At 56.1% G+C, this 141,563-nt stretch overlaps 1 protein-coding gene across 1 annotated transcript; it reads right to left on the bottom strand.

Moving 5' to 3' along the window:
- Positions 1–49,772: 49,772 nt before the first annotated feature.
- BMP7 (bone morphogenetic protein 7) lies at positions 49,773–118,683 on the bottom strand (the record flags this gene model as incomplete). Its single annotated transcript, XM_084247635.1, has 7 exons — positions 49,773–50,264; positions 53,262–53,372; positions 54,367–54,443; positions 61,189–61,386; positions 73,219–73,367; positions 89,496–89,688; positions 118,266–118,683. The coding sequence occupies 7 exons, from the start codon at positions 118,681–118,683 to the stop codon at positions 50,115–50,117; spliced, it is 1,296 nt and encodes a 431-aa protein (XP_084103761.1). The 3' UTR covers positions 49,773–50,114.
- Positions 118,684–141,563: the final 22,880 nt, after the last annotated feature.

Below are 141,563 nucleotides of genomic sequence, written 5' to 3'. Positions count from 1 at the left end.
AGGCCAGAGCAAGAAAAGGAGAAGGAAATCGAGAAGAAAAGAAGGAGGTAATATTGGTTATGCACTGCACCTGGTCCTGGGCACACATGGTGTTGGGTGGAGCCAATTTGCAGGGTAGGAAATTCAATTTGCTCACTGGGGGTGTGGGTAGGGGTGGGTGTGCCGCCAACAACAGTGCTATAGAGACCAGGCGTAACAATAGGGAGCGGTGGGGACTGTGGCAAACTGTGGAGCTATGCCCTATCTCAACGCTAGCGCCAGCCTGTCAGCCCCAGTTTTTCTTTCAAAGAGCGTTGAGAAACCTCGGTGGTGAGTATCATCTCTCAAATTTTGAATGCTAAATTTTCAAATGTTTAAAAAATATTTTTTAAAAATGTGAGCAACAAATACAGTTGGCAAGGCCATTTTTACACTTTGATCTCAGACGGGGAAATGCAAGAACCCCACCGCACAGAATTATCCAATGAAATCTGTGCATTAGTGAGGGGGAGAGGGGTGCACAGCACATCATCAAATCCACCCAGGTTGGGAGAAACTTGCAACTTTGATGCTTGAAATGGCAGCCAAGAGAGGGCTGGGCTGCCCAGAGACCCAGGTGCTCAAGCTACAGGTGCTCGGGCTGCTTCTTCAGCCCTCCCTGAACCTGACGAGTGCCAAAGCGGCAGAGTCTCCCCACCTCCCACTGTGCTGGGGCCAGGCCTTGCGGGGGGGGGGGGGGTCACACCACATCATTTCGTGTGTGCCTCAGGGGAAGGCAAACCCTATCAAGTCGGAGCCTGCTTTCCTGCAGCCAGGCCTTTCCCAGATTCTGGGTGGATTATTCTGGGGACGAGCCAGGTCTCAAACTTGAGGTCCAAGGTCCAGGGCCTGCATTTCACAGAGATGTGGAAGATGCTCATGTCGAAGCAGAGCTGATGTCCAAGTCCAGGGAGGGGCTTCCAGGCTTCACACTGGTTCTCTGGCCCTCCACGGTCTAGGTCAGTACACCAGGCGTCCCCGGATGTCTCGCTGACCGAGACGGTGCCAACTAAATGCGATCGCCGACGTGACATTCTGTGGGGCCTGCAGTTGGCCTGCGTCCAGCCGCCGCCCGAGCCTCAGCAGCGGCCCTGTCCACAAGGGCTGCGTGCTGGGCCAGGCATTCCCCAGCAGACGCAGGCTCCTGGCTCTGGCACTGACGGGCCTCCACGAAGGGGCAAGGGAAACTGCCCTCCACCCAGCATGACCGAGTGTTCCGTTTGCCTCGGTCTAAGGGTTCCCTGCATATGGGACCTTCCCCTTTAAACTGGGATGAGCTGGTCCCACTAGCTCCAGCATGACGGTCCCAAGAGCCTGGATTCCCTTGATGGGGGACTAGCAAGGAAACAGGTCAGAGACCGTAGGCCTCTTTTCCAGAAGGCAGAACTCAAGAAGGCTTAGCATCATCCCAGCCTCCGGAGACCACGAGGGAAGGGGCAGGAGACTACCCCCCACGCAGAATCAAGGGGTTCTGGGAGAATCGCCCTTCCAGGTTATTATTATTTTAAGGTGCTTATCTTAGTTCAAGACCCTGAGAAGGTAGGAACCAGCCCCCGCAGTGCTGAATATTCTTCTTGTTCTCAGGGGCAGAGCTGGAGAGAGAGAATGCTCCACGGCCGCTTGAAACAAAACAGAGCTAGCGTTGCCTGTGCGTGCTGGTGTGTGTTCACTTGAGCTGGCGTGTGCTGGCATGTGCTGACTTGTGCTCACGTGCACGCGCATGTGCCAGTGTGTGCTGGCGGGCTCACGTGTGCTCCCAAAGGGCCAAGCCTCGCCTCGGCTCTCGCAGGGCCCCCCTTCAGCAGGGTCAGTGTCTCTCGAGTTCGTTCACCGAGATTTGAGACCCGCCAGACCTGGAGCCAGGCCTATCATTCCACCCAGCTTACGGGGCTTCGTACCAAATGCCGAGCAGCCGCTGCCTGAGCACAGAGGTAGAACGTCACTGCGATTACAAGCAACATCCCAGGCTGCAGATATCTGCTGAGAAGGTTCTGGGAGGGTTCCCGCCGAGCTCTGAACATGTTTGCACCCAAGAGAGGGGAAGTGGAGGAATTAACCCAAGTGCCGCTTGGGTTAACTTTCTTGCCCCCAGAGAGCACCTACCTGGGTTCCTCTTTGGTTGAAACAGTGTATAGTGAATCCCCAGCTTGCACAGCAGGTGGCCCCCCCTTTTCTTTAAAGATTTATTTATACAAGAACCGGGGTTCAGGCCAGATGCGCGGGAGGGTGAGAGGATTCACCAGAGGCAGAGCGGGGCCCCCTTTTTAAGCAAAACCCAAGTTGTGGAAACGCCAAGTTCTCAGCGCCGCAAGAACCACAGGGCTGCTTCCCACAGCCGTCGCCCGGCGCCGAAAGGCACCTCGCTAGATACCTTTTCAAGAACAAATCCCTCGTGTAATTAATTAAGCCTATAATTACAGACCAATCTTTAAAAATGTAATTTGTAGTTTCTCTACAATCCCGATTCCCAACCTAACTTCTGATGTGGGTAAATTACATTGGAACCCATTTTTACTACTTGGAGACTCAGGATAGACCAGGCTTCGTTTGGGATGGAGCGAAATAGATTGTTGTTTCCGTGGGGACCGCGCAGCAGCAGCCCTGCCCCACCCGCCCCGGACTCAGCTCCGAGCGGCCGCCCGGCCAGGGAGCCCCGGCTGCTCTGCTCCGATTGTTCTTTCTGTGCCGCTGCCTTCCGAGGATGGGGCATTCCACAGGCCCACTTTCCCTCGGCTGCGGCATTTAAATAACATCTCTCTGCGTTCGAGCAGTTCCCTGCGTGCAAGTTAGGAAAGTGGACATTTCTCAAAAGAGGGCTGTGGGGTGTGGGCTCCGGGGGTGACTGAGACGCTGCCCCAGCCCCATTCTGCAGCTGCGTGGCTTTGGGGCAAAACGCGGCAGGGCCCCTGCGCCCTCGGGCTTTCTGTGGCTTTGGGCTCTCTCCTGGGCAGGAGGACACCCTCCTAGGAGGTTAGAAAGGGAAAGTCCCTCGGGGGCAGGTGACTGGGTGGGAAATCGCTGGGCTGGGCTGCTCCCCGGCGGCTGACAGCTGGTCACTGGCCGGGATTTCACGTGTGACAGAGCCGGGTCCCCACTTCCACTGGAGGCCGGAGTTCCGAACTGCTGGGAAAAATGGGCCCGTTCCTGGAGAAGGGAGGTCAGGCTGGGGCTGAGGCCTGTTGGCACAGCCTGGCTGGCAAGGCCCCGAGGCCCTTTCTGGTCTTTCTCCTCTGAATCCAGCGGAGAACCAAGTGCGTGACTGGCCTTAACCTTGTCCTTGGTCTGAGTAAGGGGCTGGGGGTGCTGCTACCTGCCCAGGGAGGGTCCCTACCTGCGAACACCATCCCAAAGGGGCACTGAGACCCAATCTTCCTACCCAAATCATTTCTCATTTTGGACTTTCACCCTGGAGATGGAACCTCATGACCAGAGGGAGGAGACATCCCCCAAAATACCTTTAGAGTCATCTGGGGTTTCCATCACCTTGCACCAACTTTGAATTATTCCCTTTATTGAAAAGATGATGGCTGGGGAGCCGTCTGTGTGGCTGTCACACCGCACGGCAGTGGGAGCCCCAAGAGTGTGGCGGGGTTTGCTGGAAGAGGCCTCTACCCCCCAGGGGTTCTGTCTGCAAGGAGCAGCTGCCAGCAGGCCCACTGGCCCGAAGCCCAGCCTCAAAGTTCCCAGGGGTAGGTCAGCATGAGACCCAGGCCAGATAAGGGCAAAGTCTGCAGAGGTGAGGACACTGCCCAAGGACCCACACACTCGGGGCCAAGCATCAGCTGGAAGTTTCTGTGCTGTGCTGAAAGCTGTCCGTCCCTAAGAGGGCCCTTGGCAATCCATCGGTCAGTCAATCAGTCAACCAATCACACGCTTGCTGAAACATGAATCATATTTTTGGACAGCAACGTTTCGGCAGGAGTTTTCAACCCCTTAAGATTAGAACCAAGGCGAAGGGCCAGGAGCAGCAAAAATCCTGACACTCAGGACTCCCACCCCCCAGCCAAGAGAATCAGAATTTCTGGATATTTTATGTTTTTGAAAGCCGTTTAGGTGCGTCCGGCGGGCAGCCAGAAGCCTGAGCACTCCGACTCAGAGCCAGGCGCTCCAACCCCAGAGGGCCATGCAAGCCCAAGTGCAAAAAGGAAGGAAGCGCTGTCAGGCAGGATCCCCCAAACTGCAAATCTAGCCGCTCATGAAGGACACCCCAGGAAGCAGGGAGCAGAGGGCCCGCCCCAACCTGGCAGGACCCAGCCGAGGGGATTCTGCACTCTTGGGGCCCCCTCTGCTGGCCATGAACATCAGCAGGTTCTTCCCTCTCCAGGAGGGAACTTGTGAAGGTGTCTCCCTGCTGGTTCCCCCTTGAGGGGGTCGGAGGGCAAGTGTTGCTTCTCAGATGCTGGAGCAGCTGCAAAATAGACAATATTTTGCCTTTAGAAATAAATGTAACCTTTAGAAAAACCTTATCGCACTGTTTATATTTTTCTTATTTTGAACCCCGTACTGAGACTGGAGTTTGGGGCCCACTGGCTGAAGTGAGAGCTTTGGTTAAGAATTGGTCCCTGTGTAACCTCCCTGTGGTGCAAGGGGTTAGGGTTAAGACGCAACCTATGAAGCTGTCGGCAGCCTCTGCAGCATGAGTTTGATCCCCGGCCCGGGAGCTACCCTCATGGCGCAGCAGACCTCTCCTGTCTCCCCGCTGCTCCCCTCAGCAGTGGATTTCAGTGGATCTGCCTGTTCTGTTCCCCACTCTGTCTCTGGTGAATCCTCTCACCCCCCCATATCTCTGGCCTGTACCCCAGTTCTTGTATGTACAAATAAATACATCTTTAAAAAAAAAAAAAAAGAATTGTCCCTGTGTAATCAGTGCCTGCGTCACAGGGGGTGGCTGGCGGGGGCGGGGGCAGGTCCTGTGCTCAGTAGGTCTCTTCACCACGTCCACTGTTTTGCTGTCTTCATCTTGAGATTCTGAGTCGCTTTGGAACAGAGAATTCTGCATTTTCATTTGGCCCGGGGTCCTGTCCCATCGCCCACCCTGATTTTAACTCATAAATCAGTGTGAGCATGTGGTTTCCAGTTGTTCAGCGATACTGATTGAGCCCCTGTGGACGCCAGGCATGAGGACACAGCGATGAAAAGAACCCAGTGCTGCCCATAGAAAGCTTTCCCTCTAAAGCAGGCAAACTGCAAACCTTAGCACTGGGATGCCAGTAATAAGAGCACTGAACTGCTGTGAGCTCTGAAGGCTGTCTCTGGGGATATAACATGGTGGCCAGAGCTGGGGAGCAGAAACCCCGGAAGGCTTCCAGAAGGAGGTGCCGTAAAGTGCACAACAAGGGAGGAGGCAATGTGGAGGCCGAGGGTGGACCTGGGTTGATCCACAGAGTAGAGAGGGGCCACCGAGATGGCTTCATCAGGGGAGCACAAGGTTGAAGGGACGATTTAGGGCTGAATGGGGCTGGGAGGCCAGCTTGCAGGGCGGCAGGGTGGGTGTTAGTCACGTCAGGGTGGAGAACTCAGCCTACACCAGGGCACGCAGCTCTGCACGACTGACATTTGGAGCCTGGTAACTGGCGGAGGTCTTGGGCAGTGTGGGATGGCAGATCCCAGAAGCACCCCCAAATGTCCCCAGGCATTGTCAAATGTCCCCTGAGGGCCAAAATAGACCCTGGCGGGAATCCCCCGACTCAGGCTGATGTTGTTAGATGGAGCCGAGATGAGTTCAGGGTAATCTCGGAAGCAGGCCTAAGAACACTAGACCTGACAGAGTGAACTGAGGGGTGGGCAGATGTTGGGAGTAAGCGCCCCGGGGGGACTCCCAGTTTCCCAGAAAATGATGAACAGCAACACATTCATGCTGAGATCCAGTGCGAGTGGGGTAGGGCTGTGCTGTATTACCACGTGACCAAGGACTGTTGCAGGCAAGTCAGTGCACTTCCTTCCCGCCACAAGGAACCACGGCCTTCTCCCCGGGAGAGAAACCCAGACTCAAGATCACCTCACTAGGGCTGCCCGAGCAGCAATTACAGGGCACCCTGTGAAGTCTGAATTAAATCTAAACAACAAATAATTTTTAGCATCAGTAGATCCCAAATATTGCATAGGACATACTCATACTAAAAATTATTTGTTATTTGGATTCAAATTTAATGGCTCATGTTTCTACATGTCTATCACCTGTCTAGCTGCTGTGTGTCCATCTATCTGTGCTAAAGCCGGAGCCCTGTCACCCCCCACCTTGTTGGGTTCAGCTTTCTGGAAGCCCTGGGCTCTCTAGGAGACTGAGTCCCAGGTGTGAAGTCCGACTGGTCCAAACCTGTTGCGGGAACTCCATTTCTTGCCAGTGACTGGTTTCGAAGGAGCTTACAACCGATGAGATGAGAGGAAGTCTGGGGCTGGGGCGCTCTGGGGAAAGTTCTGGGACGGGCTCCTGAAGATGACGACTCACTCAGCTACGGGTTCCTGGCTTCTCAGCCTCCGCCGTGTCCACAGAGCCCGGGTGGAAGCCTCCATCTGGCCTCTTCCATTTCATGCCTTCCGCCTCGCATCGCTGCCATCTTCGGCAGTGGCCCTGGCCCTCTTCTCGGAGTCCCTTTCTAGGATGTGCGCAAACAGCCCTGGAGGACAAAGCTAGTGTCTCCCTCCAGGGCAAAGGTGGCAGGTTGCTCAGAGCTTGTCATAAAAGACTGGACTTTCCTGAGCTGGGGATCCCCCAAGCCCCTGCCTGTGTGGCACCCCCGGGGCAGCCCCTCTGCACCCACAGACTCGGATGCAAGGGAACGGAGGCAAACACAAGCTCACGCTTCTGCTGCCCGAGACTGGGGGTGCGTCCACTGCCTCCTAGGCCCAGGGGCTCCCGCAGAAGCTCACCTGTCGCTGCTCCTGACCTCACTCTCCTGGGCCTTCAGGAGACTTGACCGTCTGGAGGCCAACTGGTGCCGCTTGACCTGTTATACATTAATGAGGCTGGCGGGAGCTCAGCCCACAATTTCAAAGGAGGTGCTGGGAGGTGTGAGCGGCCGAATGTCGTTCAGGGAGGCGTGTTCACCCCGGCAGCTTCGTGGCCCTGGGGGAGTCACGCCACTCTCAGAGCCTCGGCTTCTTCACCTGCAGACAGGCTGTCTTCAAGGCAGAACCCTCTTGAGGTGGATCGAGCAGGGTCATTTCCACAGCAGGGGCCTGAGGAATTCGGGGGCTCCAGCTGCAGGAAACTCAGCCGGTCCTGAGATGACCTGGACCGTTAACCAGGCAGAAGCGCAGAAGCTGCTCCATCCTCCCCATTCTCTGACGAGCAGTTGCTTCGTCCCGGCCGCCCACCTGCGTCCCTCTGCCTCCTCCGTCCATCTCCCTCCTCTGCCCGCCCCGCCGGCTCTGTCAGCTCACCCAAAATGGCGGCCTCGGCCCAGACCTTCCAGCCCGGTTCCCCGTAGTCACCCCGGAGCCAGCCTTTGCCTCTCAGATTCCCAGGAAGGAGAAACGGAGGCCTGGGCCCAGGGTCGTTCTGGATCCCGTGGGCTGTCTCATGGGGCTGAGGGGCTGTCCTTTCAGGGAGAGCAACTCTCTCAGCGGGAAGTGACGGTGGAAGGAAGACGCCACTACCTCGGGAGTCAGCACGTTCCGAGGGTGCGTGAGTGCTGTCAGGAAGGAGGGACATAAAGCCCACACCTTAGGGCCCAACACAAGTGAGGTGCTCAGAGGAAGGCTTTTGCAAAGATCCCACTCAGGAATGAGCAAACATGGACACGCTAACACATGTGAGCACAGGAGGCCTCACGGCCTCCTGACACTCGGTCACCACGCTTGGCCTTGCAGCCATGAGAGATGCCATCTGGGCCGAGAGCCAGGGAGAAGGGGCTGGGCAGACACGCCCCGGTTGTCTGGGAGAGTCCAAGGGCCTTGTAGCTGGGAAGGGCTCAGGGGGCGCCAGGCTCCAGCTTGAAGCACCCCCTCCTGCTTCCTGTTGACAGCCGTCCCGGTGGGGATAATCACAAGCAGCCCCGTCCAGCGGGCCGCTCGGCTCCCTGGGGGTGTTTTATCGCAGGTGGGGGGCGGTGCTCATGGAGGGGCCGGAGGAGGGGGCCCAGCTCGGCCCAGCGAGGACCCTGAAGCCAGACGAGGTTCGTGTCCAGAACCCACTGCCTCCTCGGGGATCTGGGGCCAGCGGCTTTGCCTCCGCTGCCATTTTGGGAAAACGTGCGCGTGAGGAAGCTCACCCCGCTGGGTCGCCCTGAGGATGAGTCAGTGGAGACCAAAGGCCCTCGGCTCGGGGCCGCAGCGATGGCAGGTAAAGATGGGGTGGCTCCTGACACCCCCTCCCCCACGGCCGAAGACGTGTCAGTGCTGGTCAGCCCTTGCTGTCCCTGGGGTGACTCGGTCTCTGTCGAACCCTTTGGCTTCTGGGACTGTCTCGTGGGGACACTGAAGTGCGAGGGCTAGAGCTGAGGGGAGGAGACAGGATGCTTTCAAGGGCAGGACGCTGGATGCTGGACGCTGGGGCAGCCTTCTTTCTTTTCAGGCCAAACTCCGAGCTGTTTGCAGGCGTCTGTGGGCTCTGCCTCTTCCTGCCTCTCCATTCCTTCTTGTCCGGAGCTCTTTCAACGCGGGTTTTCCCCAGGACTTTGTCCTGAGACCTCTTCTCTCTCTGTGCCCCGCAGTGGCTTCCACTCTGAAGCCTCAGCAGCCCCAGCCCCACTCGCCTCTAGGCCTCAATGGCCCCCAGGGAAGCCAGGGCCCAGTCCAGGGGCTCAGGCCAGGTCAGGGGACAGGGTCAATGCCAGGCCAGGGGCCCTGGTGAGCTGGTCTTTGGGAAGTCACCCCAAAGGTGAATCCCTTGTGTAAATAACACGAGGATCCTTGGGAGTGGATGCCAGCGGTTCACAGAGGAAAACCACATTTTGTTTAGTCTTCTCAGCCCAGAATGCCTGGTATTTAATAAGCCCTGGAGCCAGCCCTGAGGGGGGACCGGCTGTTAGAGGCTCCAGGCAGCACTGTGTGCTCCTCCCAGGTGGGGGTTTGACCTGTTGGGGGCTGATTAGAATTTCCTTCCCTCCTTCCGCTTGGCCTTCCCATGCTGCCACCTTCTCATAAGATAAAAGGAAAAGCTGCTCCTAGAGACTTTCTCCTCTGGAAAATGCCCTGGGGCAATGGCTCCAGTTTAAAGGACCCCCACCCCCAAGCTACTCAGGGCAGCCTTTGACCTCTGGCTCCCTGATGTCACTGCACTGCTGTTGGGGTCCTGACACCCAGTGAGGGCGTCTCTGCTGGAGAAGCAGCTACGGGAGCAGATGTCTCTTTCATGGCGGGGGGGGGGGGGTGGTATTTCGGGGCATCAGGCCCACCCACACCTCAGGGCCCCAGTGCAGAGATGGATGGGGCACACTGGCACCCCGGCTGTGCCTGAGGCCCCCCCATTTTGGGTCCCACGCTAGAAGGGGACCAGCGGCAGAGGCTGAGAGGTGATCAGTTCTGAGCTGTTGAATTATGGGTGTTTCACTCCCTGTCTTACCAAGATTTAGTACAAGGAGAATGTTTCACTTTTATAAACTTTTAAAATTAATTCCTCCACGTGAATTGACTTCTTTCACGGACATCTATGCAATCATCTGTTCAGCACCCCATTTCTTGGGATGCTGTGATCTCTGCACCCCACCTCCTCCACTCAGATAGAGCTCGACCCTGACTTCCTGGTTTCTTCTGATTGGTCTAGAAATGAGCATGTGATCCAATCTTAACCAATCAGAGCCCTTCCCTGAGAAATGTTCTTTGGGTCCCAAGATGATAAAGTGTAACCCTTGGAAACTGGTGATGGTAGTGTTTCCTTCCAAGTGGCCTTGAGAAGTTAAGAAAGTTAGTCTTTCTGGAAAGAAAAGAATGAGGCAGATGTGCAGAGAGGCGAGGTGCTTGTGCCCTGCCTGGGTTCCTGACCTCGGCTGCATGCTGCCCTTTATCAGCTTCCCCTGGAATCTGAAGGGGGTTCAGGCTGGAGAGTCTCTTGCTGGAGCCACAGGCCAGTCAAATGCAGTGTTAGTTCAAGTCGACCCAAGAGTTGTGCCCACCCCAAGCACAGGGCACGGGGAGCAGGTCCAGGCTGGCCTCCAGGGAGCACACGGACCTCCTAGCTCATGGGGATCACAGCTTGGACTTGGAGGTCCATGATGCACTTCTCTGCACATTGCCTCTCAACAAGCCAGCCCTGCGGCAGGCCTCACCCTGGCCTGAGGAGCCCAAGTCTCAATAGACCTGTCCCGCCTGTGGCCGTCAGAGCGCGGGGGTCCCCCACTGCTCCCAACTTCTGCACAAGGGGCCCCTTTCTTTCTTTCCCCTAGTCTTAGCTGCAGTTCCTATCCTGCTGACACCAACACCATGCCCAATTCGGGTCACGTCCCAGGATCAGAGTTTCTATGTGCTGACTCACTGATCCCCAGCTGAGCCAGGTGCACAGCCAGCTCCCTGCACCCCGCCCAAACCTCACTGATCAGCAATGAGGAGGCCACACCTGTGACCACTCCCCAGGGTTTGCTGCCCCACAGCCAATCTAGGCCTTGCTCCAGCTCTTTTGGGTTTCTGTGACTCAGGCCCTGCCCATGAGCCAGGAGCACAGACACCAGGATGCCTGCTCAATGCTGCGAGTTGAAAGCTGAAGGCAGCCAGGCCAGTTGCGCTGGTGGGCTTCTCAGTGTGGGGGCACAGGTCACCTCGTCCTCGTGAGGAGCAAGGGCCCCGGCTCTGGCTTCATGAGTGCCATCTGCCTTGTGAGGCCAAATGCGGACAGCAAGCCAGCAGCCCAGCCAGTTCGCTGCCCCCCACCAGACTGCTCCCGGGGCCTGGAGCTGGGGAGCTGGGCACAAACTCACAGGCAGCTGTGAAGTGAAGACCGTGATGACCACCAACCTAGCCCGCTGCAGGGGCAGTGTGGACGGAGTGTTCAGGGGAGGCTCCCTGGAGGCAATGATTTAGGATATCAGGTCTAAGTAACATGAAGGGAGCATGTGGCTGCCCAGACAAAGAAGGGAGGGAGCTGACCAGACAAGGCCCTGTGGCGGGAGGGAGCAGGGTGCCCTGAGACACGGGAGGGTCTTGTGGCTGGGGTGAGGGAGCCCCGAGACCATCAAGGGGGACGAAGCCGGAGACAGCAGAACCTAGTGGCCAGCATCTGGAGAGCCAAGGAAGGAGTCTGGGTTTTGCCTGAAGAGGATGAGTAGTTGTTGGAGGACGCTCAGCAGGGCTGGCTGTGGCCGCTCCGAGGCCTGTGTGAAGACAAAATGGTGGGTCCAGAGAAGGGAGGCGGCCAGCGCAGCCGCCAGGGACGGGTGGAGGCGGCTTGGGCGTTGGTGCCAGGAGAGAAGCACGACCCCTTTGAGACCTATCTTGGAGGAGGAATCAGCAGGTACCTGAGGGTGGGCAGGACTTGAGTGGATGAGGATCAAGTGCAGAAGCTGGCCTGGAGTGGAACCCCCTTCCTGCTCCGGGGCAGAGGCCACAGCCCAGGATATGTCAAGACATCTTAGGATGTCCAAGTGTTTCTGCCTCAGCCGGGGGCCACAGGAGAAGCCACTGACATTTGGGTGGCCCTTGGGTGAGGTGGGGCCAGGCCCCACAAGGCTGGGAACATATGCTGGGTGTTAGCTGGGCCGGGCCCCCCAGGCTCCAGGGCCAGGGCGAGACAAAGCCGCCCCAACTCGGGCACATCCCATCCTCCTGGGAAGCCATGAGGGGTCATGCTTGCCTGCCGGCGATGTGGGGGCAGACTCTGGGACCTCAAGTCGGGGTTTTCCATTGCATCAGGAGCAAGCAGGGCTGCCAGCAGGAAGGAGGGTGCAGACCCTGGGCGGTGGGTGGGGCTCGCAGCGGGGCTGGGGTTCCCAGGGCCCCCTACCCAGACGGGGGCATGCGGGGACACCATGCTTGGCCGCGCCAAGCCTGGATTCACTTTGCACCCCACCTCTGATCCGCGGAGACCCTGGGCGGGGGCCGGCTCAGCTGCACTCAGGGGCAATTGTGTGGCTTCTGGGAGAGGCTCTTTCTTCTTTGAGTCTTCCACTTATTTTGTTTTTAATTGTAATTTAAAAGGAACATAAAAAAAACTTAATGAACTGTGGGAAGCCCTTCTTTTGTACCATGAAGAAGAGTTGATCGAGTCCCTGGGGCGGCCGGGGAGGGGGGCGCCTCCTCTTCATAGAGAAGTCCTGGGTTTGATGTTAACACCCACCCCGAACAGTCCTGGCAGCCAAGCCTCCTCCCGTCCCCGGGCCTCATCTGCAGCCAGACACCCACAGCAGGCTCTCGTCGGGGGCGTCTAACTCCCACAAACTGGCTCTGCCCTTCCCCCCAACATGAGACCCCCAGGAGTTGGGGCGGCAACCCTGATAGCACTCCTTGGTCTGAGAAAAGTCTCGAAAGAGCGACGGCAGCTGGCTCCGCTCTCTGCGGCTCCGCCCAGGAAGGACTGTTTCTCAAGCAGTGGCTTGGGGTCCTCCTGGAAAGCTTCGTATTTATCCAGCTTCCAGCTGCAAACAACAGACACCCCCACCTGCATTGCTGGGAGTCAGCAGGAAAGGGGTTCCCTCCCGTCCTCAGGGGCGGGGGAGCAGCCCGAGGTTGGTTAGTTCAGCGGCCCCGAGCAGCATTGGAGGACCCTATTCCTTCCAGTTTCCCCCTCTGCACCCCAAAGCTCCCTCGTGTTCTCAGGATGGTTGCTGCCATCCCAGGGAGTGGGGCGGGAAGGGCCCAACCTTTCTGGGGGTCTCTGGGAGAGGAGATTCTCCCCAAATCCTCCCCATCAGACTTCTTACTCTCATGGACCAGAGCCGGGGTGCCCACCCTGGCTTCCACCGGTCAGAACCGGGTCACTGCTCCACCCTAGACCCTTCTCCATCAAGGGAATGCAGATCCCTTTACGGGGACCGGTGGGGTGACCTCCCTGAGGTGGAACTAAAGAAACCCGTTTCTAGAATCCCAGACACTTGTTTGGGGCCCTTGGGCCGGACCCCTTCCTAACAACACCTGGTGGGGGGCTGAGCACCCTACTTGGCTGAGACGAGGCTGGCTCCTCCGGCCGGGGAGCCAAGTCCTTCTCCCCGCTACGTTGTAAACAGCCCCACCCGTCCACGTCCAGGCCGTCCGTGGTGCCTTCACGCTGCGTGCTGGAGACCACGGACCAAAAGTATTTCCAAAATGGCCCTTGACGGAAAGCGGGCCCCACCTCTGGTGCAGATCGATAGAGCGTGATGCCCACCAGAGGGTGCCGCCCGCGCACACGGCTTGTCCAGGGCGACGGTGGAGAGGCAGGTGGGGTGGCTTGGATGGGAACACAGGGGTGTCTGCTTTGGCCCAGCTTTGCCCATTTCAAGCTGGGTGTCTCGGGGGGGGGCACCCCTAATCATCCTGCGGCTTGGCTCCCCAGCCATGAAAAGTCAGGCCTGTCTGCGAGGATGGAACGAGGCGACGGCCTTCGACGGGGGGCACAAAGCAACCCTAACGTGTGAGGTTCCCTGCAAGAATTTTCTAATGGATCTTGTGCCATTTAGACTTACCCCAAAAGAGACGGCCCAAGGGATTTGTGGTTTACTAATAAGAGTAAAAACATTGCGCTGCTCTTACAACAGCCAAATTACCCAAACTAGAGTCGGTCCTCGGAGCTTTGTTCCAGCAGAGCGGGCTGACCATAAAAACTCCGGAGCAGAGCCAGACAACGCGGCGGTGGTGGGTGGGGTGATGGGGTGACCTTTCTTGGGGTCTCAGAATCCAGGACTGTCTCACTTCCTGGGGTCTTTGCTGTGGGTTGCTGGGTGGGGGGGGGCTGGGCGAGGTGGGGCCTGGGGAGGCCCCCCCAACAAGTATTGAGGCGGCACCCCCGGAGGCTTTTTTAATATCAGAGCCGCGCCGTATTCTGAAAGATGACTGCCAAGCAGTGTTTTCATTCATTAATTTATTTTCCCTTTATTTCTAAACAATCAAAACCATGTGTATTGGCCAATCTGCTTTCCTGCTGGGACGGGTGGCCGAGGGACCGTGAGCACAGCACAGGCCGGCCACGTCCTGGCTCTCCGCTCCCGGCTGCGCCCCGGGGACGCCCCCTCGGGGACTCAGAGCCCGCACTGTGACATGGAGACCGCGACAGGGTCTCCCTCCTCCGGTCCGGAGAGGACTTGAGAAGGGCCCCTGAGATGGGCACACGTGCCGCCCCGGCGCCAGCGCCTCCCGCGCGCTCCACGGCACCAGTGACCAGGCGCCCGGCACGTGCAGCTCCCCCCTGCCAGGCAGGTACGAACCCAGTTTTCAGAAGAGCAGCCTGAGACCCAGAGAAGCTAAGTAATTTGTTCAAAGCCACACAGCCAGAGCGTGGCCGCGTGCACGCGGGATGGCTCCGGGCCGCCAGCGAGCAGAAGCTGGCGGCCACCAGACAGCAGCAAGGAGACCCGTGGGCGTCATGGCCGCGCCGCCCGAAGCAGAGACCCGGGACCGGTGGTGTTGCCGGCTTCTGAGAAACGGCCTTCTGCCCTTTCCAGGGCTGGCGGGAGCCCACTCAAGGCGGAGGCCTGGAAGACACCCTCACCCCAAACACAGCCCCAGCCAGGAGAAGGGGAGGCAGCCCAGGCCCCTGCCGCCCGCACCCCTTGCGGCCAGCAGAGGGCAGCAAGCTCCCTGCAGGGAGGCGGCCAGGCTGCGCGGCAGGGCCTGCCCCACCTGCTGTCACCAAGACCAGGAGCCAGCGCTGACCCTCCTGGCCTTGACTGGGGCCAGAGCCAAGAGCTTTACCCAACCAGACCCGCCTCTGTCCTCTGGCGCAGGCGGCCTAGTCCCGCGGCAGCCCCTGGGTTCCTCACACATCCCGCAAATTCCCAGGGCCCTGGGCGCCCAGGAGCAAAACCCCCACCCACTGGCTCTGCTGCAGGCCCGGATAGGGGAAGGCTGGGGTGACCCTCAAAGAGGACACCCCCGAGCCAGCGCCCTATGACTGTCCCCTCGCCCATGAGGGCAGCGGTGGGTAGCTCAACGGTCCAGGGTGTCACAGCAAGAGTCCTCCTGGGAGGGGGACAGGAGGGGCAGCAGCACAGAGGGCCTGTGACCCGGCCACAGAGGTGGGGGGGACGCACCTGGCAGGGGAGATGGCACTGGCAGAGCTGGCTCTGACACTAGGGAGAGGGGCCACCCCCCACCCAGGCACATGGCAGCTTCGAGGGGCTGCAGGAGACCCGGGGCCAGGTTCTGGGCCGGCACGGGACAGGAGTCCCCCAGGAGGTGGCAAAGAGCGCAGGCTCAGGTGACCGACCTAACTCAGCCTCACCAGTCACTCGGTGCAGGCGACTCGCGTCACTGAGCCTCAGTTTCCTCAGCTGTAAAAAGGAGAAGATGCTGCTTTTCCAATAGGGGCCGCAGAGCCTCACATTTAGTGGGTGCTCAAATAATGGGGGTGCACCTAAAGGCTCGCTCAGTGAATGGTCTCTCCTGTTGTTTGACTGTTACCAGCTGGGTTGACGCTGCCCCAAGGGTCCGGCAAACAAAGACCGCCAGGACCAGGCGCTGTTGCCCACGGGTTTCCTGGGACGGGGCGAGACAACACCCTGACCGGCCACCGGAGGGCGTGTGCGCACGCTCATCCCTCTGCCGGGGCTGTGACCCACACCGTGTACACACGCACACAGCATCACAGCACAGGCATGTACACATGTACACACGCACACAGCATCACGGCACAGGTGTGCACACACATGTACACACGTACACACGCATACAGCATCCCAGCGCAGGCGTGCACACACGCACATCTCAGCAGAGGCATGCACACACAGTCACACAGCATCCCAGCACAGGTGCGCGCGCACACTCACACCTGTGTACACACACACAGCATCACAGCATTGGCGTGCACACACACTCACACACGACACAGGGATGGGTGCACACTCCCTTGCACTCACGCAGCCACATGCCCCTTGCACACGCCTGCCACGCAGGACGAGAAGCCAGCGCCCCGCAGCTCAACCTCCATCCCACAGGAACGAGGGGCGCGGTGGGGGTGTCTGAAGCCGCGCGCCGGGGCACTTGTCATGTGGCGCTGAAAACGACGCAAGGGCGAGTCCAGTCCTGCGTGCGCCGAGCCAGGAGGGCACTCGCCCAGCCCTGGGCCCCACCGTCCTGGCCTCCTTTCTTCCAGAATTCCCTCTCGGCACACGAGGAAGCGGCCCACCCGCCCCCGCTGCTGTCACCCCCCATCCCGGTCAGCACCTGCCCAAGACACCGTGCCCCGGGCCTCCTCGCCGAGGGGGCAACGGAGCGACCTGCGCTCTCACAGGCAGGCTCCGCTGGGGCCGGGGCGGGGCGGCCGGCCCTGCCAGCCGGTGAATGAAGGTTTTTAGTCTGGAACAAAGCTCTCCCTTTGAGGATTAACTGCCAACAGGGAGTGCTTTGTTTTGAGTAGAATTTAAGATGATTGCCGGGGAGACAAGGGGGGAAGGCGACACCGCGGAGGCCGCGCCGTGCAAACCCGGGATCCTACGGAACAGCTTTTTTCCCCACTTGTTGGCAAATATGGACGCATCTCGCGCTGACACTGAAATGTCCTGGTCTCGGGTTTCCAGGCAGGCGATCCCCTCAGAGATACGCGCGGACATACGTGGGTCCTGGCGCAGGGGAAAGGCCGCTTCTCACTTGTCGGCTTCCCAGGGGTTATTGTCGTTGGAGAGAGGAAGCCCGTCCTCAGGACCCAGCCAGTCCTTGGGACCCAGCCCTGGGCGGGGAGAGGCGGGGGACGCGTGGGGACTCTGCAGGCTGAAGCTTCTGCTCAGAAACCAGCCCACGCCTGGAGACGGCCCCCGCTGACAGCCGCCCTGCCCTGCCCTGCCCGCCCCCACCCCGGGGCCCGGGCGCTGACCACTGCGCTCCTGCCCGTCAAGGCGCAGCTCCCCACCTTACCCAGAGCCAAGCGCCCAGACCTGTGTTCCTGCCTCAGGGCCTTTGCACAGCCACTCTGCTCCCTCCACTCCGGATTTTGCTTCCCCAAATATCCATCTCCCTGCCTCCGTTCCTTCCAGCTCATGCTCGAGAACGTCCCCAGAGGGGCCTCCCTGATGCTCCCCTCTCCTCTTTACCTGCTGGATCTCCCAGGTTTTGTTCTCACTTCTCTCCCTCTCTGCACGTCGCCCCTGGCCTGTGCAAGGGTTCGGGTCAACTGAGGAACAATTACAGCGCTGGGAAGCTCCCGTCTTGGTCCCTGCCTTCCTGGGCTGCTGTTCCAGGGCAGGTTCTGGATGCTTCTGGATGCTGCAAGAGAGGGCGTGTGTCAGCAGGCAGGGGTGGGAGCCCCTGCTCCTTGCCTCCTGCGTCTGCCAAGAGACCCGGTCGGCGCAGGTGCCGATGACCTGCCTGGTCGTGATGGTGGGACCCTCCATTTGTCAGCTGCCTTTTGAAGCTCATGGGCGTGGGCTCCAAGTTACGGTCACTCCTCAGTGACCTCAGCCCAGGGAAGGGAGTCATGACACAGATAATCCCGAACAGCTGCAGACCCAGCCCGGTGGAAGCGCTGAGAACAACGCTGGTCCGGGCTGCCCTTGGTCCTCAGCCCTGGGCGAGCATTGACACCGCCTCTGTGTTTTAATGACTGTTTCTCATTGCATGCAAAGCTGTTCTCCTGCAGAAAAACCTTTTCTCCCCTAGCTGCTATTGCAGGAAGAATATTCTTTAATATTTTTATGAACTTAAGTACCCTTTCTTTACTAAACTAGGACTTACACAGGACACATCGGTTCAGTGTTTTGACAAACGCCTGCCATGGTGTCACTGCCCCCGTTAAAATGTCAGGTCATCCTGGACCCCAAACTCAGTGGTTTCCAGTTTTCTGGCCTAATCCGCACAAAGACCCAGAGAGGCCACTTGCTGTTGGCACCAAAAGGGCGGGGGCTCCCACCCCGAGACCCCTGCCCAGCACGGTGCTGGCGTGACGTGGCTGCTCCGTGCACGTGAGTCGAGCGGCCGCCTGAGTGGCCTGGGGTTACGTGAGTTTGCAGAAGAGCAGACCCGCCCGGCTTACGGAGGCAGACCCGCCGCGGCCACTAAAAGCCGGTGCAGGACGCCCTCGGGTGCGCGGTCACCTGCGTCTCCAGCCCCCCTCGGGGGCTCAGCACCATATGCCCTCGTGTGGGACTCGGAGACGTGCGTGGGCCAGGGCTCAACGTGCGGCCTCCGGAACCCACGGGCTGTTTCCCCTTGGTCCCCAGGGTCATGGGCATTGGTGGAAAGGACACTGGGGCTGGGAAGGAGGCCCACGGGCCCCCCTCACCACAGGGTAGAGAAAGGGGTCCCTTTCTCAGGTCCAGTCCTGACCTGGCCAACGTGCTGTGCAGCTTCACGCACGTGTCAGGGCGTCTCTGGGCTCTTGTTTCTTCAACTATCCAACCAAGGAGGGGCTTAAGCCTAACGGGCCCCAGTTCCTGTGGCATGGCCGCTATGTTTTGTAGGAATGAGGACTTTCCGGACCGCAAGTGACAGAAAACCCCACCTGCACTGGGTTAGGAGAGGACAAGGAGGGCTTCCTGGGCAGTTGAAGAGCTGGGAAGTTTGCTGATTCAGGTACGGCTTGATCCAGGTGCTCTGGCAATGTCGTCTTGATTCAATCTCTTGCCATCACCACCACCTTCTCTTTCATCTCCCAGCCCAGGTCACCTTTGCTGGGCAAACCCACCCCATTAGAGCCGAGAAAGCATCATAGGTCCCTGCTGCCTCCTGCACCCCCAGGGCTGAGACCAGGGTGCTGCCAATCAAGCAGGAAGCCAGAGGGCTCCTGGGCCCGGCTCCAAAGCATTCCCCCATCAAATCACAAGAGTCACCGTGGAAATGGCCAGGAAGCCCCACAGCCCTTTCAGAGCGGATCTTGGGTGGGCTGTACCAGTAAGGATCCTTCTAGATTGGCAATGTAATCTGACCTTAAGTTCAACCCGGTTTAATGAGTGTGTGAGGCTGACAAAGGCCCGGCATGGCCTCTGGACAGGCTTTGGGGTGAGGCCTCCAACACTGGGGCTGGCCCTGCCCCGTGACCTCAGGTCCCCTCCCTGTCCCCACGGAGCCCACGGGGGCAGCCATAGGGCGGCCGTTTGGGAAACAGACCGAGGCCCTCTGAAGGAGGAGGAAAATGCTGAGAACTGGAAGCAAGTGCCGCGGGCGGGAGAGTCCGGCCGGTCAGCTGGACTTCAGGGAGCCCACGGAGGCTCGCGTGGGGCTGGCTGGTCTCCCGTCACTTGTAGGTGCCACTGCCTGGCTGGGGCACGTGGGCAGGAAAGACACATGGAGAGCTCACTGGGTGCCCGGGAGAGATGGCTCAGAGGCGCCCCCATCCAACCGAGACAGCGGGTGCAGGCCCAGCTCTGGTCCTGCGGCTGGGGAGCCCACCATGGGAAGGACCCTCCCCACGGGGGGTGGGCCAGGAGAAGCCCCAGGCGGTGCCCCCCGACTAGAGTACAGATCAGCCTGGTTGCTCACCCACGTCACCCGTTCCTCGTCCCCACAACCCCGCTCTTCCTGAGATGTGGTCCCCAGATGAAGACCCCACCCCCACCAACTGAAATGTCTGTGACCCCCTGACCAGGGCCTGCACTTGCACAAGGTCACTGACAGGACGGACTTCGAGGGCCGGACTGAGCCGCTCCTGCAGACGGTCCTGCTCCCTATCTAGAAAAACCTTTAGAGAATGGAAACTCCACTCGAGGGGTCCAGGGTTCCCCTGCTGCTGGACCCCAGATCTATCTGGGCGCAGCCACACGAATAGCCTCTTGCCTCCATCTTTGTGTGCCGGGCCCTAATTTCCAGGGTTTTCTTTACCCAGTTGCTCTTTCCTTATGAGGCCCACTGGAAGGCCAGGGTCAGCCCAGGAGTGCAAACTGATTCCTGCCTTCTGGCCTAGCCGAGGAGACTCGGGGCTTCTGTCACTCTCAGCCGGGAAGCCCATGTGGCAGGGTCTGCTGCTGCCTGATCTTGGGAGGAGAAACTCGGACGCAGGCAGCCCTGAAGGCACGTTCCAGCCTCCTGGGTTTAGGGCTCCCTTCCAGGCCCTCTTCAGACACTATGTGTAAACAGTATCTTCCAAAGCAAACCTCCTGCCCCCTCACTTCCCTGACCCCCAGCGCCTCCCTGACCCCCAGCACCTCCCTGACCCCCAGCACCTGCCGTCAGGATGCAAATGTGATATGGCCCCGGGAGGATGCATGCAGCCCAGCTCCCCCAAGCTGGCCTCCATCACTGCCTGGGGGAGGTGGGCGCCTGCACCCCGACACACACGGTTCACTGGGGGAGGCCTGGGAAGGCCAGGCAGCGGAAACTAGAGGGAAGCTGTGATGGGGCCTGTGAGAAACCAGAGAGCATGAGCACTCCCTGAGCTCAGGTGTCAGGCCTTGTGGCTCCTGCGGCTGCTAAGGTGGGGGTGGGAGGGCGCCAACTCCGTGCAGGACTGTGGGTTCCGAGACCCTCTGTCTGCTGGCAAGAGCTCTGCAGAACTTGGGGAGAAGGATCTGGAGTCGGGGGGGCTGATAGGGCCAGAGATGGGGAAATGGGAGGGGAAGGTGGGTGCTGCATTGGTGCCCAAAGACAGGCACAGGCCCTGGAACTGCTGGGCAGCACCTGGCCAGGGTATCTGATGTGCCCAAGTGGGCTCTTTCTAGAGACTTGTACAGCGGGGCTTCGACTAACTCATCCCAGTCAATGTCTCCTTATAAACTTGAGGAGGAAAATAAAAAACCAACATCAGCCAATGCTGAATGAAACAAAGACCTGGGTCTGCCTGCATTATTCTCACTGAGGGGGTGAGGGGGACTCGTTGCATTTGCTTTTGTTGTTTATTTGGGGTTTCGTGGCAAGACAGAAGAGAAAGATGGGGCACAGGAAGACTGAACAGGCTTTCAGAATCACCTTCAAACTCATCCTGGGGGCAGGGCGGGGGCAGATGGCATGGGGGTCCTGCGGGGTCCTATTCCTGGTTCCAATCCAGCTACTGGCTACACACCAGGGACTGGAGGTGAGGATGACGTGGAGGTCAGTGCCTGCCATAGAGTATGTGCTCAATAAATGGGAGGACTCACAAAAAGCATTACCATCATGCCAGTAAGACTGATTTATGTGGAAATAGTTCTACCTCAGCTGTACCACTGTCCCAGGTTAATTCAAGATGATGTATCTGCCCAACGCTTGGGTATGAAAAACGGAAGAGTAGGGCAAGAGACAGGGTCAGAAAGGACCCACCCCCCACCCAGAAAGGCCGTGCATCTGCGTAATGAGAACCCGAGAAAGAGGGGCATGGGGGACGTGCTTGGGGGTGGGGGTGGGGTGAGAGACTCCAGATGGAGAGGGGGGGTGGGGGTTGCTTGAGGATGTGGGGATAGAGAATTGGAGAAATGAGGTTATGAGTGTGATGTGGCTCCTCTGTTGTTCTAGAGATGTCAACGTTCCTGCTTGAGAATTTCTGGCCCCTGCATTGCGCTTCCTTAGGTGAGATTCTGCTCCAAGACCGGGCCGCAAGGAGTCCCAGCTTTCAGGAGGGTTACACTGTTGATTCCTTTTAGGACATGTGATGCAGAGGGGCATTCAGGTTACAGTGGGGTCCAAAGAGTCAGGGAAGTGAAGACAGAAAACAATCTTAGGAGCCAGGCATGAAGGAGTAAGCAGCTGATTCAGGATTCTCGACAACCCAAGAGTCCTAGTAATGTTTCCCCTGGGTAATGACTTGTCCTGAGCTGCGCGAAAGGGCCATTATCATGAGCCAGCCACGGACTCCTGCCTTTTGCATGTTCTTCCTCTGAGCTCTGAGGAAGAGAGGGTCTACCAGTTCGGCCTTCTCCAGCAGAGCTGCAATCCCTGCGGTGGGCCGGGGGTCAGGGGGACTAGGAAGGGCACAAAGCTGTCTCAGCCACGCCTCTAGCAGCTTCCTTTGAGGTAGCCATGTAGCCCTGGCGTGGAAGTCATGATGGGCCACTGGGATCCCACCTTGAGGGCTATGAGGGTACCAATGGCTGACAATCCTTAGCTGACTCCCTCTCCCAGAATCATCCTTAGGCCCTGACAGCCAGACCCCCAAGGTCAGGTCCTTCATGGTTGTCCACATTCAACAACTGGCCAGTGAGAAAGTATAAAAGCCCAAGACCACTGCCCCATGCTCATGGTCACTCCACAGGGGGCCCCAACTCCAGAGCTCCTGAAAGGCTAGTGGAGGACCTTGTTGTGATGGCACCACCGCCCAATGTCTCCAGCCCATGTTTACCCCGAAGCACCCCCAGAGAACTTCCCTCGCTCTGACCTGACTCAGCTTGGGACCTCCCTCTGCAACAACCCTCGTCCAGCTCGCGAGGGGTGGCTCTAGGGTTGCCAGGTCTATCTAACACGAATCCAGGTGCCTTGTTAAATGTGAGTTTCAGAACAGGGGCGATAACTTTTCAGTGTGAATATGCCCTGTGCAATACTTGGGGGCATACCCATCTGTAAACATTATTTGTTGCTGATCCAAAGTTCAAATCCTACTGGGTATTTTTTATTTGGCAACCCTAGCAGGATCACGGGGTTCACAGCATGGGGTCTAGGGTCACAGCCTGTCTGGAACTTCACACACTCACTTCTAATATGTAGGTCAGCTTGAGTTTTTCTTATGATAAATGTAACAACTCAAACATGACCCTATTTTTGCTTAAAAGAATAGGGAAACTAATAGCCACCATATCTTGAGGACTGACACTGTCCTCCATTTGGTAAGCATTTTAAAGTTGCTAACTTGTCTCTTCACCCATTTAATCTTCACAATAACCTTTTCCATAAATGTATCAGTTTGGATCAACTTTATACTATGATCGAGAGGAAACCCAAATTATAAGCAGCTTGAAGAAAATTTTTAAAATTCAGAGATAAGCAATGCAAGGCAAGGAATTCCTCTTCTTCTACCATGCATAGCCTCCATTTCCCCAGGTCACCCTCACAGAGCAAGACGGCTGCTGGAGATCCAGCCATTACATAAAATTCCAGTCAGCAAAAAGGAAGAAGTAAAGGGCACAATCTTTCCCTAAGAACGCTTTCTGGAAGGTGCACAAGTGCACCTGTAGTCATATGATTTAAGGGCAAGGAAAGTTGCAAAATACAGTTTTTATTCTACCTGGTCCAGTTAGAGTCAGAGTTTTTCTTGCAAGGCAGTAGGGGAAAAGCACAGTGAGAGATAATTAGCAGATTTCCCCACAAATAGGTACTATTATTATCCTCATTTTTGGATGAAATTGAGGCTCAGACAGATTAAATCACTTGCCCAAGGTCACTCAACTGACGCCCACCCCAGAGCCTGTAGCTGTACTAACCGCTATGGTATAATTTCACTTAATTAGGCTTCATAAATGCCAATTACATAAGGAGGGTCTGATGGTTGGCAAACACTGTTTTTGAAAATCTAACATTCAAACAAATCCTAGCAATGCAGAGATGAGCACTCTGTAAAACATGCCAATGATTGTAGCACATGCAGAAAACGATCAGCAGAACTTGTTTAAACACCACACAGAGAGATATGAAAAAGACCAGTCTTCACACAGATCAGCAGTCCTGCCAGAGAAGAAAGAGCCCATCCCTAGTCTGGGAACACAGCTGACAGGGTGATCAAGAAGAAACAGGGGCCTCAAGAGTGTGGGGGGGGTGGTGTAAGGTGGTCGAGGGGCCGCGAGGGTGGGGAGGGGCTGCTGGAGATCAGTAAGAATAAAAGTCCGAGTGTTTGGGCATGAGTAAATATTAAGCAGCTCTGCGGGTTTTAAGAAATACAACTTGACAACACCCTGCAATGCCTTTGACCTCTTGGATCTCAGGGAAATGGCCTTGGCAATAAGAAAATTCTCCAAGAGAAATATTATTTGTGTTCCACAGTTGTAAAGTGAATAGCCCTCCCCCATCCCAGGCTGGAGGAAGGGAAATTTGAACATGTAATTTAGAAGCTGCCTACAAGTGGGTGGGCCCCACTCCCAAGGTAAAGCTGCCTGGGACCTTCTGGAAGCTGAGCAGCTCTGTCAGGAGAAACTTTCTGAAATTCCGCAACCTGCTCACCTCTCTCCTGTTAGGATTAGATCACTCACACAATCATCATTTACAGAATGCAAAAATTAAACAGTGATTCGAGGGCACCCAGGCCTCCTCATTCCCCTGGGGCTCGCCTGGGGGGCCAACTGCCCCTGGCTGGCCTCAGCTACCCAGGTGCAGCACTGAGCAAGTGTGTGAGCCTGAAGCTGGAGTCAACTAGAGAAATGATGTGCTGTGATTGATTGGTCATGTCTGCTGTGGGCACAGAAGGGGCCAGGGAAGCCTGTGTGCTATGTTCTCTGATTCTGAACTTGGTGAAGCCCTTCATTTTATGAAGGGGGTGAGACTCCCCAGAGAAAGCAAAGTGCCTGAGCCTTTAGGGAGCTGAGTGAGAATGAGAGAGTAGTTCTCCTGACTTCTTAGTCTTCCTTTTACCATGAGCATCTGGGTTAGCAGCTGGAGTTTTCCTAAAAGCAGGTCCTAACAGGCCATCCCACACTCAAAAAGAATCTCTGTCCTTCACAGGAGGTCAGTTTCAATTCTTCTTGATTCATATTTGGATTGGAGCTTGCTTGATCTCAGGAGTCACCCCTCCCCCTTGGGCACCAGTAGGAGTAACCCCCAAACCACAGTGACAGCATGGCAGATTGAAGAAGGGTCCCTCATCCTCATTTTTGGAACCTGTGAGTCAGATTTCATGCAAGGCAACAGGAACTTTGTAGGTGCAACTTAATTAAAGATGTTGAGATGAGAAGATTCTCCTGAATTATCTGGAGGCCGAGGGTCCTCATAGGAGAGAAGTAGGAGGTCAGAGGGAGGGAAGGAGACACGACAAGGCAGGGGGTGGTGGGGCCAGTGAGGAGCCAGCATCTACAATCTACAGGGCTGCTCACCTGGCTTTGCAGCTGGAGGGAGGAGCCAGGCTACAGGCAGCCTCTGAAACCAGCAAAAACAAGGAAACACATTCTTCCCAGAGCGTCCAGATGGCAGCAGACCATCCAACACCATGACCTCAGGACGTCTGACCTCCAGAACTGTGCAATGACAAACGTGTTGTTTTAGGCCATGGAGTTTCAGGTAATTTGTTACAGGAACATAATACACACGGTAAAAGTTTATTTTCTTTCCTTGTTTGCATCATAGCCTTCGAAAGGGGAGGGACTTTCCTCCAAGGGCCAATCAGGTCTCTAGGACCTTCACTTCAGGCCCCCTGGGGTTCCAGCCCGTGTGCCCAGAGAGGGTGTGAGGGCAGATGTGCCCTGGAAGGTTCCAGGTGCCGGCATGGAAGTCCATCCCACCATCCTGCATCTAGCAAGCCAAGGGTCTTCTGGCAGCCTAAGCTCAGAAGGGTGTGAAGAGCACGGAGCGTGGTCTCCGTGCCCGCTGTCTCCTCTCCCCGCCTTGCCGTCGCCCCTCTTCAGGTCTTCGAGGCCAGACAGAGATGGTTCTGGTCCTAACTTGCCCCTCAAAAACCACGAGCAGCTCTCTGGGCCTCTCACCCACCATGTCTTCATCTATAATATGCAGGCGGGGACAGTTATCACAGTTATGCAAATATTATATGACTATTAAAGCTGTATCACTCAGCAGATCTAAAAGTTAAAACGGACAAGGAAGCACAAAACATAACAGCCTACAGAGGCTCTCAGCCCGCGACACCCTCGGAATTGCACAGGGACTCTTTCAATCCACTGACACTGGGCAGCTCCAGCTGGGGGAGAGGTGCTCCACGTGGGAGGACTCAGCAGCCCCATCACTGTCAGGAACATAAGACCCGCTTTGGAGAAAGTACCTGCCGTGCCGCGAGCTTACCATTCCCAGGAGCACCTGCGCTGTAAATCGAAGCTCAAGCTGGAAAACGCGATGCTGAGTGAAAGCAGCACACAGACGGTCTCGGAAGCTGTGATTCCACTTACGCGCGTGTCCAGAGGCGGTAACCCTGCAGTGACAGGAGGGCCAGGGGCCGGCCGCTATCCGCTGGGGCTTTGACGACGTTGGGATCCAGAGCAGGGCTGGCCCAGCTTGGAGAATGTGCTCAGTGTGTCCCTGAGCTGCACGTTTTAATGTTTTGTTACATGAATTTCACTTTAATGTTGAAAAAGCTCATCATCCCCCACTGCAGGAACTCGAGGGACGTAGTTAGAGGCTGGGATGGTCCCCGGGAGCCCTGAAATTGCCTGGGCTGTCCACCAACACTTTGCTGCCGCATGAAAGGCTTTGCGGTGCTCGTCCTGCCCCTCGCAGGGATGGTCCCGCTGTTCAGGGTCTGCCTTCCGGCCCCTGCCTGGGAAGTTGGTGCCATGGCTCTCAGCTGACCCTCTGTGGGGCCAGTCATGTTTTCCAAAACAGGTAAATAGGGGCTTAGAGACTGGGTGCCTGGCTCAAGGTGGGGAGTTCGGTGGGGGCGTCCTAGCTCAGAGCCCCTGGGGCCGCCACATCACCCTGGAGCCCTGTGTCCACCCCACTGTGCTTGCTCCCCAGTTGTCACACCAGAACGCCTCTCCCCCACAACCTTCTGCAGGCACATCTTCTTCCAGCAGCCTCAGGACTTTCCAAGCCTGAGCCAGGCCAGCAGGACCCAGAGCAGAGCTTTCCAGTGGGGCCCATCGCACCCGGACACAGGCCAGCTGGCTGGACACGGGCCATGCCACAGCTCAGGGTGGGTGCTCCTGCATCTAGTGGGATGAGTCCAGGGGGGCGGCGACGCAGCCCTCCATGCAGAGGACAGGCGCCACAGGGATCACCCAGCCCAGTGTCCATCATGCAGACGCTGAGAAACCCTGTTCCAGAACATTCGCTCCATGTCAGCAGGGTCTTTCTTGGTCATGTGCTTTCTCTGTCTCTGCAGCCAACGAGCGCCTGGTGCAGCAGCTGCCCAGCAAGTGCCTGGCGAGCCAGAGTGTGAACAAATGTTGGGGACCAAGCATGTGAGCGAATATTGGGGACCAGGCACGGCACGGCCACGTCTTCAGGGGCAGTCTGCTCAGAGTGGGCCTCCCCTTGGGAATTCAAGGCTCCCCGTGACCTGTCTCTTGCTCACCACTTGACTTCACTTCTTCATGTCCTCCCTGCCCACGGCCTCATGGCCTCCTTGCTCTTCTCAGTCCCTCCAAGATGCCCGGCTCACCCAGCTCCCGAGGGCAGCCGCCGCCAAGTGCACCTTGCAGGAAGGCCTGCCCTCCCGGGAGGCTGGCCCCGCTGCTCTACTCCTTGCGGCACAGCCCGCACCATCCCGCGAGTCCCATTCCCGCCCATCTGCTCTTCCTGCTTTGTCCCTGGCCGTCCCTGTGTGACACGGAGCTGGTCTCTGCTTCTCTCTGCCCCCAGCTTGCCAGAGGTCAGCACGTAGTAAAGGCTCGAAAAGTAATGGTCTCCCCTGGCTTGGGACACGCAGGCAGCATGCTGGGGCCCATGCATCTGGGTGACACGAGTGTCTTGACATCATCTCGCAGGTGGCACTGTAAGGAGACTTACTCTGCCAGGCTGTGGGGGGAGGTGGCCAGAGCAAGGCCAGGGAGGTGGTGCTGGAAGGTTCCACAGGCCGGATCTGCTTTAAGGGGAGATGTCACCTCCACATCTCCACGTCAGAGGACTCGTAACGACACGGCCCAAAGCAGGGCTCGTGTCACCTGCGGCCCCAGGGGTGTTAATATTCCCCCGCGCAGATTTCGTCCTCCCCCGAGAGTCAAATGCATTTCACGCCCTGAAGATAAACTGTGTGTTTTATGGGGTCAGCCTGACTCCCACCGGAAAGCAAGCAAAGGCGCTGCACCGTGTCTGGGGATCTGCGTTTCTTACACGACGCCTCCCTTCCACCGGAGACACGGTGTCCTCGAGCGGAACGCAGCCCTTCCCGTTAAGGATCTGCCTGCTGCTTCCCACCCGCAAGGCCTCTGCCCCCTGCACCCCTCCACCCCAGGAGCCTGTGTGCATCCAGGTTTCACTGGAGGGGCCCGAGCTCGAGGCAGGGTGTGGGTGCAGCGCTCTCATCTGGGGCCTGGAGAGAGAAGGTGGTTCCTTGAACTGACAAGAACTTTCAGAAGTTGTGGGCTGCTACGTCCCAAAAAGCAACTATTGCAAATCCCTGCTCGCCTGTCTACCAGGGAGAAAGCAGTGCTGGTTCCAAGGCCGTGGCAGCCGCGACCAGCCGCGACCAGCCGGGCTCTGCAGCAGAAGATGGATGTTCAGAAAGTATACTCAGTGACCTGGGAAGGGCCTTGTTTGGAGTCCCCGGGAGGCGCTGGAGGGAGCAGTGAGGAGGGCGCTAGCAAATGCTCGGGGGCCTACCCTGTCCTCTTGGCCTTCTTGAGCACTGACCCCAAAGCTTCAGTGCCAGCACCTGCTAGCGCTCCCCAGATGCCAGGATGCCATCCTCCTGGGCTCCTTCCTCACTTCCAAAGATTTGTTGCTGGGGCTGTGCATAAGGACCTGGACCAGAGGAGATCAAGAAACAGAGGAGTCAAACCCGCCTGGCATCAGGGGCAGACTTTCTCCCTGACAAGAGCAGGAGTGGGGGAAGATCCTACCTCGTTCTCCTGCTTGGAATGCTGTCATGTAAGTATGCTGGACTTGGAGCTTGGCAGCCATTTTGTCACCACGAGGCAGTGCCAGGCTCTGGAATGGCAGGTCTAGAGGAGCCCAGCAGGAGGTCAGTGCCAATGGCACCAAACCCATCCTGGAGACATCTGTCTGGATCCAGATTCATTAGTGGGATACCAGCCCCCCTTTACTTAAGCCTCACTGAGTCTCCTGTTCTTAGCTGATGCAAGTTTTCCTCACAGATATGCATGATGATTGTGATTGTCTGGGTTATTGTCGAGCAATAGTGGAGCCCCTTCCCTTGGCACTACGGGCAGAAAACCCCTCCCCCCCGCCGGTAACCGTGGGCTTGGCCCTGTGACTTGCTTCTGTGCATGCGGTACATGTGGTACAGGCCTGTCTGGGGCTCCGTGGGACGCCTAAGCGATGCTCCAGGGGAGCAGGAGCCCAGATGTCTAACATCTGGTGTCTGCCACCTGCCACAAGGGACTTGAAAGAGAAATTAAATTCAATGAGAGTTACCTTCCCTGCACGCCACAGACCGCAGATGGAAACCCCCGCCCGAGACAGACAGCATTTTGTTCCCGGGGGAGCGGGCAGCTTGCTTCAGTTCTGTGTGGCTGCATTCCCACTGGGCCAAACGGGTTGGCAAGTCGGGGCCCGCGAGCCACATCCCACCCCCCGGCCGTTTGTGTAAATCAAATTTTGTGGGAACGGCCACACCCATTTATTTACATACGTCCAGGGAGAGGGTGGACTCACGCCAGAGGGTCTGGCCCAAGGAGCTGAAGATATTTATTTTCCGGGGCTTTGAAGAAGACGCCGGTCAGGTCTGCACCGATCTGTCCCCAGTCCTCACTAACCCCCCCCCCCCCGCCACGGCTTCCACCACAGCCCCTGGACAGCGGAGAGGGATGCGCCCACACGAGCAGGAACACAAGCGACTTCACAGAAGGAAGCCAACCCCTGGAGGGGCCCGCGAGGCCTTCCCCACATACCACAGAGTTCTCCAGACGCCCCCTCCGCGGGGCCAGGCCCGTGTCAGGGCCCTGCCGGACGGCCCGGCACTTGTCCCCAGTCCCGGCCAAGAAAAACGACCCTGGCTCGTACGCTCGCGTGGCCTCCCCTCCCCCGGCTCCACTTCCAGGCCGCCCTGGCCTCCTTGCTCCTCGGGAGAGGCTGAGAGGAGACGTCTTCGGGTTTTCGCTCTTCATGGAAATCTGCACGGTGGGTGCCAGCAGAGACCCGATGTTTGTCTCCCTTCATCACAAGCAGAATCTGCAACTTGAGCCCGTGCAGCAGAAAGGAACGGAAAAAGTGCAACCTGACCACAAAAGTATTATTTTATAAATAAGGCCCTTCAGTCGTGGTTAATTGGATACACATTTTGCAAGATTTGGGGAACATTAAAATGATCGTACTCAAATTGACGGGCCAGGCTCACGTTACTGCTGTGGCTGTTTTCTGGGCACAGCCAGGCCCCAGGTGGCACATTTTAGCTCAGACACTGGGTTTTCCCTTAAGGATGTCACAGCTCCACCCCCACCCTTAAAAAAAAAAAGAGCAGGACTGATTTAGGGTATGTTTAACAGCTCCATAAATCACTCAACAAACTCGAATCTCATCAGAATTCTGCCAGAAATGATTTTCACAAAAGCAGATGGCCTGTGTGGGGTACTTGGCACGCTTTCTCGCCACCAAATTTCCACGCGCTCCTACTGTGTGTCAGCACACACCTAGCGTGGGAAGGAGCCCAGGCAGTTGCGGCCAATTCGTGGCTCGACAGCCCAGAGGAAATGAAAATGGTAAGGGCTGGAAGGAGAAGAGAATGTTCAAGAATCCAAGAAATAAGCGGTGGAGACGGAAAACCACGGCATGTGCCTGTGTGTTCGGAGGCGGCCTAAGAGCCCCACGTTCAGGTCCAAGGAAGCTCGGGGAGCCCAGCCTGCCCGGCTCCTGCTCTCGGGAGCACAGGGTCACTGAAGAAAGGGGATCCCCCTCACCCACAGGGCAGACAGGAGGGGGCTGGGAGAAAGGGGGATGCGTTGGGCAGGTCAGAAACTTGTCAAGTTTTCTTGTTGGTTCCTCAAAAAACGACCCCGTCAGGTAGGTGCAATTGTTGTACGCACTCCCCACGCCGAGGACCAAGCCCCTGGAGTTCCTTAACATTTCCACCAAAATGCTCCCAGCCACACAAGTCGAGGCGCTGGCTCCGCAAAGGGGAGCTCGCCAGATCTTCCTGCAGCAAAAGTGAAATTCCTTTCCAGTCCTGGTTTTTAGGAAGATTTGTTTCTTATGCTCTGCTGTAGACTGTATCTTTGTTTAATATAAAAAAAAGCCTTTAATATTTTTTAAAAAAACCTTGATTGTCTATCAGTGCAACTCCACAAAATCTACCCCACCCCCGAGAAAAAATTCTAATAAAACTGAACTTCCTAGGGGCCGTACCTCATCTCCGCTGAGGCATGTCTCATTCCTCCACCCACTGATTTGTGCCCTGAGACCAAATAAACTCTAGTTCGAGAAGCTCAGTCAGAAAGCAGGGTTTGAAACGTGGTACCATCATGCAGAGGCTGAGAAGCCCTGTTCCAGAGCAGGCAGGATGCCTGAAATCCACTGCTGAGGGGAGCAGCAGGCGAGTCAGGAGAGGTCTGCCGTGCCATGTGGGTAGCTCCCTGGCTGGGGACTGAACTCGTGCTGCAGTGGCTGCGGACAGCCTCATAGGTTGCATCCTAACCCCTTGCACCACCAGGGAGGCCCCAAAATGTGGTACCTTTAAATCTTTATTTTTGCTTGGCCCATGTTGTATTTTTATAGTCTTCTCTCGCTTTCTCTCTCTCTTGTTTCTGTCTGTCTGTCTGTCTCTCTCTCTCTCTCACACACACACACACATACGCACACACACACGCACACACACAATTTTCAGGCTCTTGAAAAATGGTCCCCAAATGCCTATTGTGTGCGCTGGGCAGTGGCGGCCCCTTCTGGCTGGCACGGGCTCAGCATTTTGCCACAGTCCTCATCCCTCCCTCGTGTCTTATACCCAGTGGATGTCACTGACTTATATGCTCATCTGGAGTCTGGAGGTTTTGAGTGTGTGCTATTGTTTTGAAACTGTTGGTATTTGGGGTACAAAGCACTGAAAAGCTATGGGGTCCTCCCTGGGGAGAGAGAAAGGTGCCCAACAGGAGAAAGTCCATTCACAAAACAACCCTGCAGAGCTCCTGTCCCCCAGGAGGGAGGGGAAATGCACATGGTGCTCAGGGAAGTCTGCTTATTCCCATCTCCCTCTGATGCTGTGGAGTGATGGATTGGAGAAGCTCATTTCCTTTGGTTGGGGGAAAAAACCAAACAAACAGAATGCAAAAGAAAAAGGCAGTGTTCGGGAGAAGGCGGAGGAATGATGCAAGGCCGCTCAGAGCCCCGGAGCGGAGCTGTTAATTACTTCCTTCCCCGGGACGCTGGTCAGCCGCTCTTGGATGTGTTTGTCAAAGAAAGTACCCCCCCCCCCCAATAACTCTCCTAAACGATACAATACATCACTTGAAAGTAAGCGAGGATCAACACGTTGTTAACCGTTTGATCTCGCAAGTCAGAATTAATGATAGGTATTTTGCACAAAGAGAAAAAAATGAATGTTAAAAGCCTATTTACGTTAACTAAAGACACCCTTGCCGCATCAGGGTCGAGTTGGAGGCGATTTCCTGGCACAGCTGTTCCACGTTTGTTAGTCTGCGGGTGGGTGGCAGCGGCTCGTAATCAGAGCCAGATTTAAGGGTGCAGGAGCTGAAATGATGGGGGTCAGGAATCTTCAGATAGAAAATCCCAATGATCGACTGGTAAAAAGGGGTGCGAGGAGAGAGGTCACCAGTTAGAGTTCACCAGGAACTCCTTCTGAACTTTCGGGTTCGTTAGGGATCAGTTTCTTCATTGCAAAGATGGACCTCACGCCTTCACTCTGAAAATACGTAGAATCTGGGCTGGGCACAAGGGCTCCAGAACAGGCTCCCTTGTGGGGAACGGAACAGGTCCCTTTCCTCATGGATCTTCCCTTCTGGAATAGAAAAACTTTTACCCATCATGAAACAAACAGATTTACAAATGAGAAGAGTCCAGGTCATGACGATATCATGTTGAGAATAAACCAGAAGGCACGTGTCCCGATGGGACCAAGGGGAGGTCTCGCTGAGGAGTGAAGTGAAGATGGAATGAAGCAGGCAAAGCCCAGGGTAGAATGTGCTAGTAGAGGTCAAAGTCAGTGCAAAGGCCCTGAGGGGGGAGGGGTGTTCCAGTAAGGAAACCACAGGAGGCAGCAGAGTGGAGGAAGAAGCAGCTGGAAAAATGGGACCACAATGTGTCAGGTGCTGGAAACCATAAGTCCTATTGCTGTCTGAGTGTGAAGGTTCCATTAGTGGGGTCTGAATGGGAAAGTTGATGAGATTTGGTTTTCACTGAAAAAAATCTTTCTGGCTCTGGCTGGAGAACAGACTATGGGGTCCACTAGGGCAGGGAGACCAGGTACAGGCTACTGGAGTTGTCCAGGCACCTGGGGTGGGGGGTGTGTGAAACGCAGCCCAGGGCGAGCACCACTTGGCTACAGCTAGAATCAGGTCAAACAAAGAGTTTAAGATGGAGGCTGGGGTGCTGCTAAGGCCACAGGATGAAGATGAGTCAAGACAGATCCAGATGATGGTTTGTTCCTTTGCCTTTGGCTGCACAAGGACGGGCTCTTTGTAAAGTATTTGGTTTTCTAACCATAGATATTTTTCCATAACTTTTGATTTTTGAAAACACTGCATTAAAATACTATATTGACAATGTCTTTCTACAAGCTAGACCGGATGCTGCCTGATTCGTGTATTATTCAATAAAGCCAATTAGATCTCTAAAAACATGGATGGATGGAAGGATGGATGGATGGATGGTTGGCTGGCTGGCTGGCTGGCTGGATGAAGGAGTGAATGGGGAGGGATGCAATTTATCTGGACAACTGAATTTTTGGTGCCTCCTTATATTTTCCACCCTCATCCTAATCCCATCCCTGCTCCAAGGCTCATCAAATATGAACAACCACTGTCATTACTCGTTTTACAAGCAAATGGGCAAAAACTGACCTGATCACTGGGGGAGGCAGGTGCAAGATGGCTTCTGGAACTTTCTCAGAAAGGAGGTCACTCTGTGGGAAGGAGCCTAAGGCATCTGGTAGTGTTAGGGGGAAAAGGATGTCCCGCTGCTCCGTAACAGTAGAACATGAAAGGGAGCTGGACCTGTGCTGGTCGCACATGAGCCCCACCTGGGGGCGCTGAGATTACTGGGGTGCTTGGGCATCCAGCGGTGGGAGCCCCTGGGACCTGGCTGGACACCGGGTAATTCTAACTTCCAACCAAGTCGAAATTCCCTGAGCCTGAGAAGCCAGGTTCCAGCAGGGTGTCTGTGGACTTGCACTCTTCTACGTCCATTCAGCAAAGACTCAGGGGTGCCTTTGGGCTCCAGGGACACAGCCAGGAGAAGATCTGAAGAACGGGGAGAAGTTCACCCCATCCTGGAGGCTCTGGGTCTCTCCGTTCAAATGCCACAGAGAGAGCCTCTCTGATTGGTCCACTGGGGGTCACGTGTTGCTCCGGAGCCAATCGCCTGTGGCGATCCAGGGAGGCTCGCAGTGCAAACATGGCTGCCAAGGCCACCACAGAGAGGTGGGTGCGCTGTAAATGTCGTATGTTTTTACAACAGTATTCCCTGCTTCTCAGAGCTGGTGGTTAGAATTTTAGCAAGACTGGGGAAGTTTAGAAAAAGCTATGTCTGAGGGGCAGAAGGGGAAGATGAAGAAGCCCTGAGCGCACCCCCAGAGAGCCCTGCCTCTCCCACAAGCACCCTCGCCTGTCACGCCTCCTTCCCGCTCTGACCTGAGGGCTTCTTGGAGCGCCCTTTTGTTTCTCCAGTTCATCATGTGTGTTGTGCCCGCCCAGAACATGAGGGGCTTTCTGCAGGAGTCGGGAAGCACTAGGGAGGACCCCCTACATGGGGGTCCCAGAGGCAGGAGGAGGGGGCCCCATGGGACCTTAGTGCGGGCCAGGAGGCAACACGTTGCATTTCAGAAGTGGCGCTTTCTGTCCAATCTGTTATAGGGCAGGGAGAGGGGCAGCCCAAACCCCGCAAACCTGCCTATTCTAAATGGGTTCTGCCATCCGCCGCAGCAACACAAAACATAGGAGACTTTAATGGGAAGGAACTTTATTTTTTTATTTTTTTTAACATTTATTTTTATACAAGAATTGGGGTACAGGCCAGAGATGCACAGGGGGGTGAGAGGATTCACCAGAGACAGAGTGGGGAATAGAACAGGCAGACGGACCAAAGTATACTGCTGAGGGTGTACCAGGGTGGTCCCCAGGTTTGGGCTGCCCCTCTCCCTGTCCTATAATAAGGGGAGCAGCGGGCGAGACAGGAGAGATCTGTCCCACCATGTGGGTTTCTCCCTGGCCGGCTGGGAATCGAACTTGTGCTGCAGTGGCTGCGGATTTCTTCGTAGGTTTTGTCTTAACCCCTGCGCCACCAGGGAGGCCCTGGGAAGGAACTTTAATACAGTTAGGAAACAAGACAGGAAAGGCAAAGAATCTAGTTTCTAAATGAAGCACCCAAAGTGACCCGTGCCCTCGTGGGTGAAACTCCATTCATACTGGATCGGCCCAGAGCAAGGCCCCAAAGCCTGCCCCAAGTCTAAAGCATCTTCCAGTGGGGACCCACAGCAAAGGGTCAGAAACTACCAGACAAGCCCGGAAAGAAAAGAGCAAAATCTACATTAAGATAAAAGCTGCCATGGTCACCTCCCCACGGGTCTCACCCACATCTGTGTCACCCCGTCCACGACCAAAAGACAAGCGCAGTTTCTTCACGTGTCTCTAGGCTCTATGCGCCTCCTCCAGGTCTCCTGGCTCCATCCTGCTTCCTCCTTCCTCAGTCTCTTCTACCTCTTCTCCTCTCCCTGCTCAGCTCCACCCTCCCTTGGGTGGGGCAGGGAACCTGGAACCTCCCCCTTTCCTGGGGACCACCCTGTTACAGCTCTATGGTCTAGTATTGGTTCAGATTCATCAAAGGCATATCTTATGTTTGTATTATTTTTTTTTTTTGCACTGCAGAGGATTTTCACCCGTGAGTTTTCCCTTTTTGATGTTCTTCAAGTGCTTTTCTGGACACCCCTGGTGGCACACAGCGTGGCTCTAGGCAGGACACAGGCAGCTTTCTGTCTGTATCAGCTTGTCACCATACTGGAAAAAATATAACGAGCACGTCAAACACAATTTAGGGGCAGTTGGCTAAGTCGCATCTACAAGGGTACTGTAGTGAGGAGCAAAGAGAAGGTAGTGAAGTTGTTTTATTTAAACCATTGAGCAGTGATGCGCTTATTTCATGGACACAACTGAAACCATGAAGGTGGATGACTGGAGTTTGGGAAAACCTAGTCACTTGGTGGTCATTACTTTGGGAGGTTCCATCTGATGTGGCTCTGGTCTCCAGGGGTCGGGTGAACACTCAGGAGGGCACTGGGAAATGTGGGATTGTCAGCTTGATGGTGTGAGTGGGAAGGTTCTAGAACTGTGCGGGGCCTCCCCCTTCCTTCCTTTCAGGAATTGGAAGATGCCAGGCACGTGTCACGTGCCCCAGGCATTGCTTTGGCTCAGGCCTAACTCCTTGGGTAGATAGTTAGGTTTTGATGTGTATCTGGGGTATAAATCCGGGCCCCAAAACCAGAGCTGTGAGAACAGGCCCTAGAGAAACTGCAGCTGCGCCCTGTGACCCCCAGCCCGTTTTTACTTATCTTAACCTTTATCTGGTCTTGGTTTCACTCTTGTTTATCATAAAGGAAACGTGTTCATTGTAGCACAAAGCTGATTTATATCCTTTAAAATCAAGGATATAAAAAAACACAATTTGTGGCCCCCTGCGTTAAGTGGCTCTGACTTTGGCGGGTTTACCGTCCGTGAAGGCGTCGGTGACCCAGCATGCGGGCCGAGCGAGCGGGGTTTCACCGCGCTACTCCTGGGCGCCAGGACTGTCCCTCAGTGGCCAGGGGCTGCGGACTGTGAGGCCGGCCGAGCTGAGTATCCAGGAAGCTGCTGTGACCCCGCAGCGCTGAGCCCCGGCCAGCAGGGACGGCTACCCAGAGCCGCAGCAGCCGCTCTCCTTCGTCTGAGTCTCAGGAAAACCGCTGTTTCCCCCTCCCATTTTGTAGATGAGGAAACTGAGGCTCAGCTTTGTGAGCTGACTTGCTGGACGGCAGGGAAGTGGCTGGTGTGGCCCCAATCTACTGCCTGGCCAGGGAGGCTCTTGACTACGGACTTCAGCCCCCCAACACCTGTGATCGCATCTCTGGCAGCGCAGGGGCCGGGGACACGCTTCTCCCTGGCTCTCCATTCCCATGTGAGTAGCTTCTGGACTTTCACCCTGATTAGCTGGGTGACGGGCTTCAGTCTTATATGCACAGGCCTAGATTTCAAATCCCAGCTCTGGGCACCACTTTTTGCAAGGTGTTTTCAAAGCAGTTGGAGCAGGTGCTGACGGGCTGCTGTGCGAGGCCGCCCCTTAGATGCTGGACTGGGGGCTGCCGGGGCGGTCCTGGGGCAAGGCAGGGCCACTCCGGGCCTCAAAGCATCACTCTTTGCCAAGCTGAAGTTTTCAGCTTCTTTCATAGTGTGCGTGGAGAGCTGGCCTTCCCATGTCTCCTGGGAGCCACCTCGGGGCCCTGACTCCCTCCCAGTGCAGCGACCCAAGCAGGGAGGTAGACTCTGGAAGGTGTCCGGCTCCTGAGCAGCTGCGGAGAAGCTGCCGAGGGACCTGGGGGGGACAGGCTCAGATGCCCACCCTGCCGTGTGCAGATACAAGATGGGAAGCAGGAAGCACCTCAAAGTGTCAGGAGCCCAGGCTGCAGCAGGAGGGGACCCCAGAAGTGTACAGCACATGCTAAAAACCCAAGCCCCACAGAGCCACCACCCTGAATGGGCATAGAGCCCGGGCTGGCGAGGCGGGCAGCTGGGACGAGCAGCCCCTGCTTCGGGATGGTGCTGAGAACCCCGGCTGGCTGGTCAGCGAGGCCCGGCAGGATCGCAGCACCCCCATTGCCAGCAGCAGCCTGGATTCAGAGGACCCGGATTCAAATCCCAGTTAGTCAATCAATAGGATTAAGCCTTACATTAGTTATTAGCCTCTCTGGACCTTGTTTTCTCCATCTATAAAATGGGAATGGCAGCACCTACCTTGCTGGGGTGGGGGGGGTCCAATGTGTGTAGCACCACAGCAAGCTGTTTGGGGGCTCTAGGATGAAGCACCCCAAGGAGCAACCCGGGGCTGCCACAGCCACTTGTGGTCACCGCTCTGAACACCTTGCTGACCCCGAGGGCCCACACCCTGCCCTCGGACGCACTGTAAGTCTCAGGGTCACCTCAGGAGGAGACAGCAGTGACGTGGGCTGCGGCCAAGGCACCGGCTCTCCCGGCTGCAGGTCAGACTTCAGTTCAGACCCTGTTCTGACACTTGCTGATGCCCAGTCAGGCCGCATCTGCTTCCAGAAAAAGTCTAAATCGAGAAACCCAAAGGCCAGAAAGCAGATGAGTGCTTTTAAGGTCTGGGTGTGGGGTGGGTGGGAATGGGGAGTGACTGCCAATAAGTAGGAGGCTTCTTTCTGGAGTGGTGGGAATGTTCTAGAAGTGATCGGGGTGAGGGTTGCACAAGTCTGCCCTGGATGAAACGTCCAGTCGTGCCCTGTGTGGGGGTGGTTCGTGGGGCAGGTCGGCCTCGATTTGCTGTGAATCCCCGCATGCTTGGGGATGCCTGTGATGACCACCTCAGCTCAGAGCCCCTGCCCACGCACGTGTGCCCACATTCACACCCACACAATGTGCACAAGCACACACGTGCACTCACACACGCCAGCCCCGGCTGCCTGTGTGCCAGACCCACACCACTTCCTGCAGGGCTGATTCTGTTTATTCTTCCTCTTTAGGAAAAACACATCTGATGCCAAATCCTCCAGGGAGAGGCCCCGAATAAACACGCCCACCGGGAGGAATCCCCCTTCCTGCTGCTCCCTCATCCTGCTCCCAAAGCAGAAACAGATCAGGGAGCGCCCTGGGGGGAGACTGGTGTGGACCCCCCAGGCCACCCTGGAGCAGGGACAGCTTTCCAGCCCGGCAGGAGGGTGAAGAGGCTTCCGACCTTGATTCTGGCTGCAGATGACAGAGGACTCCGTGGTACCCAGATGGCCGGGGGCCTCTCAGGGCGGCCAACCTTCAGAGAAAGTTGTAGTGGCTCCTGTAGGGTCAGCTCCACTCCTCCCTGCTCCCTTCCTCTCCCTCTCCCCATGTTACTGTGTTTGTCTCTCTGACCCTCTGCCTCCCTACTGCTCCCCTAACCAGCATGTTTATCACCTCACGCTTGCAATATGGTGGCCGCACCTCCAGGCATCACACCCACATCGCTGGCCTGCTTGGTCCCTGACCCAGGATCCTGGACTCCGCTGTAATGGCTGGCCCAGCTCTCCTCCGAGGTCAAGCCCCACAGAGCAGGACTGGCCCCCGTCAGCCGGGAGCACTTCCCAAGCGACGGAGGCTGTGTGGGTGCTCTGGGAGCTTGGCTGGCCACGTCCACTTGCTTGCTCTCTGGGGGGTGGAGTGGGGTTATGGGGGAAGCAGGACTGTGGCCTCACTTAGCTGAGGGGTGGCTGAAGGTCTGCTGTTCCTGTGTCTTCCGTGGTGGACGAGGGGGTGATTTCTGCCGGCGGAGTCAGGTGGGTCCCCAAAGAATGGCAAACAAGGCTGGTGATGATAGTCACAGCAAGGACAACAGTGACCCCACCTGCTACACGCATGACCGCCCCGTGCTGGCGTGTGATGTTTGCTTCTCTTGTCATCACAACAGCTCCGTGAGGCAGGGTGATAATTATAGTCGCCTCGCAGATAAGGAAACTGAGGCTCAGGGAGGCCAAATAACACACCCTGGGTCTTAGCTCAAGGGGTTCCGCCATCAGGGTGTGAACAGAGGGTTCCAGGCTCCCACCTGCCGCCCAGCGACTCTGTTCCTCCGGCCGCCTCCCTCTCTGTGTAAATTCAATTGTCCTGATGTGCGAGTGACTGCTCAGCCCAACTCAGCAGCATTGATTTGAAGTGGCAGTTCATCCACGTGCAGACGGAGCGGGTCGAGGGGAGAAGCATCAACCAACTGAAAGGCGCCTCCTGTGAGCCCACAGCCTCGGCCAGACGAGGGGCGTCACAGGAGTCCTGCTAACACCCCCCCACACACAAATGCTGCTGCAGCAGAGCCAGTGAGAACGTCCCCCACCCCAGGCCGCCCTTGGCCCGGAGTAGGTCCTTCCAGGCGCTTCCATGGCAGCCGTTAATCTCCAGCCCTAATGACCAGCCTGCTCTGTGCTTCCAGGTCTTGTTTGGACTGGAACAATTTGAAATGCTTTCTTATAATTACAGAGGTTGTGCGGGCGGGGACTGTGCCGCCAGGAGGCCATTGGGCTTGCACGTCTGTGCCGCAGCCAGCAATTTCAGTAATGATAGTCATGCAGGCGTTTATCTTTGGGGTTTCCAGAAATACAGGGACTTTTCCAGACACCCGTGAGTGTCTGTGATCCTAGTGGTCGGGTCCCGTCATTCTCTGAGGCTCTGAGCACTCGCTCCCCTGAGGAGCTGGGCCTCCGTCCAGGGCACAGGAACTCGTGGGTTTAGACAGCTGACAGGGCGACAAGCCTCAGGAGCAAGCGGGGTAGCTCTCCCCGGACCCCGGGGTTTCCTGGGACATAGGAAATTCACTTCTAAAATCAAGAAAGTCTTAGGCAAAGCAGGAGGATCAGCCCGCCGTTCCTGGTGAACTAGGGGATTGGACATGGAAGCTTTTCTTTGCTCTTTAGACCTGTCTAAAAAGATTTTTAAAATATAGGTGTAAGCATAAAGAATAACAAGAAAAGAGGGAACAAGAGCAGATGAAGAACACCCACAAAATTTCAGCAGGTGCAGAGCAAGCCAGGAGGACAACCCACGTAACCCCACAGAAAGCTGACCTCTCAGGGGCGATGACAGGAGGCCCAGAAAGCTCAGGTCCCGATTCTCTCCCTGCCCTGGGGGGGTGGGGGCGTCTACTTTGCAGAGAGGTTACACCCCAGACACTCCAAAGCACCATGCAGAGAAGGGCGGGGCGGCTCTACTGTGAAAACGACCCTCAAGTGCAAGTCCTTGCAGAAATGGTGGGCCTCGCCCTTCTGCCATACAAGGAAAGGCTCCGCATCAAAACCAGAACACACAGGCAGGAAGCCACGGGACGCAGGAAACAGGCAACGCAGAGACCCACGACTAAGAAACGAAAACCACGATTAATGTTCTCCCAGAGATAAAACACGGAATTCGTGAGACAAGAGGAAAACACTATTTTTATAAAAAGAACCTTCGGAGAAGCGAGTTTTTTAAGCTCTAATGAGAATCAACAGAATAACCGAGATAAAGGTGCAGAACTATCCCCAAACTTGGCATAAAAACCCGGACATGGAAAACTAGAAGTAAGAGATAAGGAAATTAGGGGTTCCATCTTGGAACTCCACTTCCAACAAGTAGGAGTTTCAGCGAGATAGAATAGGTAGGCCGGAGGGGAGATTATCACAGCATTAAGCATTCTCAGAAGACCAGAGGTAAAGAGGATCCTGCACACTTTCAAAGAAAGAGACGGGAAGTTTCTAGGTCTCTGCCCAGCAGCGAGGGGTCTCTGTGGGCTGTGGCGAGGTCACCACCCCTCAAATTGACCCCATAGACTATGTTCTCAGATGTGGCTCTTTGTGTCTACCCAACGTCCTCCCACCTCCCTGCCCAAAAGCTGCTTGACAGCTTGACGTGTATGAGAAAAACAGGCAGAGGGAAGACGACAGTGATGATCGTGGAGGTGCTGGTGCTGGAGGTTCACGGTATTGGGGATGACGGTGGTGGTGGTGGTGGTGACAGTGATGGTTGATAGCAACGGTGATGACATTGGTGGTGATGGTGATTATGATGATTCTTGATTGTGTTTACTTGATCCACCCTTGCATTGAGTCAAGCTCTTCACTGTGTTAATCCTCACAACACTCCTATTATAAATCCCATTTTCCAGAGGAGAGAACCAGGACACAGAGAGGTGGAGTCACTTGCCCCAGGCCACACAGCTGGCAAGGGATGGAGCCGGGTGTGAGCCCAGGTCAAGGTGCACCCAGATGATAAGGCGGGACTGGAAGGGGTCTGTGAGCCTCAGTCAGGATTTCTGTCTGGCAGGGGGAAAATACCCAGACGCTAAGTACAACACATCTCCATGGAGCTTTACACCCAGGAGAAGGCAGCTGTGTGCCTGTGTGCTGTTCTTCGTTTCCAAATCCAGACTCAGACATGATCAAGTTAACCAAAGGCGTGTCCGACGGCAACACCTAATCACCTTGACAAGGGAGAGCACCCCATAACCAACGGCTGGGACGGGGGTCACAGCCGGGCCAGCCTGGGAGGAAAGCTGCTCAGGGTGAGTCCGCTCGGTGGCCCACTCTGGCCGGGGACGCCTGGGCAGAAGCCTGGGCAGTTCTCGACACACACGGGGCTCTCCGTGGGCATCGTGGACCAGGCGTGCCAGCTCCACCGCCGCCGCCACCGTCACCCCTGCAAGGTCCAGCAATGACCCTGCGGCTGTTTATGCCCCTTGGAGTGTCAGCAGGCCGGCCGGGAAGCGGAGAGCCTTGTCGTCACCAATGCACGGAGCTGCGGCCACCGCCGGCGCTTGGCCCAGGGTTTCCCCGGGACCCGCGCGGCGTTATCTGCAGACCCTCCAAAGATAAGGAGCCTCCGCTCAGCCCCGCTAATGGTATTATTTTAGGGACCACTCAGGACAGGACGGGCGGCGCCCAGGTCATCTGTCATCCCTTCCCTCATTGACACACTCGGCCGGGGTCGAACAGAGACCAGTGCGTGTTTGGGGGCGGGAGAGCCCACTGAGCTGGAAAATTCCCCTCCCCAAGGCTGCTGGGAAAGGAGGAAGTTTCTCAGAGCATCGATTTCCATGCCCTTCCGCACCTCTGGGCTGCCCACCCGCCAGCCAAGGTGGGGTCGGGGTGCTCGCTCTCCCGGCCGATGGAACGTATATGCTGCTGGAACCTCCCAAGGCAGAGGCCCAGCCTGGATTCCGTCACGGAAGGCGGCCTGCTGGCTGTAGCCGTTGGGACTGCTTTTATTTTGCATTTCTGTAACTTACATTGGATACGCACCATCGAGGGTCAAGGCCAAGGGGGGGCTAGAACCTTCACCCCACTGGCCCTCCCACCCCCCACCCCTGCTCCAGAGCTCACACACACTTTTCTTATTTAGTGTTACTTGGCCACTTGCTTACGGCTTTAAGTAATGATGTGCGTTTGGGACAAAACCATGGAAGGTTCGAGGCATCCTCCCTAACTCTCCCCATCCACGTCCTTTTCCTAGGAAAGGCGGAGAAAACAGCTACGGGATTTGGGATGAACATTCCGACCCTCCAGCCACAGCATCCATTCCCCATCACAAACTCAGGGAGGGTGACAGGAGCTAGTCATGAAAGGCTCCCCTGAAGCTCCTTCCTTCCCGTCACTCAGCAACCTCCGAAGGGCTTGGAGTTTCCATGCCAGGAACGGGAACAGAGACCAAATACTCCTCTTTGATTGTAACCCACCTGCCAAGGTAACTCTGCGCCTGTGGTGAAGGACGTGGCGAAGGGAGAGCAGCCTGGGCGTGGGCGAGCCCAGCGTCCTCACACGGATCCCTGCAAGGGGCACGCAGGAGGGTCGCGACGTGGGAGGGCGTTGAGGAAGCCACTGTTGCTCTTAAAGACAGTGAGGAGGCCACGGCTGAGTTCGGGGCGAGGTGGGCCCTGCTCCCACGAGCCTGCGGAAGCAGCCAAACTGAGACCCCTGGAGCCACAGAGGATCCGCGCGGGCTGCTTTAATGAGCTGGGGCGTCACGCGGGGCTCCTGCCTTGCACACCATTGTCACGTTGCTTCCTTCAAACTCCTCCACTGATTTGGGTGCTTCTGTGGCCTGCGCCAGCTCTCACCCTGCACCAGACACAGCACGTGGCCGGCCCCTTTCCCTGACTTTTCTTGGCTCGCCTGCTCGCTCTGCCCTGGGTGGGCTGTCCAGAGAGGGGTCCCCTCCCCTTTGTGCACAGGTCACCCCGGAGCCCAGAGCCCTGTCCATGCATGGAGGTGCCCACAACACGTTTGCTGATGCACAAAGGTGGTGGTCTGAGCTGCACCCTGGGTCTGGTGCCAAAATCCTCATTCTGTCCTCTTGGCACAGGACCTGCTACAGCATCTGCGGGGCCCAGTGCAAAATGAGAACTTGTTCCAAAGGCATTAAGGATTTCAAGACGTCAACAGAGCACATTCAACTCAACTCGGGGTCATTCTGAGCACGGAGCCCGGGCAGCTGCCCAGGCCACACACCTGCAGAGCCGGCCTGGCCCAGCCACAGTGCCTCCTGCCTCGAGCCCTGGTCCTGGTGCTGATTTGGGAACACAGTTCCCACAGCCACATTTGTGTTCATGCACCCAAGCACTTAATGAAGGGCCCGCTCTGTCCCTGGTGTCCTATGGAAGGGGGCTTGAGACCCTGGTCCCCATGGCCCCTCTCAGCCCCTAGAAACCTCGGGAAGGGGGTGGGAGGCCGGTGGAGGAGCCCTCGCTCTCCAGGCCCAGGTGCACTGTGCCTCCGTCCAAACAGCTGTCGCAACTCCAAAGGCTTTGGAGAGTTCTGTGTTTTTCCTCTTCTATTTTTAATTCCTCAAATCTAAGACCAAAAGAGGCTGGTGCCAGAGTCCTAAAGGGTCTGAGCCAGGAGGAATTGATCCACAAGCGAAGGGGAAAAATGTTTGCAAGAAGTTCTTGGACGTGTCCTTGGCAGGGCCCGGCGCCTCCAGAACCTGGGTGGGGGGCTGGGTCCCGTGAGAGAGGACTGTCCTACAAGCAGATATCCCTGCCCTAGGGCGGGGGCAGGACTGTCTTCCATTGCTCCCTCCACCCGCAGAAAGTGCCATAGTCATTGACAGTCAGGTGAACAGCACTCCCTGGAGTTGTGCAGGGTGCAGCGTGCTAACACGCAGGGAGCTATAATGTGCTTTTTCATCCCCATGTGCCTTAAAGAGGGAAGGCAGTTGGAGTATGCAGCTTGGGCTCATCCTAAGATGCAGTGAGGTCAAATGTAAAAGCACTTTCGTGCCTCTGAGAGGGTCCCGCCCAGAGGAAGAACGAGGTGCTGGTACTGGTGTTTGCAAAGTTCCAGAAGGGCCCGTCTATCGTCATTCCCAGGTTGCATGAGAGCTGGGTGGGTGAGTGATTTCACAAAGTCTCTGGGCTTTGTGATTGCAGGCACATGAGGGCCACAACTCAATTGTTCAAAACTTTTGGTGAGGCGGAGGGATTCTGGTGGGGGCGCCCCTGTGTTCTGATGCACTCTGTGCGTCTACTCTATGCTAAATGCTTTCATGTACACATTATCTCCAGTACTTTCTATGACCCAAGGTGTGTGTTACAGCAGAATGACGAGATGGTTTCCAAGATTTCTGCCCAATATTTGATCATCACCCCCAAAGATGAAGGTATTTTGCTGATGTAATTAAGACCCCTAATCAATTGATGTTGAGTTAATCAAAGGGAGATCATTCTGGGTGGCCTTACCTAATCAAGTAAATCCTTAACATTAGCCAGAGAATCCCACCCTGGCTTTGAAGGGTTAGGATTATATTGCTATGTTGGAGAGGACTGAGTGGAAAGGACCTGAAAATGGCTTATAGGGGCTGAGAGTGACCCATGCTTGACAACTGAGGGAGTTGACCAGCAGGCTGGCCACAGGTCAGCCTGGGGGGTTAAGGGGGTCAAAGAGCAGGGTGGCCCTAGCACAGCCTGGGGGCGGAGATGGTTGACCAGCAGGTAGGCCCCAACTTGGAATGAAGCCTCAAGAGGTGAACCTTAAGGCAGCCACCAAAACTCTCCTGGAGGCTGAGGGGGTTGACCAGCAGGCCTACCCCAGCTCAGCCAGAAGGCTGGGAAGTTGACCAGCAGGCTGGCCCTAGCTCTGCCTGGAAACTGAGAGGGTCAACATGTATGCCAGCACTGGATGAGCCTAGTGGCTGGGAAGGTCGACCAGCAGTCTGGGCCCAGCTCGGATTGGAGGCCAGGTAGGTCCAGCAGGAGGCATGTCTCGGCTCAGCCAGGAAGCCGGGGATGTTGAGCAGCAGGCTGCCAGTTTGACCTGGAAACTGAGGGGGTGGACCTATAGGCCGGCAAGGCTCAGTCTGGTGGCTGGAAGGTTGACCACCAAGCCAACCCCAGCTCAGCCTGGAGGATGGGGAGGTCGACCAGCAGGCCGGCCCCAAGTCAACCTGGTAGCTATGGAGGTCCACCAGCAGTACAGCCCTGGCTTGGTCTGGAGGCTGGGAGGTCTACGAGCAGGCCGGCCCTGGCTCAGCCTAGAGACTGGGGAGGTGGACAAGAAGGCGGCCCCGTCTCAGCCTGGAAGCTGGGGAGGTCAACTAGGAGTCTTCCTCGGCTCATCCTGGAGCCCAGGGTGGTCAACTAGCAGGCTGATCCCAGCTTGGCCTGGAGTCTGGGGGTCGACCAGCAGGCCGGCCCTGGCTCAGTCTGGAGGCCAGAGAGGTCGACCAGTAGACTTCCCAGGCTCATCCTGGAGCCCGGGTAGGCTGACCAGCTTTCTGATCCCAGCTCCGCCTGGAGTCTGGGGCTCAGCCTGGAGGCCAGGGAGGTCGACCAGTAGATTCCCTTGGCTCATCCTGGAGCCCAGGTAGGTTGACCAGTATGCTGATCCCGGCTCAAGTTTGAGTCTGGGGGTCGACCAGCAAACCTGTCCCAGCACAGCCTGGAGGAGGGGAGGTCGATAGCAGGTGTGCCCCTGCTGGGCCCAGAGGCCAAGTTTGTTGACCAGCTGGCCTGAAGAATGAGGCGTGGACCAGCAGGCCGGCCTCTGCTCGGAAGGAAGCCTGAAGAGGTGAACCAGTAGGTCACCCAAGCTCTCCTGGAGGCTGAGGGGAGCCATTACCCAGCCCCGGGGCAGCTAAGAACCCAGCGCCACAGTCACCAGTGCAGGCCTTCAAACAGCTCAGAAACAGGAGGCAGCCCATAGGGCTGAGCTTAGCCCAGAGATTGAGCAGAATTCAGGAACTGACATTTGGCCCTGGGGAAAGACAGAGGGCTTCCAAGGGGGACCCGGGATCCTTGCATTTCATGAGCAGCCCCAGGAGTTTCTGATTCTGGTGAGCCTGGCATGGAGCCCAAGTTTTGGGGTTCAAATTTCAATTCCAACAATTAATAGCCAGGGACTTTTGAGTAAATTTCTTCTCTCAGCACACTCAGCTTGGCCAGCATTGAGGTCAAGCAAAAAGGTAAACACATCAGGAGAAGAGGCAGTGAAAATGTGCTCCAAGATGGCCAAGATGAACCCACAAACACCCTTGCTACTGGGGCCCAACCAGGATCCGGACAGGGAAGTGGGCCAGGGACAAACTAAAGAAAGCCTATTCTTGCGTTTCCTTCTTGAAGCACATGGCCCTCTCAGCCCAGGTCTTACTGCTCTGCTCTTAATAGACATGGTACCAGTAAAGAACCATCTACAGTATCAAAAACAGCACCTATGTGAGAGGCAATAGGGAGCAGTGGAGACTGTGACAACAACAGCTCTTTGGTTCGAGCCAAGAGCTTCCATACAGTAATGGGGCCCAGAGGGGTCAGATCTGCTTATTTCTCAAAGAGAATCCAGATTTGGAGATTTTTTTCACCCCAATTCTCTGATTTTTCAAAAACACGTTGGCAATAAATTCACTTTATAAACATCATGCGGAGGGAATAGGATACATCTGCAGGCCACATCTGGCCCTCCGGTTTGCTGCTCTGGTCTTTGGCCTGGAAAATAGAACAAAAGCTAAATGGCCCATCAGGACAATGACAGAAGAGTTTGGAAATCACAGAGGCTGGAACTTGTTAGGAGCGGCTGCTTCGTTGGAGGCAGCAGGGGAGGAGTGAGCGGCCTGGCAGGAATGGGCACAGAGGGCAACTTCTCTCTGGCGACCTGGGTGTGCACTTCAAAGCAAAAGAAACCCCCATTGCTGCCCCAGGTTTTGGGTACAGTTAGGCAGAGGCCCCCGTTTGCCTGCCCCAGGTCTGCTGTGGCCATCCAGGGCTGGAGCTGGGAGCCAGCAGCAACACCCCCCCACCCCCGCCCCATCCCCACCACTGAAGTAATTTGCACTGGACAATGTCGGCTTTGGGGCCTGCGCGGCTTTTAAGTTTAGGGTGTACCCCCCCCAGCCATTTTTTTTCTTTCTTAGGCCTCTATTTTATTGGGATGACTAAATCTTTCAACTATGTTAGCAGTAAACACAGCTAATTTACCCCCTGCCTCTTTGAAACAGCTGCTGACAGCTGCACTGTAATTCAATCAAGGGTCTTTGTAGTCAAGCCTACCAAATTCACATTTGCTGTCCGGTTCCAGCTCTCCTGTCCGGGCCCCACACAGCTGCACCCAAAACCGACGAGCGAGCGTCCCCGTCTCCCCTGGGCCTGGATGATAAAGGGCATGCTAATGGCGGAGGTCAAGGCACGGAGTTCTCAGCCGACCCCCAGAACTGCCACGTGGAGGAGCTGGGAGCTGCACACACTCACCAGACGCACACAGGCCCAAGAACAAGAGCCAAAGTCTCCTTTTATTGCAAAGTCAAAACCCTTTTTATTTTGGCTATTTATACAGACTTTTCGCTGAGGGCTACTCTATGCAGCAGCTGAAAGTACATGGGTCCAACCGTTAATAAATAGTCTTAAATAGGAAAACAAACAGGTTGAAGGGAAGCGAGCTCGTCTTGACCGAGGAAGGGGTTGAGGGGCCTAAAGAGAGCTTCAGAGGGACATAAATCATTTCTTTACATGGTTCCATCTACAAGTGGCGTTGATCAGAGGCCAGGGGCTGGGGCACTGGTGGTGAGAAAACTCACATCAAGAGAGAATCACACAAAAGCCCCAGACCTGCCAACAGACAAAACAAAATGTGAAGTGGGGACTCTCCCCAGCGTCTCGTCAGTGAAGGCTGCAGCCCAAGCTACTGAAGAGGAAAAAAGAAAAGCGCGAACGTTTCCAGGAAGCCTCTACATCAAGGTGGAGACACAGTTCCCCACTAGATGGGATTCCAGGGGTGTGCGCCTCACCTGCCAAACCCCCTCTTTGTTCTGGACAGCCCCATCCTTCCCAAGGTCTGTGTCACAGCTGGAGATGGGTGCGCGCCATTTAGGGGACCCACTGGCCGAGGCAAGGGAGGCTCACAGGACAGCCGTGTCAGAAATGCTACCTGTGTATGGGCCAGGATACTTGATGAGGAGGTCACTCTTGAAATGACTTCTAGATCCTTCCATTTGATATTCATGTCCAGCACACCAGGCACCCAGCACATCATCCCCAGGCCACTTTCCCTTCCTTTTGAGGAGCCAGTTCTATTTGCAGAGTCCTCAGGGAGGTCTGCAGACAAAGAGGTGGCCACAGAGGGTCAGAACCCTGACTTCAGAAGGTTAGTATCAAAGAACAAAGGAGAGGTGCACTCAGAGGAAGGGCAGCACCACCCCCCCACTGGGAGTTAGGTGCCCTTGCCGCCTTAAATAGGGCCATGTGGGTCAGAGTCCAGGGTCAAGCGGCCAGTGCTGTCCACAATGCTGTCCTCCTCCACGGCCACTGACCCTACCACGGGGGAGCGGAAAGCCAGCTGCAAATGTGCCCCGTGGGCCTACGTGACTCTGAACGCTGCCCCACACAGCCAGCTGGGCAGTGGGTGTGTTTCCATCGAGGACAACGTATCCTCTCCGCCCAGCGGAAATGTGCCCACTCCCCTCCCGACCGAAGCTCGGATGTGGCCCATAAACACGAGGCCTGTGCAAGCCTCAGAAGGAAAACAGAATGGAATGGAGCGGGGGCACCCACCCCCTCCGTCGGCCACAGATTCTGTTTATGAAATCAGAGTGAACCGAGAGATGGGGATAAACTGTTTAGGAAAATATATCTGTCACATCCTAACCATTTTCATTCATTCGTTTTATTGTGACATTTAGTACAGGAACTTCCATGTCAGCTTTCCTTGAGTGCAGACTCAGACGCACCCACCCCTCTGCGTCGCGGCCTCCAGCTGCGCACCAGGCTTCGGGGTGCTCAACACCACCCGGGGACGCGTCTGCGCAGGGCTGAGACATCCAGGCCAGGACGTGGCCGGGCCGGTTTTCTCTCGATCTGTTCTGCTAGGTTGTGCCGGCTGCAGCTTGTAGGATCTTGTCCGTAGGATGCCGGAGAGAAACTGATCAAAGCATTGCCTCTCGAATTCCTTCATGTTCCTACACCGTTCCAGGCGGGGAGGGGACAGGGACAGTCTCACAAGAGGAGGTGGGTTTGCTGGCTCCTTAAAGGCAGGGTGGTGGGAGGCAAAGGATCCAGAAAAACATGGCCCCAAGGGTGCGGCTTCCAGGAGGCTAGTGGCAGCCGCAGGCCCGCACGACCATGTTCCTGTACTTCTTCAGGATGACGTTGGCGCTGTCATCGAAGTAGAGGACGGAGATGGCGTTGAGCTGCGTCGGGGCGCAGCAGGGCTTGGGCACCGTGTCCGGGTTGATGAAGTGAACCTGGACACACAGCAAACGTTGGCAGGGGTGAGAGTCACGTCCCTCTGGCCTCCTGTTCCTACGACCCAACTACCTTACATACCTGTAACTAATGCAGCTCTGGGGTCACCCCCATTTCACAGACCCAAGGGTCCCCAGGTACAGAGGGTCACACCACTCACAGCTGCTAAGGTAGGAGCTAGATCACATACTGGGGCCCGGAGGGTGCTCTGTGTTGGGGTGTCCTAGCCTGGCGGAGTGTCCACCGGCTTGCCCGGGCTGTAGCTGGCAGAATTCACCAAGCCCCCTGCCGTGACACCAGAACTATCTCCAGACAGCACCAAAAGTCCTTGCTGGACAAAGATGGCCTGGAAGGATGCTGCTGGGTCAGACCAGGGCGGGTCTGCAGGCAATCCCGACCAAGCATGTGTTTTTAGGAATTAAATTTTCTGGGCACACAGCCACGCCCGTTCACTTGCATACTGTCTACCTCCCCTTTCGTGCTGCGGTGGCAGGTCCAGTATTTGAACAGAGACCTTAGAACTCTTAAAGTCGAAAATATTTACTCTCCAGTCCTTTTGCTGACTGCTGGCCTAGACTTGGCCTAAGAAAAATACAACTCAAGTCACATGTGTAGGGGCCACATTTAAAAAGCTAGCAAAGAAACAGGTGATGTTCCCTTAAAGACTGTATTTAAACCAATATTTCAAAAATACTGTCATTTGAATATATACTTAACATTAAAAAATCTTTAATAAGATTAATAAAATAAGATAAAATTAATTTATAACTAATCATTTTGTTAATGAACACATTTAATAAAAATCCAGTGTGGATTTTTAAATTTACAAAACATCTCGATTCTGGCAGGGCATATTTCATCTGTGCAAGAGCCACATGTAAAAATGGTTCCCACATCGGCCAGTGCAGGTCTACACTATGTTAGACTCTCCTGCCTCTTGAGCAATAAAAACAAGAGGAAAAAGGAACCAGGGAGACCCTCGGCTGGATGTGCACGAGGAGGCGGAAAGCGCGGAAGAATGAAGAAAGAAGCGGCCGGCGGCTCCTTCCCACCGGGGGCTTCTATGCACCTTACGGTGGTCAGAGGAAAAACAAACCCAAATGCTTGCAGGGGCGACATGAAAGCCCTGGTGAGCAGAGTAGTTCAGGCGTAAGCAACAGGGAACAGTGAGGACTGGGGCGAACTAAAGAGAGAAGTCTGCCGGCTGACCACAGCCAACCAGGGCCAGAGCAGCCAGCCGTGCTGAAGCTTCATGACCAGCCAGAGAGCTAGGTCTGTGGTGGCTTTATGAGAGACTCCAGGCGCCAATACACCACACAGGTGGGCCAAGTGAACGTCGTCTGAGGACGAGCCCCCGCTCACAAGCCTCCCGTCTGTGACCTCTGACGAGGGCTGCACGTGTTTTAGCTACACGTTTTAGACTTTTTACCATGGATAATTTCAAGCCCTACAAATCCAAACCTTCCCTCATCTCCTTTATCCTTGAAGAACTTTAAAGCAAATCCTGGATGACTCTCATTTCTTCCATCTGTGTCTCACTAGGACTCCCCAGAGGGCAGAGAAGCACCTGCTTTTCAACCATGACCACAGAACCCTCATGTCACAATAACTGGGCAGTGCTGGTCTGGAGCTCACCACTGAAATAGGCGAGGGGGCCATGAAGGCAGGGGTCGCAGGAGAGTAGCGTGCTCCCCTCCCCTGCCCCCAGGCAGCTTGGGAGACAAACTTTCACCGCTCAGGGTCCTCAGAGCAGACTCTTATGGGGACACCAGCACACAGGGGACCAGGCCCAGGCCAAGGAAGGGAGGGACCATCCATTTCTAATCCTAAATAGAGCGTTTGGGTTTACTTTCGGGGCCCTGGGAAAGCAATGCTAAATAAAGAGCTCTTGCCTTCAAGGTCAAGACTGGTCCCAATAACAGGAATCTGATCTTTTCCTCCAAGACGCATCACACGGAGCAGGGACAGGGGAGAGGGAGACAGACAGCTAAACGACCAGGGTGTAAAGCTCACAGCAAACAACTTTGGGTTCAGAGGAGGATTCTGGGTAGTGAACTCACTCACTAGATATGTTCACACCAGGGAGGGTGACCAGTTAATAGAAAGGCCCAGATAATGTTCGTGGCAGGTAGCTAAGGTAAATAACTAAGGTCCTCAAACCTCCGGTTGTAAGCTAAAAAGCAAAGTCCCTCACCCTCATCACTGGGTGGCGGTGGCAGAGTGTCACCAGTGCTGGGCACAAGCTAACCTCAGATCACACTGAATCCTCCAGTGACCCCGTGGGAGGTCAGCCTGGAAGCGCCCCACGGTCACCAAGCCATTTCTTTGTCCTGTGGTCCTGTCTTCCTAGAACTCCCATCTCTCTGACATTTCCTCATTTGTTTACTTGAGTGTTTCCTTCCCTGAAAAATGAGGCCCTAAGGACAGAGACCACATCTGTGCTGTTCTCTGCGGTGTCCCCAACTCCCCACAGGGTCTATACACAGTAGACACTCAATAAACACAACACATACCCTTGAATGACTAAGGCGCCAAGTTCAAGGCTTAGGCAGAGAAGACATGAGCTCTGGGGGGAGACCCTTGAAGTCCAGACATTGGGGGTGGGGTGGAAGAGGCCTATTGAAGTGGAGCAAGCTGTGCTGACAACCAGAGGGTCCCCCAGGCAGAGGCTGGCAAGGCCACTCTCTGTTAGGCAGTGACCACTGCCCACAGTATCTTTCACCCATGAACTGTTCTGATATCTGTAAAACTTAGAAGAAATAATGAACTTCGGGGTCTGAGATTATATCTGTCTCTGCCAATAGTCATAAAATATAATTTTAAATCTTTTTTTATGGAGGAAGATGCCCATGAAGGCAAAAGTGCGGGGGCAGGGGCAGGCCACGGAGCTTCAGCGGTGGCCTTGGGCAGATGGCTGCTTTGGCCCCACTCAGAGGCCCAGAAGGCAGGGCCCCTGGCCTGCTGCCCCCACCCCGAGGTGCGCAGGCGGCACTCACCAGCGTCTGCACAATGGCGTGGTTGGTGGCGTTCATGTAGGAGTTCAGAGGGAAGGCGCACTCCCCCTCGCAGTAGTAGGCCGCATAGCCTTCGGGGGCGATGATCCAGTCCTGCGGGGAGAGAGGCAAGGGCGGGGGCAGTGTGAGCTCAGGCGGTGCTGAAACCCTCCCCTGGGGGTCAAACGCCGGCGCTCCCAGCCTCTGCAGAGGTAGGAGAAATGGGCAGCGGCCATTCATGTAAGGACACCCAGAGCGGGGTGACTAGGGGTGCCATCAACTGTACCCCTCCCTGGTGGTGATACACGTGCCTTAAATGAAGCCTCCACGCCTCAGTTCACCTGCTTTGGCTCGGGAGAGAATTAGGGGGCAGTGGACGCTGCCCAGCACAGGGCTTGGTCGGACGTAAGGCCCAGTAAGGGGCGCACGGGGCCGTCCCCCTTCCCCTCAGGCTCGGGTAAGCACAGAACTAAGTTGTTAAATCCCCGGAGTCTCCCAGCGAGGCACGGGCGCCCCGAGAGCCTATCCTGACAGGTCCCGGAGGGGAGATTCTCGGTGCCCCCATTTGTGTGGGAGATCCATGCCATCGCCCGCTCCGGGTATTCTGGGCCCCACCGGGCCTGGGCCGTCAGAGAGGCTCATAAATCACACTAGCGTGTAACCCGCAGTCCTTTTCTGGGATTCCGGCCCTGCCCTTCGCCCTGCTCCATGCAAATAGTTCCAGAGGGGGCCGCCATGTTCCTATCACGTGACTCCATCCTCAAAACAGCTGATTGGCCTCGGAGTACCACCTGACCCCAGCTGGGCCAATCAGGGGCAGCCAGGTAGGGGGCGCCTTTGTAGGCCCCTGGAGTCCAGCCGAGAGGCGGGATCAAAGCAGAGAGCTGACTGCGAATGCAAGTGGGGTTCAGAGTCAACATGTTTGGGTTCCTGTTCTGGTTCGACCACATGTCTGCCCTGGGGTTTCCTGACATCCCCATATCCGTAACCCTAGCTCCCTAGCCTAGCCAGGCCACGTGATACCCGGAGCCCTGGCAGCTGAGACACGACTCCGTCCTGTGAGGGACACGGTCCTGCGTCCACCCAGAGGCCCCAGACACCCCCTTACCTGCCAGCCCAGGTCTCGAAAGCTGACATACAGTTCGTGCTTCTTGCAGGCCTGTCTCTGATCGCTGCTGCTGTTTTCTGCATTGGCGAGGAGGTGGGGGGAGAGGGGAGGAAACAGAGGTGGTGAGGGGTCCTGGTGTAAGTGGGGGGTCCGCACAGCTGGCCGTGACTTCTTTGACATGAGAGACATCTGAGAACCTGTAGCTTAAAACTCATTTCTAGCCTTGAAACAGCCCATTAGGGAGACATGAACACCCCCACCCCTCTCTCAGTACGTCTCAGTTCACAGTACTTTCCGGATCCTTCTGTGGACGTGGTTTCTTTTATATACATGTGTTGTTTGGATGCTGACATCCGCCTGGATCCCACATGGGATGTAAGCCCCATCTCCACCCCACAGTGCCAGCTGCAGGGGCCTGCTCGGAGGGTGTGCTTCCAACAAGCCTGCCTGGGAGGCCAGACCAGCCCACCCCACAAGGCTCAGTGGGTTGGAGGGACCTGGAGGGGGCTCACACAGGGCCTGGAACCAAGCCCCCATCACCACCACCACTGAACATGGGGGCAGAAAGTCAAATCCCACTGACCTTCCAGAAAAACACACCGCTGAGGTTCCTGTGAGGAGCCCAAGTGATGCACTGGGGTTTTCCAGAAGTATGTAAGGTTTACCAGACATTTGGGTCAAGGATACACACTCATAAACATGTAGAAGTTTCTCTCTCTCTCTCTCTCTCTCTCTCTCTCTCTCTCACACACACACACACACACACACTCACACACTTGCCTTTGCACACTCTTCCCTCCACCCTATAGCTAGAGGGATTATTTTCTTCCTTAGCCACAACCTGTCTTACCCCCACCTAAAACTTTCCAGGGGCTTTCTATCTTACTTAGAGCAATTCTCCTTCCCTTGCCCTGTAAGACCCTGACTCCTGAACCATCAGTCCCCAAGTTCCAGTCCCCTCAACCCTTTTCCTGTCCCATGAGCATGCTGTCAGACCTGTGTTTACTACAGGGCCTTTGCTCCTGCTGTTTGCTCTACCTGGAATGTTCCTTCCTGTAAGCTTTCTGTGTTTGGCCCCCCCCCTTTTTTAAAATTTATTTATTTATTTATACGAGAACTGGAGTACAGGCCAGATGTGCAGGAGGATGAGAGGATTCACCAGAGACAGAGTTGGGAACAGAACAGGCAGACTGATGAAATACACTGCCGAGGGGAGCAGCGGGTGCGACAGGAGAGGTCTGCCGCGCCATGTGGGACCCTCGCCGGCCAGCTGGGATCAAACCAGCGCTGCAGAGGCTGCAGGCAGCTTCACGGCGTGGCGCTTGACCGCCTGCGCCACCAGGGGAGGCCCTGGTTCCTTCTTGATGTTCAAAACTTGGCTCTAATGTCACCTCTTCAAAAAGGCCTTGTGAGGTCACCATGGTATACCCAGAGCCAGTATTTGGAGGGATAGAGCCTGGAAGGGTAGATGCTGAAGCTGTAGACGCTGTGGTCAGGATGAGGTAAGAGGGACCACTCTAGCTCTGAAATCAAACCTGGTTCTCTCAGGCCTTGGGCTCCTGGTTTAAAAGCGGGGAGAGTCTACACTTACACCTCCAAGGGCAACCTCGAATGTTTGAATCCACTCAGCACAGCACTTAGCTCAGAGCAACCAGCTATTTGTTGTTATCCTTCCGGCCCACCTGTTAAGTCTAAAGCTACACGCTGCCTTCTTACATGCACATCCTCTAGCTGCTGGGAGTTAATGACCATCTCCTCCACACACATTAACACGTCACCAGGGTTTTTGCAAAATTGAAACTTTCTACTTTCTCCTGAGTCACAAGAATTCGATCTGCAAGGCTTCTAGATTAGTGAGAAATGATAAGCCAAGGAGCACGTGGCTGAATTCCCTTCCCTGGGTCTCAATGTCCTCATCTGTAAAGTGGTGGAGTAGGGGCTGTGTGGGCGGCTGACTCCACAGCCACGAGCCTGGCGGTGATACAGCCAGGAAACCTGGGACATACCCTGGGACATACCCATTTCCAGGGCTGTCCTGGAAATCGGTCTCCAGGCAGCTGAGCTACCCCATGGTCCAGAGAATCCTGTAAAGAAGTGCAGGAGAAGGGGTGCGCGGGTGGGAAGGAGAGGCTGAGAAGAGAAGGTGGGGATGGGAGGGAAGAGGTGGGGGCAAAGCTTGATCAGGAAGCAGTGCCCCCTGGGCTTCCTGGAAATCGTCAGTCCAAGACAGGCAAGCCTTCGTGGCTGGGCGTGTCTGGTCGTGTGCACCTTCTCTTTCATCAGCTTTTTTGACTATTTCCAATCTTATGCGTATCTTGAGATCTCTCCTTCAGAAAAGCAGTTTTTAAGGTTTGCAAACCAAGGAGGAAATCACATTTACTTGACACTGACGGAGCTGCGTGTGTGTTTACAGGAAAGAGGCTGCGACCCAGGAGACCCTGGAAGCCAGAGACCATCTCGGGAGGGCGGAGCACAGCCAACCTTCTGGGGGTGCCTGGAGCATGCGCATGGATGGCGCGGCCCCCGAGGCCCGTGCTAGGGCACCCCTCATTCATCCATCCGGACAAATGGTGGGAGATGCCTGCTGGGCGGCAGACATTTTAGGGATTGAAGCCGCAGGTGTGGACACAGCAAAGCTCTGCTGGGGGGCGGGGGGCACGCTGATTCCCGGGCCAGAGCGGGCGTGATGGACAAACACGAATGATGTCCGTGGAGTGGGGTGCTCTGGGGTAAGCGAGATAGGAGGGCAGGGAGGGATCCTCCGTGTCGAGAAGTCAACAAAACCGGGACAGGAGTGGCTGATACCAAAGGCACAGAGAGCCAGGCGCTAGAACCTTCCAGGAATGAGGAGGCCTGAGCCAGGGTCAGGGCGGGCAGCGTAGAGGGACTTGGGGAGGTTAAGGAAGATGGAGCAGCGACGGGGCGTTCCGAGTCCCCTTCCCCACCTCTGAGCTGTGAGCGAACCAGCTGCAGGGCCAGGTGGTCATTAGTACAGGAAGGTCAAGTTCAGGGAAGCGTCGGCGAAGAGCCTGAGAAATCTGCCGGCTCTTCCACGGGCCCATCTGGTGGCAATGGCCGAGGCCACGAGGAGCGACAGCCATGAACCTTCTCTCCCCAGGCGGGAAGGCAGGCGTGGGCCCTGGAGGACTGAGCCAGCAGGGAAGAGCAGGGCGCTCGGCCCAGTGATGTGTGAGGTGTGGTGAGGGGCGAGGCAGCGACACTTTGTGCTGATTTTCGAGGTCCTGGGTAAAGGAGGAGCTGGGGGCCCAGTGGGAAGTGTCACGATGGACGAGCAACGCCAGCCCCGTCTCAAAGCAAAGCCACCCGAGCCCCGGCAAGCCACGGCTGCAGGCAGCCCCGCGAGCGAAGCTGTGGGTGTAGGTGTGTGCCGGGCCCCAGCCCACATGGGGGACCCCAGCCCCGCATCGGGGACCCCAGCCACCCGCACCTCCCCTCCCGGCCCCGAGGCTCGTGCTGCCCCAAGAGAAAGCGGTCGGGACGCGTCGGTTCACCGCCACCCCTGCTCATCAGAGAGGGGACACGGGAAGAACAGAGGGACCCCCAGGAAGCAACCGCGGCTCCCGTCCCTCGGGGCCGGCCCCTCCCGCCCGGCAGCAGCCCCGTGGACACCAGGCTGCTGCGGCCTCCACTTCCTCCGCACCCCCCAGCGAACAAGTCGCGGCGGGTGCACGCGGGCCACCCCCACGGGTCATCCGGTGAACACGGCTAATTACCGGGGAGCTGGGCCCAAATGTGAGTGGGAGGAGGAAGTAGAAGGGAGGCGGGGGACCCGGTTTCTCCGCCCCAAACCACAGCATCTGAGGAACAGTTGCAGGCCGGGGCTTCGCCTGCGGGGGAGAGGGCGCGAGCGCTGCAGGCCACGGCTTGCATCCTCCCCCCACGCGCAGAATCGACCTGTGTGGCCCTCGGCAGGGCCCAGCCACGTGCTCACAAGCACACACACACTCCCACACGTGAGCACACGCGCACACATGTGAGCACACACACACATACACGCAGATTCTGGTCCACTCACCTGCAGGGGGCTCGCGCCTGGGTATTGTTTTTAAAAGAAACTTCAGAGTTTAGAACTTCAAACCAGGCCAGACAGCAGGATTCCCCAGGAAGGAGGGGCCGCTGCCCAGGGGGGCAGGAGTCTTGGGGTTATGTAAGTGGAGGCTTGGTGGGGCTTTGGTGAGGAGGTGAGGGGGGAATCAGGTGTCAAATTCTAAGAGTTTAAAGACCTGGTCCCTCCCCTTCATCATGAGACTCACGCAAGAGGCTCGGGAGTCTTTGCCAGATGGAATATGCTAGCATTTTCCACCTGCTTGACAGAAAGGCCTCTACCAAGGCCCCCTCCTCCCCAGGAGACCGGCTATGCTCCCGCGGCCCTCAGAGCAGCCAGAATGACCTTCTCGTCATCCCACCCCACGCCGCAGCTTGAATTCTGCAAAGCGTCTACGTTTGCTTTGGATGAGGGGTCCCCTGGGCAGAGCCTGCGGGGCAGAGCCCTCGACCCACTGCCCTCAGCTGTGTCTTCTCTGCCCTTCCCCAGGCGCATCAGTCCCTGTCACCGCCCCGACTCTCCCTTTTAAGGCAAGTGTGGTTGCGGGTGACAGCCAGCTCCTGCCTGTCTCGACTTAGCTCCACGAGGCCGCCGGTGGCGGGGCGCTCGCCACTGAACCCCCACCCCCAGGAGCCCAGCATCGAGGCAGCTCCCGGCAGGAATGAAGCATTCCGTTGGTTTTTGATTTGAGGGATCACAGACCCTTTCAAGAATCCTAAAAATAAACGGAGCCACCTGCCAGGAAAGTCCCTACAAAATCCCTGCACACAAACTCTGGGGCCGCCCACACCCCCTGGGGTCACCTGCCCCCCCCCCCAAAGCCTTACTCTTGGCACTTCCCCAATCAGCTGCATTTTCTTTCTCCCTCGAAAAGGAAAATGAACAGAGATATCAAAGTTGCCGTGGCAAGGGGAAAGAGACAACCAGCAACATCAGGTTCGGGGGGGCCGGGGCAGCATTGCCACCCGCGACCCTCTAGAGACAGGCACAGGCCGAGGGGGCAGGGGAGCTGAGCCCCTGGAGCCCCCACCCTGGGCTGGCTGGTCGTGTCCCTGCTCACGGGCACGGGTGGGGGGGGCGGCTTTGCAAACAGCGTCCATCATTCCCTGGGCGGCTTTAACAAGCGATCAAAAGCAAGCGCTGCAGTTTGTCACACGAGCCTTCCAGCCCTGTGGCTCAGGAGTCCGCTCGGCTCTCCAGGCCAGGCCAAGGTGTTGGCAGGACTGCACAGCGGTGCTGGGGTCGGGGGAGGAGCTGTTTCCTGGTCTATTCCAGCTTCTAAAGGTCACCCCATTGCTTGACTCACTCACACACACGCCCCCTCCTGTTTCCGAAGCCACATCTCTGCCCTCCCTTCTGTCCTCACGTCTCTGTCCTCGGCGAGGAAAGCGTCCCCTTCTCAGCACCCAGGTGAGACACTCCCCCTGGCTGGACAAGGCCGGACAGCCTCCCTGTAAGCTCAGCTGATTAGCAATCTTAATCCCCCCTGCAAACGTAGCCCCCTGTGCCCCCACGAGGACATACGCTCCGGTTCCAGCACGTACGACACAGGCCTCTGGGGGCTGCCCACTGGGGACAGCTGTTATTCTACCCGCTGGGGACAGCTCCGAAGGTGGTTGGAAACCCCGAGGATGGCAGCACACCTGGTCAAGGTGAGGATGCGGGGAGGGAGCCAAAGAGTTCTTGCAGTCACAGGCTGGGCTCATATTCACTGCAAAAATGGCTCGTTGGTGAAGTGAACGTATTTGAAGTTTTCTTTTCCGCCTGGGGGCTCCAGATGCCTGTGCAGTAGCAAAGGCAGTGCTTCCTGTGCAAGGCAGTGCCAGACTGAGGGGTGTGGGCCCAGCCCAGCCCCAAAGCCCGATCCAGCCACCCCAGGCCACCAGACGCCATCAAGGTCCTGCTCCCCAATCTGATCCCGAGGAAAAGACTGCTCCCCAAATTCCCAGGGAATGGGTCCCAGGGTTACCACTTGCTTGCTCTGTGACCTTAGACAAATCACTTAACCTCTCTGAGCCCCAGCTTGGCCCCCTCTATAAAAGGGGAGGGCATCAGCCTCAAGAGCCACGTCACTTCTTGGGGTAAAAGCTTCGGGCACCTGTAATGCAGACCGAAGTGTGGGGAGCCCTGGTGTCCCCTTCTGAGGACACAGACGTGGTAATCTTTGAATTGTTTGCTAATGAAAATATAACTTTTACTTTTCATTCCCTTTTACTTTTAATAATGAAACGTCTCGCGCAATCCTGAACTACCCCAGTACCCCACGACAGCGTCCGTGGCGCATCCTCGCCTCTCATAACAAAACATTTTTCAAACAAACCTAACGGTGTCCTAATTAAGACCCAAAGAAGCCTCCTTACCCTGAGTTTCCTGCAGGGGTTTCAGATGGTTTCCACTCTAACAGGTGAGATTAGAGAGACCACGGACTCTTCTGTTTCTCTTCCCCCCACTGCCCCAGCAGCAGCCCCCCAGGGAAGCGTGGGCGCCCCCCACCATGCTTTCATCATTTATTAAGTGCTGTGGTAGGTGTGGTCCCTACTGAGTCTATTAGACACGTGCCCGATTGGAATCTACCCTTCGCTCCTTGCATTTCTCAATGAACTGAGGACGAGGCGAGCTCTGCGGGACGGGGCTCAGGGCTTGGTCCCCTGTGCCATCTGCTGGGCACCTCCCCAGATTCCCAGTCTCTCCCCTGCTGGGTCCTGCTGGAGCTCCTGGGGCTCCTCGGGCCGTGCTGACCTCCCGCCTGGGCATACCTGCAACGTTGGCCACCCGCAGGGCCTCCTGGTTCTTGGGTGTCTTGGAGCGGTTCTGGCTGCGCTGCTTGCCGCCCGTGGAGCGGGCGCTGCGGAGGTGGACCTCCGTGGCCTTGAAGAAGGCCACCATGAAGGGCTGCTTGTTCTGCGGCCCGTGCCGCCCGATCAGACCTGCCAGCTTGGGGTTGATGCTCTGCCCTAGACCGGAAGCAGCCAAATACACAGGAGGTTACAGGAGAGGCGGGGGCAGGCCAAGGCCACGCTGGCGCGGCTCCCTCACGCCTGCCCCTCCACGCGCCCGTGCCCTGGCCACCCAGCCCGCATCTCTGCGGCGCTGACGCTCAGCCGGGCCGTCTGAGGAGCTTGGAACACAGCGGGCAACCCCACAGTGAAAAGCCGTGTCCTCCGGGCAGGGTGCTGGTGCAGGCAGGCGGGGACACAGCATCGGGCCGGGTCCGCAGGGCGGGGACGGAGCCGAGATTTCTGTTCCCATTGCATTGGCCGAAGCAGCTCCCAGAGCCGCCTAATCTCAAGGGGTGGGGGCGATCTTGCTGGGTGCCAAGAGGGTGGGGCCCGCAGCGGCGGCCTGGTGACCACTTTCTGTACAGAGAAAGGTACTGTCTGAGCAGGGACCTGGGTCACGCTAAGGGAGGGAGCCACGTGGAAATCTGGGGAGAGGGCAGCCCGGGCCTGGGGCGCTGCAGAGGCAGATGCCGGCTGGGAGCGAGGAGGGTGGGCGCGAGGAGCTGAGGAGACCGGCCCTGGTTGGAGCAGAGCTGGGGACACAAGACGTAAGGGGGGGCAGGAGGAAAAGTGCTGGGGGTGGGAGGAAAACAGAAAACAGGGTCCCAGGGGCAGCAGCAGGCAGTCTGGCTGGCTCTGATCACTGGGTTGAACAGCGTCCCCCCAAACCCATGTCCACCCCGAACAGCCGGGTGCGACCTCACTTGGAAGACGTCTTTGCAGATGTAATCAGTTACGAGAGGGACACACTGGGTGAGGGAGGGATCCAGTGTCGGGGTCCTCAGGAGGACGCGGGAAGACCCAGGCACGCGCGGGGAAGACAGAGGTCAGGGAAGCGTGCCCAGGGAGGGAGGCTCTGGGAGAGCCTGGGCAGGCGGAAAGGGGCCCCCAGAGGGCACGGGGTCCCAGCGACTGGGGGTACAAGCGGGTGGAGCAGCCAAGGTCACGGGCTGGGACCATGGCCAAGACAGTCCACCGGCTCCGCGGCCGCGAGGTCACAGACCAGGACGTAGCTGATGTCAAGTCTGGGGGCGACACGTATTGCAGAGGAAGATAACGCGAGATGGGGGTGAAGAGAGCGCCCGTCTCGCTCTGGAGAGAACCAGCCCACGCCCCGGAGGACATCGGCCCGGGACGGGACAGCCAGAGCTGACCCCAGGCCGGTGGCGCAGCCACAAGATCAGACACCTGGGGTAGGTGGGGTCAGAGAGCCAGCAAAAGCGGTGGTTCTGGAGACACGGGCCCATCCACATCTGGAACTAACTTCACCTGGAGCCCCCCAGATGTGCTGGAAATCAGGAAACCTGCCCTCCCCAACAACCGCTTGGTACCAGGGGATTCACTGTGGTTTTTTAACAACTAATGTGTAAAGGAGCAAACTTCCCCTGCCCACCACTATTTTACCTTCGCCCTTTTAATGTTCAGCTTTCCTGCATTCTTTAGCGGGGTTTCCTCGAGTTCACCCATCTATAATTTGAACAATTCTATAAAAGAAACCATTAAAACGGAGCCCCTAGGAATTGTGTTTCCCTTCCCCCTGAAGGCTTTTAGGGCAAAATAAAAACGCCTCGCCTGAAAAGCTGATGCCGTTCCAGATACAGTAAATCCAAGCGCCGGCCGCCGGCCCGACAGCCAGGCCCCAGACGCACAGCCCGGCTGAGCAACGGCAGACGCAGCACTGAGAAAGGGGCTTGAAACCCACGTCTGCTGCTGAGAGCCTCTGCGGGCTGAGGGGGGCTGCGTGCTGGGGCCTCAACGTCCTCATCTGTAAAATGGGGAAGACACCATTTCTCTTGTCTAGGCCCACTTTCCTGGGACACACCCCACTTTTCACTTAGGCAGCTGTGCCTTCGCTACCCCACCCTGGCCCTTGATAGGGGTGGGATCTGGGTCTAACAAGTAACCCCCAGCTACAGTGATCGTTCAGGGTGGGCACGTGACCCTGTGCGGCAAAAGAATGGAAAAGAGGTATCCTGGAAGTCTCTGGAAAAGAAGCTGACCACTCCAGTGTCCCTCCCTGGACAAGACTGAGGGAGGAAGATGGTAGGTCCCTGGAAACTGGCCCCATCCAGAGATCACAGGTGAACCATGGGTACAAAGGGGCTGCCCCGGTGGAAGGGAGAACAGAGAGACAGACAGACATGGGCTGCACGACACCCCTGAACCCCTGGATCAAGCTGACCTGAAGCTTTCTTCTGGCCCCAAGCATCAAAAAGAAAAAAATCTTTTTACTTATTCTGAGCTGCCATTTGGGGATTCTTCTCGCCTCCCCCTCCCTGCCCTTGGCCAGGATCTGAAGCCTGACATGTCGGAAGTCAGAGGCGTCTCCCAGTGGAGCCATCAGCATGTCCTGCTGCTGAAACACACCTAAGCCCCCTCCCAGGGCCTCCCCACATGCCAGGGCTAAATAGGCTTCAAGATCCCCCAGTGTGGGGCAGGGTGCTGCAGAGGAGTGCAGAGGCCCTTGGCCCAGGGTCACCCCTGAAACAGTCCAGACCTTTCTCCCAGTCCAGACCTTTCTACCCGCTATGCCTCGACTTGTCAGAGAGTGACAGTTGGAAGAATCTGAAACAGACGCCTCTGACCCTGCTCCTTCCTCGGTTCTTCTGGGAGAGGGAGGCGTTATGCCAACTTGTGAGACAGCAGTCAGGGTGGGGCAGGGGAAGTCTTGTGAGGGGAAGGCTTCTCAGCCACGGGGTCCCGGGGGAGCAGTGCCCCCAGCAGAGGGAACAGCAAATGCCCGGCTCCCAGGGTGGGCATCCAGCGTGAGTCTAGGAACAGCCGGCAGGGCGGCAGAGCCCAGCAGAGCGCGGTGGGCAGGGCCGGGGTGGGAGCCCCGGGCCAAGTGGCTGGGTCAGCACCCATGGAGGAGCTGATGGGAACGGAGGGGGGCACGGCCAGAATTCTGCAGGGAGAGGACCACGGGGGCAGGAGTGTGGGGACAGGTGGGGCGGGGAAAGAGGAAGCCAGAGGGGGTCCAGACACGAGTCTCCCCACCCCAGCGAGGGGAGAGCTCTAAGACTGGGCCCAAAGCCTGTTACCCAACAGGAGGTGGCACAGGCAATGGCTCCTCTGTCCAGCATGGGGCGCCTGGACCGAGGGGTGGCGTGGGCTGTCCTGGTACCCAGGGAAGCAGCAGCACCCTGGGCTCTCCCCGTTATTGGCACTAGCTCCCTCCCCTGGGGACACAAGTGTCCCCAGCCATGGCTCAGGGTCCCTGGGGGGGAGGGCAAAGCTTAGCAGGCAAAGAGCCAAGGCTTTCCATACACCCCAAAATAAGACAGGCAAGATGGGTACACAGAGATAAGTCACTGTGTCAAGCTTTTAACTGCACACCCCTGGAGCCGGCGTGCACTTTATCAGGAGAGCTCAGTTAACAGCAGCGACCAGCCACCCAACAATCCATTCGTCTAACAAATATCCAAGGCCACGCACTGGGGACTCTGTGCTCTGGGGGCTACATGGGGGACAAGACAAACCCCAGCTTTCCTGGGCCCAGCGGACCCGAGGAAAAGACACCCACGCCCACAGTGTGACTGCACGTGGAAGGAGAGGAATTTAAAGCACGTGCCAGCATAGGTGGGTATGTTCATACCAGAGCTTTTAATACCCCCAGAAGGGCAGAGGAAGGTTATGTTGGGGGAGAAGACCTGTGGGCGGGCTGGGAGAATTCTCCTTGGTTTTACGATGTTCCAATGTACAGACTTGACTTCGCACGTTTAAGAGCCTGTTTGGATTATCTGGGTCTGAACGTCCCCGGCACGTCCCTGGCCCAGGAACCCGGGCCACCGTATCAGGCAGAGGCAGAGGGGGACGGACTCGGCCATCCAGGCAAGAAGACAAGATAAACGTGGTATTTTAGCCATAATGTTTGTGTCTTTGGAAAGTGGGAAAAGATTTATATTCCAGCCAAGAGCTAATAGGTTAAAAAAAAAAAAAAAAACCCTGAAGATTTCCCCAAGAATAGGGGAAATTAAGAATAGAGAATGTTTGGTTTGGCTAAAGGGGAATTTCAGGTAAATGAATAAAGTGTGTAATACGTGGGACACACAGACCATCCGCTGCTGTCTATCCCTGGGCACCCCGCATTCTACCTGTGAGTCCTTCCTCCCCCCCCCCAATCATCGCTGACCCCCTGCAGGCTGCAGTCTTGGGTGGGGGAGGCAGGCCCTGCACCCACCCCCCGGGTGAGCCACCCAGGGCCCCACCAGGGGCAGGTCAGCTGCTGCCGACTCTGTGCGGTCATGGGGCAGGGAGGCCTCTGCCTCCATTTTGGATATTTTTGGATTTCACAGCTTGGGAGGGAGCTCCTGGCATCCAGCGACAGGGGCCAGAGAGGCGGTGGACACCCACCACGCCCAGCAGCCCACCCCAGCAGAGGATGACGTGGTGCAGACGTCCATGTGCCTCACAAGAGAACCCCGCTGTCTCATCACCCCCCAGCCTCTGGCAGCTGCTGGCCGCCCTCACCTCCACAGCCAGACACTCCTGGGCACGGACACCCGCGGCTCTCCACAAGCTCACTCGAGCGGCATGTGGTCGTGGTTCACATGGCATTGCCGGTCCCCAAGCTCCTTCCTCCTCACTGCTGAGGTCACCCCACCACACGCAGGCCGGCGGCTGCCCCTCCCTTCACCCTACGGGCCCGGCTACGTGCAGCCTGGGCGGCCCCGGGACTGATGAGAGAGCCCACATGCGGGCTTTTGCGGGACCTGCCTTTTCACCCCTGGAGGAGCAGAGCTGCGTGGTGCTCCTGCCCGCTGCCCAGCCCTTGCCTGCTGGGTGTCCTCACGCCCCTGACCTCAGGCCTGCTTTCCACGCCGGCACAGCTGAGAGGTGCGGGGAGTCGTTCAACCAGGTGGGGAGGCCCTGGGGGGCCCCAGTGAGGCAGATGCAGCTGGGGCAGCCCCACCAGAGCCCCGAGCCAGGTCCTCCTCCCCCGCAGGAGAGCCTCACCAGCTCCCCGCGGGGCCCTCTAAGGATGGGTGCTGTGGCCTCTGAGAAACGCCTTCCTCCCCAAACAGGCAGGCAGGAGTGGGGAACCTCCTTAACTGAGCCTATCTGCGACTCCCTCTGTGCCTGTGGGGGCGCTGTGTGGCCTCTGGTGAGGAGAACCTCAGTACACACAGCATCTCCAAAGGGCGGGGCCAGGAGGGAGGCAGTTTTGACTGCAGTTGCTCCTCTCCCGGGGAGGGGGCAAACCGCAGCCCACAGCCAGACCCAGCTCACGGCCCTTTTGCAAATAAAGTTTTATTGGGACACAGTCACGTGCTTCTATGCAGATGGCACTCCCAGGACGGGACCCACAAACCAAAAAACTCACTATCTGTGGCTTGACAGATAAAGTTTGCTGGCCTCTGCTCTAACCCACCCAAATGCCCTTCCAGCTAGACTTGAAAAGAAAACCACAAATGTCCCCATGAGCTAAGGCGGCCATATTGTCGGTTCTCAACAAAGACAAGAACAACCTTTTGTCAAGTGTTTGCTCTTGGTAGGGCTCATGACCCCACGTTTGTGACAGTTGTCACGGCCACCAAGTCACCTCCATGGGGCCCACCACCAGGGCGGAGGCGGAGGCTCACACCCTGTGCAGCTGACTTGCGCCATCACACTTGACGGCCAGCTGGGGGCCGAACCCTGGCAGGTGTCGGGGAAGATGCAGAAAGGAGATAGTCCAGGTGGGGATGCGGGTCCCCTCTGGGAGCCCTGAGGGTAGGAAGGGTGCTCTGAGGCACAAAGGTGGCGGTGTGTGCTCATAGCATGCGGGACAGTGAGCTGAGACCAGGGATGAGCCAGGACATCAGGACGCGGCTTGCAGACCCCGGGTGGCATGGCCAGCAGGAGCAGGCCCAAACCAGAAGACCCGGGAGCCCAGAGGGGGCCCCTCAGTTAGGAGGGGACACCTCCCGCCCACTGAGAGGGCGGCAGCTTGGTTTTCTTGTGGCTTCGTTGTTTTCCAGGCCCAGAGCCATCATCTGCCCTTTGGAGGCCCGAAGCACATGAATGTTCCTTGTTAATCGTGCAAAGTACATTAATTCCAGCCACTTCTCTCCAGGGGCTGAGGCCCATGTGACAAGTAAGAACACTCGGCCGCTGCTGGCCCCAGTTGCCCAAGCCGTCCGCGTACCATGCCCGCCCGGCCTGGAAGGACCGACCCAGCCTCGGGGTCACCAAGGCCTCTCCTTTCCTCTCTTGCTCTGGCTTCTGGACAAACAGGATGTGAAGCAATCACAAGGGTGAAGGCACCTTGGAGCCAGCTGCGTCGTGGGCAGAACTGCTCGCTAGCTGGCTTCACGGGGCTCAGGCTCAGGGCCCCGGGGCCCAGGGCTCACCTCCGGGGTCCCCCTGGCTTCCACGGCCAAGCCTGACACTCGGCACCCGACACTCTCCGTGTTGAAATGCTGGGCGATCCTACTTGCCCTTCCGGGCCGGTCGAGAACAGCACGAGACGCACATGTGCCTCTGCGCGAGTCCAACCTCAGGAGGCAGGGGCGGGGCGAGCTGCAGGAGAGGGGCCTCCTGACCTTGTGTTCCGGGGTGTCAAGTGGCAGCTGGAGGTCCCCATAGGCAAGGGTGAGATGGGGAAATGAGGCCACCAGGTCATCTTCTTGGCTGAGAGAGGAGGGGCGGGTGGCAGTGCCCTGGTCTCAGTCCTCCGTGGTGAGGCAGAGAAGGGCCCCATACGAGAGGACAGGATGGAGGCGTCCTCGTCTTGGGGCAAATGACCAGGTGCTGCACACTGCAAGGATGGAAGAGGGTCCAGCGCGGCCATCTCCCCACAGGTCTGGCCAGAAGGAGGTGCCTGGAGACCTGTGCGGGGGGCAGGGGGCTCTCCTGAGCCTCCCAGCCCTGCAGAACGTGTCCCCAAGCATCTGGCATCTGCATCTGTCCCTTCTCCGTGGCCTCTTCCTACTCGAATACAAGCGACTGACAGTCCTGGCCTGCGCGGGCAGGCCCCGGTGCCCACACCAGTCCCTGGCATTTCGTGGGGACGCAGAATTTATTGAGTAAATAAATGTGTGGGTGGAGAGGTAGGAAGCCAGTTCGAGCATCCAGCTGTGGGGCCGCGGGGAGCTCAGCTTTGCTCCCCAGCCCGGGATGCAGGGCCCGAGGCCAACTTGTCTGTACTTTTAGGGGCCTGTCAAAATGCTTTAATGTCTCTTAAAATCAAGACAAAATGTGAAATTTTTAGGGCCAGAGAAAATGTCTTAGTTTTTAATTCGGCCAGGATTATATTCATCTTTATACCAACATGTTCATCAAACATGAGTTTCAATATGTCCTTCATGCAGAGGAGCCCAGGGATGTTGAATGTCGCTGCCCCAGTCACTGCCCCCACCCCCTGCCGGGATTCGGGCAGGAAGGCGCTCACCGTCTTCTAGGTTCTCTGTCAAACTCTTTCCTTCCCGAGAGAGGGGACGCGGGGAGATGCGCCAGGCAGGGGCCAGGACGCCGCGGGGGCCTGGGCTCTCGGTCTGGCTGACCCGCCTGGCCACCGTGTTCCCAGCAGGGGCTCCCTGGCTGCACGCGGGTCCTGGAGAGCAGATTCCTTGCCAGCCTCTCCAGCGGAGAAGGGGGGCTGCAGTCAGAATCGAGGCAAAGCCCAGGTGGATCCAAGGAGCCAGCGACCTGAGCCCAAGGGGCTTCACTTCCCTGACCCGGTGTCCGCATCTGTGAGATGCAGCAGTGACCACCGTGGGCCCGGCAGGGTCACCCCGTGACAGCTCAGCATCAGGAACAGCAATGTCGGCAACCGTGATCGTGTCTGACGCTCGTGAGCCGGCCCAGCGTTACACACGAATCACTTGTCTTCCTCCCGACCACCCACAGGGAGGGTCCAAGGGAATGGGCCCCCCCCAAGATGAGTCCGCATGCCCCCAGGAGCCGTCACCCGACCGGGCTTCAGGCTCCTGTGTTTGTGCGGAAGCCTCGGCCCGTCCCTGCTGGTCCTGCAGGGGCCCAGGCTCGGGCCAGCCTGCAGCCAGGGCACCTCACCATCACGGCCCGGGCAGCCCCTCGCAGCTGGTTAACCCTCCACGCTGATGGGACCGGAGTATTCAGGCTCCCCCCTCCCCACCCCACAAGGGAGGCCCCGGAGTGGGGGGTGAAGGGGCACAGCCTGTGTGGCGTGGGAGGCAGCAGGGCAGCCTCCCCTCTGTACAAAGAGAAAGACAAGCAGACGCCAGCCTGGTCCTGCCGCGTCCTGTCCCCGGGGGATGAGAGGAGGCTCCGGGTTGGCTCCTGATGAGCTGCAGGTGCCCGGAGTTTATGGGCTTCTCTCCTGCGAGGCACCCTCGGAGCCCGGCCAGCTGCACCGCTGCAAGGGGCGGCCAGCAGGAGGGCCGCAGCTGGGGAGAGGGGGCCGCCCGCACGCTTCCTGGGTGGTCCCGGGCGACATTTAGACACCCGGTGAGCGGGGGCGTCCATCAGGCCCAACAGGCTCTGAGAGGCCCATGGCGCCTGCGCCACAGGAGAACAGAGCCCCCCGCATGGGTAATGAGGCCCTCGAGCCGACGGGCTCTGCATTCTGGCAGCCTCGGGGGACCCCTTTCCTCCAAGGGGTGTGGCCTACTCAGGGCAGGAGGAGGTGTGGTGCCCTTTTGGGGTGCCATCCTAGATAGGGCACTTGGCTGGGCTTGGGCGCCACGGCCCTTGTCCAGGCCGGTTTGTCCGGGTGCTGTGTCCTCCGAGTCAGCGAGGTTCGCCGAGTTTCAGTTAATGCTGGCAAGAGCCCCGAGGCAGGGACCAGGCTGCTCCTACCGGTTGCTCAGAGCTGGCCCCAGGCAGACGAGAACCAGGCTGCCCGGCAAGTGGACCCCAGAATCCACGACTGTCACCTGGGGGGCTTCTAACAGGAGAAGGTTCACAGCCAACACCTGAACGGAGCCCATCGGCCTCGGCGCCATCTTGTTAACAGGGAAAAACAGCAGCATCACCAGGCCAGGCCCGAGCTAACTAAGGAGCAAGTGAGGAGAGACGCACCCCAGGCCCGTGCTCGGGACAGGTCCTCAGGACTGGGGCAGGGCCGGGAATCACTCGCCTGAAGGACACAACAGGCCATGGGAGGGAAACAGAACCAGGGGCAGCAGCCTGTGGTCTCAGAAATGCCGGGCGCCCTTGCTTCTTATCCCATCCCCCAGAAAGCCCTCAAATTCAGACCCGCATGATGGTCTGAGTGGTGGTTCCTCCCTGGTTCAGGCACCAAACCAAAGCCACTGTGCCTGGACCACTTGAGCCCCAGGGTGGTGGCACCTGCCGTCCCCCCACGCCCCAAGCTGGGGGGACCACCCCTCAGTCTGCCCCGACACTGGCCGGCCACCTTGGCCGCCGGGCCCACCCCCACCCCAGGGAGGAGGAGTCCCCAGAGGCTGGCAGGACATGGAGTCTGGGCCCCGCTCCGGGCCTCAGTTTCCTCACTGAGCCACCATGTGGCTGGACAGCCTTGGCCGCAGCGCCCCCGGGAAAGGCGGGGATCGCAGAGACATGGCACAGAGCGCTGACTCTGTGTCAGTAGCTGCCACATGTTGAGCAATTAAGCTCTTCACTCGCATGAGCTCATCTAATCCCTCACAGCCACCCTGGGAGGTGGAAACTATTATTAACCCCATTTTCCAGATGAGGGACATTAAGTGACTCACCGGGGTCATATGCTCTTAGAGATAGTCAGCTGGGCTGGGGTTTGAACTGGGGAGCCTGGCTGGCTATCAGGCTGAGCTCCCTCAACAAACGGTCTTGTCCACAGCCTTGGGGGGAGCAGAGGCTGGCGGCAAAGGGCCCCAGGACCCTGACTTTGGGGAGAGAGATGAAGGTGGGGCTGGCCCAGGGGAGCGGAGCTGAGGGTCACGTAAGAGGAGAAGCTGGGCCACCCGGACAGCCAGCAGGGCAGGCGGGACAGAAGCACAGGACATTGGGGCCAAGTGGGGAGGGCCCGCCAATACCCAAGAGGCCAGGCAAATGTTCACTCTGAAGAGAGGAATTCAGGCTCCTTGGCCTCTCTTCACCTCATTCCCCTTTAAGGAAAAAGAATTGAATGATTCCATTGCCAATGAAGTCTGGGATTGCTCTAGGCCACTATCAGGATATTTGCAATGGACATCGGCACAAAAAAAAGGCTCTGATAAGTCCCGCAGAGAAGCCAAGTTAGCATCTCTCACGCTTCAACCCGCGAGCAGAAGCAGAAGTCGGGGACGCACCTAGACAGCCGACCCAGGGGAATTCAAGCAGTCAAAAGACAATGTCCTTTGTCGTTCCTGAATTCAAGAAGTCAAGTTATAATAATAACAACAGCAGCAGCAGCAGCAGCCTCCACTGTTCTCCTTTAGGGCCTGCGTGCTCTAGACAGGTGCTGTGGTCAGCCCTTGGTAAGGTGAGGCCCCAGCCCGGGGCCAGCAGCCTCTGCATCGCCAGGTCTTGTGTGGAAACAGGCTGCGCCGTGCCCCAGACCTGCTGAATCGGAACCTGCATCTCACCAGACGCCCAGGATGCCAGGCACACCAGGCACTACTACAAACACTTCTTGATTTGATGCAAGAACTCTAAGAGCAACCCAAAGGCCAGGCCTTCTTATTCCCTGCGGGTTGACGGTGGCCAAGGCCACACAGTGAGAGGCAAAGCCACATTCGCTCCTGTGAACACAGCATGGAGCAGCCATACCACGAAGAGAAATTTCTCTAATGGCTGAAAAGGGCCCGTCTCCAAGATAAGTCACCATGTGAGAGAAAGCCAGGTGGAGAGCACTGTCTACACTGTGCCATTTTTGCAGGAGACCAAAATAGAAAATGAAAGAAAGCAAAGCAGAAGCTGTATGTGCTGCTTAGACCCACCCCAGGGAGTATCTCTGAAGAGAGATGCAGTGACACGGACATGGTGGTTCCTCTGGGAGGTGGGACTGAGCAGCCGAGGACGGGAGGCGGAGGGAAGTGATTCAGGCTGCACGCACCTGTCACTGGGACTTTGAGCCTCAGGCATCTACGAACTATTTTAAAGTAAATAATTTTTAATTTTTTCCTGAAAACTGATGCAAGGGAGGAGCTACACCATCCCCATTTACTAAGGAATACACTGAGGGGTGGAGGAACTGGCCCGTCCTCATTCCCACTCACCTTCCCGTCTGTCCTCAAAGCAGACAGAGGGGGCATGTGAAGAGCGGGGGCGGGGGGTGGGGGCGGCGCTAGCAGTGGGTTCTGTGAGGATTTGGGGCTCAGAACCACGGTCGCGGCTTCTTGGAGGGGCTTCTTGGAGGTGGCCTCCACTCGCGGTGGGCCGCATCCAGAGCAATCTCGCCCTGCAGGGGACGTTAGGCACTGTCCAGAAATATGCCGGGGTGTCACCACTGAGAGATGCCTCTGCATCTACCGAGTAGGGGCCTGGGATTCTGTGGAAACTCCCACAAGGCAGGGACAGCCAGGACGTCTGTGTCCGGCCTTGAAGAGCCTGCCTCGGCGTGTCTCGGACCCTTAGGTGACCAGGTGTCACCTGCGCTGTTATTAACATGTTGGGATCAGCAGGCTGGTGCAGCGGGCCCAGGGTCCCCCTTCTGCCAGGAGGATGCACCCCTGCTGATGGGGGGGCCTCACCCTGAGCCAGGCCGTATCCAACCCAGCTGAGGCCACCTGTGTGGTCATGAAAGGTGCCTGGGGCTGCTTTGCATTTGGTTCTAAAGGCCAGGCACTGAGTGTGGTTGGGGGAAGGCTGCTGTCGACGGGACAAGCAAGAGGCTCCAAGATCCTCCACAGTCCTAGAGCATAGGCTGTGCAGACCCGGTTGGGGACTGGCCAGGGTACCTACCATCCAGGGTCTCCACGGAGAGCTGCAGGCCCAGGTTGTGCCGTGGGTTGACCACCCAGTGGTTGCTGGTGGCTGTGATATCAAACACCAGCCAGCCCTCCTCTGAGGCCCAGAGGGTGCGGCTGTCGAGCAGAAACAGGTCTGATTCCCTGCAAGAGAAGAGGAGATACTCAAACTCCAGGTCAGCCAGGCCGGGCTCAGTCACCCCCCAGGCCAATGAGCCACCAAAGGTGAGGAGGGCCTGACGGGTGGGGCAGGTGGCAGGACACCCCATCAGCCAAAAGTGGGCTCATCAGACCAAGATCCAGGCACGAAGACCCATTAGCAGCAGTGTAGGGGAAGGGAGCGCCGAAGAAGCAGAGAGAGCTACTATGAAGTAAATCACCCGTCAGATCTGTTAAGGGGGACACGAGTGGGATAAGCACAGGGAAGCAGGAATCTCCCAGCCTCCGGGACCTGGACATCTCAGGGAACAAGTTATATAATTCGCCATTCCTCAGGCACTGTCCCAAGTCTCCTACACACATATTCATCCAATTCTCACAACAAAGGTGTGGGGACATTTTCTTCTTTACATGGCTTGTCTAAGGTCATGGAGCCAGGAAGCTGCCAACTGGGGTTTGAACCCAGGCAACTGAGCACCAGAGCAGAAGCTCTTTTTCTCCCTGCTGTGGCTTCATCAGCCGCCTGAGACCTGGGAGACAGATTCCTGGAGATATTACTAATAGAGGCAGCCCGTTTGTTCTCTCTGCCTCAGATTTTGGAATAGCCAGATGGGTAAAACTACGGTGGGTCTTGTCGTGCCTGGAAGCCAGAGGGGTGGATGGATGGATGGATCGGTGGATGAACAGACGAGTGGCTGTTTGGATGGATGAGGGACAGACAGGTGGGTGGATGGATAGATGGATCAGTGGATGAACGGACAGGTGGCTGTTTGGGTGGATGAGGGACAGACAGGTGGATGGGTAAATGGATAGATGGATGGATGGATTTTTGTATTCTTGGATAACAGAATTCTAATATATGAGGTATCATGATATCTCTTGTACATTTTTAATTATACAGATTCAAGGTCATTCAATATTCAATTAAAATATTTGGGTGTCCATGTTGTATCAGCCCTGGAGCATAATAACGGGCAGCACCCAAGCAGCCCCTCCCCGGGGCACTGATAAAGTCTATCACATTTGAGTGATCTAATTTCCATGGGAATTTTCTCTGATGATTCGCAAAGTATTAAGCACTTATCACGTGCCAGACTCTGGGTTGAAATGCCTGACCAGGCCATGCCAGTGCATCCTTACAACAGCCCCTGTGGTGGATAATATTACCCAGGCCTTATGCAGACCTCAGAAAGCCACGGTCATTTGCCCCGGGGTACGCTTCTCTAACATAATCAAGGCAGAATCAGAACCCAATCAGGCTGCCTGTCAGCACAGGCTTTCAACCCTACATAAAGCTAGCTCTTCTGGACATGACATCTGCTCAGGAATGGCTGTTACCATTTCAGAGCCGTTATCAAATCAAACTTATAACATAATCCACTAAGCCAGCAGCTGGACACAAGGAACAGGTGCCCCTTTACATGATGGCCCCGCTGCCGCCAAGTTTCCCTCCTAAATCTATTGCCAAGCATTCCCATTAGCCTCTCTGTGTTGCCTAGGCATCTCCAAGTGTGGGAGTTTGGCTGGATTATAATTCCTTTGTATGTCCTAACACCTTAGACGTTTACCAGGCACATGAATGTGTGTGAGAGTCAGAAAAGGCAGATGGAAATAAATCGGGAATGTCAGCCAGTGTCTCACATTTTCTGTAACCCAGAGCCCACTGGAAATGTATTGGGAGAGTAACAGATCATTCGGAGAAGTCTGCATAGGGATGGAGAATCAGGCTCGGAGACAGACAGGAACCGAGCAGATGTGGAGGACGGGGGGCTGAGCCAGCAGGAAATAGACAAAATTAACTTGAGGTGCATTTTCCTCTTTGCATTCCTCCGTCTGAAGAACCAAGGGCAAAGCAGCTAGCCGGCCCGGTCAGATCCCGCGCCCAGGCCATCTCCACGGTGGTGGACCGCATCGCCAGACCACAAGATGGGAAGAGGGGCCGCCCCGTTCCAGGCCCCCTCACATCCCACTTTTTTAAATAACACTCAACAACCTCCACCACCCAATTCAGAACATGCCGAACCACACAATGTGGGGTGTGCGGGGGGAATATGTCTTCTGGATGGAAGGACCGACAAATCGCACCCACAATACACCAGCCGCACCGAAGTCCCCGGTGGTCTGAGGAAGCTCCCCGCAGCGAGATGGGAGAAGCCAGGGAAGACGTCTGTCCCGTCGGACCACAAGAGATTTTGCAGACCCTGAGCTTGACTTTCACGTCCAAACTAACTCAAAGCATGAGACGACCTTTCCCGTCCCGCCTCCTACTACTTCACATTCTTCTTCTTCCCCAAATGCTTTTCGAGGTGGCTTCAGAACCAGCCTGTGGGCTGTGCACCCAGATTTTAAACTTACAAGCAAGAATTTCCTGCTGTCCTCATCTCTGATTTGCCTTGATTTCCTGCCTAATGGAGCGCTACCAAGAAACAAACGCGAGAAGTTCCAGCCCGCGTCGGGACAGTTCCACTCAGTCAGACACCGGGGCCCAGGAGAACACCCACAGCACAGCACAGCAATCACAAACCGGGGTAGGGCTTTACTGGAAAATTGTTATTTGCAGGAAAATGTGACCGGAGATCTGGAGAGGTGTGGATAGTAACGCAGACAATGAATAGTAACGTAGGGAACAGACACAGCCTTTGAACAGCAAAGGCCTTGCCAAACGAGCCTCACATTTTCTTGTTCCAGCTGGGACACCACGGCCCAGATGTTGCCGGTTGAGTCATCTTGGATCTGCAGCACCGACTCCCCTCCCCCAGGCCGCAGTTTGTTCCAGGCACGCTGGGAAGGGCCCAGCCCTCTTGGAGGCATCGGGACAGGAGAGCCTTGTTGAGGTGGGGAGAGATTCTAACACACGCTCTGCTTTTAGACCAAAGGCCCAGGCCCGAGGGCGGCCCACGTGGAAAAGGCCCAGGGAAATGACTCAGCAGCTAAGTCCAGACGGACAACCGGGAGAGTGGGAATATTCTAGTTTCCACCTGAGCATCTCGTTTGAACACAACGGCTTTACGACCTGGAGGAAATGAGCAAGCCCTTTGTGACATTTTTATTTACCTTGAATATCTGGCCTCTGACCCGGCCCCAGGCTCTGAGTGGCAGGCCCCAGGACCCTGGTTCCGTTCCCTCCCCTTGGCCACTGCTGAACAACACAAGGGCTTCCCTCACAGGGGTCCTCTGAATGTCTCCAGCACAAGGTCATTGTTCCATTTTACAGAGACAAGCAAGGCTCAGCGAGGTGAAGCCAACTGTCCACACTGATTGACCTTCTAAGCAACAGCATAGGAGGTGTGACTTGCGAATTTGAGCTCTTGAGCACTGTCACATCCTTAACTCACCCTCTCACCGAGGACAAGGGACCCCAGGTGTTGTTGACTCCAGCTCGCTGTGCGCTGTCTCTGCGACGCTGCGTGGAGCAGAGAAATACTTGAGGGAGAGGCCATCTAGGTGGCGGGGAATGAAGAAGGCACACAGGTGAAGCTGACTGGCCAGTCAATTCCTGAGCCTCAGTTTCCCCCTCTGCTAAACAGGGGTGATGCCATCGCCTCAGTGATTGGGGAGAGCCAAATCACTGCACTCCCAAGGCCCTCTACCAAGCATACAAGCTTGACCTACAGTCCCTACCAGACCGGGGAGTTCTAGGACAGGGACATTATCTGTATTGGCTTTGCAAGCTCTATATGTCCAGAGACCATGGATCCATTCAAAGAATGCTCAGCTTTGGTCCCAAAATGCCTCAGACAAGTAAATCAGGGGGTTCAAAGTTGTGGCAGAGTGTTTGCAAACACGGCCCCCAAAAGTTCTCTCCACAAATAGGTGGAGTCTGCTCCCCACCTCTGAAGTCTGGGCTGACTGCCCGAATTGCGGTGACCATAAGATCCAGTGGAAACAAGGCCTGGCCAGGTCCAGAGCTAGGAGGTGACAGCCTTAGCTGGTCTGTTTTGGCCCTCTGGAAAGCTAGCCATGCCACAGGAAAACCCAACTACCCTGTTAGGGAGCAAGACCATATGAAAGAGTCGGGGGGCAGAAAGAGAGAGGAAGCCCAATCCAGCCCCAGGTGCTGTCTGGATGTTCTAGCTCCAGCTTCATCAGCAGCCACAGTGGACAGTGCAAAGGGTAAAGAAGAACCACCCAGCTGAGCCCTGCCCGCATTCCTGAGCAATACTGTGGGTGTTGGTTTAGCTGCTGAGTGTGGGCGGTTTGCTCCCTGCAGAGATAGTGCTCAAGCTGCAGTCACAGCTGAAATAACCTCAGCTGGGCAGGACCAGTGAAAAACACCAGGGCATGAGCTTCACTGTCCACACAGCTGCGTCAAAGGACCAGATGCAGCCATTCTCCTTGACAAGAGGAAATAGGGGATTAAGCAAAAAGGTGTTATAAAATAGGATGCATCGTAAATACATTTCTGAGAATATGCAAGATGCTAAAATTCATGGAAAGAAATGGAAAATTTGAGCCATCCAAAAAAAGGGGAAGAAAAATCTCTTTCCTACTTCCCATATCCTGGATGGTTTTGTACTGAGTTGTTTCTTCTTCTTCTTTTTTTTTTTAACCATAATATCAATAGATAATTCCTTCTTATGCAACTTGATCAAGAAAATGGAAGCAGGCCAGCTGAGAATCCATATTGTAGAGTCAGCATGCCGTGGATCCTCAAAACAGACAAGGCCAAGTTGAATGGACAGTTTTCCAAAGATAAATGGTTGGTGGACACAGAAGGATGATCAATATCCTCAGCCGTGAGGGAAATGCAGTCAAAGCCACATAGGCACGTTTCTCCTACCAGGACAGATGCCGGAAAACATTACCGCACGCACTGGCCAGGATGTGGGGGATTGAAACGCTCCTATTCGGTGGGACTGTGAAATTGCCTCCTCTGGACAACATGGCAGTTTTTCAAAAGGTCAACATAAGTTACTGTAAGATCGAAATTGTCATTACCCAAAAGAAGTAAAAATCCTGTGTATGAATGTTCACAGCAGCATGATTCAGCTCCCTACCAGCTGAGGGCAACAGGCTACAGTGGGATATTATTTGGTAGTGAAAAGGAACGAGGCACAGCTCCTGCAGCAGAACTTTGAAATCATGATGCTGAGTGAAAGAAATCAAACCCAAAAGAGCAGAGTGTGGGATTCCTCTTACAGGGAATGCCCAGAAGAGGCAAATCCAGAGACAGAAAGTAGAGTTGCTGCCAATGGCTGGGGCGGGGGGAGAGGGCAGCCTATTTCCACATTCTCCCTGATCTGGGGATAAACCTGGTGGGAGGGTGTCCTGGTCTCACTCACTCCTCCTGCGGCTTGAACCCCAACCCACTCCCCTGAGCCCAGAGCCAGGCGGCGGGGGCAGCGACAGGCATGGCGAACCTTTTCTCCAGCTGCTTCTGGTGAAAGAAAGTCAACACCTCTCCTCCTAAACCCAGTTCCCCCAAAGCCCTGCTCTGTGTGGTGTGTAAACCACTGGTGACCCCAACTCTGTGGCATGGAGGGGTGTTCACCCTTAACCAGGATGAACTGAGGCTTGTGGGTGCAGGATGGCTGAGGCTTGTGGGTGCAGATGGCTGAAACTTGTGGGTTTCTCCTCCACGGTGAAACCCAAACCAGCGCGAAGTGGGAGGAAGCACCACAGGCGGGTTTCCAGCCTCCCGGCCCACCTTCCCCTGGAGTGTTCTCCCCCGGTGGAAAAGTGGGTATTTTAAAATCCCCAACGTGGGAAGGTGGCAAGTCCCTTTTTTTGCCCTCTGGCTCCTTGGAGACTATTTAGAGGGTGTGATCTCAAGGGCCTTCACCCACAGGCCCCTCCCGAGCCGTGAGGTCCCTCTGTGGGACGCCAGCCGCCCAGACCACAGGACTGGAAGAGCATGGCTTTGCGCTGTCTGGAGGCGCTAAGTTTGCTGTCACCCATCACAGCAGCCAGAGGAACTAACAGCCTCACTCCCAAAACCACCCTGAGCCCCCCATGTCTCAGGTACCTGCTGGGAACCAGAGAAAACACAGCCAGGGTGGGAGCTGCGGCCTGAGGCTGTGCACACCACACATGGGGACCAAGTGCCCGATCAAGAGGCTGGGGGGCCAGGAAGGAGTCCCCAGGGCCAGTGAGTGGAAGGAAAAGAACTGGGCCTCATGTGAGTGTGTGAAGGGAGAACGTTCCTCAGGCGTCGCCCAAGGGAGGGCGGGGGGGATACTAACTCAGCCAGGCAAGTGGAAAGGGCATTCCAGCAGAGGGAACAGAATGTGCAAATCGTGGCGAGGGAGGCCCATGAGGTGAGGGTGCAAGTGCAGGGGAGCACGGGGTGGTAGGAGGTAGGGGGTGGCCTGGAACCTGCAGGACCTCTTAGGCCAGGTCCTAAGAGAGCTAGGAAGCTGGGACCTTGTAAGGGAGGGGTGGAAATAACTGGCATTTGGCTGACTCCCCCACCCCTGCCCTCACCCTGCCCCCACCCTCTGGCTCTCTGGGACACGGCAGGACTGGACACTGAAAATGGCGCCTGCTGGATCTTCAGCTGGACTCAAGAACAACCCGCGGAAGGCAGAGTGAGCGCGCATCTGGGGCAGCCGAGCCTCCCACCCTGGTGTCAGAGGGGAGCAGGCCGCTGCCTGAGACTGAGTCAGACCCTACACCTGGGGTGGGAGTGGGCCGGGCAGCAGGGGAGCTGGGAAGGAGATCAAAGCAGCCCAGGAGGAAGTCGGCGGGGTGTGGGATGGCTCTGGGTCCAGGAGGGCCCCTCCTAAGCCCCGGGCTGGCGCGGGTGCAGCCAGATCCACACCCCTCCTCGGACCTCGGGGAATGCCCTGCCTCCCTGCCGACTCACCCAGACCATCCCCAGCGTCCCAGGCCGGGAAGATGAAGTCACGGAGGTCAGAGGCTTATTTTAAACCCGCTTTCTTTAGAACTACTCCCGTCCGGGAAGACTAAAATCAATTTCGGAGAAATGAGGGAAAATAGAGACAGGAGAGCCTCAGACTTCCACCGCAGTGCAGGTCACAGTCCGCAGTGCCCCCCGGACTCCCTCGGCCCACTCTCCTCCTGCCATGGTCTACTCTCGAGCTCCCTTCTGCATCAAACTCCAGCCCACCTTAGGCCTTCGCACATGCTGTTCCCAGCACTTGGAACACTGTTCCTTTTTCTTTTACCTACATCGCACCTGCTCATCCTTCAGCTCCCCGGCGCTGTGATGGGTTTGACTTCCTTCAAACCTCCCCTTTGGGCACTCAGGCTGTGCTGAAATCTGTTGGCAACGTTCTTTGGATTTTCTACCAGGTTTTAAGCTCTTTGTCAACAAGAACCAGGTCCTTTATTCCCTGCTGCGGCAGCTCCAGCACGCAGCCAACAGCATAGCACACAGTAGGTCTCAAATATATATTGAATGAATGTGCTCTTATCTTTGGGGTGTTCTTGCCAGCCAAGGATGTCTCCTGGCTGTACTTTCAAAAACGAGGAATAGATGTTTTTTCAAAGACTCAGGTTCCTCCACCCGCTGGCCCCGCCTGTGTCCACTGGGAGCCAGACTGCCTGGTCACACACCCCGGCCAGCCCCAGGCACCTCCAGGCCCTACGCCTCCCACGGCCTGCCGGCCCCAGCCCACTCTGCGGGAAGCAGCCCCCTCCACGTGTGTCCACGTTACTTTATCCATCCCGGTGAAGAGACGCCGAGAGGCAGGCAGGAATGCACTGGGCGGGAGGCAATCGATCGCAAATTCACTTTGGACCTAACTTTTGCTCCCTCTGGATTAAGATCCCAGAGTCTGAGCCCCAGAATTTCCAAAAACCTGGAGACCTGCCATTGCAGCCCATGCAGGCACCCGCCGCGCAGGAGCGGAGACAGGAGAGGCCAGCGGCCCGCGCCTGCAGCTCGGGCAGGTCGTGGCGGACACTGGCCCCTGCGGTCCCCCAGAAGGACGGGGCCTGGGAGCACCGCAGCCGCCTGGAGGGCTCGGGAAGCCCCACGCACGCTGGGGCAGCCTGTCAGCCTCCGGGGGGTGGGCGGGAGACTCCGGCAGGAGACACTCATCCCTCGAGGCTCCCTGGTCGCCCCATGTCCGAGGCTCCCTGGTCGCCCCATGTCCTCCCGCCCCCGGCCCACACCAGAATAGAACGCGGTAACTCGGCCTCCTTCACGCACACGCAAGGAATAACACCCAACACAAACATGGTTTCCTGCTGGGAAACCTCCCCTGCCTTGTTGTTTTTTTTTTAAAGAACCACAGACTGTTTTGAGACTTCAACCCCAGAGTGAAACCAGCGCAGGGCGGCGGGCAGACAATGGGGAGGAAATGAACTTAACAGCGGAGTCTGGAGACAGGCACGTCGGGGTTCAAGGCTTTCAAAAGCAGAAGTCAGTCCCGCAGGGCTCCACGCAGCGGGGGAGGGGACAGCTTCATTCTGGCCGTGGATTCCTGAAGAGTGTGGGGGCACGGACAGGAGCCCCAATAGCCCCACTCCCACCTTCTGTCCTATTTGGGGGACCCCAGAACAGATCCCGAATCAAGGATTGAAATGCAAGCGGTTTGAGAGTGATCACCTAGAGGCGGGCGGGAGTGGGCAGGGACAAAGAGGAGCCAAAACAGGGTGCTATGGGCATCTGGGTGCCCCTGGGGTGCCCGGGACCACTGCTCCACGCGCAGCTTCCTCGGGTGACAGCTGGGGCTGCATCCACCTGCCCTGCCTGCTGTGAGGGAGGGCTGGCCCAGGCCTGCGCGGGCTGCACACGCAGAGGCTCGGAGCAAGCTCCTGAGGGGCCAGTGCAGGGAGCACACAGGCCAGGGGCTCCATCCAGCCATCCCTCTGGCCCCAAAAAGGCAGCGGTCATCTACTCGGGGCGGCCAGAGCAGGGGTCCAAGAGACCACTTTCTAGACTCAGGACAGGGGGCCGTTTATCCCCAAAATGACCCTGCTAGAGAAAACACAGGGGTGAAGGGGAAATCTAGGTCCCCTGTACTCCTCAACAAGAAGGGGAGAGAGTTCTTCTCCCAGGGGACATTTGGACATTCTGGACAACATCTGGAGACATTCTGGGCTGTCACACTTGGTGGGCATCATCTAGTGCTGCTAAATAACCTACAGTGCATGGGACAGCTCCCCAAACCTGAGACTTAACCGCACCCATGTCAGCAATGCCAAGGTTGAGGATCCCTGCCTGAAATCTTACTGATGCACCTAGAGGGACAAATATCCCAACTTCTTGACCCCTGACTGGGATAAGGGAGCCAGGCCACTGTCTTTCGCACACATCACCTGGCCACTGTTTTCCCTGGTCTACTTCCCCACGCTCCATTCACTTTCACACATAACCTCGTCTCAGGGTCAGCTTTGGGGAAACCCCACCTGAGACCAGGGACCAGCAAGCTGCTCTCAGTGGCAAGGTCAGTCGGCCGTGGCTGCACCTCTCGGCGGAGCTTTACTGAGGATTCAGGCCAAGGCCAGCTTCAGCTGTGATCCATTAGCAATGTCTGCCTGGGCTGGAAGTAGTATCGTGATCCATTAGCCATGCCTGCCTCGGGTCCCACATGAGGAGTGCCGGTTCGTGTGCAAGCATGCAGGCCAGGTCGGCTTTCCTTCTTTAATTTTTGGAGTGGCAAAATAGAAAGTGGAGGAAAAGGAAGAAAAATAGTGCAGACAGGGACTGGCACTAGGAAGACAAAGGGAGTGCTTGGAAGAACCTCAAACATTTATCCAGATGCCTACATCCGCCCTGAATTTGACATAACCAAGGACTTCCTTAACCGTGGTTGAATCCTTCAAAACATTGTCTTCCTGGTGAACCTGCAGCCCCCATCCTTACTGAGTTCATTTTTGAGCAGGCACTTCTCTTCCCAGCTACAGATGACCGCTCGTGACCAAATTGAAAAATATTAATTCTCTTTGTCTCCTGCCAAAAAGGCTAAAGCAATTACAGGCCCTGATATGAAACACAGATGTTAATACATTTGGAAAAATAAGCTCCTATAGGCGAGCAGAGGTCCAAGTATGAAGTGCTTTTGGAATTAAAGTGCCAGATGAAGTTATACACCAGCCCCCAAAGCTAAAGCCCACTCTCCCCAAAACTCACTCCAGGAGAAGGAATCTGGAGTCCCAGCATACTCCCCAACATTTCCCCTATTCACAGATGAGAACCAAGTACCCGCTGGCATACAAGAGCCAAATAATGTAATTATCGTCATCACAGGGAAACTTCCCCAAGATGGAAAAGTATAATTACAGGCAATTTTCACTTTTTGGAAATTGGGTTCAGATGCTAAAGATTGCAAACAAGGAGTTCTCGGGTTTCAGTTCTGGAGAGAACACATTGGAAGGTTTACGGGGATGGCCTGACCCAAGGCTGGAGATGCTGCGAGAGTGGGAGTTCGGGAGCAGAGCCTCTCAGGCAGCACCTACTCAGCCCACAGACACCCAGAGTGTGACTCCTTGTGCCGGGTGCTGTGTCAGGTGTCAGAAACACTATGCAGAGCTGCTCGCAGTGACCTGTCCGCTCAGGGAGCCCACAGCCCAGAAGAAAGGCCAGCTCACCCTCATCATGCATACACATGGGTACTGAATGCCTGTCCCTGACAGGCTCCAGGTGCAAAGGTGACACGGTAGCAAAGCAGACCAGAGTCCTACTGAGGCAGCATGCAGCATCTCTGTCCCCCTCCCCAGATGGACAACCACCAGTCACCACAGTCCCCCTCAGACCCGCTCGACTCTCGGGAGGCCCGAGACTGGCCTGGCTCACGCGGCTTCCTATCGGGGGAGGAGAGGTGAATCCAGGAGTGGCGCATCCTGGCCCTTGGTCTTTCCCTCTCTCCACACAGCATCTCTGGGCTGAGCCGGAAAGGTCTTCTTGGTCTTCTCAGCCCCAGTTTCTTTGTGTAGAAACTAAAATTTCCCCATCATTCCTCAATTCCTCATATTGTCAGAAAGGAGAAGAGAAATGTGTCTCCACAGCTGAGGACACGGGGACTCTTTTCTCCATCCCTCACTTGCTGGGACCCCGGTTTCCTTGTCAGTAGAAGGGGGTGGGCAATGGCACCTCCCGGGGGTGGCGGAGCGAGGAACTAAAGGGTGCGCGCAAACAACACCATCTGCTTGGTCTTCCTTGCTGTTCGAGAAGGCTGCCAGCTCTCCACCCGTCCAGAGAGCTGTCATCCTGGGGAGCTGGGAGCACATCATGACCTGGAAGGCACCCGCCAAATGGACAGGGATGCGAAGGAGGCAGCCCTCCCCCACTGAGGGGGCCACTTCACAGGAACATCTGGTCCACCTGACCTCACCATCCAGCCTTAAGTCCACGTGGAGCGACAGGATCAGGGCGGAGCAGAGGATGCATCTTGCACATGCTCCTGTTGTAGCCACTCATCTCATCTCCCCCAAGGCAGCGAGGTCATCACCACTCACCGTGGGGATCCTACTCCCCTCACCAGTGTCCACCCCACTGAACAGATGAAGTGACTCACCTGAGGACAGAGCCAGGACAGTCCACTCCGGGGAGCTTTCGAAACTCAGTGCCAAGGGGATAGCGGCACCGGTTACATCAGATTATTCCCTGGCTTTGAATTCCACCTCTGGATTGTGATGGGGTGGGGGGCATTTGACACCCTGTGCCCCAGGGGCCTCCTCCCGGGAAGAACTGGGACTTCTTGAGGGTGCAGTAAGGAGTGAGAGCTGCGTGGGCTCGCTGAGCTCGGCCTGGCGTCGCCAGCATGCGCCCAGCAGAACCTGTCACCAAGGCATCCCCGACCACCGTCCCTGTCTCCCGGGGAAGCCAGGCTTGGGATGAATTATGGAAGGAAATAAAAAGCATGAAAATTAAAAACCACAAAGTCCACCCGATGACAGCCCGAAGGACAGGAAGCCAGTGGGTCACTTGGTCCCAGGACGCCGAGCGGGGCGGGACGTCTAGGCTCCGACTGGCACTAACTGGCCCGGACACGCTGCTTGCCACCTCTGCCCAGAGGGGTGTCGCTGAGCATGGCTTCCTCAGAGAGCCCTTGGGAGAGGATCCCAGGGGCGCCAAGAGGTGTTAGTGGCCCTTCCTTTTGCACCAGCAGCTCCGAACTGGGATTTGGAGTGCGGCCCAGAGGAAGGCAGCAAGGCAAGTGCCAAGGCCGCCTGACCAGGCTGCGCCCTGGCGAGCTCTCCCCGACCTCCGGGACGTCCCGGCAGAGCCCTGGCAGCCAGCTGCCCGCCCTGTGCCCTCTGTCAAGGCTCCTGGGAGCTGAAGCAGCAACTCCTGAGAAAGCAGCCCAAAACCAGAGCTCACGCCCTGGGGCTGAGGTGTAGTGGCAAGAGGTGGAAGCCAGGAAACGAGGAACCGGGCACGTAGGCCTTCAGGAGCCGCGGGAAGGTTCCAAAAGCTTCCAGAAGCCTCCAGAGCCAGAGCCAAGAAGGGCTCTCCACCCTTAACCAGCCCCTCCTCTGTGTCGCTGAGACCATCATGCAAGGTCTGGACCCCACCTTGGGCTCAGCCCGTAGGAGAAAAACCGTCTTGGATTAACCAAATCAAACGAGAAGAAGTGAACTGGGGGTTGCCCCTTCCCTCTCAGGGCATCTAAGAGGCTCTCGTAGTGCGGGGGATCCCCCCCCTTCGCAGGGCCCACACAGTTGGGGGATTCCCCATTGTGATCTCAGGGCCCTGCCTCAGGGGCACACCTGAGAGCTTTAAAAACTGCCAGTGCCAAGGCCAAAGCCCAAGCCAGCCTCAGAAGACTCAGGGCCGTGAGAGGCCCGCAGGGGAGCAACACACCTTCCCAGCTGAGTCCATGGTGGAGACCCTGGGCGTCCCCGGGAGCACGTCGCAAACGCAGAGCTCAGACCTGCCCCCGTGGCCGGCCGGGGCCCGTCGCTAAGCCAGGCCGTGGCAGGGCGAGGGTGAGGGCAGCACTGGATGAAACCACCTTCTTGAAAGAGAAGGTAAGAGCCGAGACAGGTGTGTGTGCTCCAGGGGGTTGGGGGCCCTGCTGAGGAAACAGGAGCCATCTGGGCGGCACGGGCTGGGGGGCACGGGGGCTTGCCTCCCCCCTCCTTGTTGTTCTGTGGGCTGCCTTGGGCGGGAGGGGGCGGGCGAGCCACGGCCCCTGGGCCTCCCCTTCCACGCATCCTGGGGACAGCGCCCTCTTCCCCAGTGACCGGGGCCGCAGCTGATCCAGGCTTGGCCCTGAGGCCACGCTCCCAGCAGCCCGAGTCCTGGAGACAGGCCAAGAGATACTTTCCACCCGGCTGCCCACAGCACCTGGACCTTGGCAGTGACTGACTCCCTTTGAGTGAATTCCACGGCTCTGGAGGGCCTCTGCCCCCCACGAGGGGTGTCTCCTACAGAGAGGACAGTGGGATGAGCAAGCGTGCGGCCCAAGGGAGAAGGGAGGGAAGAGCAAGGGTGGAAAACGCCCAGCCCAGGTTTAATAAGTGACACTGGCTCAGGAGCACAGCCCCCATCCCAGACACCCTCACCTAGAGTTTGAGCCCATGGGGACAGAATTAGTCCAGCTGCTGGAACCAGGCCCCACCTGGTCAGTCCCCAGATTTGGGGTGCAGTAAAGGGTACTAGACCCCAATCACTCTGTCCCCATCACAAGGAGCCCAGGCCACTGTCCCCAGACATGCCTCTCAGCCCCCGCGCGCCCCGCGGCCTGCCAAGGGCGGCTCCAGCAAGCCGCTCCAGCTGTCTGGGGCCAAGCTGCAAGCAGGGCCCAGGGCCGTGGACGGACTCCAGCTCAGCTCATTATCGGAATTTAATCTGGATTCCGAAAGATCAAGAGGACTCGATGGAAAGTGGCTGCCACAAGGGGCGAGAGGCTGAGGCCAACCCAAAGCCGGCTAATCCCCGACACCCCCCGGGCTTTCCTGGAGCTCAGGCAGAGGCTCACCAGAGAGCCAGATGTCCCAGCTTTGCACAGCTGGGCGGCCAGAGGCAGCGAAGCCATGGCTCCCTGAGCAGAGGGAGCAAGCCGGGCACACTGCACAGCGTGGGGCCCGGATCTGGGCTCCTCTCCGGGCCTGGAGCCGCCACCGGGCACTCGGCGCACAAGCGCACACATGAGGACGAACGAGCTGGCCTTCTCCTGGGCAGGCACAGTGGATGGCATGGCCATGTTGGGCTGAGAATGCAAACAAGGGCTCCGCCTCCACACAAGCTCAGGCCTCCATCCCACAGGGAGGCCAGTAAATTAGGGGGTTTAGCACAGAGGGATTGTCCAGAGAGGTTTCTCTCCATTCCTGGTGGTGACGGTGGTGGCGGTGGTAGAGATAGAGGTGGTGGAGGTGATGGTGGTGGAGGTGATGGTGGTGCTGTGCCGAGGATGCCGGCGGTGCCGCAGCGAGCCTGCATGCACAGGAGGCCCTGCGCCGGCCAGCCAGGGCAAGAGCTCCTGCTGGGAGAACGTGCAGGGAGAGCCACATCGGGGCCCAGGCCACCCTGCCAGTTCTGTTCAGCCAAACCCACTCGGGGCAGCAGCCTTCCTGAGCTTTGACCTCTGGCTGGCCATCTCTGAGGCAGGTGGGGGGAGCTTGCCATGAGGCCAGGGCAGCAGGGAGCAGAGCTGGGGTTTGCACAAGCGAATCGATCAAGTGGACAAATGACCTCTGGGTACCTGCCTCATGCCCCCCGAATCAGCCTGGATGATAAAGGTCTTGTTCAAGAAGCCCGGGACACTCGCCAGAGTGCAGCGCAAGCACAGGCCACACCCCAAGAATGAGCTCCATGCTGCTTCTTGGAACAGGGCTGAGGGGCCAGGGCACAGCCTAAGGGGCGCTCTGAGCACTTTTAGGAAGACACAGAGGTGAAGGGCGGGCCAAGCGGTCTACCACGGCCCGGCACTGGCACCCATGCCCCTTTCTGGACCATCGCCATCCCCCCTCTAGCATCTCTACACACTGAGATTCACGGGTCACCCACCAGATGACAAAGATCAAAAACGCCTGGTAGGAGGTGGTGTTGGTGGGCACAGGGGCAGAGCCTTCTTCTGGGGTGCTGGTGGGAGCGCAGGATACGCTGCAACACCTCTAAGGAGAGCATCTCAGCAAAACCTACCCGCTCACCCAGAGGGGAGCTCTGGGGCCCCGCCATTCTGCTCCAGAAGGCACCCAGCTGACAATACAGCACAAGGGGGAATAATGCGTCTACAAGGACATCCCCTGCCCGGAGCAGTCCGCAACTTGGAGAAATGGCCAAGCCCCCCCACCCCCTCCAAATGCCCCTCAGCACTTGGCAGATGCTGACTCAGGATGCCTCGTGATGGAGGGTGGCCGGTAGCACAACCCAGTCCTAATTCGGCCATCTCGTCTCTGGGTGGGCGGCCTCCCACAAGGGACTTGCCCTTGGCTTTGACCTTAATTCACCCTCTTTCACAGATGTCACCCTCTTGGTGGCTGCTGCAAATATGCAATGCGTTGACAAATGACCCCAAAATGGCAGTGCCCAGCCGACAAGGTGGGGGGCTCCCACGTCCCCGAATGGGGTGACAGTCCCCATCCAACTGAAAACGCTCGGACAGCCCATCAGAAGGAGGTGCCCGCACCACTTTGTCCCGCTAATTGGTGAGGAATGGCACCTGGGGGCACAGAACGCCCGGGATGTCCCGACCCAGCCGCCGAGCAGCACGCCCGAGTAAGCATCTTGTGCTCTGAGCCTCCCTGACTTTCAGAGGACCTGGACGCTCAAACACAAGCCTTTGGTTCCTGACTTCACAATTCTGGGAGGCTGGGGATTTTCTGCCTGTTTCTTTTGGGGGGATGGGAATGTCTATGCTAACGTGTATGACGCATGAGCGCTGTCGTGGGCCGCCTGCTGCCAGGTGCTGGGTTGCAGAGTATGAACGGAAGAGGGAAACCTCCAGCTCGTCCCCAGCCCCCTCCACGTGTCCATATGTGTACAGCACACATGCCACGCACACATGCCCACCCCTCAGGCTGCCTGGCCACCCCGCTTTCCTCGCGGGGTTTTGTTGACAGTCAGTTTTAAGACCACACCACACACCTCCTTTAAAGAAGACTCTGGCACAGGCCTGCGTGGCTGGTGTGCGGAGGAGGAAGCAGCCATCACGGGTCCTGCCTCCATCTGCCCCCCCACCCGTCGGCCGCCACCCTCTTCCCCATAACTGGGGGCAGCTCACCCCCCCCACCCCCAGGTCGCAGCCCAGCACCCACCTGCCCAAGTGCTCCTGCAGCACCTGGTACACGCTGATCCGGAACGTCTCATTGTCAAAGCGTTCCCTTATATAGTCCTTGTAGATCCGGAATTCAGCGGCCGTCACAGCCTCTCCCTCGGGGATCTTGGAAAGATCAAACCGGAACTCCCGGTGGTGGTAGCGCGGGTGGAAGAACTCTTTGTCGTGCTCCACTGGAAAGGAAGAAAGCACACGGGGCCCCAAGAGCCCGTCAGGGACTGGGCTCTGCTCTCCCGCTGAGTCCATGCCGCCGGCCCACGCCACGGAGACCTGCCTGCTGCCCGCGACCCCGGCTGAAGCTTCCCGTTCCGCACTGACTGCTGCAGACTGGACGGTCACAGGCACGGACCCCAGGGTCACCTTGAGCCATGACGGCACCCAGCCAGCGGGAAGAGTGGGCGCTGACCATGGCCATCGCAGGAGCCCTGGACAGACGGCCTCCAGGAGCAGGGGCCTGGGTTTGTATCAGCACTAACTAGCTGGAGGGCCCAGACAAAGGGCCAGGTAACTTCCCTGGACCTCAGTTTCCCCACGCAAACACTGGGGATGAGGGCCTCCCAGGTGGCGCTGGCAGTTGAGCGCCGCGCTGTGAAGCTGTCCGCAGCCTCTGCAGCGCAGGTTCGATTCCCGGCCAGCCGGCGAGAATCCCACATGGCGCGCAGACCTCTCCTGTCTCCCCCGCTGCTCCCCTCAGCAGTGTATGTCGCCAGTCTGCCTGTTCTGTTCCCCACTCTGTCTCGGGTGAATCCTCTCACCCTCCTGCGCATCTGGCCTGTACCCCGGTTCTTGTATAAATAAATGAATAAATCTTAAAAAAAAAAAAACCAGCACTGGGGATGAGAAGCACACTTTGTGGGCAGCTGTAAGAGTCACGTGATCAAAATCGTATGCACTCTCGCGTCTGGTACGGCTAGACCACGGAGAGCTAGACTGGCAAAGATGACCCCGCGCCATGGGGACCCCAGGCCAGCAGGGCACAGCCTGGGCTGCACCTGACAATCATCCGGGAGCTTTGAAAAGCTCTCCATGCGGCGGACTGGTAAGTGCTTGATAACTGGGTCTCTGGGACCCCGTCCACTGCGTTTGCCAATTTCCATCTTGGCAGATTCCAAGTTCCCAAAGTGAGGTCAGTGAGACAGAGGTGGGGGCCAGCTCGGCGGCCCCAGCACGGCGCTGCTCTCACCCCACCCTGAACCGACGGCTTCAGCTCCTTCAGGGAGGAGCCCAGAACCTGCACTTGCTAAAGCAACCAGATGTTTCCAATGAGCTGCCGGGGTTTACAGCCACAGTCTTAGAATAAAAAGAGGTGCATGGCAGAGTCAGGAGGCGACTCAGGCCAAGGCCCCTTCTCCGTTACACGGTCAGTGCACCTTGAATGAACTTGTTTGCCCATTTCATAGATGAGCAGCGCCGGGAGGGAGCGAAGCCCAGGTACGTCTCCCCTGGGCCAAAATGGCGCCGGGCGAAGCTGGGAGGCTGGGAGGAAGATGCAGGAGGGCCGCGTCCAGGTCTGCAGCATCTGCAGACACTGCTCCTGTCTGGGAGCCACAGCGCCTTCTCCGCTTCCCACCTTGGGGGCAGGGGCCTGAGAGACTGCGAGAAAGTGGAACCGGTTTGGCCAGAAGACAGAAGCCCGGGACCTGGGACTCCAGGCTGGGCTAGGGCTGCAGCACAACACAGATGCCAAGGAGGGATCCACTCCCCCTCCCCCCCACCCCTCCCTGGATGGCCATGCCCACAGCCGGGCATCGGCCCGGCTCCCTGTGACACTTTCATTGGTGCGGGCAGGCCTGCCGCTCAGCAGCCACCAGCCCCGGAGCCTCCTCCCAGATCAAAGCACGCATCAAGGGCCCCTTCTCTCAACTTCCTCTCGCTCCTCCGGCTTCTCAAACCCAGGGTGAGTGTGGCTGGCACTTGTGCCTTAGGTGTACACCCCTGTCCTGTCTGTGTGGTTCACCCAATTCGCGGGGCACGCCCTCCCCTCTCCACCGCGCGACATGCCAGAGTTGGGTGAAACCACACGTCACAAGCCCATTCTAGGGGTCCCGGCCCCTCTGGTAATTTCTACTGTGGGTCCCTTGAAGGAGCGCTGCTCTCAGCATCCAAGTGCCCGGGGGCAATGGCTCCTGCTGGCAGACACAGCCATCAACCTGAGCAGAAAAGGGGGCTCAGAACCCCCAATTTACAAATGAAGATGGTCCCAAAACTCAGAGGTGCAAAAAAAGCTCTTGCACTGCAGTGGGTCCCCCCTGAGCACACCCGATTCCCCCTGCTGGAGCCCAGTGCAGGGAGCAGGTGCCTTCCCCACCCCACTCTGCACGGGGAGGAATGGGGGGGTCAGAGGGGTCACAACTCTTGCTCAAGTTGGGGAGTTATGGGAGCGGCTGAGCTCTGCACCCACACTTTTCCCCTTCACGCTCTCAGGAGCCAAGTGTCCTGAGCTCGAATTTCAGCTGCGCACTCACCAGCTGGGTGGTCTCGCCCAAGTAGCACACCCTTCTGTGTCCCCCTCCCAAACCAGGCTGCGCCCCTTCCCATAAGTTTGCTGGGAAGCTCACAGGAGGCAGCACTTGCAGCGCCGCCTGGCAAATGGAAAAACACCCTCGCTCGCTGTGCCTGCCTTTGCAACCAGCACAGAAAGCACAGTAGGTGGCACGGATGTTGGCACAGCTCCACCGTGATGACTGTGCTCTGAGCCACGGCAGCCGATCAAACAATAAAGGCACATCTGAGTAATAAGCATGACAGGCATGAAGAGAGAAAGTGGAGACAGAACCACAAATACAAAGTTTGCTGCAGCAGGTCCGGAGGAGATAAATTGTATTTTAACTTTTAAGAGGGTTAGGATAGCAGCGTTCAAATGTTTCTCTTTTTTCAGAGCCGCATGGGTAGAGTGTCCAAATAAATTTCTTGCAAACATTTGCAGGCTTTCTGAGGGAATTTCCTTCATTGATTATTTGAAGAGAATGAGAGGGATAAACCAGCCGCCATCCTGTTCTTCCAAAACCCACATCACTGTGTGTTCTGAAAATACTTCTGTGATTTATCAAAGAACCGTTTTCTTTTTTTAAAGGGCAGTGAAGAATTCCAACCGAATTCCAAACCCTGCCTTCCCAAAGTCTCCATTTCACACGGAAGCCACGCCACAGCGTGCAATCGACCCCATTTCTATCCCAGGGTCCAAGGTGGTTTAACTGTCCCTACCACCGTAGACAGAAGCACATCTGGACGTTCAGGGAGACAGCAGGTCTTGATTCTTTCTTCTTATGTTACCAGAGTTGATTACTCAAGACCTGGGGTTGAAAATAAATGTCCAGCGTTGATATCTCCCTGAGCCCTTAGAGAAAAGCTTCCCAAGGAAGCCCAGGGCCTAGGAATCCAGCCCCCCCTTTACATTCCAGCACCCCACCGGCTGAGAGAGCTCACAGGCATTAACAAAGGACTTTCATCTTCAAAAGATTAAAAGGGCCAAATCCTTGAGACCAAGAGATAAGTCCAAAGAAAATGGATTCCGGAAACCACCATCCCCACAGCAGCCAACCCCATGACCATCCCCAAAGCCGACTCCAGCGTCCTCCTTCTACAAAGGCCTGAAATAATAACCCCAAAGCTGAGAGGGGTGGGACCTGGGGCTGCAGGGTGTCAGCGAAGGGTAGTGGCAGGTGGGGAGAAGAGACCCCCCCACCTGGGCGACCCTAGCTGGGAGACCTCTGCCCCCGGGCACATCAAGCTGTGCCCCTGTGTCCCCCAGGGGCGTCTGTCTCTCAGGGCAGGGACTTCCTCCATTCACATTATATGAAATGCACTCGGTCAGAGGAGGTATGGGGGGGTCACGGTAACCAAATGCTCCCATTGTGTGGATTTGCCAAGGGAGACGTGTACGCTCTCCAGAACTGTTCTAACACCCTCATTAAAACAAGGGGTACAGCCCCTGACATGCATACCCTATATGCATCCCTGAGAAAACACGAAGATAAATGAATTATAATCAGCTCTTGCAAGTGGGAGAAAATATGGCCACTTTCTCCTCCCCTGGGGATTATCTAGCCGGGTGGGCAGAGCCCTGGGGACATGGGCAGGGGAGGCCACGTCCCTGAGGCTCCTTTCTCTAGGCCAGTGTCACTGTCGCGCTCCCATTTAAGCCATGTGGTCCTAGGGGAGCTGCTATCTTGTCCCATGACGTCCTCCTCACGAGTGACCCCTCCCAGGGGAGGGGACAGGCCTGTCCCCGCTCATGTTCTCTGCTTTGGACTCTAGGGAGGTGACTCGGCCCCGGGCAGCCACTCACCGCTTGAGAGAAAGCTGGTCTGTGAGAGAAAAGATTCCAAACAACTCCCCGTTGGGTCATTTTGGACAGACCTTGGGGTGCTGACACTCGGTGGAATTGGTCAGAAATAGAAGGGCAGGGACTGGATGGTTTCTCTCATCGACGGAATATAAATAGCTGGTGAAACTTAACAAGAATAACTCCTGGGGGCCTCCCCAGTGGCGCAGCGGTTGAGCGCTGGGTTGCGAAGCTGCCCGCGGCCTCTGCAGCGCTGGTTCAATCCCGGGTCACTGGGTGAGGGTCCCACATGGCACGCAGACCTCTCCTGCCACACCCGCTGCTCCCCTCAGCAGTGTATTTTGTCAGTCTGCCTGTTCTGTTCCCTGCTCTGTCTCTGGTGATTTCTCACCCTCCCGACTTCTGACTGTACCCAGTGCTTGTATAAATAAATAAATAAATCTTTAAAAAAATAAATAAATAACTCCTGGGCTGGAAAGCATGGTGGTCACCAGCTGGCATTCGGGGGAGGTGAGGGCCGAGCAGGGAGGTGACGGGGCCTGGCTCGCGAGTGACGCACGTGCGCCTGCAGAGGGGAGGCGTCCTACTCACAAGATGATTACTTTGTGAAGGAATGGCAATCAATACAATTTTAGTAGAAAAAAAGGGTTCCAGGCAGATGGACAGAGATCAAAATTGAGGGAACCCTCCAAGCCCCACCCCTGGCTGGTGGGCCCCATCCTTTCTGAAGTTCGGGGCTGCAGCTCTTGCCATCTGTGAGGTGTGTGCAGACCTTTCAAACGCATTTCCTTCAAGCGGAGCAGAGCCGGGCTGCTGCCTTTTGCTACTGAGGCAAAGCAGCCATGACCTCTGTCGCATCTTTCCATGGTCTGTGTGATTTTCTCACAAAACATCCATCAACCCAAACCAGCAGCCCCAACCTGTCGCAAGGGGCTTCCAGAAAATGCACAGGCAAGTAGCTCGCCAGGTAGCAATGGCTCCTGGTTACCTCCTGGTGACCATCTTCCATTAAAGCTGCTCTTGTTCAACCTGGACAACTTCCAAGTACTGGGGGACCCCTGATCGGGCTCTGCAGAAACAGTGACAATGGCAGTGTCTGCCCTGCACCCCCAGTGCCCAGCACGGCCTGACGCTTAGCCGGGCTCCACCGTCGACTGGTCTGAACACGTTACTCTCTGTGTGGCTCCAGGCTCGTTCTTTTTTTTTTTTTAATTTTTTTTTTAATAGAGGCATGTTTTATTTATTTATTTGTTTGTTTGTTTTGTTTATACAAGCACTGGGTACAGTCAGGAGCGCGGGAGGGTGAGAGAATTCACCAGAGCCAGAGCAGGGAGCAGAGCAGGCAGAAGGACCGAAGTACACTGCTGAGGGGAGCAGCGGGCGGCAGGAGAGGTCTGCGTGCCATGCGGGACCCTCCTCCGATGGCCGGGGAGCAGCCGGGGATCGAACCAGCGCCGCAGAAGCCGCAGGCAGCTTCGCAACCCAGCGCTCAAATGCTGCGCCACCAGGGAGGCCCCGGGCTCGTTCTTAAGTTAGCTGTTTTATTGATGTCTGTTGTGAATCGCAAGAGAAAGGCAAGTTCGTTTCTCATTGGGAAGGCTCTTGAAGGCCACGCCAAGGGGTCAACCCCTGACCCACCAACCATAATCGGTTTAGTCCATTGTCATGCAGGGCAGAGCCCCAGTAAAACCCAAGGGGGTCAGTGACTCTGGAATAGATCATGGGGATGAGGGCAGAGCCAGGACGTGCGGGAGGGTGTGGTCCAGGGAATGTCCAGCACACACCCGCCGCCCTCCCTCCCTGCACCCGCAGCAGGCATCACCAAACCAGCACAGCACTCTCAGCTTCAACCCCACACTCAGGCAGCCATTACCAGTCCTGGCTGCCTGAGAAAATGGCTGTACTTTGCCGCCCTGGTCTGGAAAATGGAAGCGATGAAATGGACAAGAAGCACCTCACCAGGAGGTGGTCAGAAGCCAACAGCAGATCGGATGCCAGCTTTCAAGGAGAGGGAATGCCCAGAGGCTGTCCACTGCTGGCTGGTAGGCCTAGTGGGCAGTCATGCCACCCAGAGACAAAGCCAGGAGGAAAATCCTGTAGGTGCTGCGGGAGGGAAGGCAACGTGGGCCAGACAAGTCAGGTGGGGACCGGTGGGGAGGTCAAGTGGAAAATATGAGTGGGCAGCTGAAAGGGAGAGGCCGCAACACGGACGAGATGTTCAAGTTGGGGCTGTTGGTTTGGGCTGATGGATGTTTTGTGAGAAAATCACACAGACCATGGAAAGATGAGCCCCGCCTCAGACCGTCACTGGGGGAGCTGCATGGGCGGTGGAGAACATGGGCCCCTTGGGGGGCAGAGGCCACCTGAGAAGATGACTGAAGGGGGGCCGGATTCAGAGCAAAGGGACGGAGAGGCCACTTGCTGGGTTTGGTCATCGGCTGCTCGGAGACCTCAGGCCCTGTCTTGGGGGCGGTGGCAGGGGACACGTGAAGAGCAGGACAGGGGCAGGCTCAGGCGAGAGGCATTTCCATCCACCAGTGGGGAGCGGTCGGCCTTTACGAAGCCACCTGCAGTTCTCCCTAAGCCCTCTCCAGGCCAGAGCCAGGAAGGGTTGACCAATGAGAAGCGGGCGGTAAGCACGTTAATCGCCAGCAGCAACTGGCAAGTTTATGGTTTTCAGAAAAGACTCGGTTAACCGTCCGAACTACGTCATCCCCCTCTGTTCCCCAAAGATGCTGTCGGGATGAGGCCAGACGAGGTTATTCTGAGCAAGGGAGTGCTTTCCAGGTGAAAATTGCAAATCCGGCATCAGAGCTCTGTGTCCCCGCTCAGGTGTGGTTTCCATGAGCTCGGACTGGGGCAAAGAGCTCCACTTAGGGGTTGAGGACAGTCCGGAGCCCCTTAATCAAGGAGGTGGCATTGGGCACCCATGGGACCAACCTAAGTTCACGAAACAACCAGAACTGAGTTTTTAAGGATCCTTGACTTCTGAGGATCAAGGCTTCCTCCATCCTGGTTTAACTCTGAAGCTCCCGACCCAAGATCCTTCCCTTCCTGCCGGGTTATGGTTCATCCAGAAGGTTCTGGGAGACCAGAACTCCTGGAGCTGACTGCTACCGAGGCTGCCGTCGGTCTGTGATTTATGATCCTGAGGCTTCAGGGATATAAAATTCAATGTTGACTCTTCGTTCACGCCAAGATTTACATGGCAAGATTACGGAGCTTGACTAAGCCGCCATAAATTGGGAGTTCTGGAAAACGGGGCAGACGTAGCCAACTACATGAACAGAAAAGTGTTTCCTTCATAGCCTCCATGTTGATTCCTCTGATGCGGGCTCTTGCAGGAGAGGCGCAGGCCACCCCCTCCCCCCAGAAGGAAGGGGCAGGCTGGCCAGTGCCAGGCCCGTGCAGCCAAAAGAGACCCCGGTGGGTCCCCACACCCCAATGCTTCCTGCAACGTCTTCCTGGCCGCCCGTGGAGGTATTAGGGTGCCTCGGACCTACTGTGCAGAGAAGCCGACAGAACCCCAGTCCACTGCAGCTCTGCCAGTCCAGTGCCCAAGCTGGGCATCAGTCACCGTGTTTGCAATGCATAGTTAATGGTGTTGAAACAACACACAACATGACACTCACCATCTTAACCGTGTTTTTCACCTTAACCCTTTCTAAGTGTCCAGTTCAGTGGTGTCAAGTGCATTTGCACCGCCGGGGACCAGGATTCTAACCTTGCAACACTTCAACTCCCCACTGGACATCAACTCCTCAGCCCTACTCAGCTCCCACAGCCGCTGCGCAAGCGCCCTGTGAATCTGACGGCTCCTGGCGCCCATGCAGGGGGCAGGCCCACGCAGTGCCTGTCCTGTGGCGGGCTTGTTTCACTAGCGTGGTCTTCCAGGTTCACCCCGGTGGTCACAGGCCACGTTGTGTGATTCCAGTCACCCCTCCGAGGAAGCTAGGGTTGCGCCCACCTTCAGGCTGCTGTGGAGAATGCTGCTCTGCACACAGGGGTGCACACAGCTCCCTGAGACCCTGCTTGCCAAGCTTTTGGTGCACACTCTGAGTGGCGCCCAGGACCTCCTGGCATGAGCACATGCCTTGTACAAGTGCCGGCCTGTTCTGCAGCAGCCGCTCCAGCTTGCGTACCCACCAGCACAGCACAGAGGCCACACTGCTCCACACCCACCACGCTCTTTATCTGCCCGTGTTTGCTGCCATCCACCTGGGTGTGGGGTGGACGGTCCCCATCGTAAGTGCCCCCCCCCGCCCCGCAACCATCATGTCCACTCCTAACAAACTCGTGGTCAGAGGCAGGCGTGTATTTAACGGGAGGGGGACACTGAGGCTCAGAGGGGTGAGGGCACAGCCCCGTGGCCACACAGCCTGGGCTCACGCAGGGTCTCCACCTCTCAGCCACCGCGACTGCCCCCCTGGCCCCAGGAGCCACACCATGTGGTACAGTGGCGGCCAAGGGCCACCTCTGAAGGGCGCCGGCTCTCGCACGAGTGACACTTCCCAGCGCTAATCTCCTCGAAAGCCGAGCTCAGACAGTGGCCGCTGCCTGCGCCTCTGCTTGTCAGTTTTGCCCCCGTGCTTAGACCACCTTTGAGGAAGGTTGACAGCTTTGTAGCATTGAACCCGTCTCCCCGTTATCCCTCCGCGGTCCCCCAAATCAGGGAGCAGGGCCCTGCCTGGCGGAGGGCACACAGGCTGCATTGTCTGCCCCTGCGCCGCGGCTTCAACTCTCGAACTTTCCACCAAATGCTTCGGCTGCCAACAAGGCCACCTGGAGTCCCCGCGCCCGGCCCTCCGAGAGGGTCTTCGGAGACACTGCCTCCTTGTTAGCCGCGGGCTGCGCCCAGGGCAGGCCGGGCTTTTTGTCATCAGCGCTGCCACCGCACAGATGCAGGCTGGGTGGGGGCGGGGCGGGGGTGACTGTACCACAAGATTAAACACTTCAGTGTCAACATGTGCGCCGTGCTGCTGAACAATGTTATCATTGTGAGCTGGCTGGACCAAAGGGTTTAGGGGATGGGCGGGGAGAGGGAGCAAAGATGGGTTTAATTATCTCTAGGGCTGCAGCCAGTTGTTTGCCTAAAAAGACCCAGACGCTGGTAGGGCTGAAAAGAAAAGGGCTGGAAGAGCCTGTGGATCTTTTCGACGTAAGCCCAGGCAGCCAGAGGCAGCCAGCACCTACGGGCCCTCTCCTGGGGGGCGGGGGAGACAGGGCTCGGCCCCAGGGTATGGAAGGCCATCCTCAGATGATTGAAAATGAGCGAAAAGAATAGAAGCGAGAGACTATTTGCAGCTAAACTGGTGATCCTCACCCAGGGTGACTCTATCCGCCCCCACCCCAGTCCCACCACGGGACTTTGGGCAGGGCCTGGATGTGTTTGCTACGACTTGGGGACCGGGTTGGCTTCTCGTGCATCGAGGCCAGGAAACTGCTAAACGCCCTGGACAGCCCCAAGGCAGCGAGCTGCCCAGCCAGCTGCCCAGCCCTCGTGCCAAATGGAGACTCCCTGAGGTAAACGGACGGTCTCAGAAGTCAGGACCTGGGCCCCACCTGGGCTCTCAGCTTGCTGGGGGGTCCCCCGCGCTCACGGCCTCCGTTCTTCCCTCTGTAACAAAGGAATGAGTGCAACAGGGCCCAAGTCCCCTCACCCTTCCAGTGGGCTGTGGCACAGAAAGGTGCCAACATTCTACTTCTTCTGACCTATGGACGGTTCAGCCCAAGACCCCTAGACATGAATTCTGATTCCATGCTGCCCAGCCAGGCGCCACCAACCACACTCATCTGCCGAGCGGGTGAGCGTGGCTGGCATGGCTGGCGTGGCTGGGAACAGAGCGGCACACTTGCTCCAGCGCAATCACCCTACACAGCCACATGGACGGCGGCAGGTGGAGAGCACGCCCTTCTCTGCAGAGAGTTCTACGGGACAGCACTGCTCTGTAGCCCCCTGCGCTGGCTCCTCAAGGCAATGAGAGGAACACAGGGAGCTTGTTGCCAAAGAGGTTCTGAATGCACAACCTCAAAAAAGGGAGCTGGTATGAGAAATCATGGAGGTGCGAGCCACTGAAGGCATCAGAGGCTCGGTGGACCCGAGGCTCCACCTTCCGTGTGTAAATCAGGCATGGCAACCCCTTCTCCGGGCACAGGGCTGCCCGGGGAGCTTGTCCCTTGGTGGGTGGCATCATGCTGGATATCAATCATCAGACACCAAGTTCTGGAGCGCAGGGCAGGGGCATGGCGGCAGACCCGCCCCTTGCCTCCGCTGCGCTCGGCCGGCCACCCTCCCTGAAGCTCCCCTTCCCTCCCCGCCCCTTCAGTTCCTTCCTAGAGCTTAATCCCCTGATTTCTTTCTTGATTAGCCTGTTTATTAACTGTCTGCTCTTGCAGATTTTAACCCCCAGATGTAAGATGTGAGCAAGAGGAGAGAACATGAGAAGTTTCAACCGTGGAGCCGGGCCCGGTGTTGGGGCTCCAGCCCTGCATCCAGGGGCGCTGGAGCAGGTGGCTCCCATCTGCAAAACGGGACAGGGGTGACAAGATTCCTGACTTCATCTGGTTGTCGTGGGTTAAGACAGGCCAAGGGCTGCTCTAGGACCAGCCGCAGGGCTGGCTCCCAGGCTTCCAGGGTCCGGGGTCCAGGGTGGGAATCAAGAACCCACATTCTAACATGTCCTCAGGAAATGGCTGTGCTGTTGGTCTGAAGACCCCACTTGGAGACTCACTGGACAGAAACTGGGTGTGGGGCATACCCCCAAGTCTCAGTAATGTTAGCTGGTTCTCTTCTGCTGTTCCCAGCGTTCCCCACAGATCCAGCTACCTCCTCAGTTGCCTGGCACTTGGCAGTTTCTCCAGTGTCTTAAAGAGACTTTGGAAGCTTTTCCCACAGGCTCTCAAAAGAGGACAGAAAGCCCCCTCTTGGCCTTACTCGTCCCGAGAAGCAGCAGGGAATTGGGGTTCTGGCAGGTCATGGTGGCGGAGGGCTAGCACTCAGGCTCTCTGACATCACTGGCAGCGACTCAGGACAAGGTGCCCACCTCTGGCAGGCTCAGCTTCAACCTCTATGACACGGGGACATTAAGAAAACATAGGTGATATGTCCCGCGGTGTCAGCATTAGAGACTTCTTTGGGAGCTGACCCCAATGGCAAGGGAAATGAAAGCACAAACATTTGGGACGCTGTCAAATCAAAGAGCTTCTGTATGACCAAGAAAAACAGCAGCAGAATGAGCAGGCAGCCCAGTGAATGGGAAGCGAGATTTGTACGTCGTATATTCCGTAGGGGCGATGATCCAAGATATAGAAGGAATTCACACAACTCAACAGCAACCCCAGAGAAATCATTAAAAATTGGGCAGAAGATTGGTCTAGACATGTCTCCACAGGAGACATGCAGATGACTGACAGGCACATGAAAATATGCTCATCAGGCGAGGGCCAATCAGGACCACACCTGCGAGAGCGGCTCACGTCAAAATGACGAGTGACAAGAAGCGCTGGCAAGGGGTCGAGAAAAAGGAACCCTCATGCATTGTTGCTGGGTATGTCAGTGGCACAATCGCTTTGGAAAACCACAAGGAGCTACCTGGAAAAACTCAGACTAGATCTCCCACATGCTCTAGGGCTGTATCAGAAGAATATGAAATGATTTTTAACTCAGAGAATTATATGCACCACAATGCTTATTGTGGCATCATTTACAACAGCTAAGTTAGGGAAACAACCCAAATGCTCACTGAGAGAGGTCTGGGTAAAGAAGATGTGATAAAGATATAACGGAATACTATTCGGCCATGAACAATGACGAAATATGGTCAACTCAAGCAAAACGGGAGGAACTTGAGGGGTTTATGTGAGGCGGAAATGAGTCATAGGAGAAAGACAAGCACTGGATGATTTCACCCGTGAAACATAAGGAAACAAAGCAGAGGAACACACAAAACAAAATAAAAATAACCCAGTAGACGTTGACAGCACAACTGAGGTTGACAGCAGGGAAGAGGGTGGGGGTGGGAGTAAGGGCGGAGGAGGCATAAAGGATGACAGCAGTATTTTTGTTTTTATTCTTAATAAATGTTTTAAAATAAAGGTAAAGCTAAATGGCAACATTACAAGGCCCCATAATTTCGTGTGGGAATTCAAGGTAGCCACGGCAGGCTGGCAGTCATGGCCCATGCTGGCGACAGGTGCCTGCTGCCGTCAGCAGACTAGAGCAGGGGTGGGAGAGAAACCACTGTGCCCCTCCTCCTTCCCAGGATAGGGTGCCTGCCCAGACCTCCCCCCAAGGCAGCCAGAGACTTCTGGGTCAGCTGGGCAGGCACAGCTGGTTTAAGGTATTTTAGAAACAAATCAAATCAAACGAGAATTTATAATCCTTCCTGAGGTCTGGGTTCCATCAGCCTAAACTCATTAGCCCTGGCGGTGCAGGTGCAGCTAAGGAAGAGCTGGTTCTGCCTCTACTCCCTGCCGGGCTCCCATCTCCCTTTCAAAATAAGAGTACGCAGGGCCCGTACCTGGACTGCACAGCCATCAGCATTCATTTTTAAATGAATAAATAATGGGTGAGTGTGGAGATGGCTGCGCCGGCAGCTGGTGGGTGAGGTTTGGTGGAAAACAGCGATCTTAAAGGGCCTCATTCATTTCCTGTTCGCATTTTAACAAACTGAACTTGAATCCCCAAGCTCAACTACCAACCTCCTTCAAAGTGCTGTCCTTTGAATCTGTTTCTGGCAAGGGACAGAGAACCCAAGGTCAAACCAAAGAACCGTTTGGAAATTCCATTTGGAACCTCTGTTGAATGGAACCAGTGGGGTTCCAGAGACCCCCCAGAGTGAGGCTCTGGGGGCATGAAATGCCTCCCCATGGCCATCTTTCCCAATCTTTGCTCCTATGACTGGTGATTTAAGAAAATCTTGTATAATTAAATTTATATAAAGTGTATAAACAGGCAAGAATAAACTATGCTGTTAGAAGAGAGGACACAGTTCCCTCTGGGTGAAGGTGGGAGGGGGTTCCAGGAGCTGGTCACGTTCTGTTTCTTGATCTGGGCACTCACTGCCCAGATGTGACCATTTTGCAAAAATACCAGAGTCTATTCTGCGCTCGCTACACTTCAACAACCAGGTAAGTTAACATGAAGGGTTAACTCCACAGGCTTCTGCATCTCTGGTCCACTCAGTAAGTATCGTCACGGCTCCTCTCTTTGTAAGAGGTGCAGTCAACTTAATGCAGCTCTTTGGGGGAAAAGACATGATGATGCCTTGATCAGCTTTAGGACATCTTGGTTTTAGAAACATCGATGAACAAAGAACTGGGCTAAGATGCCTGAGGCACTCAGCTGTCAAACCCTTCTGTGGATTCCACCCACCAGGCTGTGGGGCGAGCCGGGCTGTGAACTCACCTGCTCCGAGCCCATGCTGCCTGCCGGAGAAGTGGCCCAGGATCACGTCTAAGAAGAGCTGGGCCTCCGAACTCAACTACACTCCGTGGCTGTGTAGCCTGGGCCAGCTACTCATCAGTTTTCCAGCCAGTTGGAAAAACTGAAATGTCCATGATGAAAATTACATGTCCACAAATTTGGATAAAGAGGGTAAAGGGAGCCTGACACAGAGAAAGCCCTTGACAAGTGTTAGTTACTAAGACACTTGTTCCGATGGCCAACGTAGCAATAACCCCCAGCTCCCAAGCCCAAGTCTCAAGGGGTGGGAGGCTGACTTGTCATGTAGCATGATCTACCTTCCAGACCCAATGCACTCATGAGTGAACAGATGATTGTAGGAATTTAAGAGCGCTCCTCAAGAGTTTTAGTTGGGGGGAGTAGTTCAACCATGTTACCAAGAACCCAAGTTTCTCTGTCTTTTTGCTCTGCCATGGTCTGTACATTGACTTCAGTGAGGTTGTTGCCTCATGATCACAAGATGGTTGCCATGGCTCCAAACATCACATCTTCACAGAACCACATGATGCAAGGCAGGAAATGGGGGGAGAGGACAGAGTTCTGTTTGCTCAGCTTTCGCTCTTTAAGAAAAAAATATATTTCTCAGAACTACCTTCCACTCTGTTCTCCCTCCAGCAGATGACACCTTGGGTCTCACTGGTAAGAACATGCTGTGGCCATTCCAGCAAACCAGAGAAGCTAGGAAAGCAAGACACTGTTGTGCAAGATCATTACAATTACAGGTTGCTGTGGGTGGCCATCATTCTCAGACAGAGTACAGATGAAGCCAGCCAGGCCCAGAGGTAAGAGGGAAGCTGCTCGTTGGCAGAGATGAGGGGTGGGTAGAGAATAATCCCTGACTTCTCTGAAAACCTCCCAGTTGCTGGTGTGTCTTTTCCTAAGGTCTGAGAATACACTGATTTCCTTTTTTCCCCCTTTGGGTACTTAAGCTAATTTGAATAGATTTCTGTCGCCTGCAAACAAAATATTCAGAACAATATTTTGTTCACATCAAACATACACTGCCCAGAACAACCTCTGAAGATACCTTCTACCTCCTCTTCCCTGACCTTCTCTACCAACCAGTGGGCTTCTGGAAACAAGTAGAAGTCACCGAAGTGCCAATCCAGCGTCCTGGAGTTCTTGCAGGTTCTCGGGGGGCAGGTCTGTCCTCCCCCGTGGCCAGCCACCCTGGGCTAACAATGCCGCAGCTTCTTAAAATGCCTCAGGTATCTTGATCTGTTCATTCTCGAACCGGAAGGAAACAAGAGCCACCTGCCACACAAGCAGAGCACAGACCAAGCCCCACCCAGGCCTCTGCTTCCTCACAAGGGACAGCAATTCTGACCTTCTGGTTCATTCCCAAGGGCTTCTGTCCCCTGTCTAAGGAGCTCAGGAAGGTTCCATTGATCAATTAAAATTTGTTTTCAGCAAACAATTGGCTAGAGTCCCAAACAGCCTTCAAAGTTGAGGCTAGTGGTGTACTGACATCCACCCTTAGTTTAAAGGGAATCTGACATCTCTCTGTGGGAGCAGAGCCTCGATTAAACACGCAGCCAACCTCCCACCTGCATGGCTGGTGGCACGCTCTCATTTGGAGACTTTGAAAGCCAGCTTCAGGGCCTCTGTGTGCGCAGATCGTGCAGGCAAATCACAGGGGCAAGTCACTTAAGTCAATTCAACTCCATATCACAGAGAGAACAGTAACAAAAAGGAAGAGGAAACAATTTAAATCATTTGAATGTGGCTACCCAACAATCACTGCCAATACCCTTCCTCCCTCTGCTTCCCACCATGTGGGCCGGAGGTCAGCAGTATAACTTCCCTCCTTCCTTGCAGGAAGACCAGGCCTTCGGAACACAGTTGGTGGGACTTCAGGAGAAATCTTTTAGGGAACTTTTAGAAAACCAAGAGATAGACAACCAAGGCGTTCTCTTTGGACCCTTCCCCTTTCTCCTGCCTTAACATGAGATTATATGAGGATGTGAGGTCTGGGGCAGTGGCAGCCATCCTGTAACCATGAGGTAACAGGAATGAGGAATTTGAGGATAGTGGAGGAAAGATGGATATTTCAAAGCTACCTGGATGATGTCACTGAGCTGCTACCCCAGCTTGGAATCACCTCCCTGAAGACGTGCTGTTATGGGAAATAATGGCAAGTTTTTAGTGCTAAAGTCACCCTCAGGCAGGTCTTAGAACAAGTCCTAATTGAGACGTCACTCCTCCAGAGACAGGGAAAAGGCTTCAGGAGGGACATTTCTCATAGTGTCTTCTGAGGGCAGCGCTGCTGCTGTTTAGAGATACGATAATAGCCCCAAGCTTAAGCCTGGCCCAAAGCACCAGACCCCTGTCCCCAAATCTGGGCAAGGGACTTGTCACCCCCCAGCCTCGCGTGTGAAAATAAAGGTGGGCATTTTGTTGTTTGATGCTATGGGTAGGTCCTCACTTAAAATGGAGACGTGTCAGTTGTCTATCAAAAAATGAGGGGAATGCCCCCTACTAAAGCTGACTTCAACTGAGGTCAGAAGGAAAAAAAAAAAGAAAAGAAAAAAAAACAGCATCAGTTAACTGTGAAATTTTGTTTATTTGTTTGCTTACTTATTCTTTAAGGGTAGACCAGCCCATCAAGTGGTCTAACTCTGGGGGGCTGCCAGGGGAAGTTGTGCCCTAAGCTGGCAGGTACAGGGAGAGCTGGTCTGGCGTTTGCTGCGCCTTCGAACTGCATCAGTAAGCACAGATTGTGATCAGCAAGAGGCGACTTTCTAGTATAACAGGATTCACGGTGAGCACCCCGCTTCCTGGTTAGTGCAGTCACAGAGAGGAGCTTCCTGGCTCTCCATAGGGTGTCACAGGACACCCCACCCCCAGGACACCTAGTATAGCGTTCCCAGAACAAGCAGCTCATCCAGGCCCTGGACCCATGGGGCACTCGGCCCCAGGGGCGTCCCGTTCTGTCCTGGCCAGCGACACCCCCATCAGCTGACACCACCCACATGCGCTGCCCTGCACAGGCCCTCCTGCCTTGGCTCTGGGGTCCCTCCTGGGCACCGATACGAAGGAAGCAGTGTAGACCCGGGTCTCGTCACCTGACCAGGGCATGAGCTAACAGTAGCAGAGTGGGGTGCGGGCTCACATGGTCCCACCCCAGGGGCAGCAAGGTCTTAGCCACCCAAGAGACGTTTTAGGGGAATTTTTTTAAACCAGGACATGGGGAGAGGGTGCTGGGGCCCAGCCAGCGCAGGAAGCCCTGGGCAGCCTGTTCCTCGGCCTTGGCCTTGGCAGGGACTCAAAACGCACGCCCTGCACTGAAGACACTGAGAGGCCACCGGAGAAGAAATCTGTTTGAATGTGGAGTTTATGTAAACCGGGAGGCAGGGGGGGCAGGTGATGCTCAGGGGCGTTTGCTGTCTTTCCCAGGTCTAGTGCCCAGACAGCTTTAAGGCACTGGCCAGCAGGCTTCCGGCCGGGACAGGGGGGCAACGCGTGTCCCAGGCCCCGGAGGGCCGGAGGACCCAGCTCCGCGGGCCATGCCCGGTGCAGGCTGCTGGTCCAGGCCGCTGCGCAGGTCCAGGGAAGCCCCCGGCGCGGGCATCTGAATGGCGCTGATTGTTTCTAATGGAAGAGTCTTCATTAGAGTCGACATGGCCGTTTGAAAAAGTATAAAATTACTCTCGTGCTGCAAGTGCAGACAGCGGCAGTGGGCTAAAGCGGCGTCCCCCTTCTGGGCAGCTGTGGGATGTGGACATCGGGCCACCCTGCTCACCGCGTACCCCACTAGCCTACCTGCTGAAAGAGGGAAACAAGAGGGGGACTGGTTTGCCCCATGAGGGCAGTTGGGGGAGGAAAACAAGGAGCAGGCTCAGCTCGCAACGTGTGTTTAATACTCTTTCAGTGGCACCAGGCAGAAGGTGCTGTAAAAATATTTTGGTTCCCCGGGGGGGGATGCCACCCCTTGGAGAGCTGACCTCCACTTTCCTCGCCAGCCCGCTGCAGCGGGGCAGAGCTGTGTTCCCAGGAGAGGCTCGTGTCTTGATTGCAATCTGTGCTCCTTTCAGCTGGAAAATAATCCATCAGTCTAGAAACGCTGCTTTCCCCTCACTGCCCTGGGCTGATGGGCTTGAAGTAAAAACTCTCAAATCAATTTCCAAGTTTGAGGAAAGTTATCCTAAATCAGTGGTTCCCAAGGAGGTGGGGGTTACCCCCCAGAGGACATTTGGCAACATCTGGAAACATTTTTGGTCCTCACCACTTGGGGGAGGCGCACTCCTGGCAACTAGTGGGTGGAAACTGGGGGTGGGGGGCTGCTCAACACCCCTGAGTGCCCAGGATGACCCCCAAGTGCCCAAGATGACCCCACAGTGCCCAGGATGACCACATAGTGCCCAGGATTCATTTACCATGGAGAACAGTCAACTTAAAAGTGTCCATAGTGCCAAGGTGTCTGAGCCACAGGAGACCCAGAGATCTCTGGACTCCCTCGCCTACTCCTGCTCACACACACCAGCACATTGAGACGAGGAGGTACTCAGGCTGAGGAGGTATAAAGCAAGGAGCTTCATTTATTGTTTCCTCCTAAAGGAAATGACCAACCAGTGCCTCCACCCTATAAACATTTACTAGCCCTGGAAGGTTCTGAGGGCCCCCTGCCATTTTTAAGGGCTTCTCTCTCAACCAATGTGAGGTCAAGTCAGTCAGAAAATGGAATCTGAGAAGGGGCATTTTACAGAGTTCAGGACCAAGAGGAAAACTGGATGACCTACAACTACCCCCCGCCCCCCAAAGGAAAGTCGGCTTTCCCCAGAGCATCTGTGAATGGCGTCTTTAAAGGGCCCGGCCTGGCTGCGTCCCTGGGGGCGTTGGTGGGGCTGTAGATTGCTGAGGTATTGACCTTGGGGACGTGCAGGCCGGACACCCCCAGAACCCAGGCTTCAGACACTGTGGTACCTCAAAGAGACATCTCAGGGCCAAGCGACTGCCCAAGACGTTTGTGTGTCTAGAAGGAGGGCTTTCTGCTTCCCTGGGGCCTGGAGAGAGACTTGTTCATGGAGAAGAATGCGGAGTAAAGGTAACGAGCAGGTATACACAACTAGGAATAGTAACAAGAATGAATATTGTGCATTCCCTTAAAAAAAAAAAAACACTTTATTTTAGAATAACTTTAGATTTACAGAAAAGTTGTGACGAGACCAGCGTCCCAGTGTAGCCGTCACCCCACCTCCCCCGGCGCTGACCTTCCCCACCACGGAGGGCCCCCGTCAACATGAAGACACTAGGCTGGTGTGTTAGTAGATTCCCCACTATTAAAAAGGAAAGGACCCCTTCGAGGGCACGGCGAGTGTCCCCAGCCCCTCGCCTCCCAGCGGCAGCTGGTGTGACCTGCGGTCACTTTTCCACGGTATCTCTAGCCATGAAGGAACCCCCAAGCCACACACAGGTTTACTCGGAGGCCCTGTGTGTTTTGATGACAGTGACAAATGCTTACACTCCAAACATCCTTCTGCATTTTGCTTTCTCCCCCTTGACGTTCTGTTTTGACTCTACACTACTACATAAAAAAGAAGACCATGCATTTGATCCCTCTGTTGCATTCCCTCCCTGTTTATTATCAACTTATTTCTCCAACCCCCTGCTCAGGGACATTGAGACTGCTGGTGATTTATGCTGTTCCAGACAATATGCAATGTTTATTCTGGTGCACATGGCAAAGGCCATTTCCACGATCTTTCCTATGCAGTGTGTCTCAAGACATTGCTATGAAGGTCCCAATCCCAAGTTGCTTCTGAAATTCCCTATCATGGGAGTGGGGTGCGCGTAGGAGCCCAGCTCATGGGCACTCAACCCTTTAAGCCCTAGAGGCAGAAAAGAGGAGAGTTACAGGCATCCTGGATAACAAAGGGGGGGTGCTGCTGCTTGCCTTTATCTCATAGAGGGCCTGTACACAGAACTACATCCAGGTGAAGTCTCAATGTCACTCTCCTTAGACCCACTGCTTACCCCATTTTCATCCTCCCTGGGGCCCAGGGAGAGAGTAGATGCCTTTATATTTAGCATGAACTGGGATCAAATGCCAACCCCACGGCATCCTAGCTATGCGAGTTTGGGTCTCTGGTCTTCCCTCTCCCTAAAATGGGCGTGATACTGGTCACTTGCAGATTACTAAAGAGTGAGCTAGGAGCCCAATGAAAAAGGTGATTGTAAATCCACTGCTGCTACAGAAAGATCTCAACCCTCCAATTCATTACTGTGATTTATTTCAGCCGTGTGACTAGTGCGTCTGAGGCTCAAGAAGAAAAAGCAACTTCCACCCAGGACAAGGATTCCTGACAAGGCAACACCCTGCAGAGCCAGACAAATGCCGCTCTTCAGCTAGGCCCAGAGTCCAGCTCCCTGATTCTCTGGGAAGTGAACTGGACTAAAGCTGAAGCTCATTTTTGCTGAAAGACAAATGCTGAAGATGCAAATCATTTGACAAGTGGGAATGGAGAGAAATGGTTATTCTTGTTGAACCATGTGACGATCTCAGTGATTCGGAAGCTTCTAGAAACGCTATTCTCCAAAGGGTGTGCACATACTTGGGGGAGGCAGGAGAGATCCACTGGGATGTGTGTGTGGGGGTGGGTGCAGATACTACAATTATACTCAAGTAAATTTTAAGAACTATGGGGCAAAAGAGAAGATGGAAATTTACTAGCTAAACTTTAACAAAAATCTCTGTATAATTGGTGGATGAGATTGAAAAATAAGGATCTTGTTTCTGTAATGTAGCCAAGAATTCACTGTTGCATTTCCATCTCTTTATCTGGTAGCACAGCCTTCGCCTACAAGAGAGTGGTATCCAGTAGTCTACTTCCCAGCTCTTCCCAAGCTTGGAGTAGAATTGCACTTTCCTGCCCACCTTGGCTCAGGTTGGACCATGTGACCAGCTCTGACCAATGAAATGTGAGAAGCACTGTGTCATTTCCAGGTGGAAATTGTAAAAGCTCGTGCACAATTCGCAGTGTCTTTCTCTCCCATGCAACAGTTGGTGACATATGAGAGGGTGACAGCTCCAGCAACCCGGGTGTCTGAGCGCCCTCCCACCCTGCTGATACGCAGGTCCTCCTACCAGTTAGCAATGGAGCAATAACTGGATAGGGGAGAGCAACAAACCTTCGCTTATCCTGTCTAGACAAAGGACTGAAGTAATCAAAACTCAGCTAGACCTTAGGCTCACAAGTCACAAACTGCTGAACTGTGACATAGAAGATGCCAGAACATTCCAGCACATTGACCATATCCATGATAGTGAACTTGAATGTGTCCTGTTTATTAAAATTACAAACTTCCATTAATAATGATCCATTGGTTAAAATCTGTATTTATCCATTCACATTGGAATTGTGCACTGTTTTTCTCTGGAGCCTCAGGCTTAAACTTCTATTTTTTGTCTATGTTTTATAAAGTGCAAACTTTAGTTAAATGATGGTAGTTATAAGATTTGTTTCTGTGTAGGCTGTGTCCTCAAAAAACCTACCAGTGGGGATGCAAGATCACTTAGGAAGAGACTGTCTTTGAACATGTTCACCTCTCACAGGTGCACAGGCAGCCAACACCTGGCACAATGGATGGCAAAAAGGGCTGCGAGCAGAGAAAAAAAGTCAAGAAAAAGTCCTTTATCAAAGTCATTGAAAGCACCAAGGAGTGCCTGCCTGTGTGTGCCGGGCGAGCTGTGGGCTGATGAGTGCAGACCCAGGAAAGCATCATTCTGGGCCAACCGTCACGCTAAGTGCTTAGATTTTTTTTTTTTTTGTAAGCTACATGAAAGCAGAAAAGGACTAACATTACAAGACCGGACAGGTCTGCCTCCACCGCTTAAAACCCTGAAGTCGTCGATTTTGGAAACAGTGCAAGTTTTTATTCACAGCCAATTTTAATTAAGCCAGACAACAAAAGATTGAAATTTGAAAGCTACTCTGGGGAGATAAAGATGGGAAAGAATAACGCGTGACCTCAAAGGCGCAGCGAAACTTGATCCTCGCTAAGTCCGGTTTTTCCAACAGTATAGAAAGAGCCGGAGGGAATTTAGGAGAAGCCTGAGTGACAAAGCCCACCCCGGTCTCTGGACCCTGGAGATGACTCCATCATCCTCTGGGGTCCAGAAGCTTGGAAAGGCACAGGGTCCCCTCAGGGCTGTGTTGTGGCCTGACCCCAGCTGGGAGCAAGTCCGTCTGGCACCTGCCCCAGTGCGAGGGGGAAGCGGGGGGTGCTCTGTTAATGACCGCTTTGGGCTGTCACTCCCACGGAGGAAGAGACAATTTGTACTTTGACCATCTTCCAGAAAAGGGTGGGAAGAAATACTTGTGATGTTTTTGAAATTAAAACTTTTTATTTTGGAATCATTTTTGAACCAGAGAAAAATTGCAAAGACAGCACAGAGGTCCAGTCCACCACTCACTCAAGTCTGTTTCCCTGCGAACAAAGCTTTCAGATAGCCACAGGTGCTGGAAGTGAGAGCAGAAGTCAGGACTGTGCTGTCTTTATCCTCAGATCAATGTGGTATGCTCGTGCAAATTTCCTTCTCTCTGAAAGTGGAGAGAAGCGGCTATCCCAAGGGCCATCTCCTTGACCGTCTTTAAAATATCATGGTGGCCGCGACTCGTGTTTTGAGATTAACCACGCCAAAGCTGGCACTCACGCACCAGGGTGAACGTGGACCTGGCCACCAAAGTGAAAACAAGGGCCGCCACTGATTGTGCACCTCGGGCATGTGACGCTACACACGCGTGGTGTAACTCCATCTTCGTGAGAATCGGTGGAAGGAGGGTCATGAGCCAGCTGTGTAAAGTGAGGAAATACACTCAGAGATGTCAACGAACGAGCTCAAGGACACACAGCGAACAGGCGACCGTAGTGCAAAAAGACGCGTGGGTTTAAGCTGTGTCTAAAGAGCATCGCGGAGGATGCCGATCGCCTCTCCTTGGCCAAGTCACACCCTCCGCTGTCACTGAGAACTTCCGTTACACAGCACTGAAGCCCCCCCAGCCCCCACCCCATATATCACCCAGAATTAGCTGCAAAGTGTCAGGAAACTTGGCCAGGCAGCCCCAAGCATCAGCGAGGGCTGGAAGCCTTCACTGTGAAGCCCTTTATAGAAAGCCGCAGTTGGCAGCCCCGGCTCCTGCATGGGAACAAATTAACATTGGCATTCCAAACACAGGAAAGGAAGGAAATTGGAAACACAGTTTATACTTGGCCAGCCCTTTGAAATACTGTACCAGGCTACCGACATCAATTAATGAAAAGCAGGGTTGTGCTGAGAGGCTCTGGTTTGGAAATGCATTAACACACGTTAAACATGTTTGTACAGGAACCGGATTATAAGCACCCTGGCTCCAAAACAATAAAGCAATTACCCTAAAACTGGTGCGCTCGGAGTTGTCATTAATTCAATCCACTCCACGCGGATCAGCAAAGGCTTTGCACAGCTCCCAACAATGCCTTCCGACACGAAGGCTGAAAGCGCGGCGCTGCACATGCTACTCGGAGTTTCACAGAAGTGTCAAACTCCATGCACCCCCTAATACCCCCCAATCATAAACACTCACGCTGGAGCGGTGGGGGGGCCCACAGCGGCGGCCCTGCCATTTCACGTCGGGGTTCGAGCAATTTTTCGCTGGGGAGGAAAAGTTAACGACGAAATAGCTGTTCCATATTAGGAAATACCAAGTCACATTTTTGTCAAATATTATTTGTCAGATGCCGTTGGCTGCACAACCCAGAGCTCAAGGGCAGCTCAACACACAGCTAAACCCCCAGCTTCCCATAACAGTTGAGGTCAGACCTGGGAGGTGGCCGTGAAAGAGCCCCGTCCTCCATAATCTGTTTCAGGAACTGCCAAGGGAAGCATCTGATGCTCTGAGATAAAGCTCTGGGCCGTAAGCTGCCCAGCACAAAGGACTTGGTGCCCAGAGAACAGACCCCAAGCAGCCGAAAGGCAAGAGCCCCCAACAATTCTCTAACAATGCTTAAGAGAAAACGTGTGTGTGTTGGGGGGAGGAATCTCAGCATTTCTGACTGGCAGTGAAAGACCCCGCCGGTTTCTCGGGGACCAGCCTCCCCGGCACTGGCCCCCAGACACGCACCTGCGGCCACATGCAGGGTCTGAGCAACCAGTGTCCCGAGCCGTCATCCTCAGCTCCGCATCGCTCTGGGATCCACGGGGTCGGAGCGACGTGGGCGTGTAAAGCCAAATGTGTTATCATTTTCCCTACACATTAGCAGCGTCTATGTAAATATTGGGATTTCTTCACCCCATGAAGGCGAGAGGAGGCAAAACGGCCCCAGCGCATTTGATTTAAACTAATTAAAAGCAGAGGGTCGTGCAATTCAATATATTGATTTTACCAGTGGGACTTAAATCTTCTATAATAAGTGTACACAGCTGCAGTCTCTCCCACCGCCGCGTTGCACAGGCTAATCCTCGCATTCCTCCTGACAATAACATGACAGGTCCCACACATCCCTGGCCGTGCCCTAACCCGAGGCCGCCGCCAGGGCACTCCCAGGCGACGCGCAGCGGTGGCCTGCCCCCCAAAGCGAGGTCTGAGGGGTGATCGGAGAACGTCCACATGGCCGGTCAGCCATCTGCTGCAGGGCTATCCATGCCAAATGCTCCACCGGTTAAGTGGACGGGCAGGCCGGGGAAGGGTGGGGACGGACGGGGAGTTGTGAGTCCTGCAATGGGCCAAATATGACCTTACCCGGTGGGGGGGAGATATGAACGCGATAGGGGTGATCCATCAGCTTAGATGGGGCTCTCCTTGGGATGAAGTCATCACTTGTCTCCCAGTCCACAGACATGTGATATTTGCTCACATCACAGGCACGCCGGTGGCCAGGGCTCACCCACCAGCTGTGCACCCCAGCGGAACCTCCCAGCAGAACCTGCACCTCAGGAGCGGTTCCTTCTCCCTGTGCAGTCACAGACTGGCCCCCGAGTTGCCCTGAGCCGGGTTTCCCTCTGGGCCGCCTCCCTCCCTCCTCCAGTGCACCGGCCACTCGGCCGCTAGACGGCCACCCGGGTCAAGCACCAAACCCGCCATCGCTGGCATGCAGGGCCCGGCCTTAACCTGCCTTGATTCCAGCAGGCAAATACATGGAGGATCCAAAAAGTTCAAATCGGGGTCACATAGATCCTTGGGAAGGGGGGAGATCTTTGATTTATCTAAGCAGGAAAAAGCATTTTAAAAGAAGTGATTTTGAAAGGGTTACTGAAAACACAGCTGTGGGTGCACTCCTAGAGCGAGGGCGCTGCTCGGCAGGGAGAGGGAAGGGAAGCCTCTGTGACATCTATATTAACCTCTGGCTGCTCACCAGCGAGGGCCGGCGCGCGCGCTGGAATGTGGAACAGCCCCTTCCAAATTTTAACACAAGCCAGGTTCCAGCTGCAAATGCCTGCCCCTGCTCCCTTCGAAGCACTCCCTGAAGGAAATTTTTAAACTGTAACAGAATCTTTTTCTAATACTCTACAGTGGTAGGGCCTGTTCTGAAGGGGCAAAGGAGAGAACTTAATGCCAAACACTTGTCAACAAAAAGAATAGCCAGATGGTAGAAAGCAGCAGAACTGCGCGCCTCCTCCCAGTGCTTCAGCTGCATTAACAAAAGCCACTTCTATTCACCCAGGCGAGTAGTGATAGGGGTCCAGCTCGCTCTCTTTTTTCAAATTTCGTTTTGAAGATTAAACAAATTGGGCTCTGTGACAACCGGGACCAGAGAGAAACACGGATCGCACAGCCCTAATGCCAAGTGGCTTCTTTAGACCATTCCCAACTGAGCTGCTGGATTTCTCCAAAGAGTGGCAGGGGGCTCGCTCCGGATCCGGCCTGCAGAATCCACGTTGCCTGGGGACCACTGAAGAGAGGGTAGCCTGTTTTGAATTCCGAAATTAAGTCTACACACAGAGGAGTCAGGGGCTTGCTAAGCCAAACCAGTTTACAAATCTCGCCATTGAACTTAAGGGGCCTCGGCCGGGAAGATGGAAGGCCAGGCCCGCAGCCGAGCCAGCCTGACACGCGCCGCGCCGCACAGCCTCGCCGCGCTCACAAGGTGCAGTCTGCAGTCCTCATTCCCAGGACCTGGTTTTGTCGTAAATTCTCCGCTAGTTCTCTCTCTATGTGAGATCCCGCTTAGCCTGGCAAAAAGCTTGAATTCCAAAAACGACTTATAGGAACAAAAAACAGTTTGGCTGCAGATAGAAGGAAGGATAAAAGCACCAGGTCTGCAAAAGCCTTCAGAATTCAGGCAGAGGGCCCCCAAGCACTGCAGGACAGCCGAGGTATGCAGAGGCGGGAGGAGGCGGGTGGAGGGAGGAGGGGGCACTGGGGAAAGTCAGTCTCCCTTCAAGGTCTCCATCAATGGCCTCCCCAACCACCCCCCCCACCCCAGGCGCCCACGTGATAACAAGGAATAGCTTGAGACAAACGACATCGCCTTGCTCTTAGGTTAAGAGTGAGACTAAACGCACCTTTAGAAAACTTTGTGTATCACAGATCAATATGATCAGCAACCCAAGGAAAAAACCTGCTTTCTCAGAAACTCAGCTTCCAGACAAATGTCCTCCACGTGCCCCTCCACCTCCGCTGCCACCCAGACCCCTCCAAGGGAGAAATTCTGGAGCCACGACAGAACAGAGGGGACAGGCGGAGGGATCCTCCTGTGTGGCTGCTGAACAGAAAGGAAAGGCCTGCCTTGTAGCATCTGCAGGAAGAGTCTTTCCCAAACTGGAGTGCAGGTCTTCACCAAGTAATTACCTCGACTTTTAGGGACAGAGAAAGAAAACAAGGTCAGTGAACTTTGTTAAAAGTCATTCCACCATCCAATTTGGAGTGATGTCCCAGAAAGCAAGACCTGAGAGAGTCAGGGCGGCCCCACAAAGCCCAAAGCCAGCCCCACCGATAAAGAGGCTCAGACAAGCCGGTCTTTGTCCTTTCAAGATGAAAGCAATGGGCTAACGGGGTTGAAAGGTGTGCGCAGAGCCTGAGGAGCAAAACCACCCAGCTGTGGCCGACCCACACAAGTCCCAGCCTGCTCTCACCAAGGGGGGCGGGGGCAAAGAGCCCTGCCCCCAACCTTCCCAGAGGCTCCCACTCTCCGACTGGGTCCTGCTCTCTGGGGTGGGGGGCTGGCTGTGCTGCTGGCCCTCGGCAGCAAGCTGCTGTTTGCACTGGGCTTGTGGAGCCTTCCACAGAAGCCAGGGCCTGCAAATGCCTTTTAATGACCCCAGCCAGGCTCTGAAGGCCATCCCTGGGACCTGCTGCATTTCTGGAGTCATGGGTACCCAGCAGAATGGAAGCTGCCATAAACCCCCAGACAGAAAAAGAACTCTGGGTAAGCCCAGGATTCTCCGGGAGGGCTGCAGACGTCTGCTTTATTTATATGTATGTATTTGGAATTTTTCTGTGGATTTTGGTACCTGTCATAAATACACATTCTAAAAACAAACAACAACAACAAAAGTCACCCAGACAAAAGGGCAGACCAGGCGGAATCAGGCCCAGTTCCCCCTCCCCAAGCCCCAGCCCCAGCCCCAGCCCCAGCCCCAGCCCCAGCCCCAGCCCCAGCCCCGCCGGCCAGCAAGACCCACCGGCCGCCAGCTCCGGGGTCACTCCCTGTGGGAACGGTGAAGTACAAGCACATCTGTAACCCCGCTGAACTACACCTTGTTTTTCCACCTCATACATCTTGGAAATTGTTCTAAATCAGGACAGATGGGCTCGCGTCCTTCTAACAGGCTGCTTAGCATAATTCAAACTTTCTTGAAGTTATTTTGGCATCTCAACTCCCCACCCCTTGCTCGCCGAAACTCGTTTCACAGTTTGATTTTGGCGATAGCTGAGGACAGACAATGGCGTCCCGGGACTCCCAGGGACCTTATCTGGAGCGGGAAGCCTTGGGGCCGGCCGGCTTCCTGCGCGCCTCCCCTGCGCGCCCCAGGTGCCCGGCGGGGGGCTCCGTATCATTATTTCCATGTTGACCCAGCACCGTGGGCGTGAGCTTGCTGTCTTGACCGCCTCGGGCTTTTCGCAGCAAGTTACACATGCAGCAGGAAAGGGCTCGGGAAACAGCGCTATCCGGCCGTGTTATCTCGGAAGCCAATATTTGATCATCAGCCCTGCAGCGCGCGGCCGGGGGTGAGTTTGAGCAAGTCTGGGGACTCCGCCTGCACCGAGGCGACCCGGCCGCGGCCCCAGCCTCCAGCCTCGGGGCCAAGTCGGCCTCGCTGGGGAGCCGGGTCCCCCCGACGCCCCCGGCGGCGCCGGCCGGGAGATCCCGCGCCGCCCAATCCCCCAAAGCGGTGGTTTGCGCTCCACACGTGATAAACGCTGAAAATGGATTCTGCCCTCCCGGGACCTATCATTAAATATTTAAAATAGAAAGCTCGCAATGGCAGCGTCTCTCTCCCAGCTCGGGTTGGGACAGCCGAGCGCGAGGGGCGCCTGGCGGCCGGGCGAGGGGCCCCGCGCTCCGGGCGGCGCGCCGTGCGCTCCGGCGGGCGCCGCGCGCGGGGGCAGGTAGGGCTCGCCAGGGAGGGGCAGGGGGCGCGACGCCCGCGGTGCCAAGTCCAGGCAGGGCCGAGAGGGGTCCGGAAAGGGCGGGAAGGCGGCCTCGCCGAGCGGGGCCCTTTAAATCCAGGTAGCGCGGGCCGCGCCGGCCCCGGGCCGCTCACATGACTGCGCCCCGCGCTTTGAACTGTGCCGCGGCTGGCCCGGCGCCTCCAGCCCCAGAGGCGCGGCCGCCGACTCTCCCCGGAGCGGGGTTTGGACCGGTCCTTCCTCCCCCCGTATTCCCACAGGCCAGGGGAGTCCGGCTCCAGCGCGCACGGCTTGGGGTCCCCTGGGGCCAGAGGTGGGCGACGCGGCCGGGCGCTGCGGCTTTGCCAAAGGTCGGGGGCGGGAAGATGAGCGGACTGGATGCGAGGACCGGCCCCTGGGGTCCCAGAGCACCCCCAGCCCGAGGCGCGCCCCCTCCCTCCCACGCTCACTCACCGAGGTTGACGAAGCTCATGACCATGTCGGCGTCGGTGAGGAAGTGGCTATCCTGCAGGCTGGCCAGAGGGGGGCCCTGGGTACTGAAGACGGCCTTGTAGGGGTAGGAGAAGCCCGGGCCGTCGGGCCCGCCGCCCTCCTCCACCGCCATGGCATTGTACAGGTCCAGCATGAACATGGGCGCCGAGTTGTGCTTGCCCTGGAGGTGGGGGCGCGGGCGGTGGGGCAAGCCCAAGATGGAGAGGATCTCACGCTGCATCTCCCGCCGCTCCTGGCTGCGGAGGCGCCGGTGGATGAAGCTCGAGTGCACCTCGTTGTCCAGGCTGAAGTCGGCCAGGGCGGAGCGCAGCAGGAACAGGGGCGCCCAGAGCGCCACGAAGCTGCGGGGCGCCGGAGCGCGCAGCGAGCGCACGTGCATCGCGCCGGCTCTACGCGCCACCCGGGGTCCGGCACCCGGGGCCCGGGACCCGCGCCGCCCCAGGGGGCAGAGGGGGGCCGGCAGCCGTCCCCGCCGCGCGGTCACTTGCTGCAGACCGGCCCCGCCGCGCCCGCGCCGGACATGGCCCCTCCCCGGCCGGCCGCGCTCTGCCCGGACCCCCGCCCCGAGCCGGCGCTGCCCGCGGGCCCAGCGCACGCCCGGGCGCACCGAGGGGGTTCGGAAACCCGCTCCGGCCGGCGAACGAGCGAGCGAGGAGGCGGGCGCGGGTGGGAGGAGCAGCCAGCAGACCCGGGGCCGGCGGAGCGGGGGCCGCGCGGGGCCAGGCGGGCGGCGCGCTCCCTCCCGCGGGCCGCGGGCGCTCGGGCGGCGGGCGGCGCGCACCCACCCGCTGCGGATCGCCGGACGCCGGGGCCGCCGCGCTCTCCCGGCCGGAGCGCCCCTGATCGCCGCGGAGGCCGCCTCGGAGCCCCAGGGCGGCGAGCGCTGGGCCTGGGAGGAGGGAGGAGCGGGAGGAGCGGGAGGAGGACGGGCTTGCAGGGCCCTCCCGCGCCCGCGGCCTCCCACCTGCCCGCGCCCCGCCCTCCCGCGAGGCGCCCAATGGGTTCATTCATTCCTGCCCCGAGCTCGCTCGGCAAATATTTACGCAGTGTCCGCGGGTGTCCACGCCGGCCGCGCCGCGGGATGCGCAGGGAGGACCCCCAGCCCCGGCCGGGCCCCGCCGCACCTTCCGAGCCCCGCGGCGGTGCAGGAGGCTGGGGGGCGCGCGGGCGCGGAGCCAGAGGCGGCTTCTGCCAGGAGGGGACCCCAGCCCCGCCGGGCCCCTGCTCTGCCCACCTTCACCCCAGCCCAGAGGACCTGGCGCAGCCCGGAGCGGGTCTTTGCACTTGCTGCTCTCTCTACTCCGCCTTTCCTCCCTCTCTTGACACCCTCCTCCCCAAACCCCAGGCAGGACGCCCTCCACTCAGGGGCCACACCACTCACACGTGCTAAAATTGCTTTAACTCGTTCACAGTCTGGGGTTTCTGTGGAGTTGTTCGTGTCTTCTTTATTGTCCTGTTCCCCAGTGAAACAGAAGCCCTGGGCGCCAGGGAGCTCCAAACCCTCCCACTTCTTCCTTCGCCGAACCCCCATTTATTTGCAACCACTCCTTACCCAGACACCAGAAGCCCTGCCCCTCTGCTACCCACACCCTCCCACCAGGCAGTGCCCGAGGACAGAGACCAGGTCACCCACAGGGTCTGTGCCAGAGACCTTGGCCAGCGGGAGGAGGTTCTGGGCATCTGCCTCCCTCTGCGCCTCCTTCACCCCACAACAACCCCGAGCCTCGTGCCAGGACCTCAGCTGGTCCTGGGCACACGCACACACAACTCAGAACCTGCTGTGGGGCCTTCGGTGAACTGCTGCTCTTCAGAGCCTTGGTTTCTCCACCTGTGAAAATGGGAGCAAAGGAACACTCCCCCTTGGCTGGCCGGGCGCTCGCTGCGGGTCAAGTCCAGCCTCGTCTCCTCCCGCAGGCCCGCCCCAAGGACACAGCCTGTCACCAGGGCTCCTGCACTGGGCTAGCGGCGTGGCCCCCCGGGAAGTTTGGGAAGAAGAGTGCAGGACTGAGTTTGGGGACTGGGTTTGGGGTTCCCTTTCTGGGGGGGGGGGCTGGCTAAGCCTCAGTTGGGGGTAGGAGAAAGCTCCAAGGGCTGATCAAGAGGAGCCTGGTCTTCTAGAGTTTTCTGGAGCAGAGCTGGTCCTGCCATGAGGCCCTGGGAGGGCTTTGGGACAAGAGGGCAGGTTCAGGGGTCACATGGGTGGAGGCCGGAGGGGCTGGAGCCAGGCAGGAGAGAGAGAATGACAAAGAGCCGTCACAGCAGCTGGCTTCGGGACAGGCTCAGGCTGCCCTGGAACAGAACCTGGGCGCGGGCCGCCCACCGTTGGTCAAAGCTCCACAAGCCCCTTCACTACCAACTCCCTCCTTCAAGAAAGGTATGCCGAGCGCTCCCTGGGTGTCCAGCAGGGTGGGCGTCACAGGAGCCCAGGGTCCCGTGCTCAGGAAGGCCCAGCTCCGCTGTACTGCAGCCCTTCATGATCTGTGAGCAGGGGCCCCCACTTTCATTTTGCACTGAGCCCGGCAAATCGAGTGGCCAAGTACAGTCTGGGCTGGAGGACAGCGCGGTGACGCGTCCACGCGACAGCCTCGGCAGGACGCTGGCTTCCTGGCCAGGGAGACCCAGCAGGAAACTTAAATAAGGTTGGGGGGGTGGGAGGGGAGACTGTGCTTGTACAGGGTTTCCCTGGGGAGCCCTAAGCAACCCCTCCCCAGCTCCCATGGCTCAGCTCACTGCCCTTTCACTAGGGGAACCCTCTGTGCCTCCCACCACAGCCTGGTACATGGGAGGGGGCCGGGGTGCTCAGCCAGCAACCAGGACTCCAGAGCGTGGGCCTGAGGGGCTGACTGCACAGGCGCCAAGCAGAGGCGCCCCCCACCCCTCCAGCCCCTCCCTCCCACACTTTCCCTGGGACATCTTTTCTCCTGCCAGGTGAAGCTACATCCCAGACCAGGGAGAGAGAAGTTCCTCTCGCCACAGTACCCCATTTAACCTTCTTTCCCAAGACCCATGTCGAGAGAAGAGCAGGCTCCTATTCTCCCTGTTCCTGTCCCCAAAGGAGTCCCCAGTAAGGCACCAGGCTCTCAGTGAGTGAGTGAGTGAGTGAGTGAGTGAGTGAATGCCAACATACAGCCAAGAACCATCCAGCTGACAGCACAGCAGGTGCTGGTCTGAGAGCCGAGGCTGCCAGCAAAAGTTTCAAGATTGTTTAGGGAAAGCCTTCAAACACCCCAATTTTGTCACCTGCCATTGTGCACCTGGCCTTCCGTCCTCTCATTGTCCCCCAGCTCCCCTCAACACATGCCATCCAGGACCCGGGAACCTCCCGGGATGACCTCATGTGCCCAGCAGCCAGCTCCCCACCCACACACCCCCAGCTCCCCAGGCCCAGCACCCAGCGCTGGCTTGCAGGGCGTAACCCGATCTGCCCCTACGCCCCACACCTGGGCCTGCTTCCCTGGAAGAGAGACAGCCTGGAGATGTGAGGGGTGTTATTGTGTCTGGCGGGCCCAGCGTCCGCACCCCTCGCTCCTGGCCTCGCAGGCCTGGCTAAGGAGTTCTCATTTCATACATCATCAGTCACATCTTGCCGAGGCAATTTTGACCAAGTCAGCATATGTCTCGAAGGCAATAAAAGGCGAAAAGAATTCTGCTGACGCGCACATTCAGCGGGAGCGGGACCTCATCCCCATGGCAGAGGCCCCTCGCATCTGCCGGGGGACGCGCGGCCTGCCTGGGGCCCGGCACCCGGAGGAACCCGGGGCTGCTCCCTCGGTCTGCCGCCTGACCAGAGCCTGTCCACCCCAGCCTGGGACCCAGCCCCGGCAGCCCGTGCGCAGAGGCCTCCCTGCGGACCCAGCGGTTTCCGCGCACCTGCAATGAAAGGCTTTTCACGCGACTCTTCTGCAGCCCCGGAGGCCCAGTCTCGTGCTTACACACTCCGGGGGTTTTAAACAGTAGAGTGAGCCAGTAAGTAGTGTCTATCAGTCCTAAGGACACGTGCCAGTCACCACGGCTGCCAATGGAGATCCCCCCCACCCCCACACACACACACAGAGAAAGCCGAGGCCACAGCACAGCAGCCCGTCCCTGCTCTCTCGAACAGCTCAGGGGAAGCTGTGGGTTTGTTTATTATTATCCTGACAATTATTTCTTCCTGGATTGGAGGAAATCTGGTTTGGTTTTGAGCATGTACTATCCCTGGTTCCCCTCCGCCTTCCAAGATGTGAGGCCATCTTGTGTGAACACGCCCATGTGCCTGAGACGTCGCCCCCACCAGCACCTGCTGAGCCCCACCCCGCTGCTGCCACGGAGGGGCCTGTGCCGTCCCCAGACCACATGGAGACAGAGGGTCTGAGAGTGACTTGCTCAAAGTCCCTCTTCCTCTGGGATGGAACCGTAACCCAAAGCCACATCTGTCTACACATCTGTCTGAGAGCCCAGGCTCTTAGCCACCAGGTGGCTCAGTGATGCGGGAGTACCCCTCTTCCCGGTGCTGGATGCTAATGCAGGCCTTCCCATCCTGACCTTGCGCAGGAATCCCTGGGGGCCATCAAGACACAGGCTCCCCTCGCCGGTTCGCGTGGGGCCACCATTCTGCCCTGTTCCCCACTTCCCTGGGGTGGGGGCTGAATCAGCTGCTCTGAGGAGCAAGACCTTAGATTTCCAAAGTTACAACCAACTCCAATTGTTTGAGGCTCCAAATTAAAACTTCAACGGCTGCCAACTACTATATTCCAAGTGCTTTGCAGTGTTCCTTGCAGCCACCTGGCAGATATCCCCACTCTGCAGAGGAGGAAATTGAGGCTCAGACACTTGAGGGAATCTGCCTACAGCCCCAAGGCTGGTAGGAGAGCAGTGAACTCAGAACTCTAAAGGCTGTGGGGAGGCAGGACCTGTGTCTGGTAGCAGCAGGAGGGTGGGGGGGCTGCACCCCAGAATGCCCTGTCAGGATCCAGCCACAACAGCTCCTCACTTCCTCTTTTCTGCACTTTGAAAGTCTATAGCCCCTGGCCAGGTGACACAAACACAATGAGGCCAGAGCGTGGTTCCTGGGGAACCCCAAGGAATATTTACTTTCCTCTTAATACACGACAAAGGCCCACGAGCCCTGACAGGAAGGCGGCAGGTGGCGAGGAACCTGCCACAAAACAGTTACGATAGGGAGCGATGGGGACTAGGGCGAAGCAGAAGCCACATTCTCATGAGGGACCCACCCGGGGTTTGACTGTAATGTTACCAGACGGCTCTGATTTTGAAGAGAAGTTGCACATCTACTCAACGACAACTCCCATTTGTATTTGTTGGCAACGAATTAGATGCGTTTGCCAAGAAGTAGACCCAAGAAAACCCCCATCTACCAGGCAGATTCGGGAATCCCGTTTGCCCCTGGTGTTATCTATGGCTTGGGTTTGAGGAGGTGGCCCCCCACCCTTCCCAGCCCCAGAATCACTGGGCTTGGTGCCTTTCTGAGCTGCTCCAGTGTACCCAGTGTTCAAGCAACACGGGGTGAGAGGGTGAACCTCCCACTCAATGAACCTCCACATTGGACCCTTACACTCTCCGAAGTCCCCTTCCCATGGACGCTCCTGCTATTTGCTCCTGGAGGCTGATCTAATAAATCCACTGTTTCTTCAAGCATCTCCCTCTTCCTAGCTACATCTGAGCCCTTTCTTAGGTTCCAGGGTACTCCATCTGGGGAAGCAGAGCCTGCCCCCCAAATAGGAGCTGAACAAAGATGCACTGTCCCAGGCTGCCTTGCAGCCAAAGCATTGAAATGTGACCTCGACTCAGCCAATCACAGGCATCTTCCCTGGAAACTTAGAGGGTGTCTGATAAGGAGAGTGATTTGGGGCCGTGTTACCAGCCATCCTGTGTCTCCTTGACCCTCCTGGAGGTTTGACAAGCCCCCCAAGATCCTTTGGTGAACCCCTTTCCTGCACCAGTCAATCCCAGATGGTTCGTGTTGCCCCAGCTCTGAACCCTGCAGGGTCCCGCCTCAGGGATCTGGAAGGGGCCACGGGAATCGTGTTGATGAAAAGTTTACAGGCCTCTTTTCTTCAGCAGCTGAAACTTTTTGGTGAAGGAAGCGTATCACCGATGCCCAACGCAGGAAACAGAAACAGCTCCTTGGTTAAAGAGAGCAGGACAGGGAGCGAGGATGGTCACATTTAGCACATCACAATATCAGAGGCCCCATTCAGTTTGGATGGACTGTGCTTATACTAAAGATTTACTTCTCGCTTATCTGAAGTTCTAACGAAACTGGATGTCCTGCGTTTTTTCTGGCAACCCAAGCAGAGGCCCAGACCCTGAACTTGCTGTCCTTTCTGTCCCTCCTCTGGGGCTCCGCGCCCCCTACATCACCCTCCTTCTCGCAGGAGACCTCTGTCTCCTCAAGGGAGCTGTCCTCTCTTCACTCACAGTCCCTGTGTTTCAGGCCAGTGGACACAGAAGCAGGCCTGGCCTCTCGGGACAGACCGTGTGATCGGCCCCATGAAAGCCTGTGACTCTGCTTTGAGACTTTTGCTGGGATTGCTGGGAAAGAGGGTTTCCCCTGCCCTCCAACTGGGGCGGGAAGGTCAGGGGTTGCCACAGCCATCCTGCCTCCCTTCAGAGAGCGTCGGATGAGAGAGGAGTCCCTTACGGACACCGGCAATCTCAGGGAGCCCCTGGAGCCCACTGTGCCTGAAGCGGACCCTCCCAGACACTATAGTTCCAGGAGCCAAAAAAAGATGTTTCATAGATTAAGACACTGTGTACTGACTCTTCAGACCATCACAACCAAGTCCTGCCAGTGTGTGGTTCAGTCCCTTCATCTTGAAGATGGAGATTGAGACACAGAGGAAAACAGTGGGGCCCAGATTTTCAAGGTTAGTCAGCACCAAGCTGAGACTAGAATCTGGGGTTTGCCACCACCCCACCTCCCATTTCTTCCTCTTTCTCTTGCCTCCTCACTGGGTTTCTGTTCGGTGTTAAAAAATTATTCTTTTAAGTCACGTTTCATCTTTACTGCCCGCCCCCTGATAAGCCCTCGTTCTCAATAGATTCATCCCGGTTCCTGTAAAAGCCTGGGGAAGATGGACAGACATGAGCTCTTCTTCCACAGGCTGCGGATGGTAGGAGTTGGCATCAGCACACGTTACCCGGATGCTTCTAACAGACTGGAATGAGGCGCTGTGTCCCCGCTGCACAGAGGGAGGTGTGGAGGCCCACCTGAGCAAGACCACATGGCCAACGAGGGGCGAAGCAGCAGCCCGACCCTCGCTCTGAGTCCTGGTTTGTCTTGTCAGCCCACAACTTCCTTTTCCACAGCTCACGTGGTGACTGACCCCCTAGTAAGTTGCCAGATGTAGCAAACGAAAAATACAGGACAATCTGAATTTCAAATAAACCACGACTAATTTTTTTAGTATAAGTATGTCCAGTGCAGATTGGGATATCCTTATATTTAAAAATCAACAATTGTTAATCTGAAATTCAAACCTACAGGACATCCTGAACTTTCTATCTGGCAAATCTACACCAAGAGGCTCTTCTGGGGACGGCAGGAAGCGTGTGCTCTGTCCTGGGTTCTGCCTTGAAGTAAAAAGCGCACCTCAGGGCCTTTGCACTTGCTGTTCCATTTGCCTGGAAGCCGTATCTGCCGGTGGCTCCCTCCTTCTGCTCCTTCATCTCTGTTCAGCTGGGAGCCTCCTGGCCCCGGGCCTGAAATCACAGAGCTCCCACCCCACCTTCCCTGGTCTCCGCTCCGTGTTTCCCCCTCCCCTGTAATGCTCACCACCCCCTGACACGTCACAGTCATGTGTTCATTGATTTAGCCTCTTTCTCCCACCCTGGCATGTGGGTACAGCCTTCATTCTGATGTGCTCACCCCCGGGAAGCCAGAAGATCCTGTCTGCTCAACAGAAATTCACTGAATGAGTGGATTCCCTACCGGCACATCATGGTTTCTGTCTGCAACACCACCGGATGCAGAGTCAGGAGCTGGGATTCTCATGGGCACGCTGTCACCTGGGGCTAAGGGACAGTGGGCACGCACCCGAGGGGCTGGCACCTTATCCAGGCCCAGTCACATCCCTGGGGTCAGGTGACGCTCGGCCTGGACAGTGGATGCAGATCAGAACAGTCCCTTGTCCCGGCAGCAAGAGCCCTTTTCTCCTTCCAAGGCTCATGGCCCAGACAACTGAGTCCCAATGACACACACCCTAGACATCAACCTTCCCCTTGTCCACCTGGTGTTCAGAGCGTGTGCAAGCTCCCCGGCTCCCGACATCACCGCAGGTGGTCGTGCAAAGCGCTTCTGTGTCAGATGGTGTTGCCAACAAGGCCTGATAGTCCAGGTTCCTTGACCTGGTCTCTGCATGGTTTCATTTGATCCTCACAATTCCCTTAAAGGGTCTTATTAATTTTATGCCAGTTTTACAGGTGAGGAAACTCAGGCTCAGTGAGCTGAAGCAGTTTTCCTAGAGTTACAGGACCAGAGAGTTACAGCACAGGAAGCTGCTCTCAGCCCCACAGCGCTTGTCCTCACCTGGACGGCAGGTGCCATGGTAAGCCTTCCTTGCTGGGGTGCTGTGTGAAGGGCTGCGTGGACCCAGGCAGGCTATGATGTCGGGTGCCACGAAGGCAAACTTGTCCCCTCCCCGGACAGAGGACTAGGCCAGAGGAGGTCATCTGAGGGCTACCGTCCCCAGCTGGCCAGCATGGTCCATGACATGGCCTAGAACAAGACAACTAGTGAGACCTGTCAGGCTCACTCTCTTAGGTGTCTGAAATAGAAAATCCCTAGAAAATGAGGCTGTCCTGAGAAACTGGAAGTGAGGCCAGGTCAGGGGTGGAAAGTGAAGCCGGGGTGGCCATGATGGGTGGCGAATGAGCTGGCATTAGAAAGGAGCTCACCACCCACTCTTAGGTCACCTCTCTCATCGTAGGCTTTGAGAGTGGGGATCTCCAGAACTGTTCAGCGCACACCTGAGCCGCCGTACCTGGCAGTTCTGGGGCTTTCCTTATTCATTGATTCATTCACATACATTTAGCTCATTTCTACCATGTGACAGTTTCTACTCAGGACCTGAGGTAGCAGAAGTAGAAAGACATTCAAAACTCCCTTATTCTAGTTGGGGGCAAGGATGAGATGTAAGAGTGACAGGTGCCACCGAGGACGAGAAAACCAAGCAAGGGGCTGAGGATAAAAGATGTGAGAGACATCTCTGAAAAGGTGATGTCTGAGGAGAAGCAGGTGTGTGACAAGGGAGAGGATGTTCCCTGTAGAGGCAGTGGCAAGTGCAAAGGTCCTGAGGTGAGTCCAACAGCCTCTGGGCCACTTTTCTCTGAAAAGACCTCCCTGGCTCCAACTTTTCCTGGGCCTTGATGGCTCTCTGGGCCTGGATCTCCAGACCCAGGTGTCCTTACATGCCACCACATTCTTTTGGGTGGCTTCCGTGGGTGCCAGATCTTACCCAAAGAAATCAACCCAAGCTCCCAGCTTGGAGCCCTGAATCCAAGCAGAGCCCAGACGTGGGTACTGCTGGGAGCTGATCCACTTGTCCTGCTCAGCCAGCGCCTTCAGCAGCAGCCCCCAGCCTGTCCCTTGCTCCCAGGGAACAGCTGCAGTTGCAAAACCAGGAAGCTGATGATCCCAAGACATCAAAGAAGTTGCAAAAGATGCCGTCACCTCCACCCAGACCCTTCCCTGCGGCTGCTGTTTAGATCTCAAGTCCGAGGTTTCCTCCTCAGGGCTCCAGTGCAGGGTAGGAGTTACCACTATCTCACACCATCCCCTCCTCCCCAGCACAGTCCCTCTCCACCCCCCCCCCACCCCCATGGTAATCTGTGGCTCCCACCTCCCCCCACATCTCTGGCACTATTCTCTGATTTTGTTTTTATGGGATAATATTCTTTGATTCCCAAATGCCGAGTGAGAATTTGCTGGAGGTGGGGGTGGGGGGTGGGAACCAGAGAAACAAAAGGATGATTTACAGGGGTTCAAAAGTCTCATTATAAGCAGAAAATTTAATTTACAGACATTTTGTTCTTTCATTTCCATTCTTAAAAGAGGGGAAAAATCAACTGAGTCGGGCCACACGGAGTCCCCCCTCCTGGAGGTTAGTTCAAGGCATCCGTGACTTCACAAGCCTTCTTGGCTTTAAACAATAAACAAGCTGAACAGATAAAAACTATCCTGTGTTTAAAAGCAGATCTGTCTCTGAGGCAGAACTTTTATAGATAAAACAGCAGGACATGACTCAGAGACGTGGCCTGGGGAACACGGCCCCATGTGCAGACGAGTCTCACTTGGGAGCTGCGTCTACCAGGACAGGAAGGCCAGGGGGTCTAGACAGCCCTCTCTCTGCCCGACCTCAAAGCCGGTTTACTGGATGGGTCTCATGTTGCAAACACACCTCTGCTGTTTCGTTGCCTGAAGTGCACGCTCGCTCGCTCGCTCGCTCGCTCGCTCGCTCGCTCGCTCGCTCGCTCTCTCTCTTTCTCTGCACGTGTCGTGAGATAAAGGGACTTCCTGGTCAAGTTCGTTTCAGAATTTGAGCTCGAGAAAGACAAACAGGTTTCCTGGCTCTAGGACTCCTCAGTCTTCCATCAGAATCCAGTGTTTCCCATGAAGTTAGGGCCACCAGTGCCAGGGATGGCAGCCCCTGTGGGAACGGTGGCTCTAAGAGGAGCTGGGGTCCCGTGCCTGATGGCTGATGACCAAGCTGTCACTAGAAAGGAGCTCAGGGCCTCTGTGCTCAGGGCCTCTGTGTCCAGGGCTCAGGCTGTGCACTGCGCACTCCTGGGTCACCATTCCCAGCCTAGACGTCGAGGGTAGTGCTACGCAGAGTTGTGCAGTGCACACCCTGAGCAACCGTTCCTCGCAGCTCTGGGGTTTTTCATTATAGATTGGTTCGTTTACATGTTTATTTAGCTTCAATCATGTGAGGGCCTCGCTCTAGTCAGGCCCTGAGGAAGCGGCAGTACTGGGCCCTGGGGCTCATGTGGCCTCCTCCCCTGGGCTCTGGTTCTCTCTCCCTAGTTCTGGCTTTCACTCCATTCTTTCCTGCCACAGACAGACTTTCCCTCCAGGGCAGGGCTTGGTCATGGGTTTTGTAGGTATCCAGTGCCAGCTGGTGGCCCTCAGGGGCAGGAGAGCTTCTTGCTCCCAGGAGCGCCCAGGTCTTGGCTCATCTCTGCTGCCAGTGAGCAGGGAACAGAGTCCCTGGAGTGCCCACCTGAGACCACCTGCCCTCCCCCATGTCAAGGTCACTGGGGGCCTTGAATGCCACTGGACAGAGATACCCCTGATTTTTCTCACCTCCCTAGAGCGTGGGAGGGGCCTGTGACCTACTTCTCACCAACAGAATAATACAAAGGTGCTGGGATGTCACTGCGGGATGATGTCATGCAGGGTTAGGATTATAACTTCTGTTTTACAAGCAGACTCACTTCCTTGCTGCCTTTAATGAAATCAGCCTCCTGCCCCATAGAGACTCACCTGGCAAAAAAAACAAAAACGGGGACAGTGTCTGGCCAACGGTCAGCCAAGAACTGTGTCCTGTCTGCTGTCGCACAAACTTGGAAACAGGTCCTGCCTCCGTTGAGCCTGCACATCAGGATCCAGGCTGGCCAATGTCCTCACTGCGGCCTCACAAAGAGCCTTGCTAAGCCAGCAGCAGCTGTCTGAGCCTCAGAAACAGACCAGCACGTGCGGTATTTTAAGTCACTCGTGTTGTGAGAGCATTTTTTCGGTAGCCATAGATGATCAACACGAGGATTTCCTATTTAAACCTGGAAACTATAATGGGTTTCAAGTAGGGGTTGTGGCAGGATTTTAATTATGTTTATTTATTTTTTTTAAATATTGTGGCTTTTTAAAAAAGATTTATTTATTTATTTATATAAGAACAGGGGTTCAGGCCAGAGGTGCCAGGGGTGAGAGGATTCACCAGAGACAGAGCGGGGAACAGAACAGGCAAACAGACCGAAATCCACTGCTGAGGGGAGCAGTGGGGAGTCAGGAGAGGTCTGCTGTGCCATGTGGGTCGCTCCCTGGCCGGGGATCGACCTTGTGCTGCAGAGGCTGCTGATAGCTTCATATGTTGCGTCTTAACCCTTTACGCCACCAGAGAGGTCCTTGAATTATATTTAAAGGCTCACTAGTTTAGGGGAGTAGTAGGGAACGCCAGGACCTGTTGGGAGGCTGCTGTAGGTATTCAGGGCGGGGGTGATGGGGGAGTGGGGGCAGTGATGTAGGAGAGAATGGGTGGATTCTGGATCCTTTTTGAAGGTACAGCAATGGGATTTCAGATGGACTGGATGGTGGGGTGTGGGAGGAAGAGAGAATAGGGTGATGTCCCGGCTGGTGGCTGAGCAGCCTGGTGAGGGGTGTTATTCACTGAAGTGGGAACCATGGAGGATGATGGGGCTGCGGGCTCTGCCAAGAGCTGCGCTTACTAGGCCTCGGAAGGTGTCCTACAGAAGATAGTAGCAGGCTGTGTTTGGCTGCAGGGGAACCCCGGCTGATGTCTTAAACAGTAATGACAGTCAGTGATCTCAGAGGACAACAGGTAAATGGTTTTAGAATTGGCTCGGGGATTCAGCACGTCACCAAGCCCTCAGCTGTCTCCCTCTCCGTTCTCTGCCTTCCTCTGTGGGTTGGCTTGTCTTTCTCTGCCTTGTCACCTTAGGTCACTGATGGCAGCCACAGCTCCAGGTATTGTCCCCTGCCTCCTACATCCTGCTCCACAGACAGGAGTGGGACCAGGAGTCTTCTGTTTTTCTCTTCACTGGGGATGAAGATTTTCCCACAAGTCCCCACAGACCTCCCTTACACCCTGCTGGTCAGAGCAGGTCACGTGACTGTGCTGGCTGTGAGGGAGTCTGGGAAAGTGAGCCCCATTATTTGGCTCCGCCGCTGTGGTGAGAAGGAGGTCCCAGCAGCAAGGACAAGCAGGTGGACAGGGGCTGCCGGAGGGCCCCGCAAGGGTGAGGCGGCGGGTGTGTGCTAGGTCCACTCTCTCTTCCGTAAAATGGACACAAGGTTTGCTTTATCTCACTCATCTTGCCAAGAAGATTCCTACAGATAATCCATGGAAATAACAATCGCCAACCTAATAATTACTTAAGAAATGGTGACTAATCGTTAGTATGGCCTTCCTGTCAGCCTCCCTCATAATCCACGGGGCCCCAGAGGGCACTTGGGAGTCACTCAGGGGATTGGAGAGACAGAGGCTCCTCTCCCGGATGCTGGGCACGGGGAGCAAACCATCGGGCACCTGCCTAGTACAGAATTCTCCCTGGAGCTGCCGTGAGACCTCACCCAAGGGGTTCCATATTGCTGTCTCCCTAGTTCTTGGGTGTGTGCATTTGAGGGTCCTCAGGCATGTTCTCCCCAACATTGCATCCCAGGCAGTGAGACTTCTTTTTCCTTTTCTTTTCTTTGTTCTTTTTCTTTTCTTTTTTTGGACTCCTTTGTTTAGAAATTCTGGGAACTTGAGTGAACATGGCTCTGAGCTGCACGTTATCCTTGGCTCCCAGGGCTGACGTGCTAAGATCTGGGCAAGGAATCCAGAGGTCAAACAAGAACCTAGAAATTTCATCTTCGCCAATTTAGAAAAAAAAGCAGAATGAAAAGCTACTTTTTTAAAAATGTGAAATAATGTCTTTTAGGGGGAGTCCATTCCAAACTACAGGTGGCACTGAGCTCATTCTTTGTCCCAGAAAGCTGGTCGAGCATGTCCCCGACCTCCAGGACATAGGAACAGCTCCACTTTGGGGCAATTCTCCATGTTTCCGGAAGGTTTTGCAAGTTTCCCACAATTGCCCCAACCTGTTTGGAGCATCTTAACTGCAGAAAATCACTAACCACTAAACTTTCAGGGCGGGCCTTTAAAATCAACCCAAAGACACGCGTCTGGCACGTGTTCCTGCCTCTGGATTCTTTTCATAGTCCACTTGCACACTGTTCCTCGCAGGCAGGATCAGCATCCAAACCAGGCATTCTTCTAAGGGACTCTGAGCACATAAATAGGATCACCTTAAGCCCGTGCAGGAAGCAGAGAGCTCCAGTTACCAGGGGCTTCCGAAGGCTTTTAATAGGAAACATTTGTGCCAAATAAAAAGGCTTCGCCCTGTGTTTTGCTGTAGTTGTAAATTATCTGCTCTGAGGATCCATCCAGAAATCTCTGCTGTGGCTGAGCTCCACGGAAGGGCTGAATCCAGATTTGTTGCTTGGTGCAGATAGATTTTCAGCTGCTGCATCCAAACGGCAACCGAGGGACAATAAGAACAGAACTCCTTTTGTTCTGATTAAACTGTTTTTAATAATCCCTTCTAGGTCGGGCCTTAGTGGAAGTCTCAACAAGGCCACTCATTGAGACGTCCTTGAAAGAGCCAAGTGGAGCAGAGGGAACGTCGGGAGGGGCTGGCGGCCCTTTGCTCAGCCTTGGTGGTCTTGCCGCAAAGGAGAACTGGGTTATTTTATTTATTGTCTAAGATGAAAAAGAGGAGGGGGCTGGCAAGAGAAGGACTGCCCCACAAATGTCCATAATTAGTGCCTGCAAAGTGCTAGGGACCCACACACGCGCGCGCACACACGCACACGCATGTGTGGACATGCACACGCACGCAGGAACATCAAACGGCATCCGGGAGGGACAGGGGTTCCCAAAAGCTGAAAACCCAGAAGCTGGTAGAGCAAATCCACTAAATGGAACAGCATGTGCCCCTGGCCCGAGACCTTGGACTGCATTAAGGGAGCCACATTTCTGACCACGTTGTTTTTCATCTGCAGGCCTGGGAGTTGCCTCTGTTCACACAGAACCCGGATCACAGAAGGGAAGAAGGGCACTGAAGTACAGCAGCCACGCACTGGGCACACAGGGCTGCCTGCTTGGCACCCAGGACCACACTGCCCTCTGAGGGTGTCCCGGGTGGAACCTGGAGGGGGCCGTCTGTGACAAAAGAGACAAGGAGACAAGGCTGCAATTTGTCCCCGGAGAAAGTCTCTCTGCTTTTAATTGTATGCAGGTGAGTGAGATTTCAAATGTGCTTATTTATTCTTTCGTAAAGAACACACTTTGGTTCCCCCCAGGAGTGAAGTTTAGATGGGTGGTTCTCAGCCAGGAGTGATTCCCCCCCACCCACCCCGGCCCCCCTGGGGACTCGCATTACTGTCTGGGGATACTTTCAGTTGTCACTATTGGAGGGGCTGTGCTCCTGGCGCCTGGTGCGTGGGGACCAGGGTGACGATCAACATCCTACAAGGCCCAGGACACACCCACAACAGAGAAGGGCATCCCCGAGGGCCCTTAGTAGGGAGGCTGAGAAAGCCTGGCCAGGAGACCTCCACCCACGAGCAGCAAAGCCCCATCCCCGTCCTTGAGATTGGAATTACTGGGTCCTCAGTTAGTGGAAGGTTACAAAAGTGGACTTGCTTTCTGACTGTGGAGAGGGAGGCACAATTTCTTCTTCCAAGTGCCTCAAAACAAGGGGACAGCGGCTCTTTGAAGCAAGGCTTTGGAGCTAGTCTTTACTTGGCCCTAAATCATCTTAAATTGCCCAGGGAAATGGAATACAATTCAAGTTATATTACTAATCAATCTTTCAGTGGAATAAATCACGTGTCATGATATTCTATTAAATCTGTAAGTAATTAAAGGTCATGCACACTTCGTGAGGAAAATTCTGGACTTTCATCAAGTTTCTCTCGTGGTCAAACACCTCCCTCCCCCAAAACACACCTGTTTCTATCACCAGGGACTATCTGGAGGCAGAATGCGTGAGCGATTTGATATAATGATTTATTAATCACTCTCGTCTCCTCCAAGAAGTAATGAGAACGGGATGATATCAGAGACTTTTGGGTGAAGCTTGGATTCCAAGACCCAAGGCTTGCCTCTCTGCCAGCTCTGTGACCTTGGGCAACCTGCCCCTCGGTCCCCACCCTGCCCCAGACCTTGGGTTTTCTCATGTGGAAAAGGGATAAACATAGTTCCTTCCTTCCAGGGTTTCTCCTGGCATTGAAATGAGACCATGAATGGAAATTGTTCCGCCACTAGGAGGTGGTCAGAGGACACTGGATACCTTCGGGTCTCACTTTTGTCCCTTTGCAGATCTCGGGAAGCCTAGAATAACAAGGACAAGTTCCCTCTGCCATGTTTTTGGGGAAGCCTGCTTCTCAGTACCCACATAATTACGTTGGCCCTTAGGACTTTTGTGGTTTAGAGGCTTCCCTCCCCTGGAAAATGCAAGTCTTCTGAGTGCAGAGCGGGTTTGCTTTGTACCCAGGCACACAGTAGGCCCTCAGCTGATGCCTGTGAAGTGACAAAAGGCAAAGAGGACATCCGAGCCTTCTCAAGAGCTGGACAGCCAGTCTTCTCCCCGCATCTGCCAGCTGTGGACTTGCAGTGACACAGACACGGCCTTCCCGTTCTCTCTTGTACCTCCAGTCGATCCGCGGGGCCGCTGCCTCTACCTTCAGGGTGGATTCTGACTCCACCCACTTGTCCCACTGCACCTGGATCCAGGCCACCAACCCCTCAGTCCAGGCCTGGCCTGCCCTAGAAACCCACAGCACCATCCACATTGGCCCGCCGTTCTGAGAGTCCCTCCCACTGGGCTCCCTTCCAGAGTCCAGCCACTCTGACCTGCTCCCGCATAGCACCTCCCGGCCCACCTGTCCAAAGCCCTCGCTGCAGCTCTACCAACAAAGGCTACTGCCCCAGAGTGAGTCACCTTCGAAATTCATTTTAGTAAAGGTCCTTCTGGAAGCGAAGGATTCCAGTCCACACAACTCCCTCCCACTGGACCCCCGGGCTCATTGGTCCCTTGGTGTTCTCCTCGGCCCCCTCCTCGGCCCCCAGAGGTCACTACTTAATTTTCCCCTTTTGGGGTGACTCTCAGCCCACTGACCAAGCTCCGGCCAGCTGAGATCTCACTGTCCTAGCATCAAGGTCCAACTCCGCATTCTCTTCTGATTTCATTTTAGCTCTTGCAGATAGCAGTAACCAAGGGGCTGCATATTTTGCTATTTCCTTATTAGTTGTAGTTCCTCACGTACCCAGGGGCCCAGCTTCCCAGGAATTGGCCGCAACTCTGAATTCTACCGGGGACTTTTACCTCTCGTAACTGGTTGCAGCACAGCTGCTATCCCAAAGCATGGTGGTCATGTGGCCACCAGGAATGAGACGTTCCTCGCCCCTCCCCACCGCCACCCCGAGTCTTTCATCCTTTCTCCTCTCAGACACACGTTTCCATGGTTTAGGGCTGTTTGAACACAAATCCCACTTCTGACACCAACTGTGATCTGTTTCTGCTCCAAAAGTGGGTGGGTTTTCTTCTCTGCCGACAAAGTCTCCAATTCTCTGGGTACAAATCGGGCAAGTTCAATTCAATGACCCTGACCACCACAGACCCCACAGGCGAAGGCTTGACCCCACAAGATTCAGATGCCAATCGTAAGTCCTGGGCCTCCTGTACTTCTTACCAAGCAGCATAAATTGGGATTCCCATGTCCCCCTCCTTGGGTTCAACAGTTTGCTGTAACTGTTCACAGAACTCAGGAAACACTATTTACATTTACTGGTTTGTTATAAAGGATTTTACCAAGAACACAAACAAACAATCAAATAAAGAGGTCGATAGGGTGAGGTCTGGAAAGTTCCCAAACCAAGGAGCTTCTGTGCCTGCGGAGTTGGGTGTTTTACCCTCACAACACCAGGATGCGCTCCCCAACCTGGAAGCTCCCTGTCTGTCATCTTTTAGGATTTTTTTTTTAAAGATTTATTCATTTATACAAGAACCGGGGTACAAGCCAGATGCGCGGGACAGTGAGAGGATTCACCAGAGACAGAGCGGGGACAGAACAGGCAGACTGATGAAGTACACTGCTGAGGGGAGCAGCGGGCGGCAGGAGAGGTCTGCCTCGCCATGTGGGCTTCTCGCCAGCTGGCCGGGACCAAACCCAAGCCGCAGAGGCTGCAGACAGTTCCACAGCAAGGCGCTCAACCGCCTGCGCCACCAGGGAGGCACATCTTTTAGGATTTTTTTATGGCGATTTCATCCCATAAATAGAATCAATAATTCAGTTTCCAACTCTAGCCCTCCCCTGAGATTAGGGAGAAGGGTGGAAAGTTCCAAGCTTTTAATCAAGATTCGGTCTTTCTGGTGAGCAGTCCCCATAGTGAAGATATCAAGGGAGCTGCCAGGAGTCACCCCACTAAAACAAAAGATGCTCTGTCACCCCTGTTACTCAAGAAATTGCAAAGGATTTCAGAGGTGACCTGAGGATAAAAATCGCACATATATTTCTCATCACATCACAACCCCCCATTTCCTTCCTGTAATTATCTGTAATGCTTTACTCACCTGCTCTCTCTTCCTAGGGAGTGGGATTGTATCTTCCTTATCATTGTATTCCTAATGCTTAGCATAATGCCAGGCACATTTTTAAAAATTCAGTAACTATTTCTTGAGTGAATGAACAGATTGATTTAAGTAATTGATGATTGATTCATTAATGATGAAGCCAGTCTGCTTGGATTTGAATTCTGGCCACTTCACAATCCAGCCGAAAGTCTTAGCACACAGGATTTTTGCCATATGAACCTCAGTTTCCCCATCTACAAAATGAGGAGCAGTTATATCCACCTTGGGTCACTGCAAGGACGCAGCGGCCCCCACAGCCCCCACAGCACCTGCTGACTCAGCCCAGTGCAGGCATCTCAGAAACACAGTCGATGTGTTGTGTTAATACAGCACTAACCTGTTCCGACACTTGCCTTTTAACTGATTCAGGCAGGACTTTCTGGAATCACCGATATTCCGCCATGGTTGCCCTACAAAAATAGCAGTTTCATAGGGTACGGTCTAAGTAGGTCGGGAGGACAAGTCTATCACTTGATTCTGTTTTTTCACATTAAGTAAAGTCACGGTCCCTCCAAAGCCAGGGGCCTTTTCCCAGCTCACACACCTGGGGACCCGCTGGAACCAGCCTTAAGTCCAGAACCTCCTCTCAGTGTGCTCTCCAGGAACTGGGTCCTTCGGAATGAGCGGGCCTACCTGCCAAGGGCACTGCAGGCCCCCTTTGCTCTCCTGCGGTTGCGAGAAGGCGGTCACTGCCAGAGAGGCCAGCAGCGGGTGGGGGCCACAGAGGGAGGGCCGCGGAGGGTCCACCTTCCAGCTGAGCGGGAAATGAACTCATTCGGCGATCCGAAGAGCTGCCCTGCCCAGCCCCAGGAGCCCTGTCTCCAGCAGATCCCACGTTCTCCTTTCTTCCCTCCCTCCTGCCTCCCTTCCTTCGCTTACTTCTTTCTCTTCTTTTCTCCATTTTTTAATTAAACAATGACAGGATTCCTTCCTAGCGCTTTCACCAGGGGTAGAATCACTTAGCAACCTTAATTATTTTCAACTTAATAACTTCCTGGGGTTGGGGTGGGGGGGGCCGAGCCCCCAGTGGGTGAAATGCCTTGCTCGGTTAAGCTGCTCAGAGGCAGGCTCAGGAGCAAATGAAGCGTTTGACCAAATACTTCTCATATTTTCCCTCTCCCTGGTAAGAGCTTTTGTTTGGAGCGAACCTTTTCTCTCCCCCTGATAAACATGAGTGACTACAGTTGACTGCAATGTTTTCAGCTGGCTGTAGCTTCAAAGGTTTGTGGGTTTTGAATTCCAGGCTTTTAAATTACTTTTTAAACGTTTTTTGCTTTCAGACACACCTATAGCTGATAGTAGAAATATGAATTTCCTCTTCAAATCAAAGGGAAACAGGGAGGTGTGCTGTGTGAGTAGTTATCAGGGGGGTCAGATCGGTGTGGACGGTTTGCAGTGGTGGAAACCCCGTACATGATTGCAACCCACTGAGCGGTGCCGGGGGACAGGGGGCATGGGGGCGGGGACCTGCCTGTCAGAGGCCAGCCCACCTCTGCCACACAGCTGCAGGAAAGCAGGACCAGCACTGACTCCTGGGGTTATAAGATCATTGAGTCTTAAACCGCCCTCAGAGTGGGTGCCAGGGTTCCTAAGGGAGACACTGAGGCACAGAGAAGTTCAGCAACTTATTCTGGGTCACCCAGCTGCAGGCCCAGCTGACCCCAACATGGTTTGCCTACAAAGCTCTCCCGCCTCCCCGAAGTGCCCCCTTGCACCGCAGGACCCAGCTCTAGGAGCAAGCCCTGTAAATCAAGGCGGATAAAGTACCCGCTTTGAAGCGCCGCCGTGGTAATTCAGTGAGATAAAGGGCATGGATGATTCTGTGCAGTGATTCCCCAAGAAGCATTGGCCCATTTCCTGCCTCTCCCAGCTGGCAAGACACATCTGCAAATACCAAAGACAAAGATTCAGACAGACGAGGGTGCAAATTGGGCCCTCGTCACTAACTGGCCGGGCCATCCGCGTATGAGTCACTTAACCCTCTTGAGTCTCGCTTTTCCTCATCTAGAAAATGGAGCCAATGGGGGAGAGAGGACTGATAAATGCCTCCCATGTTTTCAAAATATGATAACAAGCAGAACCCAGGTGGACAGCGGGGACAGGACAGTGAGCACCGGCTGGTGGTGCCTTTGCTGGCACGGGATCCTGTGATGCAGGTGAAGATGGGGCCAGCGTGACTTCATTCAGCACTTGCTGGGTTCAGCCCTGCATGAACCCCTCACTGCACTTTGATTCTTTCACTGAACTCTCGCAACTACTTAGCAGTGAGGTCCCGGTGTCAGTTCCGTTCTGCAGCCAAGGAAACTAAGGCTGAGGGAGGGGACATCACTTCTTCAAGGTCGCACAGCAAAGGCTGGGCAGAGGGAGCATGTAAAGCCAGGCTGAGCCAATGTCCCCCACCCACTTCCCTACCCTGGCACCACCCCCAACCCCACGGTGTCACTTTCGGCCACATTTCTACTCATTGAAGCTTTCATATCCACAGTCCAGAGTCAGCTGTTCAGCAGCAGAATGTCATCACCCAAAGCACAGTTGTGACATCCTTACCTGGCCCCTTGTTTAGAAGGGACAGGAGCACGATGGTTTAACAAGGAGCAGATTTGGGGAAATCTCTGGGGTCCTTTGAGAGCTACCCCCTTGATATAGCTCTGTGTCAGATGTGATCGCAAGTCAGGGTTATTAAAAAAAAAAAATCCTCCAAAGCAACCAGGCTGCGGCCCATGCATCTGCACCCCCCAGACTCTATTGCAGCAGAGTAGACACAAATCCCAGATTCTTGCAGCCCCCCGGGAGCATGGGCCTTGGGGGACCTACCACCTCCTCAGGGTATCCAAGAGCAGATGCTTTGTCATGTTAATGAATCATTTTAATAGATGCTGCAACAGGAACATTCATCACCTTTTGTGCAAGGAGGCTTTCCTTTTTGGTTCGATTTAAATGGTTAAGTAGGTAATAAACGCCTATCAGCTCCATCACTAACGGCTGGTAATCCCTCCAGACCATAAACCATCCTGAAGATTATTATTGTCCTGATAAATTAACACTTGGAGCTAACTGGTCAGCCAAGATTGGGGCTGTCTGTCCCCTAGGAGCCCCGAGGAAAGGCCTGGATTTTCTCTGAGATGTTTCCTCTGTCGACCAGTGCATGGTGGTTAATCAGAGGAGACCCCACACACACACCCCCACCAAGGCTGCATCACCAAGCGAGCCACGAGACATCTCTGTCCCTGCAGACCCACCCTCAGCTGTCAGGTAGGAAAGGCCTTAAAACTTGCCAGCACTCTGCTAGGCCCAGATGGCATGTCCCGAGGGGCTCTAGAGGGCTGGGCGAGGACGCTACTCATTGTATGATGGTCTCAGCAGGCCGGACCTGGCAGGGGCCTGGCTCGGGGTCCTCCGGGAGGAGATGCTTCCCATCTAAGAGTCTGGCGTGTCTGGCACCCTGTCGTGGCCACATTTCCTGAAACTCCCTTCCCCCTTCCAGGGCTAGGCAGGAAGTCACCAGGGTCTCCAGGACCCTACCGGAGTGCCCCCCTGGTGTGTCAGTCTAGGTTTCCTGGGACATAATGACAGAGCCTGGGGGTGAGGGAGGGGGCGGTGGGCCTGTATCCCTTCTCATTCTGGAGGCTTTGAGTTCAAAAGAAAGGTGCGTCCTCCAAAGCCTTCAGGCCCGATGCTCCCTCTCCCGTGACTGCTGGGACCCTGCGTTCCTTGGCCTGCGAGGGGCATCACTTTAGCTCCGCCCCCTTGGTCACAGCGTCTTTGTTCTGTGCGCGAGTCTGTGCGCAGACACCCCTCTTGTCAGGGGAGGGGGCTCAGCCTATTGTACCTGCTCTGCCAGCACCTAATCTTATTCCCTGGACCATGTATCTGGCCTTGGCCCTTGTCCAAATGAGGCCTGGGGGTTAGGGTTTCAATATGTCTCTTGTGGGGACACAATTCAACCCCTAACAGGGAGGCCACAAGAGAGATTCCTGGGTGAGACTTGGGGGAGAGGAGCTGCAGGGGTCACACACACTGTTGCGTGTGTGAGGTACTGGGAGGCCTGCCTCACCCCCGTTCCCAGCTTCAGCCTCTCTAGCCCCGGGCCGAGTATGTGTGCAATTCTGTATGGATCTCCAGCTCATGTTGTGACTTCCAGCAAGTTCCTGTTCTGCCCGCTTTATACCCGCCTGCCTTTCCTCACTGTCTGTGCGCCAGACCCCGAAGGCCTGGGTCTGCCAGGGTCTCCTCCAAGCTCTCCTCCCCGGTGCCCCAAGGCCCCGCACCTGCCCCCTCCCCAGGACTGCAGCTGGGTTGAGGCAGCTGCTCTGCCTTCTGGGGGGAGGGGGTGGGCAGACAGCACCTGGCCGCCCCTTAGCCCATGACAGGAAGCCCAGCCCCCTCCTTCTGGGCAAGCAGGTGCTGGTGTCATTCACACCCAGAGTCCCAGTGGGCCCCTCATTCTGGCGTGGGTCTGAAACGGCTCCAGTTTGGCTCCTTCCCTCCCTGTCCAGATGCTCCTGGGCCACATCCTCAAAGCCACATGCTCCTGAATCAACATCTTGGGCTCAATTCGGTGGGACCCTAGGTGTGACACATTTAGTGGAGTGGTTCCAAAGAGGCTGCGGGTCGGAAGCGCTGTTCTGACGTTGAGAAGCCATCTCTGGGGTATCAGTGAGTTGACGTGTGTGTTTGAGTGGCTTCCCGACCAGGCCATCTTGTATCAGTGGGGGACACGTGGGCTAGAGGACTGACCAAGGTCCAGTCGCACAGGTTGCCCTGCCCGTGGGCCAGTGGGGCCTGAAGTCGAGTGCCCTAGGACTGTCCGGAGGAGTGGATGCCTTTTCTTGGGAAACTGTT

This window comes from Talpa europaea (genome assembly GCF_964194135.1).
Source record: "Talpa europaea genome assembly, chromosome: 11".
Lineage (NCBI taxonomy): Eukaryota > Metazoa > Chordata > Mammalia > Eulipotyphla > Talpidae > Talpa > Talpa europaea.
Note: the sequence above shows the minus strand (reverse complement) of the source record. Positions and strands in the feature narration are given on the sequence as shown.